General features: G+C 49.6%; 2 protein-coding genes and 1 long non-coding RNA gene across 4 annotated transcripts; all 3 read right to left on the bottom strand.

Moving 5' to 3' along the window:
- Nucleotides 1-7,792: 7,792 nt before the first annotated feature.
- RPL26L1 (ribosomal protein L26 like 1) lies at nt 7,793-16,163 on the bottom strand. 2 transcript variants are annotated; one of them, XM_036120331.2, is made up of 4 exons: nt 15,782-15,865; nt 15,208-15,384; nt 8,814-8,954; nt 7,793-8,111 (listed from the first exon to the last, which is right to left on the bottom strand). In XM_036120331.2, exons 2-4 carry the CDS (start codon nt 15,373-15,375, stop codon nt 7,983-7,985), a joined length of 438 nt encoding a protein of 145 aa, XP_035976224.1. In that variant the 5' UTR covers nt 15,376-15,384; nt 15,782-15,865; the 3' UTR covers nt 7,793-7,982. The 2 variants fall into 2 exon arrangements, 1 of the variants encoding a protein (XP_035976224.1); XR_013445630.1 differs by lacking the exon at nt 7,793-8,111 and adding an exon at nt 12,326-12,649 and having other exon boundaries at nt 8,817-8,954; nt 15,782-16,163.
- A 6,117-nt stretch (nt 16,164-22,280) lies between these two features.
- ERGIC1 (endoplasmic reticulum-golgi intermediate compartment 1) lies at nt 22,281-125,480 on the bottom strand. Its single transcript, XM_036120326.2, has 10 exons — nt 125,331-125,480; nt 75,580-75,641; nt 68,880-68,952; nt 58,544-58,638; nt 54,563-54,687; nt 46,801-46,905; nt 42,147-42,207; nt 37,653-37,753; nt 35,004-35,126; nt 22,281-24,190 (listed from the first exon to the last, which is right to left on the bottom strand). Exons 1-10 carry the CDS (start codon nt 125,348-125,350, stop codon nt 24,083-24,085), a joined length of 873 nt encoding a protein of 290 aa, XP_035976219.1. The 5' UTR covers nt 125,351-125,480; the 3' UTR covers nt 22,281-24,082.
- Nucleotides 122,594-125,324, bottom strand: LOC144381095 (uncharacterized). Its single transcript, XR_013445629.1, has 2 exons — nt 124,118-125,324; nt 122,594-122,743 (listed from the first exon to the last, which is right to left on the bottom strand). It is a non-coding gene; the product is annotated as an uncharacterized LOC144381095 (long non-coding RNA).
- Nucleotides 125,481-138,260: the final 12,780 nt, after the last annotated feature.

The following is a 138,260-nucleotide window of genomic DNA, read 5'->3' as shown; positions in this document are numbered from 1 at the left end:
AAATAGCCTAAGCAGAAATTCTAGCGTCCTTAAGTTCCAGTCCAAGCGCTGGCTTCTCCAAGACCTATTTCATTATGTTAGTGTGTCTCTTGTGGCCGTATATTTTAATCAACCCTATTGGAGGCAAACTCCTTGAGGACAGGCACTGTTTAACAGATCATTGCTCCTCAAGAGTATTATACATAGAATGTGCTCAATAAACACCTGTAACTGAACTGAGTAATTAAGAAAGAATGAGGTCAGCCAGAACTAAGAGAAAAAAGTCTACTCCTTTCTCCTATTTTTTTCTTAATTTGTTTTTAATTGTGGTAAAATATACATAAAATCCACCATCTTAGCCATCAAGTGTAAAGTCCAGTAGCATTAAGTATATTCACTTGTTGTGTGCCCAATCTCCAGAACTTTTTCATACCCATAAAACAACTCCCCATTCTCCCTTCCCCCAGCCCCTGGCAACACCCATCCTACCTTCTGTTAAGTTTGACTACTCTAGATACCTGATACAAGTGGAATCATACAATATTTTTCTTTTTGTGACTGCCTGGATTCACTTAGCATAATATCCTCAAGCTTGATCCATGTTGTAGCGTGTCAGAATTTCCTTCATGGCTGAGTAACATTCTACCGTATGTAGATGCCATATTTTGTTTCTCCATTCATCTGAAGATGGATATTTGAGTTGCTTCCATTTTTTTAGGTGTTATGGATTTTTTCCTGTCTCTTATTTTTTTTTTTTTAAGATATTTTTTATTTATTTATTTGACAGAGAGATAGCACAAGTAGGCAGAGCGGCAGGCAGAGGGAAAGGGAGAAGGAGGTTCTCTGCTGAGCAGGGAGCCCGATGCGGGGCTTGATCCCAGGACCCTGGGATCATGACCTGAGCCAAAGGCAGCTGCTTAACCGACTGAGCCACCCAGACGCCCCTTCCTGTCTCTTAAATGAAGGCAAATATTTTCTTTTAAGTTGATTCCATTAAGTCTAACCTTTGCCTCATCTTCTTGGCAACTTCTTTAAAAACCAGGTGTTGGGGAGCATAGGGAAGTGGCCATTCAGACATTAGTTTTGTGTAAATCTGTTTCATCCTCTGTGAAATGAGAAAATTCCCTTATCTTGGTATTACAGTTGTGGGCTAGTATTGGCCAATAGCTCCCTCTATCAGTCAATCTGTCAAAAACATTTTATCACACATTGTGAATAAAAACTGGTGTCCAAGGCCAGGAACTAAGATTCAGTGACCCACCAAATGAAATATTCTCTGCCTTCAAGGCACTTAAAGTCTACTTCAGGAAATGTCAGTATGGCTCAAGGACCCCAGGGGAGTCCCCAGGACTCTCCCAGCAAGTCTGTAAGGGCCTCTCTGTTCTAACTACCAATCTGTGTAAAGCTGAATTTTCTTCCTATGCTTTACTGGAAACATGATGCAACAGAGTGAATGCAGAAGCATTACTAAGAATCCATTTGTCTTCTATTAAGCCAGACATTAAGGAATTTTGCAAAAATGTAACAGAATGTCATTCTTCCCACTACATTTCTAAATTTTGGCTTGGAAAAGAGTTATTTTCCATTAAAAAATGTTCTTTCTGTTAACATATTATAGGTTTATTATTATTTTAAAATGAATCTAAAATAAATGTTAAATTTTTGTTCTAATTTATAATATGGTAAATTATATGATCAATATAACCCACATAAAAGTTAAGATTTTGGGTCCACAATAATTTTTAAATGTGTAAAGAGGTGTTGAGACCAAAAAGTCTGAGATCAACTTCCAGAGGAAAAACCTCCAAGCAACCCCAAAAGGATAAAGTAAAGAACTGACTGAAATGCTACCGTGCAACCCCACCAATCCCCTTTCCTAAGCCCAGCCCTGTAAATAAAAACAGGCATGCAAAGTCACAAAGCCATGGAGTCATAGAGCTCCTTTCAAGCAGATCTGGAAGCCTGGAAGTTACTGGAGAAGCTGAAAGCTCCAGCATGCTTTACAACTCATTTGCTCAGCACATATGTATGGAACATGCCCTGTGGGTGACCACCATTCATTTCTTGTGTGGCAGCCATATGCCATTGAACCATGTGTTTTGAATTACCTCTCATTCAATATTCACAACACCTATTATGATCTTATTAAATCCATTTTACATATTAGGAAAGAGAGGCTCAGGTTTGTAACTTGCCTGAAGTCTGTTTTAAGTAACAGAACTGGGATCTAAATATTGGTCTTTGGACACCATGGTGGCTCAATTGGTTAAGTGTCTGCCTTTGACTCAGGTCATGATCTCAGGGTCCTGGGATCAAGTTCCGCATCAGGCTCCCTGCTCAGGTCTGCTTCTCCCTCTCCCCCTACCTCCTGCTCTTGCGCTCTCAAATAAATAAAATCTTAAAAAAATAATAAATGTAGGTCTTCATGGCTCCTGTTCTTTCTACTAAGCCATACTGCCTATTTCAGACATCAAGTCAGCCAAAAAACCCTAAATTATACACAGCTTAACAAGACAGAGACATCTAATTCCTAAGATGAGACCTGTGAAAACCTATTCTGGAACTAGCTGCTCTCCTGCTTGGGGTAGGCTACGATGGTTGACTTAGTTAATTCTGAAGGCCAAAGAATATTTTACCTAATATATCTGCATATTTATATTGTAATTATGGTGTTCAAGCAGTAAATCAATTTTATATTATAGAGCTGTTTACATTTGGATGACCTGCCTTTCTCATGAAGACTTCTTCATGGATCAGACTTTTAGTAAGCACCCAGTCATATATGCATAGAATATTTCTGGAAGGATACAAAAGGAACTGGAAGCACTGACTGCTTCTGGGCAGAGCTGAGTAACCAAGAATCACAGGGACAAGGAAACTTACTTTTCACTATGTAACTTTTGTACCTTACTATATGTATTACTTCTTTTAAAAAAACTAATTTAACAGAACAATGAACAAAACAAGCCACCAGATGGGAAGTGCTCAAAGTCCATAGTATCAGCAGAGTATGGTAGACTCTTGGTTGGTAGAGTTCTGCCCAGTTCCCAGTATATTCAATTACTTGCCTGCCCAACTACACTGAGAGCTCTGTAGCTGAATATCTCATGCCTGAGCGCAATATGAAAGCAGACATTCAGAAGCAGTTATCTGAAGTTTAAAAGTTTGGAGGCTTCCCAAAATAGCATAGGGGACTCACTCAAGTGAGTGGACATCTGCAAATTCAATGAAAAGGTTAGTAGGAAACTGCTTAATTGAAAGTCATTCCAGGAAACATGCTAAAATCCTTGGGCCTGAATCCTGATAGGCCAACCCACCCATCTGGCCTTCTCCAGTGCCCATTTCCTACAGCAGCCCAAACACAATACTACTGCCCTTAAATCCTCCCCTTCATTCAAGAACTAGTATTTGAGGAGCCTGGCTGGTTTGGTCGGTAGAGCATGTGACTCTTGTTCTTGGGGTTGTGAGTTTGAGCCCCACGTTGGGTGTAGAGATTACTTAAAAATAAAATCTTGGGGCACCTGGGTGGCTCAGTCGTTAAGCGTCTGCCTTCAGCTCAGGTCGTGATCCCAGGGTCCTGGGATTGAGCCCCGCATCGGGCTCCCTGCTCAGCAGGAAGCCTGCTTCTCCCTCTCCCACTCCCCCTGCTTGTGTTCCCTCTCTCACTGTCTCTCTCTGTCAAATAAATAAAATCTTTAAAAAAATAAAATAAAATAAAATCTTAAACACACACACACACATCCCAAAAAACGCCAAGAACCAGTGTTTATCTGAACTCCTGAGAAAAATTTTCCCTCTGCTCTTGCAGACAAACTCCCTGCCAATCTCCTCTAAAAGACAATAGTTAAAATTTGCTGAGCTCTCTGTGCTTCACATGCAGTATCTCAAGTATTAAGTCTGACACCTCTTTGAAATAGGCACTCTTATTATTTCCATCTTCTAAATGACAAAACTGAGGGCCAGAGGTTAAGCAATCTGCCTGAGGTCACACAGCTAGGAACTGACAGAGCTGGCATTAGAACTCATGTGTGATGCTGAGCTCCTGATCTTGACCATGCACTATGACTCACCCTGCTCAGTTTAAGTAGTCGGGTAGGATCTGGTTGCCTGTGAAGGCTGGTGGAGGGGATTACAGCTCTCAAACCTCTTATCTATCATTTGTATTGAACAAATTGCTAAAAACAAGCCAAGTCCAACTCCTAGGAAGCATCATAATTTAAGTTTATTGATGAGAATAATGGCTGGAGCCTAGGGCCCAGACCAGGCTATCAGAATATATCATCCTTACTATAAATTTAACGTAGTATGAAATCCAACTTTTATGCAACTTTTGGGATACTAAATTATGTGTTGAGAATCAAGACAAAACTCAAAATTAGAAAAAACAAACTACAGACCTTACTGTTTACCTACTCACTAGACTACTAATGATAACACGCACCTACTTTATATGCTGCATGTATACATACTTTACTTTTTTTTTTTGATACAGAGAGAGAGGGAGAGAGCGAGGGGAAAGAGGGGCAGAGGGATAGGGAGAGAGAGAATTCCAAACAGGCTCTGCACCCAGAGCAAGCCCAATGCAGGGCTCCACCTCAAGACCCTGAGATCATGACTGGAGCCAAAATTAAGAGTAAGATGCTTAACCAACTGAACCACCCAGCCGCCCCTACTTTACATATATCATAATCCACAATTTCCCAAAGTTAACTGGTTGTAAGCATCACACAAGAGCTATGTCAGAAATATACATGCACTCAAGACTTGAAGAGGTCTCTCCTCAGAATTACTGCACGGAGGAATCACCACCAAGCAAGGGGGCGGAGACTAATATTAGCAAGCATCCGAGTGACTCCTAAAGTCAGGAGAGTCTGGTGGACCACTACTTTAGCTTTTACATTTGATAAGCATTTTCACAAAGAGCAACATTTTTAGCTTCTTACCTAGATAGGGAAACAAGCTCATTAAAAATGCCCGAAAACCAAAGCAGAATTTGAATCCAGATCCCTGTGGCTTTGGAGCCAAGACAATATCATTCTGCCTACTCTTTTTTTTTTTAAGATTTTATTTATTTATTTGACAGAGAGACACAGCGAGAGAGGGAACACAAGCAGGGGGAGTGGAGAGGGAGAAGCAGGCTTCCCGTGGAGCAGGGAGCCCGATGCGGGGCTCGATCCCAGGACCTGGGATCATGACCTGAGCCGAAGGCAGACGCTTAACGACTGAGCCACCCAGGCGCCCCTATCATTCTGCCTACTCTTAAAAATCAATGCCCCAAAGGGCACCTGGGTGGCTCAGTTGGTTGGGTGACTGCCTTCAGCTCAGGTCATGATCCTGGAGTCCCAGGGATCGAGTCCCGCATCGGGCTCCCTGCTCAGCAGGGAGTCTGCTTCTCCCTCTGACCCTACCCCCTCTCATGCTCTATCTCATTCTCTCTAATAAATAAATAAATAAAATCTTAAAAAAAAAAAAAAATCAATGCCCCAAAATCAGAGAACGCATACTGAATTTTGTGGTTTGTGATTCCATTGATTTTTTTTTGTGAAAAATCTTTACCTCTTTCAGTGCAAAATGCATGTCAGAATTGGAAATATAAGTAAACAATAGCAATATTAGTATTTGAACACTCACACTTTTCAGAGTCCTCAGAAAGAGCCTATTTGATCCTGCCATTTTCCATGAGACAGGAAGGCAGTGCAGGTATGAACTATACGCTTTACTACCAAGAGAATGGAAGCTCAGAGGTAAGTAACTTGCGCAAAGGCTTCCGACTGTCCTGTGGCAGAGATGGTGACAATGTTTTTCGTACTAAGCAGCACTACTGCTGCAAATATATAGGTTCTTCTCCCTGCACACAGATGTCCAGTCTCCTGTCAGACTCCGGTACAGGGCTGACGGGGTGAAAGAAGAACACCAGAGATGGATGGCTAAAGTGGGATGTGGGTCGTCTTCGATGCAGTCAGGCCGGGTTCAAATCTTAACTATCTCGTGTTCTCTGGGATCTGGACAATTCATCTAAGCTCATTTTTCTTCACCAGGCAAATTGGGAAGTAAGAGATTCAATCAACATTCACTAAGAAACTCCAATGTGTCAGGCCACGTATCACTAGAGTCATGAAAGGCATTTCATAATTTTATGCATTTTCATCATTTATGAATTTTAATCAATAATTTATCACCGCAGCAAGGGAGGATTTTATTTACTTTTAATTTTTTTTTAAGTAGGCTCCATGCCCAGTGCAGAGCCCAATGTGGGGCTGAACTCACAATCTTGAGACTGAGACCTGAGCTGAGATCAAGAGTCAGACGCTTAACTGATTGAGCCACCCAGGCGCCCCAAGGGATTTTGGATGTGGATATGGAGCTGAATCTTGAAGGGTAACTAGACGTTACACAAGCAGAGTTAGGGGTCCCCAGAAAAACAAAGAGAAGTCATTTTAGGCCCAGCTATTTTCCATGATCTATGCCTACCTGGCTCTTGCCCTAGCACACTTCTTGCAGTACTGCCTACGAGGTGTCAGAATTATAAAGAAAAACAAAAACGTCAATAGTTAAGGACTTTAAGGGAACAAAGAGAATGCAAAAACTAACAGATTCTAGTAGGCCAGGAAATGGCCTCACCATATCAGAGATAATAAATCAGTGGCAAAACTCCCAGGGCTGTTTCAAAAGTAAGCAAGGCGCTGCATTCCTTCCAAGATAAGGAGCCCAAGACTCAATCCTGTTTATATTGGCTCTCAGAGCTTGCCCCTATTCCTTTCCCCTTGTCCAACAGTTACCTCTGCTTCATTATAATGTTAAAATCCCCACCCAAGGAGGAGAACAAACCTCATTAATATAACATACAATGCTCGTATAGGCATGTTTCCTTAAGACATGTGCACAACTGTATGCCCACCTCTACCTACAATGAAGAAACTCCCCTTTCTGAATATTCATCATAACCCTAAATAAAAGAAACCTACTCACCCCTATTTGGGGAGTCATGGTTTTGGAAGCTACTCCCTGTGATCTGATTTGCTGCAAATAAACTTTCTTTTGTATAACAACACCTGGTGTAGTCTCTAACTCCCAAAGGAGTGAACTCACGTTAGGTTGGTTGCAGTTAGACCTGGAGTCTAAAACTCAAGATGCCAGTGGGGGCCTGGCAAGTTGGGTACACGAGTGGCGCAGACTGGATAGGGACAGTCAGCCTGTGAGCTCCACACGACTGATGCTGGGTCGGATTGGGGCCCCATGTAACCAGATGAAGCAAGATCTGGATTTCTCCATGAAATCCTTCAACTTTTAAATGTTGGAAATTGACCTATTAAAATTATGAAAACAGAAGGAGAAACATAATTTGTCTGTGAGCCAAATACTGCCTCCAGGCTGTCGTCAGTTTCCTGAGTTAGCTCCAGGTGAGAGGAAGGACATTTTAGTCATTTGGAAATGCATTTGCAAAGTCAAGACCTTGGGAAGGGCAACCTGGTCAGAGAGCTGCACGCCATTTGGTTTGGTTGGAGCACAAGGGAGAGGAAACGAGCCAGGGAGCAATCCGTCAGACTCGAGACCAGAGCAGCACCAGACACTCAGTGAGATCTTATATGTGCCAGTTCACATGATGACTACCACTAAGTGGGGCAAACTCCTGCATTAGGGACCAGAGCCCTGTCCTGTCCACCCCATCAGCCATGAGGGTTCAGGCAGGAACAAAGCCATGCTACCACTTCCATTCTGCTGCTCAGTACGTTAAAACATGGGAAAGTATGGCAAAGAGGAATTGATAGTAAGATGGATTTTATCTATAAAACAATGCAAACTCCCCGTGGAATTAGGAAACAATTTCAATTGTTATTCATAAAATTAGTAATCAAAACAGCAAAAGTGGATTTACAAAGCTACATTATCAATAGCAAAACAGGAAGGAGATGAAATGTTTGGCAGATGTCTTGAAGAGTTTCAAAGGAACACACACCAGCTAAAGGTCTACAGTTAAACTGTGCTTGCACAACAGGTTACATTCACTCCTGCATTTTCTCAATAAGTTCTTCCTTATATTTGCCTTTCTCTTTTCCAACCTGTCGAGATTTGGCTTTGCATTCGAGAATTTTTTTCCGATCTTTGTCCAGCTTTAGCCTGGTGATAACCACCTGTTAAGGGTAAGAAAACATCTTTATTATTTTTTTTTTTAAGGAAAGGATTTATAACTACAATTATTTTGTACAGAAGAGCTTTTCCCAACAATAGCAATACCCCCTAACTCCTGAGGATCTAAGAGACCAGTTAGATAGTTTAGTGATATCAAATATTGGGCTGGGAAAAATTATACTGCCAACATGTTTCTGGTTCGTCTATCACCCTTTGGCCGGCAAAATGCATTGTTTTTTAAACATGTGCATTCCCACCAGCTACCGGACCACAGGTCACAAGGATAAGTAAGACCCTCACCACTCTGCCCTTATCTGAAACTCTGGAGGAGAAAGACCCTACAATACAGTGTGTGAAATAGGAGTGCAAATGAAAAACAGCCTATTACACCAGGTGGGTGTGAGGGCCATAGGAAGAGATGTTCTCAATTCTCTCTCTGGACATCATCCAGTAGGAAAGTGACGCCTACAGTACCTGGAACCCTCTTGCAACCTGCTCGAAGACAGAGCCTTCACCAAGGATGACAAAACAGAGAAGAAAAGAATCTGGATCCTAGGTCTATGAATCGATCAAGCCTGCCTGACCTCCCTCTAGAAGTCTTTCCCTGGGTAGGGCCACCTGAGTAGACAGTCCCAACACACTGATAACTCTGACAACAGCACTAAGCTACACAGCTGCTACCACCGTTTGGTCCCAGGCGATACCTTGCTCGGGTGAATGCCCACATGGACAGTTGTCCCATTAGCCTTCTCACGCTGTACCCGCTCGATGTAGATGACATATTTCTTTCTGTACACCTGGACCACCTTGCCAATTTGCTGACCTTTGTAGTGTCCTCGAACCACCTAAGAGAAAACACAAAAGAAAAATTTCCCCCCATTCTAATATGTGAACATCACAGTGAGGAAACTAATTATCAGGAATACACAGACTAACATATAACTTTTTGCACAAAAGCATATTAACCCTTGCAGTCAAAAGTCAGCTATTTTTTGGCTATAAATCTGCTCTGTGTTGTTCTAAGTCAGGTGAAAATTCTTCACCTGAATTTTTTTCTTATCTGAAACAAAAAATTCCTTGAACTAGGATGGCCACCACAGACCTAGTCCTGAGAGTAAAAAAGTATAATCACTATACACCCAAAACTAACACAATCTTATATATCAATTATATCTCGGTTAAATAAAAGTAAAATTTAAGAAAGAAAAAATATAATCATTCTCAAGTGATTAAATGGAGAAGGATGATTAAAGATACTATAGTGAGACTCTCCTGCAACCATTTAAAATGTTTTCAAAGAACAATTTATGACCAAGGAAAATGCTCAAGATAGGACCTTTAGAGAAAAAAAAAAAAGAAAACAAAGCTTTATATGAAATATAGTCTGAATCTTGTGTAGGTATGTTTCAGATATATGGCATATAACATGGTGGGATGGAAATATATCCAAATGTCAATAATGGTTGCCACGAAGTAGGATTACAGATGACTTTTTACAAAACGTGTTATTCTTCCATATTTCAAGATTTTTTTTTAATTTTTATTTATTTTTTAAAGATTTTATTTATTTATTCATGAGAGACAGAGAGAGAGAGAGAGAGGCAGAGGGAGAAGCAGGCTCCCAAGGAGCAGGGAGCCCGATGCGGGACTCAATCCCAGGACTCTGGGATCATGACCTGAGCCGAAGGCAGATGCTTAACCATCTGAGCCACCTAGGCGCCCAAGACTTTTTTTTTTAAAGGAGGTTCCACACCCGGCGTGGAGCCCAATGTGGAGCTTGAACTCACAACCTTGCACTTAAGACCTGAGCTGAGATCAAGAGTCAGACACTCAACTGACTGAGCTACCCAGGTGCCCCCAAATTTCAAGATTTCTATAATTAACACAAATATTTTATAGTCAGAAAAAAATTAACATGTTAAATTAAAATCTCTTGGGTTGTTTTCATATACTAAAAATCTTACTCACACTCCAACACTATTCAAAACCAACTAGATTACGGTTTCCCTGAAGGCACAAGCCTATTAAACAGGAGCCACAATATAGCTGATGCTGATTATAAGAAACATAAAGGAAATAACCACATATAAAAAACTAGAGAATTTCAATACTCCTAAAATGTCCATTTAGATTGTTCAGCTTACTTACCAAGGTGATTTTCAGGTTGAAAAAAGAACAGCCACGCCTCACTAAAAATCCACCACACTCTATATGACCAGAGACTCTTACATGAAACGTGGAAAAGTCTGTGAAAAAGCCCCTCTTAACCATCATCAAGACTGAAGAAAGAGTTTAATAAAATGAGTCCAAAGGAACACCCTGGTTAAAGAGAACTGGACAAACACTAGACCCAGCGAGGAGAGGGACAGGACAAGACTAACCCAGCTGGCCTGGAAAGGGGAAGGAGAAGACGCAAAGATGATATCCAGAGTCTGGTTGAGCAACTGGATGGATGGACAGGCCTTTCCCAGAGGCATGGAACATGGGGGAAGAAACATTTTAGGAGAAAACAGTGTAGTTGGGAACGTGCTGAATTTGAGGCATCTCGTGACATTCTAGTGGAGAATTCCATACACAGCTGGAAGACCAACTGGGTCGGCAACAAAGACCTGGGAGTCCTCCAAAGATGGTAATTTGGAGCCTGATTTTGCTCAGGGAGCTTGTGGTATGAGGGCAGAATGTAGAAATCCGAGAAAAGCCAACATTTTGGAAAAGCTTATAAGGGAGACTGAAATGGCCACAGAGAATGGGAAACTGGGGGAATGTGGGATACTGCAGCCAAGGAAAGAATGTCAAATGCCAAGGAATGGTCATCTACAGGAAGGATAAAGGAACAAATGTGACAACAAGCTGGTCACTGGTGATCATGGCTAGTGTGCTTCAGTGGAACAGAGGGATGGAAGCCATTTACAGTAAGACAATGAATTCACCAGAGATGAGAAGGTCACTGAGGTCAGGCAACAAAAAAGAGAAATTCTCTGGCCTCATCTTAATGTAATGGGTAATAATCAGTTAACTAATAAACATGCAAATATATAATCATTAACTGGAATAGGGCACATGGGAACTTACTGGATCATAACTATGGTGATGGCTACGTGGCTTTTCATCTGCCAAAACTCACCCGTGCATTTTACTGTATGTAAATTATGCCTCAGTTTTATTTATTTTTCATTTGTGGAAACATTTAATAATTCACTAACGTTGCACAGAAATACAATAACAAGGGCGAAGGGGAATGTTGGAGTGACTGAAGTTAACAGGTACAAAATCATGATTACAGAAAGTTTCAGACTTCAGAAGGGGGCGGGGCAGAGATCGCAAGTGTTTTGAAAGAGAAAGGAATTCATCTGGTTCCGAAACGGGAAGGAGTGGCTCTGAGACGACATACATTGTGCATGGGTGACCATATGAAGATCTGAAAAACTGCCCTGTTGGCTAGAGATATCAGTTAGTTGTCTGGGAGAGGAACCAAAAGGTTTTCACCATTTGATAGCAATTGGAAGCTACTACAGATTTCTAAAGAGAGTAATGTGTAAAAAGTTGAGAAGCTAGAGGCAGGGGACTCTTGAAATAATCTGGATACAAAATCACTGAAGCTACAAATGAATGTAAAGATGATAGGCCACATTAAAAAGCAGTAAATCCTGGGCACAGGATGAGGATGAGATGGGTTAGAGAAAGTTTAAGCGTATCAGCCTTGGAGGAAGCACGAGGAGGCAGCTGCCAGGCACAAGGGGAAATTGGGCCAAGCTGAAGTGTTCTTGCAAAGGAGATAATGAGTTCTAAAAAACCAGTCCAAAACATAAGAGAACTGGCAAGAAGGAGCAGGAATGCAAACCGAACTGAATGCGCAGATTTGCAGGTGTACAGGTCAAAATGAGTGCCACAATTTCAGGGGGTGGAGGGAGCAGTGTGCTGCAGAGAAAGAAGAACTAGGCAAGGGTAAAGGGTCACAGGCAAAAGGCGAAGGAGCTTCACAGGCCAGAGAACTGGCAAACCCTTATCAAGGAGAACCTTGATGTGGCCTTAACATGGAAGCCAGAAAGGAAAGAATTCTGATGTGTACCTCCTTGGCTGTCAGTCATGGCTCCTCTGAGCTTATCCTGAACTCGCCTAGAATCCTCAAGAGTTACCAAACGCAGAAAAGATGTGTTCCTCTCAAGAGTCCAGCTTTCAATCAGTGTCTTCAGAGAATAGGTTTCAAAATTCTGACCTTGAGAGCTAGGGTAGAGATGCCCTCTCCAGCCCTGCTGGGATGTGGCGACCAGTTCATATCATCTCAAGAGGCAGCTGGGACTTCAATTCATTTTGCTTCAGTTCCACGAGCACAGTGGTGGAGTCAAAGCTCCGGTCTGACTGCAGGTTGAGAAGATTTCCAGCTGTGATGCCGTGACTTGGCACACCTGTTCTGGAACCACACCTGGATCCTGGACTCAGGGAGCAGGGTGAGCGCAGACAGGCACTGGCACAGGCAGATGTCGGGGTACACGGTCTGGAGGAAGATGAGCTCCAGCAGCCGCAGGTGGGCCCAGTATGCCTCAGTTTAAAAAGAAATAAAATCAAATTGTGTTCACTGCTAGGAAGCAAATATAAATACAGGGTGCTGATACCATGCTGATTAATGGATCTGGGAAGGCTTTTCTGGGGAACTGACATTTAAGATAACATTTGAAAAATGAGGAGTCATTCAGGTAAAGGGGAGAAGGAAGAGCACTCCAGGCAGAGGGAGCCTTCTGGGCAAAGACCCCGAGGGAGGAAAGATCAAGGCATACTTAAGGACCTGAAAAGGCCAGTGTGTTTGAAGTACAGAACATGTGGGGACATAATAGGATGAGATGAAGCTGGACAAGCAGACCAGGACTGGGGCACATGGGGCCTTGTTGTCAATGATTTTAGATTTATAGTAAGAGTCAACCACCAATGATAGGTTCTAAGCAGAATCTAATTTGCCAAAAATGTCCCTCTGTGAAGAATGTTTGACCAGGATAAGAGTGAAAGCTAGTGTCTTGAACTAAACTGGAAATGTAAAGAAAGACTTATCTTAGAGATAGAATCAATTAAGGTTAAGTAATCGATTAGATGTGGGTTAGGAAGAGAGAGACATTCGGGAGAATTTAAAGGTTTATGGCACAGGCAAGTGAAAAAGTGATGCTTATTGAAGTGTGAAAGATGGGAGGAAAAGCAGATTATAGACAGAAGCAGTGTTCTGGTCAAGAGTACTCCCGGATTGGAAGCTTGAGACGACTATGAGGTTTTTAAATAAAGACGTTCCACGCATAGTTAGATCTACAGGTCTGTGCTCTGGAAAATGGTTTGGGCTGGGATATAAAAGAGGGAGTTGTTAGCATAGGGCAGACGTTTGGATCTCGGAACAGATAATATCACCCAGGGAGGCAATGTAGGCAAGATGAGATGTTAGACCAGGTGCAGACCCTGACAAACTCCAACATTTAGAGATCAGAGGAGACCAGCAAAGGAATCTGAGAAGTCAAAAGTAAACTGAGCCTGAACGGTCACAGAAGCCAAAAAGCCAAACTATTTCAAGAAGTAAGGCAGTGCTACCAATGCCAAATGCTACTGAAAAAGTCAAGCATGATGAGACCAAGATGTGTCCACCGGATTTAGTCACTAACAGGTTATTTGTGATCTCAGCCAAAAGCAGTTTCTATAAAGTAGTGAGATACAAATCAGATTGGAGAGGGTCTAGGCATAAATGGGAAGGTGAGGAAGTGTAGACAACTCTTTTGAGGACACTGGCCATACATGCAGAACAGAGTAGTAGTAGCTAGAAGGAAATGGGGGACTGGGAAGAGAATTTAAACTTTCTAGTTTTCTTGCAAAATCAAGAAACTGACAAGGAGCCTGCATTTCCCTTCAGTAGCAATGGGCTGAAGGTACACCACAATCTCCTTTAAATGAGGCATGAGCTTTCCAGTTGCTATTTTCTTGCCATCAGCCAACCTCCCTTTTTTAATTTGCCTACCTAGCCCTTATACACATTTGCAATTCCCCCATTCTAGAACATGTCTGATGGGAAGGACCTAGAAGAGAAATTGCAACTGTTGATCATACCTCTAAACTATACTTCCCACTCTATTCCTCTCATTCCCTCCGGCCAAATTATCCCCTGGTTTCAAGCTTCTCAAAATGTTCCTCAAAGCTTCAAAGTGTCCCTGTGCCTTAGAAGATACACCAAATCCCTTAACCTTATCCCATTTCATTCTCTAAAACAATGTTCTCAATTAGGGGAAAGGGGAGGGGGTGGATTTTGCTCCCTAGGGACATTTGACAATATCTGGAAATATTTTCGCTTGTCACAAATGTGAGGAGGTACTACTGGCATCTAGTGGGGAGAAGCATCCAGTCCAAGATGTCAACAGTGCTGACGCTGGGAATCCCTGCTCTAAAATGTTGAGCTCCATGGTGACAGGTGCCTCGTCAGTCCTGCTTATTGCTAGTGTCTAGAACAGTGCCAGCTCCATAAATTCTCAAGGAGTTAATCTACCCCGGCTATTTCAGTCATCCCCCACTCTCCCTTTCTTACCACACATCCAAAGCTCTAGGAAGAACAGACAGCTTATACTTTCTCACAAGGATCATTCTCTTTCATAATTTCATGCTTCTGACTTGCTACTTCCCTCTTCTCTCTGCCAAATCCAGTACCACCAATGCCCAACCTCTGCTAAACCCAATACTACTGAGACATTACTCTTAACACAGCACTTTCTCCTGGAGAATTTGGTTCAAAGAGTCACCCTGAGCAACACCTGGAAAACTTGCAGCCAAGGGACTAAATCGAAAAGCAAAGTTTTGCTTGGCTGGTATACTATTTTTTTAAAACAATCATTATTATTAAAGAATCGCATGGGCATGCTCTCAATTAAGCTGGGTAGGCACATCTCAATTAAGATGGGGCAGGCACACTGGTGGTTGTGGGCCCCATCTCCGGTCCGACACATCTGCAGGGTGACATTACTTGCCAGGGTCGTGAGGGCATGTGAGTCTACGACTTCCCCACGTCCCAGCACACATGACACTCTTAGGCAGCGCCAGAGCGACATGCAGCTGGGTAACGAGAGCCTGAGGGACACCAACCTGGACCTCGTCGTCCTCGCGGATGGGCACGGAGCGGACGCTGTACTTCTGCCGCAGCTCCTTGGAGAGTGGGGAAGACATGATCTTCCTGCGCACGTGCGAGGGCGCACTGAAGTGGCGTTTGCGGTTTTTGCTGCGGTCCGAGGTAACGAAGGGGTTGAACTTCATGCTGACCGTCTGCGAAGAGAGGCGTGGGAAGGAGGAAAGGGTGCTCGGTTGGGTCCCAGGGCCTGCTCGCCATCCAGGACACGCCTCCCCACCGCCGCACGAGGGCTCTACGGGAGGAGGTGGCCTCGGGGGAAGGTGCCTGCGGGAGGAGAACGGGGGAAGCGAAGGGTCTGGGCGTTACAGAGTAAGGCGAGCGCGGGCAGCGCCTGCCTGACCAGAGGGGCCGTGGGAAGAGGGCGGCACTGGGACCTCCAGGCTCACTGGGAGGCAGATCGGAACAGGAGAACGCCCGGTCGGAGGTCACGCAAAGAGATCCTTGGGGAGGTGGACGGCCCCGCGGACGTGGGGGAAGGACCCAACGGGGCGGAAAGCTTCTCACTCGGACAAAACACCAGCCTCTACTTACCTTGGCGCCCGTTATGTTCAGACCCTGAGCGCGCAAGGCCGGAAGTGAGGGCTTCCTGACCGCGCAAGCGTAGAAAGGAAGCGGAGCCCCATTCCTGTCGGAGCCAGACTGCGTGGCGCCCCCTGCGACTTGGGCTGGGATCGCAGTGCCTCTTTCCAAGGGGCCATTTCAGGGCTGGGCGGCTTTGGGGGTCCCGCCAGGACCCACAAAGAGTTGGCACCGCCGGGGAGAACGGGCATACTTCTGTGGGGCCTGCAATAGAGGCCTACTGGTGTTTTAAAAATAGGCACGCCAGAGTCTCTTTCTTATCCCAAACTTTTTCTTTGCCTCTTGTTACCCTCTGCTGAGGTGATTTTGATGTTAAATAATAGTTGTTAGATGCTTTGGGCATTCATGATCCAAACGCAATCCGCTGACTTGCTCCTTCGAAATCACTGAGAAGCTTGCGCAAAATGCAAATTTTTGTGGTCCATCACAGTCCTACGAAACCAGGCAATGGTAGGCCCGGGTTTTAAAGCAAGCACTCCCCTCCTCCCGCCCAACCAAAGATTTTGAGGTGCAACGTTTGGAGATCGTGAGAACCAACCACCTGGTCTTGCAAAACTTCCCCCCAGTTTTTTAGCCCTGCTGGGTGATGTAGGAAAGACCTTAGGTTCCAAGCCCACGGCCAATAAAGAATTCTTGAGATGTCTTTGGCGCAAAAAGGTGATTTTATTAAAGCACGGGGACAGGACCCGTAGGCAGAAAGAGCTGCACTGGGGTCATGAGGAGTGGCCCATTATATACTTTCAAGTTGGGAGTGGGTTAGGGATAGCGTAAGTCTCTAAGGAATTTTTTTTAAAGATTTTATTTATTTATTTGACAGAGGGAGACACAGCGAGAGAGGGAACACAAGTAGGGGGAGTGGAAGAGGGAGAAGCAGGCTTCCCGCGGAGCAGGGAGCCCGATGCGGGGCTCGACCCCAGGACCCTGGGATCATGACCTCAGCCGAAGGCAGACGCTCAATGAGCCACCCAGGCGCCCCTCTAAGGAATTTTGGAAGCAAGGTTTCTAGGACCTTGAGGGGGCTAGTTATTGTTGGGAACAGGTCATTTATTACTGTCTAATAAAACCTTAGTCATGAGACCCTTCATATGTATACAGTGGGCCATATGGTTGGGGGTTGATTACCAACACATATCTTGGGGGGTTTAGAGATAAAGGAAGTTTCCAAAGGAATTTTTATATGTTCAAGTAGACTTACAGGATCCTGGAGGTCGGGTTAAGGTTGCCTTTTGCCGGTATTAACACCCGGGCAGTTGAATCCCTACAGAAATATCTCTCTGCCTGTTTCAAGGACTTGTCAATGGGCTTTGGGTAGTAAGGAAATTAGAAAATTTTTCTTCTGCCTTTGTTTCCAACATCACTGGGGAGAGCTGGGGTTGTAGAATCAGACCTGGACCCAGGTGCCTCTTCATGTGGCTGGACCTTGGGGAGATGCCTCCATGTTTCTGAGCCTCAGTTTTCTCATCTGTGAAACGGGGATGATCTTAGCAGGTGACTCATAGAGTTGTTATGAGGATTAAATGAGTTAATCCGTTGGGAGTGTTTAGAACTCAATTACAGTAAGCCGTTATTCCTTATGAAAGCAGAGGGGCTTGCTCCAGGACAGCCCTAAAGCCAGGCCTCATATCCACGAGTCCTCACTTTCAGACTTTCGCTATTAACTCCCGATGACGCAAACTGTAAGCTTTCTGTGTTTGATGTAAACACGTTCCACGCACCTTGCGGTAAAAACCCTCTGGGCCCCTGCCGGATCTGACCGGCAGGTTAGTGGCCACTGCCCCGCCCCGCTCGTCCCAGCCCCGCCCACCCAGGGGCCCTCCGCGTCCCCGCCCCGCCCCGCCCCACCCAGTCGTGTCCGAGCTCCGCCTCCCCTCCCGGAAAGACCGCCAGGAGGCGCGGGCGCCACCCCCCGGCTAGTCAGGCTACTGGGAATGAAAGGTCTCGCTGTGCGGCAGACTCGCAGTGATGGACCGACTCATTCATTGAAAGAATTGATTCATTCATTCAGTTCATATGTATTAAGCACCTACTTTGTGCCACATGTCAGATAGAACACTTTGTGTTGCTCAGTTAACAAATGGACACCCTGAAATTGAGAGAGGAGTTTGTCTTGCCAGACTTAGGCAGGTCCCCTGCTCTCCGTTTATTAGTGTCTTCAGGAATATGATGATACAATTGTTAAACACCAGCATTTACTCATACTCATGACCAACCAGGGCATCTACCGTGATCCCTGAACCTGCCGGGTCCTATTTTAGGTCTCATTCCGGAACCCCCGCAGTGTTGGAGACTTCTGGCTCTCAGACTCAGAGAGGATGACCAATACCTGTGCTGTTTGGAGAAGCCATGGCAGCAGGGTAAGCAGTGTGAAATTTGTTGAGGCAATAGCAATTGAAAGGCCATCAGGCTCCCAGAGTAAAGAGGCTGGGGGGGGCGGGGCGGGGCGAGAAGCATAAGAAAGGAGGATCTTAAATGACTTCACCACAAAAAAGAAATGGCAATTATGTGAGGTGATGGAAATGTAAACTAAGCTACTATGGTAATCATTTTGCAATACCTGAGTGTATCAACTCAACCTTTGTACACCTTAAACTCACAGTAGTATAGGTCACCATGAGGACAGATCATTACAACCCAGGATAATCAAGGTATGTTCATGATCAACCAGGGCAGGGAGGCATTTCTTTATACTCCTCACCCCACACTCAGTAAAATTAAGACAGGTGCAATGACATCACCAGATAAGATCTTGAGAGCCTAAGGCTCTGTCACTCTAATGAGGACTTACTGGAATTGGCTACTATCTTGCCTCATGTCCACTCTTGGAAATATGCACAGGAGCTGATACAGAACCCCGGGACCTAGGACAGTGCTAGCATAGAGGAAATGCCCAGGGAATATTTTTATGTCTCTGAGGCAGAGGGTGGTATAGTGGGGAAATATATGAGCCCTGATTCTGATTGCCTGGGTTTGGATCTCCATCACTTCCTGCCTGTGTAGCTTTGGGTAAGGTATTTAGCCTCTTGGTTACTCACTTTCCTCATCAGAGAAATGGGAATAATAATAGTATTTACCTCACTGGTTTGGTGCCAGGATGAAATGAACGCTTAGCACAATACCTGGCACAAAGCAAGCACTTAATAAAGGGTAGAAATTATTAAATGAATAGTAATGGCTAATCTTACCTGGCTGAGCATTTAATGTCAGGTATTGTGCTAAGTTTTACAGATGTCACCTTATTTAATCTGGTAAACAATCCTCTGAATTGTTCCTTTTACAGGTGAAAAAACAGGTTCTGTGGGACGCCTGGGTGGCTCAGTCAGTTCAATGTCCCACTTTTGATTTTGGCTCAGGTCATGATCTCAGGGTCACGAAATCAAGTCCTGTCCAGCTCCCTGCTCAGTGGGGAGTATGATCCAGGATTGTCTCTCTCCCCCTCTGTCCCTACCCAGCCTCACGCCCACACTCCCACGCACACGCGTGTGCTCTCAAATAAATCTTTTAAGAAAAAAAGAACAGGTTCTGAATTTTGTTTTTAACTTTTTTTTTTTAAGTAGACTCCACACCCAATGTGGGGCTTGAACTCATGACCCTGAGATCAAGAGTCCCATGCTCTACCGACTGAGCCAGCCAGGTGCCCCAAATAGGTTCTGAATGAGACAGGAGCAGAGGATGAACGTGATCCACCATTAGATACTCAATATGCTTATTGTTATCTTGAAGCCAATAAAGATAATGATGAGATCCACAGTCATTAACATAGGAAGATGTCTATTGTGGAAAAGAGTAGACTACAAAATAATATGAACAGCATGATCCCATTCTGTTTATGGAAGGATACCACTACAATGTTAACAATGATTGCCTCTGATTAGTGGAATCAAGGCTCACTTTAATTTTTCCTTTTTTTCCTTTCTGTTCTTTTTTGATTTTCCTCCAGTGGGGCCACGAGCATGTATTATTTGTGTAATTAAAATGTTTTAAGGGCCTTACATTTTTTTTTTAAAGATTTTATTTATTTATTTGATAGAGAGAGGGAGAGAGGGAACACAAGCAGGAGGAGTGGGAGAGGGAGAAGCAGGCTTCCTGCTGAGCAGGGAACCTGATGTGGTGCTTGATCCTAGGACCCTGGGATCATGACCTGAGCTGAAGGCAGACCTTAACGACTGAGCCACCCAGGCGTCCCGAAGGGCCTTATATTTTTAAGAGGATCCCCAAATGTTCAATTTAGCTTCCCTTGTAGGCTGTTTAAAAAGGAAGAAAACAAAAACAAACGTACCCTGACCACTTTCAATTTCCCCCTTTTTGGGGGGTGGGGTCAGTTCCTTCTTTGGAGGCGGATAAGATGCTCTTGGGAACTGAGGCAGAACCATACAATTCTTCATAACCCTGGAGTCAGGCAGACATGAGTTTGAATTCCAGCTTCACCACCTGCTGGCTGTGTGATGGAGAAAATTTACTAAATCTGTTTTGTCCTTTGTAAAAAGGAGGGAACACCCACTGGGTACGATGGCTGTGAACAATCATCACTCCTTGCCTGGAGCATGGAGAATGCCCAACCGTTGGTAGCTATTTCTACAAGAGAGAAGATAATAATAACTTATTTTGGTCAGAATAAAGTGCATGACCTCATCACTACATGACTGACCAAAGACAACTGCTGGGGAGAGAAAAAGGTCTTGGGGGAGTGTTCTCCTTCACACAGTCCCCCTCTCGCATTCCTGGACCAGGGCAGCTATCTGCTGGAGCAGCTAATGAGGCAATTTCTTAAGAAGGGATTAGGGCCACCGGTGGCCTGCCACATCGAGAAAATGTGTCTCTTTGTTTCTGGCAAGAATCAAAAACGAATCTGTGACATACAGTAATAAAAACGAACGACAGCTGCCACTTATAAGCACCACTGCTACATCCCACTTCTTCCCAAGCTTCACAACTGCTCTGTGGTACCAGCCCCCTCAGGCAGCATGGGCTGCGGGACTTGAGCAGCTCTCTTCTCTGATACACCTCTGTAACTTCACCTCCCGTGCAACTGCAACTCGTCCCCCCTGCCTGAGCCACCACAGCCCCTGACCTCTGACCCCCTCTATGAGTCTGTGCTCTAATTCCCGATTGAGAAATCCTCTTACACGAGAACGTTGTAATCTGCTCTTGGTTAGATAATGGAAAGAATTGGTTTAAGAGAGAAAGGACACATATCTTAAACGTTTTATGTCCACTTAAAAAACATTCACCAATCTTTTGACCCTGAAGCAGGGTTTTATCATTGAGAAACTGTTGGAGTTCTCCTTCACTTTCCTTGCATAAACCGTATCCTTACATAAATCAACCTGAGAGTTCCAGTTTTGGGTGACTTTAACGTGGAGTGAGAACTGAGACCCTTTCCACGTGAATGTGGAATCCTCAAGGATGTCCCCCTGCACCACCCTCCCCACCCCCCGCCCCTGCCCCAAGTCTTTTCAGTAAGGAGTCTTGCTCATATCTAATTCGGGAGCATTTTGAGGAAGGGGTGGCAACCCGCTGTTATCAGGTCTCTGCAAAGTATACAACTTAGTTGGACTAGATTTTTTCATTTTTCAATCCTATTTCACTGGTTAGCTAAGTCTCAGCATTACAGCATAAAGCACAGCTGACATAAACAGGTTTGGGAACACATGTCTGACTACCAGTAGGCATATTACTCTTGACCTCTGGCTCTGAGGGTCACGGTAACTCTAGTATCAGGATGTTAATGAGAGAATGGGGAGAATCAGTGAAGAGTTTCTTGCAGACTGGTTCACTCCCACATTCATTCCTGATTGAATGATCCACATTTGTGCTGTTCCAGGTGAGGGCCTCAAAGGACTGGACAACAGGATGGTAAATAGCTGTGTAAATCTCCTTCTCATAGCTGATGATGGTCTCCCTTTGCTGAGCTGAAGGCTGAACAAGGAATGCCAGATCCTTGGAAATCGAGAAGAGTTTATGATAAACACTTCATTTATGCAGCCTTGGCTCAAAGCTATGGGAAAACATGTCAGCCCTGTTCTCAAAGATATTATATCCTATTCAGAATACCTATATGAAACTTCCATTTTTGAAGATTTAACACGTACCCCTTTTCTGCATACATGAACTCGTTCTGATCCAGTATGACTTACTTGCACATATCATAGATTTAATTTCGACAACAGCCCCATGAGACTGTTTTATTACGCTCCCCATTTTCACCTGAGAAATAAAGAGGCACTGAGTGGTAAGGACCTGGCCTGGGTCTACCCAGCTAGAAACTGGCAGATTCAGGCATATTCTGTAGGGATTCAATAAAGGGCTGGCTCCAAGGGGTCTTGACTTTCGGATCATCCTCACAGATCCTTTCCACATTTCTCAATTTTTCTCCTCTAGAATTAAATTCCATTCTGACTGTGATCCCAGCCTCCAGGCTAGTCAGCCTCAAGTAGAAAGAAACACACATCAATACTTCTGAAAATCAGCCTTTTAATCTATTTGAGCCCAACGAGTGGGGAAAGAACTAAATCATTTTCCCCCCTTGAGATTGTTTATAAGAATAATGGGTCAGAGGTGTCTCTTCCATAGGAAACTGACATCCCCATGTCCTCAAGAGTTTGTTTGTTTTTGTTTTTTTTAAAAGCATAGAAGTGGAATTTCAACTCATGTGCATGCCACACATTTCCGCACCCCACCCTGCCCACCCTCTACAGGTGCAGGTATTCACACACCAAAGAGACTCCTTTCGGTAACTGGGGAACAGAATATGGAAAAAAAAAAATCCATCCAAGTGGCCACAGATACCAGAGATAACCAAATGCAGTTTACACTCACAACATCAGTCGACTCATATGCAGAAGGGGACACTTTTCTAATTGGAATCCAGAGCCAAAAATTACAAATGGCAGAGACTTGAGCTATCCATATAGATAATTTAAAAACATCCACTGGACACTCCCCTTAATTACAAAAGTATGCAAACAATCTTGATATAAATGGAAAACAGGCAGGCAGCTTTCTCCCTGGGACACAAGGGCATACCTAAAATTCCCTGGATGGAATCCAGGCCTGGACCATTGCTGCTCCCTTTCCGGACTAAAGGGGAAGGAAGAGGGTGAGCAGCAGGGGAGGGACCCAGCTTAGGAGCAAGTGGGGAGACCATGGAGCTGCCCTAGGGACCAGAAACATATTGTGTTGGTGTGTGGCCCCTGATGGGGGAACTCAGTGGCGAGTGGGCCACTAGTGAGCTGCAGAGAAGTCTGAATGCTGTGCACCCCTCGGGAGCCTGGAAGATAGCTGTCCAAAGACAGGAGAAGGACTGCTCTGCTTTGCTTCCCCCACCAAAGGCCTTGGGACTGATGGCAACTGTGTGGGAGGCGGTGAGACATGATTATTTTAGTGCTGCGGAGAAGGATGCTTTCTGTCTGGACCTAAGTGCACAAACCACGTCTGGTGTTCAAAGGATGACTCCCCAGTTAAAACCAGAGCCTCCACCAAGAGATGCTGTTGCCACACAGCACAGGGGCTGAGGCACGTTGGTGGGGGGTTCAGAGAAACAAGGGGGAAGAGAGGAAGGGGAACTCGCCACCTGCCCAGTTTCCAAGGGGCAGACCTGAGTCCACCACTGCTACCCAACAACCGGGCATCTGCTTCTCAGGAGAAAAAGAAATGGGTGGGGGTGAGGGACTTGAGCCCGGTCTCTGGGATGGGCGAGGAGGGATAGAGCAAAAGCGAGGGTTCCATCTACGGCGCCACATCTCAGGGGCTCGCCTGGGAAGTACCATCCTTTGTTGAAGGCGCCGAGTGGAGGCACCTTTGGGCAGTGTGACCCACAGCGGAGAGCCCTGGTCTGTGGGCTGGTTGCCCAGGGGAGAAACCAAGTGATTGGTGCCTCCAAATGGTGGGAGCTTCAAGATTGTCAAAGCCTGGCTGAGAGCTGGTCGACGTGGATCCTGGGCTGTTCCCCTAAGAAGGAAGGGACTGCAGCCCTTCCGGGAGTGGTCCCTGATATCCCCGAACCCACCCTGCCTGACTCTGGTCTTGGGGCTCCCCAGGAAAAGGGCACCACAACTTCAGGCAGTGTAATTCACCTAAAATTAAAGATGGAGAAAAGAGGTAGCTGCAAAACCGTGAGCCACCCCCTACCACCCCCAACCCCCACTTTGGGACGCAGCCAGATCCTGGACCAGATAAGAGGGCAGGAGGAGACAGGGTGCTGGAAGCAGGGCTGGCGGTCTCCCTGGGTCCTCGGCCACTGGGCCGGGTGGGTTGTCAATGCATCTTGCCCAGCTGGATCTTCTTCCAGGCCTCCGAGGCTGTGAAGATACAGGAGTCCAGAATGCCGGCCACAGTGAAGGTCCCACCGATGATGGCACAGATCTGAAAGGGATGGTGGTCAGAGGTCAGTGCTAGATGGAGCGCCAGGTCAGACCCCTCCCAGATCACGAGACGATGAGCTGTGCAAGTACAGACACTCTAGCAGGGTCTGGAACATATGCAGCTCAAAAAAACCCCTTATTGGATGATGAATTTAATAATAATAAAAGTAATCATTATCAGCTCCTTTAAATCCCTTAATCACCTTCTGAATGAGGAAGGGGATTATTAGACCCATTTCATAGGTGAGGAAGCCAAGGTTTAGTTAGGTAAGTAAGTTCACACAGTAAATAGCAGAGCTGTGACTTAAACTCAGCTATGTCTTCACCCTCGAGCCTGTGGTTTTAACTTCCACTCTAAACTTACCAGATTTTTACAATCCTGTTTACAGATGAACAAATGGAGGTTCAGAAAGTCAGTGGCACTGGCCCAAGGCCACACAGCCAGGAAGTGGCAATGCTGGGACTTGAACCCAGATCAGACAGGTCCAGGCCTCGTGCTGCCTGTGACGGGGATCTGGGAGGGGCTGAATAGGCAGCACTGGCCTGGATGGACTGGAGTGAGAAATCCCTCACTCTCAGAAGCTTGCACTGTAGCAGGGGGATGGGTAGTAATCACATAATCGTAACAACAAATGCAAAATTACAAGCAAGGCAAGTGCTACAGAGCACAGGGGGCCTATGCTGCTACCAGAAAGCTTATGTTAGGGCAGAGTTTCTTATGGCAGTATCTACTTTGGGGACCAGAAAATTCGTTGTCGTGGGAGGGCCGTCCTGTGTGCCGGGGCATGTTGATTAGCAGCCTCTTGGGCCTCCACCCAGGAGGTGCCAGGAGTACCCTTTCCCTCCTGCCGTGACAACCAAAATGTCTCCAAATGCTGTCACATGTCCCCTGGAGGTGAAAACTGCCCCCTAGTGAAGAACTGCTGGAGTAGGGGGGACGATAAGGAATGTCACCTGCTGCATGTCTGTAGCTCATGACTTCCTACATGACGAAACAGAGCTCACATAGCACTTTCTCTGTGCCAGGCAGGGCTTGAGAATCCTCCTCTCTCCCAAATCCCCAGGCCAACCTTAGGAAGTCCTACTCTTATACATATGTGACAGCCAAGGAAACTGAGGCACAGAGACACTGAACCACTTGAATAATGCCACAGTCCTTGGTGGTCAAACCGAGAGTTCAAAACTCTGGAGTCTGTACTCTTAACACGACACTCTGCTGCTTCTCAAGCATGAAGCTTCGCCACCGAACTGAACGACTAACTTCGCTTCGAAGTTGTCGGGACTCCACTTGTGACATACCGAAGTCATGCTATGTTTTACTCAAAATTTTCTGGCCTACCTATCGGTTGCTTTCTGGTTCCATAAAAGAATCAAAGTATAGATGATGGCAGATCAAAGAAGTTCACAGAAGGTTTGAAGGGCAACTTTAAATGTATTCTGCCTCTCGAGTGCATACGTTATGCCATCCACAAGAACCCCTACGACCTGTCACCCGTGTGCCATGCCTCAGTCATGCACCCACGTGAGGCCCAGACAAGGAAATCACTTTTCCAAGGTCACACAGCAAGTGCGTGGCAGAGCGACGTCTGTCTGCCTCCAGGGCTCTCACTTCTTCCCCCCCGCTACAGTGAAGGAGCACTTAGATGACCACAGAATGCAGAGGAAGCCCAGTTGAGCAGTCCCAGAGGGCTCCCAAGACCGCCCCGGAGGCACCACTGGGTGGCCGGCCAGCCGCTGACACTCGACCACTGGAGGACTCTGAGAGACGGCGGTGCCTTAATGGACCCTCGGTGCCCAGCGGAGGAGGCCAGGAGACATAGCGGAGGTGAGAGGGAAGTGCAAATCGAACCAGGGTTTATTTTTAAAATGATATTTCCACGAGATGAGCTAAGCAGAGGCCTGTGAGGCCCGCGACAGACAGAGCAGGGCTGTACGGACGGGCTGTAAGTGAGGCAGCTGACATTCCAGTAATAACAGCCCCCCAGGGAGTGAAGAGGATGGGGGGCACTGGGGGGATTATCATGAAGTGTTCTCAGCAGGCAAGGCCTCTCCCTGCCAGCCTCAGAGCATGACGCAGGGGCACTTCTCAAGGACGATGACGGCAGGGGAGCTGGTTTATTTCGGCAAAGTGGATCAGATGATGGGAGATTTTACACCACAAAATGCTTTTAGAGCTTGGATCAGAGAAGAGGAAATTGTGACTTAAGTGCAATGGAGCAAAAAAAAAAAAAAAAACAACCCACATAGAGACACGCACACCCCACCTCCTATATCTACACACACACACACACACACACACACACACACACACACACTTTGGAATCCGAGCGTGCCTATGATTCACAAACACCTGGCGCCTAGTCTGAAGCCTCCATTTCCTGGGCCGGCCAGGAGCCGGAGGAGACAACACATGCATTGAGGTACACAAGAAACACAGCTGCGGGGAAGCGGGGGCCCTGGGGCACGCAAGCCACTAAGCCACTGACCCCATCCGAGTGAGCTGCTGTCAGCCTGAGCCCAAGGAGGCCCTGTAGTGAGCTCCCATGTGCATCTCCAGATCCCACCCAGCTCAGCAGCACATCTCCCATTATCCGACATCTGTCGAAGGTGCTGGTCACCGGTCAAATGAGGGGAATTTCCGGCACATTCTGGGGTGGGGCGAGGCACCTCAAAAGCTGAAAGAAACCTAGCAGCCTGCTTGATGCTGCTACGGCCCCTGCTTTCATCACTTTGCCGTCAGCCTGCTCGGCCTTCCTGACACACTCATAATCATAGGTGGTGACTGGTGTGAGGTGAAGCAGGGGTCATGAGGAGAGGGGTCCTGGGGTGCTCTCAGGCGGTAGTGCTCCCTGGATTCTGACATGTGGGGAGCCACAGAAACCTCCAACACCAGGAGGCGACCACATCCGGACTCTCTAAGGCAGTGCCTGTCATGGCCGCCTTGGGTCCTGAGAAGGCCACAGTTCCTACATCTGAGACAGGGAAATACATGAAGCTACGAGACTGCACCAGGTGGGGTGTCTGTCTTTGGACGTAGGCTGTACACTGGTGATGGCAAGGTAACAGGCTTCACCACATCTGTAGAGCAGATCTCAAGAACAGACTAAGGAAAGGGCTGCTGAAAGGGAGGATGGTGGCCTGGCACCTCGCTGACCCATGGGGATGTGCCAACATGAATACAAATGAATAAAAGTGAAGATAAAGCCAATCATACACCTCCTCACTGGACGTGGCGCAGGGGGCCCTGAGCAGAGTGGTGAGTGAGTGGAGGTGAGTGCTGGGAGGTCTGCCTGGCAGAAAGGGCTCAGCCTTGGGAAGCCGAGTCGTGGTTGTCACTCACTCACTTACTCTAGCCAGGGAGAGACTTTCTGGGTCTCAGCTTTTTTCATCTATGACATGGGGAAACCACCCCTACCCCTGCCAATTGTCCTACTGCGGGAAATGCCTCTGGAGCTCCCAGCACTTAGTAGGTGTTCAGTAAATGATACCTAATCTAATCTTGCAGTTGACCAGAAGGCTCTGACCTTGTTGCTAAGATCTGAGATGTTTCTAAGATCTGAGACCCACTCTAAGAAGAACAATGGGTAAAATACCACTTATTTCCCAGAGCCAGCCTCTGGGTCTCAATTTTCCTTTTTCCACCTGGCTCTTTTAGCTGAGAACAAGCCAATTCATAGAAAGACAGGACAGCAAAGTTGTCCTAGGCACCACATGCAGATTCTTTGCAGCGGCCCAGGTCCCAAGCACTGCAAGGGCCCATTCGGGATAGCTGAGACCTCAACAGGGTATTTCCTCAGCTAAGTGCCAAGAAGTGTTTGTGATGAAGCATATCCCTCGGGGGCAGAGTACCTAGGCCAGAGGTTGTTTCCATTCTTTGGCCAGTCAGGGAGCTCTTCAGTCTCCCCAAGACTCTACCTCAACCCTGAACGCCAAGAAGATATCAGAAGTTCCTGATACAAAGGTACTTCTGGCTGGGACCCCTCCTGTCATGTGCCCTTGTGTCATCCTTACTTCCCATACCTCTGTTTCTTTACTTTAAAAAATGGGAAGGCTAATCCTCAGCCCTCAGGACTGCTGTCAGATTGAATGAGTGTGTCACACACACCGCCGTGAATGCCAGTTCCCTTGCTCCCTCACCCCTGCCATGGTCTTGTATCCTGACCAGGCCCTGAAGCAGGGGGACAAGCTCAGGGGAGGGTGGTGAAGGAGCAGGGCCACTGAGTCAGAAAGGGCCGCCACAGCCAGGACATGCAACCCTACTCTGGTCAGCAGCCCTGGCTCTGGAAATGGAAACAAGGACAATTCGATATCCGGGCCCCGGTGGGCCTGAGAGGAGCGCATTACTTTGCTTTCATCAGAAGTCATCAATAATGCCCCTTTGTTCTTTAGCAGAGACTTCCTGCGGTTCTACCAGCTTCCCAACCTCCTACTATGGCTAGAATGAAGTCAGCTTCTCTACCTACCTTGAAAAGAAGGTGTGTATGTGTGTGCATGTGTGTGTGTTTCCCTTACAGTTTAATTGCGACTCTTAATTCCTTATAATATGGAAAGGATGTGTTCCAGCCGCACTGGCTGGAGAGCTGAATCCCTCTGTTGTTCCACCAACACGAATGCTTTCCCAATCCATCGCCCCCCCCGCCCCGTTTACTTTTCCACAGTGGGCAGTGGAGAAGCACGACACACACACACCAACACGGGGGTGGGGGTGAAGCCTGTGGACTCTGGAGTAAACATTCCTGTGGTCAGATCCCAGCCCTGCCACTGTGGCCAGGAAAGCCAGGTCACCCCTCCGAGCCTCAGTTTCTCTCATCTGTAAAATGGGGCCCCCCCTGTGAGGTCCACGATGACCTGTGTCTGGCTGACCGCTGTACCACAAATGCCTGGGAACTGTTCATTCACTGTCCTCAGCCAGGCAGCACTGCTTGAAAAGCTTATGGAAAAGGCACAGTATGAGGAAATAAATAATGAATCGGAGTCCCATCAGATGCCGGTGGCGGCAGACGGACTGGAGCCGCGGATGAGAACACCGAAGCCACAGCTTCGCAGGGGTGGGGGCTGTTGTGGGAGGGAAGCTGATGATGCCCGGGCCCTGGAAAAGTGGGGGAGGACAGGGTGTGGTGGTCTCCATCCAGTGGCATCACGCCTGCCAGACCCCCCACTCCCACCCTCTGGACAGGAGCCTGGTGGGAGAACTGAGTCCTCTCCCCACCACTCTTACAATGGCTGCAGCTGCAAGACACCCGCTCCCCTCCCCCAAAACCCACCCCGGGTGAGCACCTACTATGTGTCAGGCCTGAGCTGGCACTTTCTTCGGCCTTCTCACTCCATCTGTGCGAGTACTAGGGAAATGGGGTGACCCCCATTTCACAGATGGGGAAGCAGAGGCTCAGAGAGGGACAGACTTATTCAAGGTCACACAGCTACCTAAGACGAGGGTGAGGAGAATCCGGGTCTGGAAGGCTACAAAGGGCCTGCTTTTTTTCTGTTAGAGCCCCTGCTTCACCCCCAACCTGAAGGCTCCCCTCAGTCCCTGTCTTCATACACAGATGGCTTCTTTATATTTACTTTCTCAATTCTGTTAGGTTTTACATATCAAATGTCCTGAAGTAAGAGGACCCCATCAACAAAGTTGTGTGGTTGTAAAAATAAGTGTAGTTTGTAAAGGGAGCTCTCTCCATTCATTCCAGTATTCCTTATATGTCTCAGAATCTGTCTTTGAAAAGCAAGCACCGGGAGTTTCCATTGCAACTGAGAGATCTGTGTGCAGACCCAATTGGAGCAATCTGTCCCTGGTACACAACCTTCTAGAAGATCTAGCTCTGCTCAAACGTCTGGAAAGATTGGAACCAAAGTTTTTTACACATGTCCAGCCCTGAATAACTGAGCTGCTAATGTGGGCTCTGTGTTACAACTCACGTAATAGAAACTGTTGTGGTATGGGGGTGGACGGAGGCGTATACCCCACCATCCATCTGCTCAGTGTTTGATGCCTACTTATCACCTACCTGTGCTGCTCCAGGTCTGGAGACCAGAGATGACTAAGGCCCTGCCCTGTTTTCCTGGAGCTCATGGTCCAGGAAAGAGAGACACACCAAGGGAAGTCTGAGTAGGGGAGATTCGGGTCCAGCTACAAAGAGGGTCTCTTCCCTACTCATACAGCCTTAATGGGGCAAAACCTCCCCAGTTTTGTCTCTTCTCAGTTGTTTTTACTATCTCCCCCACACCCCACCTCCCACCCGAGTACCTGATGCCTTTTGTCTATGGCAAATCCTTGCAGGTGCCCAAATAGATGAGTGAAAGGTAATCAGATCTGGGCAGGAAAATTTGCAAACGACCAGACAACCAGTCTTAGATGGACAGCTGACGTGGGCTGGTTTTTTGTCGTTGCTTTGGTTTTTTTATGGTTTGTGTGTGTGACGGTCATTTTATCACTCATGCTCACAATGTCACCTGGTTTCCTGCTATAACATTTCCTCCCGACTCCCAGCAGGGAGTCACTGTAGCAAATCATCCTGGCGTCCCACCAAGGGCTCCATGGTTTCTGGGGACTCTGTTGCTGGGACATCTTCGAGAGCCTTTATTTTGGAGGATGGAGGCTCCCAAGCTAAGTGGTGGGAATGGGAGTGGGGTGGGGGATGTGACAGAAGCAGGCTCTGGGGTCAAGTCCCAGACTCGCCATTTAGTGGCTGTGTGACCTTGGATGAGTTTCTTTGCCTCTCTGGACCTCAGTTAATTCATATATAAAACAGGACTGATATCATCTACCTTGGAGGGTTCCTGGAACAGTTAAAGGAGATAATTATAAGATTAATGCTTAATAAGTGTAGCTATACGATCACTTCTTCAAGCAGCTGTCTCTTGTATATTTCGGTGTACCTACATCCAGGCTAGGCCTTGTGCTGGATGCTGGGGACACACAGGGGCATCAGACCTGGAGCTCATCATAATCAGGCCTGGCAATTATCAAGTGCAATCTAAAGTTTGGGGGATTATTTCACGGCAAGGAGCACCTGGAGGGCAGGGATTATGTCTAGTTCAGCTATCCCTGCTGCCCAATGGAAGCATGCCATTACCAGCTGGTACTTTTTGGTGGGCAAAAAGTGTCACTGCCAAACTGGCCCAATGTGGTACTTTCTGACTTCTGGCTGTTCCTCCCTTATGGAATAAAACACACAAGGAGAGTGATGTGACACCGCTGAAGTCATCCAGTCTGTCACCACAACGCACTTGAAGGCAATCCCAAAAAAGGGGCTCTGGCAAGTGGCAGGGGCAGGGGACAAATGTGTGTGTGTGGGAGGGGGCACTTTGAAAGGGATCACTTGCATGTTGTTAAATACCATCTGTTTATTCCTTTAGTGGTGGAATTTTCTGGAATAGCACAGAGCGGAAGTCTGAGCAACATGCCCCGGGTACCTAGAGAGAGAAGCCCCGTGCAGCCTGGTGGAGACTTCCGGGAGGAGGGATCCTCCTCTGTTCAGACTCGGGATGTCCAAGTCCTTTGCAGACCATGAGACCCTAGAGGGGCAACCTCGAATAAGCCAGGTACTTGATAGGTACAAATGCGTCAGGGAGGCCCCACCCGCCTCTCCCCTCCACACCCACACCCCCTTGAACGGCACCCCACCTCATTCCAGCCCACCCACAGCTGCCTCCGAAGCCCTGCAGCCGCCACATGACGACATCCTGGCCTCTGGCCTAAGCCCTCTCTTAAACAGCCCCCGTGAGGAGCTATTTGCAGAGGTCCCCATTTGGGGTTTGGGGGCTTTGCACACAAGTGTTTGATTTTAAAAAGAGAGAAAGAGAAGTCACAGCAGGTGCCTCCACTTCCATCCTGGCCCCACCCCGCGCTGCCAGGGCTCCTGGGGCTCTTTGTGCTGTGTGTGTCTGCATGCGAGCGTCATCCCCACATCTGCTGTCTCGTCTCGTGACAAGGGCCTTTGAAGCTCCACAATGACGCCATCTGCCAGGGACAGCCGGTTGGCTCACTTGGGGCTGACCCCCACGGTTGCCATGGCAACCATGATGGTGGCCCGGGGCCTTCAGAAACACCACCAGGCTCATGCTGTCAGGAGGTTCCCTCAGCATGGCCCGTGCTCGGGCAGAGGTGGACGGGGCTGAGATGGGGGCGAGGCTGATGGCCAAAGGCAGGAGGAGAAGGAAATGGAGTCATGGAGGTATCTGGCCTCTGGGTTACGAAGGACAGGCTCTTCCCCTGTGACTTCTTGGGACCTCCGGCTCTCAGAAGTCCACCCCCATCAAAAGAGGCCACGTGGCCTTCACAAACATGCCATTGTCGGGCACCTCTGCACATACTATTCCCTGTGCTAAGACCCTCTCTGCTTCACTCACCAGTCTAGAAAATGTCTCTGCATCCTTCAAGACCCATCTCTGGGTTTCCTTCTCCAAATGTGCCAAACCAAAGGCAGCTGTTGCTCACAGTGCCCGGTGCACAGCTCCAGTGGAAGCCCTGCTGGACGGGACTCAGGTCTCTGCGTGCTCACACCTCTTCCCCACCAGCTGAGACCAAACTCAGCTACCTCTGCTGCCCAGCACGGGGCCTGGCACGTGGTAGATTCTCGCAAAAGTTTAGCGAATAAATGAAGTTGCTTCATTTCTCAGCCACTTGCCAAGGGGTTTTCACACTCAGAGCCTCAGCTATGTGGCATATGGGAGCAAATAAGAAGGGGACATGAAGAGCCTTCTCAACCCTACAATGAGACACGGACAAAGGGGGTTTCTCTCTCACTGCCAATGCCGCAGACCCCAGGGCCTCTGAGAAGCGAACACACGGCACAAACACACCGACTTATGTCTTAGTCTCTGTCTTACTCCGGGTATGTGGTAGGAGCGCTGGGGTAAAACAAACAAACAAACAAACAAAAACCAAAAAGCCCAAACCATTTGGGGTGCTACCCTGAACGGCCTTGGGTAAAATTACTTGCTCACAAGTCCCCTGGCTTTTGGGTCAAAGGGTTTGTGCGTCACCCCCCCCAGCGGCTGACCCAATCTACCTGTGTACCAGATAGTGGATAGAGGTCCCCTTGCTGTGCGTCCTCCCGATCTCTATGGTGGCAGGTCTGTAATTTCTGCCAGCCTGATAGGAACAAACTGGGTCTTGTATTTTGAATCAAATTCCTCCAATTTCTAGGGAACTCGGGCATCTTTTCACGGCCAGTATGGTCTCTCCGATGGTCAAGTCCTCACCCATTTTTCTTTTTGGTCGTTTAACTTTTTCTTACTGGTTTGTAGGAATTCTCTCAATATAAATTCTGAAGATTATTCCTTTCTTGTACATGTGACAAATACCTTTTCCCAATCTGTGTCCGGTGTCTTAGCTTTATGGTAGGTGCCCTCTGTTGACCAAAAGTTTCAAATTTGTATGGAGTCAGAGAGTAGCGTAAGTCTGTTGTGAGGCTCATATAAGCACTAGGGTTCTGACACCCTTTGCACCCACATGGCTTTCTATCAGGCAAAGAGCTTCCCTTTGATGATGTCCTTTGAGTCCCATGAGGCCTGTGAGGCAGGCGGAGTAGGGCCTGTTATTGCTATGTAGTGGATCATAAGATGGAGACATTGTTGCGGACATCTGAACTTTTTGCCTCTTAATATCCACCCCTCTGTGTTCTAGTAACTGACCCCTGATTTTTCTCTTGAGGAACCCCACCCCTCACCCCTCACAGTCTTTGTCCTTGTGATCCAGCTGGGGCTGGTCAACTGGGATGCTCCTTTCATTCTCTAGGCCGCGAGGTTGGAATGGGAGCTCAGTGAGGCCAGTGACAGTACTATCCTATCCAGGACTCAGGTCAAATTACTGAGAAGGAGGCACTTTCTCTTAGTAAATTCTTTTTGAAAATGAAGCCAGTATAGAGGAAAACAGGACTAAAAAAATGTCTATTCTGGACAACATTTGTGCCTGGATCTAGCCATGCCTGAGGCTTACCTATATCAAGCCAGCTGGATGTGGGGTTCTGTCTTTTCTGTAACAGAGTTGTGACTAATACAAATCTAGTGAGAGCCAGAAATGAGAGATCCGGGACTAGACCCCCAATCTTGAATCATTTTTAAAAGTATGAAGAGGTACAAAAGCATAAGGACCTTTAAGGCCTCAGTTTCCAAATCTTTGAGGTAGGGATAATCACCCCATCTCCTCCACCTCAGCTGACTCTGGCTTATGAAACATCTCTGGGCCTCCTGGCTGAAGCAGGGTGCTGTAAGCCTGCTGTTCTGCCCCCAAGGACACTTTGAATGGGAGGCCAGGAAATAGCATCCTTGACAGAAATACTCAGCATCAAAGAAAAATGACATCAGCTTGAAGCTGCCCCAAAGAAAATCAGACTTGATGGAGACAACAGCAAAAAAAAAAAAAAAAAAAATGAAAAATCAAAGAAAAAAAGAAAAGAGAACAAGCAGGCAGGAAAGAAAGAAGAAACCTGACAGTACCAGTAGCTATAGTTGGAAAATAGACATGGGGAAAAAATGAGTTAAATCTTCACTGTAAAATTTCCACAGAAAAGGATAAACCCTGCTAAACCCATAAAAATAAGACACTGGAGAGAATCACAAACATCTCATTAAGCCCTACAAATATCTGCTTAACAAATTAAATTCATTTAGTGACATTCCTCTTTGGAAAATATTTTCTTGATGACATGCCATCGATATTGACATGATTCTGGTAACATTTCTCAGCATCCTAGGGATCACGACCTCCGTGTACAGCCCGAGATCCTAGCCCTGCGGGCTGCCTCCCCCTCCTTCAAGAACCAGCAGGGGTGCCAGGAGAAGGGGCGCATGGCGGGTGCCCCCCGACTCACCGTGGTGATGAACCTGTACAGAGGCTGCCGTCTCTCTGTGTACTTGACCGTGATGGGGCTAAGGTCATAGCGGAACCAGATGGCAGGGATGATGCGGCCTGTGTGGCTGTAGGCTACGTACTCCTGGGGTGGAGGAGGGGAGAAGGGGGACGTGAGAACCAGACACACAAACCATGGCTCATGGTGGGTGGGGGGTGGATTGCAGAGGGTCCTCTGGCGACCCACAACAAGGGGCCTTCTTCTCTCTCTTGCCTGGAGCTGGACTCCCCCAGTTCCTCTCACCCCTTCCCCTGAAGGCTCTGCTGTCCGCGGCTGGATGGGCAGCATTGCCGGGGACATTTTCAACTCTTTTGGCTGCTTGAACATTGACCATATGACCTGGAAGCAGCACCAGAATTGGAGAGCAGAGATGTAAAAGGACTGGTGTGATCTGGGCTACACCGGAGTAAAGGTCTATTTCCCCCTCTAATTCCTGGCCATGCAAAATCCATTCATTTACTCATTGTTTGCTGAGCACCTCTTGTGGGTGCTGGCTGCTGGGGACCCTGAGGGGAGGGATCTCTGCCCCATCCCCAGAGGGGGGTCACAGTCTGCAGAAGGAAGCAGATGTAGAAGACTATCCACAATACCGCCACATTGTCCATGCCGTGCCACAGAAGCCTGGAGTGCTGTGGGGGCCGGTGACGAATGCCCAACTCTCCCCAGGCTGGCTGGAAGGCTTAGTGAGGAGGGGGCATTCTAGGCCACATGTGACATCCTGAGGGGTGTGTGTGGGGGGGTGTGTGTGTAAGAGAGATGAGTATAAAGGCCATGTGGGGAGCGGGCATCTTCAAAGAAGGAACACACAGAACTGGAAAGACCAAGGGACCCTACCACAAGGCTTCCTGAGACAGCACTTGGCTGGCTGGGATTAAAAGGATGCTAATGAGCTGAATTAACATGTGTCCTCTCTGGTCTGGGCATTTGCTGTCTGGGCTATTCTCACTCATCCACAATAACTGTAGACCAGACTAAACCACAGGGGGTGCCCCCAGTCCCGAATGCTAGGGCCCACGCTCCGATGCTTCTCCAGGGATGATCCAAGACCTACCCGCCCTGATGGACTGCAGCTGGCTCTGACAGGCACGGCCCACTTTTTCCCAGGGCAGGCTGGGGCCAAGGCCGCAGAGAGAGCTGAGCAAGCTGTTCTGGCTGCTGGGTCTTTGCCAAAGCCTCAGGGGAAGGAGCCTTGGGCAAAACAAGATTAGCTTTCTCCAGGGAGAGCTGATGGGGCAGGGTGACTGTCTGGGTCAAAGCCCAGAGCGGAGGGATAGAGGAAAATAATGAAAAATAGCAGCGGTAGGTATTTACCCAAAGCCTCCTTTGTGAACAAAGCAGTTTTTAAAACATTGCCTCATTTGATAGTAATCTTATGAGGTGGGAACCATCCTTTTTACCAATGAGTAAACAGAGGCACAAAGTGGTTATTGACTTGTCCCAGGCCACACAGCTAGCGAGTGCCTGAGCCGGGTCTGCACCAGCAGTCTGCTCCAGCCCCACCTCTTCTGCTTGGATTAAACCCATATCCCAGCCCTTAGATGCAATCAGCACCTGACAGTTACACTGAGATGCCCTTCAAGAGACGGTGAGTAAAAGACACAGCACTCCCTTTGGAAAGTTACACCAGAGCATCAATCAGCACAGGGAGATCTAGGCAGAGGGACCTCAAGTCACCTGAGAGAGAGCAGCTCCCAGCCTGACAGACTCAACGGCCCCAGCTCAGGCTGAGTGGGTGATGTGAGCAAGAGGCCAGGCTCTGGAACCAGAGAAGAACTCGGTTCTAACCCCCACTTGGCCACTTCGTAGCTCTATGACCACCCCTCAGTGCCAAGACAGTGTCACTGTCCCCAAATCTGTAAAATGGGGACAATGACATTCCCAGTCAGAGCTGTCATGACTGAAAAGATGGTAGAGGTAGAGAGCTTAGTATAATATCCAACCCATAGTAAGTGCTCAATAAATGGTATCTACTCTATTATTATTATCAACTGTGCTAAACAACATATCACCTATCAGGGGTTCGGGCAGCTCTAGAACAGGAGGAAAAGGACAGTCCTGGTGATAAAGGGATCCACTGGGGTGTGCCTCAACTAGCGTATTGCAAGCATTCGTGTCCATTGGCAGGGTCATCTCCTGGGAAGCCAGAGGCCGTCTCAGCTTGAAAGGACTGTTAGTCATCCCATTCCGCGGGCTCTGACCATGCTCTGCTTCCCATCGAGGCCTACCTGCTTCTCCAGGACTTTGAGTATTGGGGTCCTAGGACATTCCTATTAACCAATGGCCATCTGGTGATTTTGGATACAGTGCTTGTACCCCAGGAGCGAGAACATCTGTTGTGTGTTGACGAGTCAGGGTCCTGAGTCTGAAGGGCTGGGGCCAGATGCAAGGCTCTTTCTCAACAGGTCACAACCCATCTCCTGGTTAGACTTCCTCCCCTTGATGCTGAGACTAGCCTCTCATCTTTACCCAGGGACAGAGCCTGGCCAGAGCAGCACCCCAGGAAAGGCTCCCTAAAGAGAACCAGCAGGAATGGCGCTCAGATACTTGTCACTTCTCCTTAGAGCCAGCAGAGGGCGCAATTGCACACAACTGGGCCCACGGACCGCGTACCTTGTTGGCCACCGTGTACTGGTAAGAGTACCGCTGCTTGCCGCTCTTGTCCTCATAAACCGTGGGCACGATCTTCAAGATGTAGTCGTGGGAGGCGAGAGCTGCAGGAAGGACACAGCAGGATGAAGCAGGGGGACAGGCACTGCCCAGCTGGCAGCTCTATGTCATTTCAACCCTAAACCTGCTCGGCATTGTTGGGAGGCTGTTTTCAAATTTTCATCACCAAACAACCCCTCTTCATTTTCTCTCTTTGGACACCAGGAATTGAGTGACTCCGTCTATCAGGATCTTTATTCCTGCACTGTATAGGATAATAAAATTCTGGAAATGACCCAAATGTCCATCAATAGGGCAAACATTGAAGAGTGGGTACTGGGAGAAGCCACTGTCCAAGCGGTATTGTTAAGTGAAAAGAACCAAGTTACAGAACGGCGTTAACATGTTTCCATGTACTGGGGGCAGGGAAGACTCACTCTCTCTATATGCATGAATATATAGAATTTTCTGGAAAGATACCCAAGAAACTATTAGTTTTAGCCTCTGGGGAAGAAGGCAGGATTTGATAAAGATCACATTTCATGGTGCATTCCCGGTCCTGTATGAATACTGTTGCTTTTGAAACAAGCTGGGTTTTAAGTTTTAAAAAGAAAGAGCCCACGATGGGGTGCCTGACTGGCTCAGTCGTTAGAACATGCAACTCTTAATCTCCGGGTTGTAAGTTTGAGCCCCACATTGGGTGTAGAACTTACTTAAAAAAAAAAAAAATTTTTTTATTGAAAAAAAAAGAGCCAATGAACCAGAGAAACTGCATTTATGAAGAACTGTTTAATTTCTTTCCTCATTTTCAATTAATGGGAGATCAGTTTTCCCTCCACCTGGCCCTGTCATATTGCACTGTAACTCTTACCCACCATCGCTGGACGGGGGGAGGCTGCAGAGAGCAGGGACCGAGCCTTACTCATCTCTTGTCCCAGAACCTTGCATAGGGCCTGGCACAGAGTGGAAAGTAGCAAGTGCTTACTGAATGAATGAACGGATGGAAGGATGGCTGGTCAGAGGCATGAATGGAAGAATAGATGAATCAGCTTCTGATAAGCATGAGGTAACCAGAATCAGATACTAGGCTGACAGAATGCTGGCCCAAAGCTGCCAAATAGCACCCAGGAAAGGTATGAATTCCCTTGGATCATGCTTCTGGGATGCTAAGAGAAGCTCAGTTATACTTGCCTTCTAAAATGTTGGGTCAGGGATCATGGAGTGAAAACAACACAGAAATTTAGTCTTTTGTGTTCTAATCCTGGTCTACTGGCTGAATCAGTTCTGAGTCCTTGGACTTGCTTGCTGTAAGAGGTTAGGGGATGCAGATGGCATTCATGGCCTCTTCCTGCTAATACTACATCTTTGTAAGGAAAGGGCAGTGCTTCCTGAACTGTCTTGAGACCTGACTCCTCTGAAAACCTCAGAAAAGCCCTGCAGCCTCAGGGAGAAGCCCATGAAGACCCCAACACCCCTCTGCTCAAGCCCGCAGTGGTCTTCGGGTGTCAGGAGCAGGAGAGTCACCCAGGATTTAAAAGGCAGACACTTGGGCCTCACCCCCACTCAATGGTTCCAGAGTGGGGCTCAGAATCTGCATTTTAAACCAGGAGCCCGAAGACCATACTTGAGATACAGTGCTCCAAATGCCCATCGCCCTAGGTTAAACACTTGAGGGAATGAAAGAGTGAAAGCCTTATGAAAATCACACCTGTAGTAGTTCTGTTAAAATTTGTACAAAATACAGATGATCATAAAGAGAAAAAAATAAAAACCACCCACAAATCCACCATCCACAGAAAACCATGGATTCACATTCTTGTGTGTAAACTGCTAGACTTATATTTATACATATATTTATGTTTTCTTAAAATGGCATCATACTGAACCCTTTTCTAAGAACTAAACACCACAGATACCATTTTAGGTCCAAGACACAGAAAGTAATAAGTTCCACTCTGTCTGTTTTATTTGCTGCAGTATCCCCTAGCACAGCGCCTGGCACACAGTAGGTGCTCAATAGATGTCTGCTGCCCGAATGCCAGTGAAGTTCTGACCCATCTGCACGTATCCCACAGCGCAGCCACATAAATGCACTCGACCCACCCCCCGTGGCTAGACACACTGACACTGTTCCTCATTTTCACTGTTATAAACAATGACCTAATGGACATTATTTTCCTAAATCTTTGCACACTCTCTTAATTATTTCCTTAGCTTACTCTTCTATGAGTAGAAACGATGACTCAAAGGCAATGACCATTTTTAAGGCCTTTGATACAATTTGCCAAATGCCCACTGGAGACACCGCGCCTAATTCCACCCACGTGGACTCCTTGTCAGTGGATCCCTCCTCGGGGCTGCTGGCTCCGACCTGATCCAGGCAGGCCCACATACACTTTATGCTCGCAGCCTCCCTCCCTCCTAACATCTTGTTATGGAAAAATTCAAACACATGAAAAAATGGGGACTCCCATAACGAACCCCCCTCCCCACGCTGGTCTCCCATTCCCCAGTTTCAGCCATTAACAACACACGGTCGATTTTGCTTCCTCCCTACCCCATCATTCACCCTACTCTGTTTTATCTGGAAGCAAATCCCAGACATCACATCAATTCATCCAAAAATATTTTAGTTATGTCTCTATAAAAGATAAAGACTCTTAAAAAAAATCAAAACACAACAACCACAATGTCATCATCACCACGGCTAAAACATCCACAGTTACTCCTCAGTATCTGCAAAGAAAGTGGTCTGTGCTGGAAGAAAAATCGGTTACTAGAAGTGGGAGTTCCTTTAGATAAGGTGGTCAGGGAGGGCCTCTTGGAGGTGGTGGCATTTGCACTGAGACCTACATGACAAGCAGCAGCCCTCACTGGGAAGGTCTGGGAGCAGAGGGGGCAGCAAAGGCAAAAAGGCCCAGCAGGGAGGCCAAGCTGGAGGGCTGAGGGAATGAAAGCCAGCCCTACCCTTGGCTGCTTGTTGTCTGATCTAATGCATTTTCTTTCCACGGAAGCCAGCCTGAGATGGCTCTCCTCATGAGCCCTAGAGCAGGCAGGGTTTTCTGCCCAGACGCTCTACTGGTTGACACCGTCTGGGTCCTTCCGAGCTCAGTTCTGTGTCAGTATCCGAGCCAACTGCGAGCGGGTGTGGACCACCGCCTTGGGGCGACGTGGGCCCTTCCACAGAACTATACCAACATCAACAGGGGAAGGATCATCTCCCTCTGTCAGAATCACACATCTGCATGAAGACAAGGAGGCCCCGCCGCGTGTTCCTACGCCGCTGGAGGCGGCGCGAACGGCCCGCACCCAAGGGAAAGCAACGGGACAAGGGAAAGCAAATACCATAAAAATCGCAAGCATTGCCGTGATGGTAAAAGACTAGGAACAGACATTTTCCACGAGACGAGAAGGCCTTAATAAAGCATGTCAGAGTGCTAGATGGGCAGGCACGCCTCCGTCACCACTGGAAACACTGTCCACAAACCGTGGTCACGTAAAAATGCCACGGACAAAAACCAGAAGGTAAACTGTCGTCCACTGGCTTTGAGACGATGACTTCTGCTGATGGCTGAGGGTTCACAGGGACATGGAGAAATGAAAAGTGTGATTTGTTGAGGGTGGGGGATCGCTCATGGAGAGATGTTTTCTTTTGCTTGAATTTCTGACCATCAGAGAGCAGAATGTATTTTAAGAAACAGTGAGAAAACCCTTGTGGATAAAAAAGGTGAGCTCAGGTGAGGAAATAAGGAAAGTTAAGGTCACCTGTGCCGCAGGATCCAGGGGGTGGATCCATTTAAGCAGACAGGTCTCCTGGACCCATTCTGTGCACGCATCCAAGGCCCTGTGTGTGCACACGTGCGTGTGTAGGTGTGCAAAAATTCATTAGATCAGGCCACAGACAGGTGTGCATAGGTGTGTCAGTGTGTAAAGACACGGAGCCCTCCTTAGTTGGGACCAAGGTGCCAGAGAGCTGAGCGGGTGGAGGGCTCAGGGAGGGGGCATTCATGGGTGGGAAGGGCTCCAGCCCGAGGAGAGTGTGGGGTTGGGTGGGCGGCCCAGGTGGTCAGACCCGACTGGGCCACCCTCAGCGCTGTTCTCACGGTGCCTGCCGCTGGAACTAGGACGAATTCGGGCTCCGCCATGGCTCCCTGCAGGATCTTAGGTGATTATCTCAACTAAGAACACTTCGGCGGCAGTAGTGATAACAATAATGATGATAATAGCTGGTACTCACTGAGCTCTTCTGATGTGCCTGGGGCTGTCAGATCCTTTCCCCAGGGAGGGTGGGGACAAGCCACTCACCTCCCCTTGGCTGTCAGATAGGGCTAATTCCACCTTCCTCACAGGCCCGCTGTGGGAAAGGAGCATTCACAGCTGGGCTTACAGTGAGTGCTTGATACGCGTTCCCTTCTTCTCCCCCTCTCCCTGTTCCCAGTTGAGATATGGGATACGTACGGTTGGAGGTGAGTCTGTCTGCTCCCCCGAGAGCGTTGAAAGCTCCGTGGACATTCTGGACCTGTGGAGAAGCACAGCAAGGGGACTGACCCCAGGATGCCACTTCCTCTGGGCCTGGGCCTGGCCGCGCGAGGGGATGGCCAGGTGCAACCTGGTGTAGGGACCTTACCCAGCGTGGTCTATCTCATAGAGAAGCTGTAGGGAGCAAGAGACCGACATAGCCCAGGCCTGGCACGTGGTAGGCACTAGCCTGCTTCCCATCTTGGGCCCCTGTAATACACCACTCTACCCTGCCGTACTCCTAGTCATCTCATTTAGTGCCCCTAATGATGTACTGTTGAGCCCATTTTACAGAAGAGCAAACCAAGGCTTGGAGAAGTGCTGAAGCTTGTCCAGTGTCACACAGCTGATAAATGGCTGAGCCAAGCTCCAAATTCAGGTATCTGACCTCAAGCCTTAGCTCTTTCCATTAAGCCACTTTGGAAGTACAAGTAAAGGTGGATCTGGGTTCCGGCACGCGCCTCCTTAGATCCCCTACAGCCTTCTGAGGCTCCAGGGCTGCTGGCCTCCTACTGTATCTGCTGCAGAGAACATACAGCAGCTGGGAAGAGCCCTCTCCTCACGGCAACTGGCCCCGGAAAGGGCCTGATGTAGAGTGGGGCCGAGGGCCACATCCTCCCTCTTCTCTGAGGATGAGGGGAAACCATGTCAGCTACAGGAAAATCTAAAGCAGGGCAAGGCATGCCTGGTACATGGGGCATGCCACCATGGGTATGGTTAACAGGAGCTGCCAAGCTAGTCACCCTGGAGGGCTTCCTGGAAGAAGAGACACACTAAGATCTATAGGAAAGTGGAAAGTTAATCAGGCAAGCAGCATTTGTGAAGCATGACCCCGGAGACCAAGGAATAAACAGAAGCCCGTGTGTCCCCAGGGGAAGGGGGTGAGGTAGGTAGGGACAGGCTCCTGCAGAGAGGGCCACTTCAGGAACAGTGGGAAGGAGCTGGGTGACCTGGTCCTTGATCCCTGTCTCAGGTGGCTGATGTTTATTGAGCACTTAACAGAGCTGCACACTCTTAACAAGCCCAAAGAAAAGGGAAATTTGTCCAATGCTGCCTTAGGGAAGGACAATCTGAACCCAAGAGGATGGTGGTTATGGAGAGGAGAGCTAGAATGTTCCCTCCCATAGTCAATGTGTCATGGTTTTATCTCACATTCATTTGTATGATCATGTGATTAACTTTTCTTTTCCCCTCTAGATTGTACGTTCCACATGGGGAGGGACCATGCTCGTCCTCAGCAATGTGCACAAGGCACATAATGTTCATAGCAGGAGCTCAATAAATATTGGTTGCATGGATGATGGATAATGGATGGGTAGATGGAACCTCAGCTAAGTTTTTGTTTTCATTTAAAGAAATTCCTATTTTGCCCATAATCATGACCCGGCAGAAGGCTGTTTCTGTCTTGTTCAGCCAGCGGCCACATAGCAACACAAGACTGTCCCCTCTCCTCCCTGTCTGTCCCCTTCCTTTCCCCCTGCTGCCCTATCTCCCCTGGCCCTGGCCGCAGCCCTTCCCTCACCTCCAGTCTGGCCTCACGGCCCATCTTCCACGCGGCAGGTGGGTGCTCCAACACAGCAACCTGCCCCAGTCAGCCCCACCTGCCCCACCTGCCTGAATCCCTCGCCCCCTGTAGAACTCAGCTCCCTGCTCCCCTTCAGGGACTCTTCTGCACCCTCTCCAACTCTGAGGAGCACTCACTTCCCAGGCCTTGTTATAGAACATCATTCTGGTCATGTGGACGTCTGCTGACCCATTTTTTCTAAGAGGAACCTTGAGGGCCTTTTATATGAAAATGACCATCTGCATGTATCATAGAGTTGAAGATGTGTGAGATACCCCTTGCCCATGAGACTTCCCTGTGAGGTTGACCAAATCCTTCTCACCTTTCAGGGGCTGGCTTACATGTCACCTGCGAGGTCACCCTCCTCTGGGAAGCCCTCCCTGACTTCCCAGGCTAGGAGGAACCCTGCCCCTGCTCCCATATCACTGCCCAGAATCCCATGCCTCTCTTGTCCTTAACCCTCCTTGTCCTATATGATCATGCTTATTTATTTGATCTCTTCTCCTGAGAGCAAGAGTCCTGTATCACTTACCCATCATGTAACCCCAGGGCCTGGCACAGAGCAGAAATTTCAAGATCTGATGAATCCATGACTGTATGAGGCACAGTAATGGAAACCTGGGGCCAGACATACCTGGTTTCTTATAAGCTGTGTGACCTTGGGCAAGTTACTGAATCCCTCTGAGCCAGTTTCCTCATCAGGAACAACAAATGCCATCCAGCACCCTTAAGGGAGTCTTTGTGAGGATTAAACATGGGGTCACCTGTAACGTTGTTCTCTAGGTAAGAAAGAGCAAGCTTCCGGCGTCCAGAGTTCCCAAGTGGAAGGAGTGTGGCCTGGTACAAAGACTGGGCTTGAATTCTGGCTGTGCAGAGCCGAGTGACCCTGGACAGTCTTCCCCTGGGCACACTGGAGTTCACAGTGACTTTTTTCCCAGGGCTGCGGTGAGGATTTGCCGAGCTGGTGGGTCTAAAGGCAGCTCGGGCACTGCCCAGCGCTTAGTATACGGAGGGCCTGCCGCCCACCACCTGCCTGTGATTTGTCAGCTCCTGTCCCACTGGGGGGTGGGGACCACCCCACATTCTGTCTTCTCCATGGCTGTGTGAGCATGGCTGCTTTGTCTTGCAGGGCCTGGTGCAGAGTTAGGTTACAGAGAGCAACAACAGCGGTAAGAGCTCATTTCCTTGACTGCTTACCCTCTGCCCGGCACTGATCTAAGGGCTTTATGTGCAGGAATTCATTTTATCTTCCCTACAAGCCTCTGAGGCAGGTACTATTTACTGTCCCCATTTTACAGACGAGATAACTGAGGCTCAGCAGGACTAAATCATTTGTTCAAGGTCACACAACTAGTACGTGGTGGAGCCAGGACTTGGATCTGGAAAGGCAGGCTGGGGAGCCAACACACGACGACCCCGAGTGGAGAGTTGGGGGGGGGTGGTGAACCCTGTGTGAAGGGAGCCCACAGTCGCAGGGCAGGCTGTGCTTCACCGAGTGTGTAGGCAGGGAGTCTGGCTCACGGCACCCACGGCGGCCAGGCCTTCTCTGTTCCCAAGCCCTGTCTCCAAGAGGAAGAGCTCTGTGGCCTCCCAAGGGACTGGACAGGTGATGACTGGCCCCTCAGGCTGGGCCCAAGGTGCCCACAGGGAGAGCAGCAGAGGTGATGTGGAGTGGAGAGAGGAGGTGTGAGAGTGTGCATGCGCCTGAGGCGCAGTGTGCGCTCCGGAGGGCTCACGGGGGACGTGGTGCCCGAGGTGCGGCCCGAAGCCAGACTCTTGATGCAAACTCAGACTCTGCAATGGACTGTACCCTCCCCGTGCCTCAACTTCCTCACCTGTAAAATGGAGACAATAAAGTACCCACCTCTTGGGCTGCTAAGAGAGTGAAAGAAGGTCATGCTTATAAAGAATGGTGCTTGGCAGGCCCACATGAGTGGGGCAGTGCGGGCAGGAGTGTGTATGTGAGCTGTTCCAATGTGGGTGAGTCTGTGCGCGTGCCTGGGTGGTGTGTGTGCGCCGTGTCTGTGCAAGAGTCTGGGTGTGTGTACATTTGGTGTGTGTGTTTAGGGATGGATCTTACGGTATACGTACGAGCACGCGTGTCAGGGTGTACGTCTGAGTGTGTGTCCCATGAGTGTGTGCGTGAGTCTGAGCAGATGGCTGTGCACATAAACGGCGTAATGGTGTGTGTGCTGTGCTTGTGGGCCTGTGTGAGCCCCAGGTGCACACCACCATCCCTGGGGGGACCCCACCCTCCAATATCCTTAAGCAGGAACCAGGATTCTCATCGAGCAGGGCTTGGTGGCCGGACCCGGGGTTCTGATCCCAGCACTGTGGCAGGACCAATTACCTCCCTACTCCGGGCCTCAGTTCCAGAATCTACCTTCAGGACTACGGGGAGTAGTGGAGAAAAGAGAACATCCAAGCTCCCCTGCCTGCAGCTGGTAGAGAGTAGGTGGTTTGTGTTGGGTTCCCATACATGGCTGCCATGGGTAGGAAGCTGCTGGGCTGGGCCTGCTGGAGGTGGCCCTCTCCATCCTCACCGAGGACTGTCAGGAGGCTTCCTTCACCATGGCACCCCTACTTGGTGGGCGTGGGCACTGGGCTGGAAGGCAGAAGGAGCTGTAGAGGCACCCAGGCTGGACTCCAGCATCAGACAGATCTGCCGGGGGACCCCCAGTCAAGTGGCTTCTCTGGGCCCAGCTCCACAGCTCTAAGGCGTGGTGCCCCCTCATACGTCATAAGGCCTCACTGGCATGGAGAAAGTGCTAGCACTTAATACTGGCTCATGAAAAGTGCGTCCCTTTCCCCAGGCTCCAGGTCTCAACCCAAGGGTCCAAGGGCATGGTACTATCAAAACTGCAGGCCCGTGCTCCGAAGGAATAATAACAGAGGCGCTGTTGGACAGAGACTCAGAGGGGGTGAGCCCTCTAGATGTTATCTTTGTGCCCAGAGAGGACAGAAGGCTCCAGGTGACACAGTCCTGGTGCACCCACTCCCAGCCACGCTACCTGTGTGTACCCTGCTCACCTGTAGTGTGTCCCCAAAGGAGAGCTTGTGGATGACATGGGTCATGTCCGGGTTCTGTGGCTGGGCCGTGGCACTGTGTGTAGACACGTGGAAGTTGCCAGGGACCTGGGGGAGAGATGCAAGTTTCAGGAGTCTAGCTGGCTGCCCCAGAGGTGGGGGGGCAGGTCTTCACCCTGGAGTCAGACAGATCTGGATCGGGATCCCAGCGTGGTCCGAGCCATGGGACTTTGGAGGAGCTACTGCCCTTCTCTGAGCCTCAGGCCACTTGTCTGTAGAATGGGGGCAGGAACAGAAGCTACCCGAGGGGGCTGCCGGGATTATGGGGTGAGAACACAGCTGGGCACCTGGCACAGGCAAGGGCTCGAAATGGCAGCCGCCCACCAGCTACTTCCTGGCTGTTGGCCCCATGGTGGGTTGAACCTTTAGGCCCACGGACCAATGAACCTCCTCAAAATCCAAATCAACACTACTACTCACCCACATTTGCCCCACCACCCCAGACTAGGGGATCCTTGAAGGCAGGACTGTGGTGGCCTCCTCTCCTCCCTGGGTCTCCCTGGATTCTGCTGGAGCATGTCTGTGGCAACAAAAGGCCCCTCCTCTACCAAGCTACTCGGGCCAAACCCTTGGTATCATCTTGGCCCCGTCTTTCCCTCACACCTGACCTCCTGCCCGCCAGGAAAGGCCGTCCGCTCCACCCTCATGACGCCTAGCACCTGACCTTCTCAAGCCCCCACTGCTCCCCTGGACTGGACAGTGGGGGCAGCCTCCCCACTGGGCTCCCAGCTTCTGCCCTTGGCACCCCCAGGCCTTTCCCCAACAGCAGCCAGGGAGGTCCTTTAGAACCTAAATCTGATCGTGTCACTCCTCTGCTCACATCCTCCTCTGCGTACTCCCCCTGGCCATGCCAGCCTCCCTGTGACACCGGGAACGGTGCCAGTGTGGGCCTGTGTGCCTGCAACCCCTTCCTGGAACCCTCTTTGACGTGGCTCTCCCTGGTCTCCCTCAGGCCTCTGCTCAGGGAGCCTCCCAACCCCCCTTCCCCAAACCAGCACGGGCCACCTGATCTTTATCTTGTTCTATTCTGCTTCCTCACCGGAGAACGTTGGCTCCACGCTGGTGGGGAGTTGTGTCCGATTTGATCTGCATCCCCCAGACCCTGGCAGATGCCCACAAAATAGGTACTGGATGAATGAACAAAGGATGAATGGCACTAATTCTTAAAATAGCGATTTTGACTTTGACATCTGGTAATTCCCATTTTACAGAAAAGAAAACTGAGGCTCAGAGTAGTGAAGACATTTGCTAAGGAACATGTCAAGAGCTGTGATTTGAACTCATGGTTGCTGGGACTCTAGACTCGGCACACTGAAGCGGGACATGATACTCCCTCTCACCATGTACCTCAGCAGCCCTGGATTGATGGCCACATGCAGCCATCCCTTGGGACGTGCTGGGTTTGGGAAGATGGCCCAGACAAAAGCCTGGAACAGAAAATGAGACTGCATGACCCACACTGGACCAGAGGGATATATAGACTGTGGGGGCCATGGGGAGAGCCCCCAATTCAGTTGGGAGTGTTCAGAGGGGGCTTCTCAGCAGAAAGGACCCTCTTGTGCTAATGAGTCTGCATTACTTGGGAACAGGGGGGAAAGGCATGTAGGCAGATGGAACAGCATGAACAAGTATGGAGGTCAGAAACTGCCCAGTCCAGTTGGTGGGCATGTGTAAGGAATTAGAAGAATTTGGTACTACTGAACCCGGAATAAAAGAACGGCCTGCAGGGGGTGGTAGCATCCGGAAACAAAGAGGCATTAGAGAGAGATGGGGCTGTTCAGTAAAGGCCCCACATGCCATGCTGAAAAACAGAGTTTATTTTATTCCAGTTCAACGAAGGTTTGGTAAGCTACATCAAAGGAAGGAATATGGCTTATAGCTTCTGGCTTAGCAGCAGTTCATCAAAGTCTGCTTATTTTGTAAGCATGCCTATTTCAAACACAAAGTTGTGGGCTTCTAGAAATCTTCCCATCTTCACGAGGGCCTGAGCTTTGCGGACTGATGTATAAGGTACCAGGCTGACAGGCATGGCCCGGTCTCAGCTCACAGGTCAGGCTAGAATGGAGTCTGGGATGTGGGCTTCAGGAGCCACATGGTAGAGTAGCAGCTGAGTTCTACACTCCAGTCTGGCCCCGCCCTCCAGGTGGGGTGCCTTGGGCAAGGTCAGTAACCTCTCTGTGCCTCAATTTCCCCACGGGCAAAATGGAGATGATAACCACAAAGGGTTATTAGGAGGATTAAAGGAGGTGAGGAGGGCAAAGCCGATGGTAGCTGTTATTGGGTTGGGTTCCTAGGATGAACATGTTCATCATCAGAACAAGGACCCAAGAACAGAAGGACTCTCCCAGAATTCAGAACAGCATGTACACAGGCAGGGCATGGGGAAAAGCCCACTGTATCTCAAAACAATTTCTTAACTTCATTTTTACTTATATAAATAATTAACTATACACACTTGTATTATAAAAAATTCACAGGGACGCCGGGGTGGCTCAGCCAGTTAAGCATCTGCCTTCGGCTCACGTCACGATCCCAAGGTCCTGGGATTGAGTCCCACATCGGGCTGGCTCCTTGCTCAGTGGGAAGCCTGCTTCTCCCTCTCCCACTCCCCCTGCTTGTGAGTTCTCTCTCTCTCTCTCTGACAAATAAAATCTTAAAAAAAGAAATTCACACGATAAAGTGAGGACTACAGGCCCCATTGTCTATCACCTCCGGAAGTAAGAAACCAATAGCGTCAGGCATGGGTGCTTTGGAGTTTTTCCATGCAGTGACATGGGGCCGCCGGTGGGCAGAGTTCAGAATAGGGTTTGGAGCCTGGGCCTCACGCTCCCAGAGTTAAGTGAGTCAAGGAGGCTGGCTCCCGCGCATCTGCCACCCGCTGCCTCCCCGCGAGGCTGTGACTCAGTGACCCCCCACCCCGACACAAGGAATCCATCACAGGTGGCTGACTCATACCAGCACATGCTGGGCTGCAGAAAGAAAAGACGACGCTTTTAGAGCCTGTGACTTAGGCACCTACGTCAGTGTCTCTGATAGATTTTAGAAACATATAGATGGAGCCAGGCCCCAAACCTGGGCCCATCCTGCCCTCCTCCTGGGGGCTGGGTGATTCAGCGAGCAGTCTGGGCTGCTCGGGGCTGCCAGTGCAGCTTGGAACATGCGACCTTGGACGTCTGACTGCTGGCTGACTTCCTGATGGACAGATAAGGAGGCCATGGGGCACAAGCAGGGCCTTGGGAAGCACAGAGGGCCTGGGGTCCGGGCTGCCGTGGAGGGGGGGCCTTGGAGAGGAGAGGGTGGGGTCTGGGCTTGCAGGGAGCTGGGTGAATTGGCGGTGGGCCCAGGCTGATGCTGGGACAGAAGGGGGTGGGGGCCAGGGGCTAACCTCGCCCATCATCAGGGCACACTGTGGCTGCTGGCTTTCTTGTCGAGCGAGCACCCTCTGTCTGAGAGCTCCTAGGAGTCATGCACCCGGAACAAGGGAGAGTGGGGGTCTCCACTCCCTGCAAGGGGACAAGGGTGGAGGGTGGCCTGAGCTGTGACCTGGAGTGAACGGACACAAGTGGTCATAGCTCACGTGATCGAGATGCTGGCAAGGAGAAGGAACAAGGGGACAGGGGATGGGGAGGGGTGGTGCAAGGGCCTGGTGCCAGGCTGCCTGGGTTCAAATCCTACTTAATTTCTTATGCCTCTGTCTCCTCAGAGCTGTTACGAGGACTAAATAGGTTAATCTGGGAGAGGGCCAGGAGGAACCCAATAGGTGGCTGGCGTGACACTCTCCTAGAATCCCCCGCCCTCCCCGACCAGAGAAGACCCGTTTCTTGAACAACATCCATGCACATTTTATGAGCACACTTGTACCCAGGTGACAGTGGGTGCCAGCTGGTGAAATCATGGATGCTCCCACTGATGGGAGATGAGGCAGGCCAGGGAAGGGGCACCGACGCGTGTCCCCATTCCCACGGTGTTAAGTGCTTTGTATTTTAATTTGCTCATGTCTTACAACCTGAGAGGGCAGTACTAATATCCCCATTTTACAGATGAGGACACTGTGGCTCAGAGAGGCTCAAATGCCCAGAGTCTTTCGCTCAGTGAGCACTGTAGCCAGGGTTCTCGACCACAGCCTATCTGAGGGGAGCTGACTGCCGCCTTGGGCATGTTGGCCAAGGGGAGGAGGGTGTGGTGCTGGGCTATCTCCTGGGTGGTGGTCCTGCTTCTCTTGTGTCCACCCCACGCTGGGAGCCAACAGGGGCCCTTCTTTGCTCATTGTCTGGGGCATAAATATTTGTTTAAGCCGGGTGATCATAGCCCCGAGGGGAGGTCCCCACAATTGGGAGCTGTGTGTGTCTCCTCATCTTCAACCGTCACCCCTCGGACAGGCCTTCCCTTATGCCCCTATCTCAGTGGGGTTCCTCCCTTATTCCCCACCATAACACCCTCTTCATTCTCTTCACGGCTGCTTCATCGAGATTACACATTTGCTTGAGTGTTTAGCTGTGGGTTGGCTATCACCCCACAGTCGACCACAGTGCTGCCAAGGTCAGGGACCATGGCTGTTTCTTTCAGCACTGCGTCCCCGTGCCAAGTGTGGAGCCCCGCACACAGCGACACTCAATAGCGAGATGCGTGAATTCATCAGCAAGGGGCGGGGGACAATGGTCAAAAGAAGTCAAGCAGTGAAGTGGACGGTAGCACACGGGGCATAACGGAGGAGGCAGTCAGAGGAAGGGGAAGGAGGGACTCCGGAGGGACCCACGTCAAGGAGGTCTGTGGACGAGCAGCAGTTCTCCAGGCGTATAGGTGCGGGCAGAGCAAGAGCCTGGGCCCACCGCCAATTCACCCAGCTCCCTGAAAGCCCAGACCCCACCCTCTCCTCTCCAAGGCCCCCCCTCCACGGCAGCCTGGACCCCAGGCCCTCTGTGCTTCCCAAGGCCCTGCTTGTGCAGCAGCCCTGTTCTCTCCCATGTCATTCACTTTCCCTGCAGCTCCCGGGTCAGCAGTCCACCCCGCCCATGCAGCACCAGCCTTCCTCCTTGATTGATATTCTCTTCTAGATTCTAGGGCCCGCCTAGGCCGGGTTCCCTCCTACCTGCCTGGCTGCCCCTTCTCCCACCTTTCATCACCCCCTCATCTCCCTACTCCTCAAAGCTAGAGTGTACCAGAAATCAGTCCTCAAACCACATTTGCATCAAGACGCTGGGTTTCTGGGACACCTGGGTGGCTCGGTCATTAAGCGTCTGCCTTCACCTCAGGTTATGCATGATCTCAGGGTCCTGGGATCAAGCTCCATGTGGGAGCTCTCTGCTCAGCTCCCTCTCCCTCTGCAGCTCCCCCGCTCGTGCTCTCTTGCTCTGCCTCTCTCTCTCAAAATAAATAAATAAAATCTTAAAGGAAAAAAAAAAAAGACCTTGGGTTCTTACATTTTGGTGCCATGGACCCTTTGCCAACATCATCTATTCACTGAGGACTCCCGCATTCACATTCCAGCTCAGAACACTCTCCTGAACCCCAGAAACACACCTCCAATCCCAAATGAAACACATCCAGAATTGAAGGACTGCTTCCCAGCCCCATCGCCCATAGAATCCATGCTTACCCAAGCCTCTCTATCTAGAAAATGGGACCCCCTGGTTGTTCAGACAAAAACTAAGAGGTTGCTTTGATTCCACTCTTGCCCTCACCACCCGCATCCAACTGATCAGTAAGTCTTATTGACTCCACATCCCTAATCGGACCACTTCTATCCAACTCCGCTGCACAACCATGGACCATGACCTCTGCTCTTGGCCCCCTCCACTGTGCTCCCCCCACAGCTGTCACGGTGAGCTTTCTGAAGTTTTGCTGTCCAACAGAACTTTCTCTGATGATAAAAATGGTATAGAGCACTAATATGGTAGCCACTAGTCTCTCTTAATAAAGTCATTGAAATGTGAACAGTGAGACTGAAAGCCTGAATTTTTCATTTTACTTAATTTTAAGGAATTTAAATTTAAATAGCCCACACTGCTAATGGCTACCATATTGGATAGTATAGTTCTAAACCATAAATCTGATTGCATTGCTTCCCCGCTTACAACTCTCACATGGTTTCCCATCACCACCACCACAAAACCTGAATCATGGAGCACAGCACTGACCCTGTGACTTAGTTTAACCCCAAAAATGTGGCACAAGGAACATTCTCTACTTTCACACTTCAGGGAGCCTTGAGCTCTCATGGAAGAAGGCCACTCTACCAGAAAGAACACACACGGTGGCCATGTGAAGAGGAGAGGCCCTAAGACTACATGGGGAGGGACAGGTCCAGTCACACCAATGTCACACCTTGCAGCCACCCAGCAGGAACTGTGGGAAGGAGGGCACATGCCCTGTCTAAACAGGCAGACCTTGGATCCAGATGGCAGCTGCCAATGGGATGTGGGCCCAGGGTGGCTAGAGCCTCTGACTTTGAAAAGCCAGAAATCTGGATTCCCAATCTTTAGATATTGGCTCTGACATGTTTGAAAGCTGGATAGGACAAACGTAACTTGTCTTTGGGCTAGGTGAGGCCAATGAGTTCGCAATGTCTGATTCAGATGCCAGGGACCAGAGGCAGGCTGTTTTGACAGAGGCTACAAGAGGGCAAGCAGAAGCCAGGAGTGGCCAATGGCCCAGTCTGATGGGACTGGGAAGGCGACCTATGGAACACGGGAGATAGCTGTGTGATCTTGGGCAAGACACTCAACCTCTCTGGGTCTCAGTTTCCTCATCTGTAACATGGTGCCACCTCACGGGGTTCTTGAGAGACTCCCCTGTGAAAATTCGTAAGAAGAGCTGAAAAGGGTGCGGCGCGTGTGGGGCAACCTCTGCCGGTTCCCGCCGGGATTTCCCGGCGCTCCCAAATGCACTTGCTCACATCCTTGGCTCAGGATCTCAAGTTCCTGGTTCTAGCAACAAAACAGCAGTAATGCCTGAGTGGTCCTTTGGAGCCTACCAGGTACTTTCAAACCACCCCGCTCTCCCCACTCTCCCGCTTTCTTCCTCATCACAGCCCCTACGACCCACCTGCTGCAATGTTTCTCAGTTTTTATACCACCTGTCTCCCCCCGACCAGCACAGAAGCTCCACGAGCACGGGAACTCTGCCCCGTTATTCCACCGATTCCAGTCCATTCCACCTATTCTGGGCGGCCCCAGAGCCGAGAGCCCACCCCAGAACACAGAAAGTGTCTCATAAACGTTTTTTGGATGAATGTGTAATAGCTCATTTCATCCTCATACAGACTTTGTGAACCAGGTGGTATCATTCTATTCTTACCATCATCACACCCTCCCCCTAAAGATGGCTAAGATGGGTGCAGTGACTTGGAGAGTGCTGCTTGGCCAAGAGAAGTAGAGCTGGGACACACACTCAGGGCTGTATATTCCATGGTCTTCTCACCACCCACTGCCTTTCCTGTTGGGAAGAAGAGTAGCCCCTTCCTGAACCAGCCAGCAGGGGCTCCATGCCTCGGGGAACCTGGAACCCCCACCCAGATTCTCAGCAGGAAACACCAGGCATCCTGATGCTTATTAGGCTCTGGCTGCGGGGGGTGGGGGGTGGGTGGGGGGGTGGGGTTGGCGGCGGGGAGGCCAAGGGAGTGCACAGCTCTACCATCCGGTTTCTCGGAGGAAGGGGACCAAAGGGACAGGGAGCAGGTCAAAGGGCCCATGCAGGGTCTCCATACCTTGTTGATGCTGAACTGCCCCTCAAAGCGGCAGCCGGCCCCGTTGTTCAGTGGGATCTTCATTGAGTTGTCGATGTGCCCCACCTCATGCCTGCCCATCTCATCCTGTATGTCAAGCCCGACCACTGCAGGGGGCAAGGAGAGGAGAGAGTCACAAATGCCCAGAGCAGTGGGGGTGGGGCCAGCCCTCTCCTCCCTGGACCCCTGCCCCCTCATCCACTCCATGGGCAGGTGGGCCCCAGGCCATCTAGGAGCTCACTGTCTGGGGCCCAGAGCCAATAGAGGAGGAGGAGAAGGTGATGGCTGGACTAAAAGGGAGCAAGCCCACAAGGTCCCGTCCCTGCCACTGCCTGGGGCTGCAAAGGAAGAGGGGAAAGAGCTGGGGGAGGTAGCAGCTAGTGGGGCTGCAGAGGTGATGACGGCACCTGCTAAATGCAAGGCTACAGGGAGAAGCAGAGGGTTGGGGTTCAAAGGTTGTCTAAATCCTGGCCCTGCCTTTTACCAGCTCTTCAACCCTGGCCAAGGCACATAACCCCTTGATGCCTGTTTCTTTTTCTGGAAAATGGGGGTGATAATAATTAGACCTTCTTTGGAGAATTATGCAGATTAAATAATGAATGTGTGTAGAAAGTGCTTAGAACGGGGTCTGATGCATAGTACATGGCAAGTGCCTAAAGAATGGTGGCATTTAATGTGTCTCAGTCTCTGGATTTGTTGGGCGAACAGGTCCAGGCAGTCATTCATTCGCTTTACTCATCATTCATTCATTCATTCACACCTTCTTTTACCCAATGCCTATTCTGGCAGACCCTGCCCTCCTGGAGCTCGGGCACTTTTCTGGGTTCCTTAGTGCACCGAATGGGAAACCTGGGGCCCGGGAATCCTGGTCCTTGCCTCCAATGTGACTCTCCACCTGTGACTCAGCTTCCCAATCTGTAAAATGGGCAGGCCCACGCCAACTGCATTCCCTGAGAAGGTCTAAGGGGCATGGGTTTGTAAACTATGAAAACGCAAAAGATTCCCTGAAAGAAGCCCTGGAAAGGAGGTTGTAACACAGAGAAAGAATAGCTGGAAGCAATTTTATGTGAGCCAACCCCAAAAGGGAAAAATGGGAACAACTGTATTCCTCAGTGGAAATGGGGAAGCAAGTGAGGCCCCATCCATAGAAGGAAATGTGATGTAGTCATTAAAAATGACGCTCATGGGTCTGTAGTATGTGGGAAATGCTGATGCCGTAATGTTTGATTTAAAAGAAATGCAAACAGGTCTCTGTTTGACTCAGCAGCTCCACCCTTAGGAGCCTGTTCTCCAGACGCACACATGTCCAGACGTGTGTGCAAGGCTGCTCTGGGCAACTTTATTAGAAACTGTGACCACTGGAGGCAGCCCAGCTGCCTGTCAACAGGGACTGGTCAACGGAACGGCCCCCTCTGGAATGCTGTGCAACAGGTACACGGAGAGAGCAAAATCTACATGTGGGGCGAGGCGGCTCACAGCAGGCCAGGGACTAAGAGCTTGGGCTCTGGGCCTGCCACCTTCTGTGGTTCCTGGCTCTGCCCCTTCCCAGCTGTGGGACCTTGAGCAAGTTACTTAACCTTCCTGTGCCTCAGTTTCCTCCTCTATCTGAAGCTTTCGAGGATTACAAAAATTAAAACAGGACTTACTATGTGCTAGGCACCCTTCTAAGTGCTTTTAATGTAAGAATGCACCATCTGAGCATCCCTGTGGGGAAGATATTATCAGACCCATTCTATATGGGGGGACACAAAGGCACAGAGAGGTTAAGTAACTTGCCTGAGATCTCATAGCTAAGAAACAATGGAGCTTGGATTGGAACCCACAGAGTTTTAATCCAGAGGACATACCCTTTGGTCACTCTGCTAGAGCATCTCTCATCTTAACGCATTAACACAGCCAAAGAATTCAGGACAGAGCCTAGATTGGAGTAGGAGTAGAGTAAATGGCAGTTGTGGTTATCATCTTACTAATATTATGAGTAATATAAGAACAGCTCCAAGATATTAGCAGAAAAAAAACAAGAAACCCCAGAAAGGTCCCATGTAGTTGAGTCCCAATTATGTAAAAAGAAAAAAGCCAAAAAAAAAAAAAAAAAAATCCCCACCTAAACATGGTATGTGTTCACAGACAGAGACAGACAGACAGACAGACAGACACACACACACACACAGAGGGGTAGGGAAGGAGTCCCAACTATTAGTAGAAGCTTCCTCTGGGGTGGATGGCACCCCAGGGAACACGTATTTCCTTTACTTTTTTCTTTATACATTTTCTTTTGTATTTTGAATATGATTTTTTTTGAAGTAAAAAATATATTCCTGTATTAGTTCACAATAAAATGTTACTTTTTAAAGCATGCTATGAAATTGCACATACAGCGTGATCTCAGCCGTGTTTAGAAACACACAGAAAGGAAGGCCTACGGGATGGAATGGTGTCAAATGTCAAGGGACACTGGGTGGAATTATGGATTTCTTCTCTCTGTTGCTCCGGATTTTCCAAAGGTAAAATGATGAGCGTGCATTTTTTTCTCTAATAAAAATGTGAAGTTCCTTTAAAGAGAAGCCAGGGTGCGGGGCTCAAGCGGGAGCCGCCTGGGTTCAGATTATGGCCCTGCAGATATGGGGCGCGGTGGGCTGATGCAGCCTCAAGCTTGAGGTTGCCCCGCCACGGCCCATCACTGGGACTGAGCCTGGAACCACATCCCTTCCCTCCCCTGTCCCGATCATCCCAGTCCTCTGGCCTAAGAATTTCCTTGTTCCAGAGACACAACCAACTCCTGAATGAATAGCTGCCAGATGAATTATTTTTCTAAGAGAAAGAGAAAAAATAAAAATAAAACTGACCTATTTCAACAGGTTCCCTGGCTCAGGGCCCACTGTGGATTCAAAATTGTGATGTAATTCTCACCAGAAGCAATAACAGAACTGAATCGCTCCCTACCTCTGTCCGCAGACACACTCGATGTTCTGTCCTTCAGGAGGAAGGGAGTGGGTGGCAGGAGAAGGGCCCGCATTGGGTTACGTGCCAGGCTGGGGCAAAGGGACACTAAAACCGCAGTCCAGGAGGGGACACACAGTCCACTTGATAAGTTTAGGAACCAGTTCATCAGACCCTCCCAGAAACTTCAGGCAATAGACAGCACTAAACCCATTTTTACAGATGAGGAAACAGGCTCAGAGAGGTCATACCTTTGCCAGGGTCACACAGTCTTAGTGGGCAAAAGAGCCAGACTTCCAATGAGTTTTGTTTTATACTAGTAATTCGTTCTCTCAGTTAAAACAAATGAAACAAACAAGAGTATGGAATAAAAAACTAAGTTTCCCGATAGCTGCTAACAGCTCAGAGCTGCATCCTTCTCCAGGTGACTGCTCTTGGCTGGTGGGAGGTCTCTTTGCCTCGAGATGCTTGAGAGGTTATGTGACCCCCTTCCCTGCCCCTCCCCCGCACATCACCCTGCAGCCTTTAGCCAGGGATATGAGTAATAGCCTGGCCCCCCTGTTACTGGGTAGGACAAACTGTGGCATACGCCACAGTGCTCCATGAAATCAGGATGTGATTAGACCTCCCCTGAACATACATCTCTGCTTGTCCTTTCACATCCCCCACACCCTTCCAGTTCCTCCGAGAGCCCTCTCTCAATAACTCACTTGCAGAAAATCTTAGGCTCTGCTTCTTGGGAACCTGACCTGAGAGACAGCCCCCAACACACCAATGTGGCTACTCTCCAGAGGGAATCCCTGTTAGCAATTTCATGGGTTTTGTAATCCAGAAACTCTGCAAATGCATGCACAGTTGATTACATTCTCCCCCCTAAAAAAGAGTAAGGAGAATCTTATGCTACCTGCTATTTGCAGCTTGCCCTGTTTGCTGACTCGTCCTGGTCATCTCGTCATTTCTGCACACCCAGCTCTGCCTAACGGAGGGGTCTTGCTGGAGCACAGGGCTGTCGGGAATACTCACATTCGCAGTGCAAATTGGGTAAACTGATGTTCAGGCTGACGTCAATTTTGCCCCCACTGTCCTTGTCCGGGTCATCAACGTAGAGCTCATTCACGCTAAGGGAGACAAGTACAGAAGCCTTTGTTGAGATGGGGCACCATCCTAGCTGCAGGGGCCAGCCAGGGGCCATTTCCCTTGGGGACCACTGCTCAAATAACTGGAACTCCCACCTTGGGGAAGCGTGTGCCTGCTCAGGCACAGGAGATCAGGGCTCCCATCTGGAGGGCCCTCTCCAAATGCTGGCTTTACCACTTAGAAGGAGAGGGATACTTTCAGAGTCAGACACATTCAAGTTCCAATCCTGGCTCTGCCACTTTCTATGTGAACTCGGCAGGTAACTTCACCTCTGTGAACTGCCTGTTAAATGGGATACTACCACTCACTATTAATGGGGTGTCTGAACACTTGAGAAATGGGAGTCTTACTAGGCATCAGGGCCTGGCAGCACCAGGCACATGGTGCCTTATTCCCTACTCTCTCTCTTTTTTTTTTTCCTCCCTACTCTCTTGAGCCCCCTCCCACTCAACCGGGAAAGGGGGATTCCCTGGGTGGTCATCCTCAGTGTCCAGCGCTCATAAAGCCCTGGGGCGAGCACCAGGCTGGAGACATGACTAGACTGATATATTAGTGTTTTGTGGCTGCCCCAAATTGTCACAAAGCTGGTGGCTTAAAACAACACACATTTGTTATCTTGCACTCCTGCAACAGGGGTGTAACACGGGTCTGCAGGGCTGTGCTCCTTCTGGAGGTTCCAGGGCAGAATCCATTGTCTTGCCTTTCTCAGCTTCTAGAGGCTGCCTAGGCTCACAGCACCTCCTCCACCTTCAAACACAGTAGAGCCACATGGCATCTTCACTCCTTTCTGACCTCCTAACTCCCTCTTACAGCAACTTTGTCAGTTCACTTTGCCCATCGGAAAACCCAGGGTCATCTCCCTAGTTCAAGATGCTCAACGGAATCCCATTTATAAAATTCCTTTGGCCACGTAAGGTGACACACTCACAGGTCTCAGGGATAGGGATGTGGGCATCTTTGTGAAGAGAGGCCCAGTGTGGGGGCAGGGCACTCCAGGGACAGCCATGCCACCTTGCTCTCCAGGACAAGGGCACCACACTGGGATCTGTGAGCAACATGAATTTATTCAACAAATACTTCTGGAGTGCCTACTACCTGTCAGGCTTTAAAGACAGTGGGTAACCAGTCAGATGTGATCTCTGCCTTCCTCAACTTTACAGACACTGCTCACCCCCTAAATAGATACCTTCCACCAGCTATGATTGTCGCACTGTCCGAAAGCTGTGGGGTGCCACGGGAGGGACGAACAGGGCCACCGACCTCTGGGAGGGTGGGCCAGAGGGACTTCTCTGAGGAGATGGGAGTTGAGGCTTCAGGGATGAGGAGGCTGTCCCAGCAAAGAGGGAGGGGAATCCCCGGGACAGTGTGCGCAGAGGCCTGGAAGTGGCGGATTTGGGGAACTGAGCGAAGGTCACTGTGGTCGCAGTGTAGAGCAGAGGGAAGTGGGTTGCGTGTTGTAGCTGGAGAATGGATAGGGGCTGTGTCAGGCGGGCTCGGAGGCCCTGGGAAGGCCTTCACCTCCTGAGCGCAGCGGCACGGTCAGGCTTACACTTTAACAAACTGACTACAGGGGCCACTGTCTCTGGGGAGACCACACAGGAGGCTGAGGCAGTGGTGCAGGGGACAGATGGCGGCCTGGACGGGTGTGGGGGGGGGGGCTGGACAGGAGGGAGGGATGGAAGATATGGCATGCTAGAGCGGGCAGGACTCGCTGCTGGATGGGGCGTGGGGGTGGGGCGACGGAGGCATGCAGGCAGACTGCTGCGTTCCTTCTGGAACCCTCTGTTGGACTGGGAGCCCCTGGAAGAAGAGCAGTGGGAAGGGAAAGGTGCCGAGTGCCACGTGGCTGTGCTGAGCTCGAAGTGTCTTGGAGATATCCCCGAGGAGCTGCTGAGTAGACACTGGATGGCCGTGTCTGGAGCCCACTCTTGATTCCCAGAGCACTCCCCGTGGGGAGAAGGAACGGAATCTAGAGGCTTGGCCTAGGGAACAGCTATGGGGGCAGCTTGAAGTGGCTGGGCTGTGGCTACTGTAAACATTAACCAGGGTCCTATCCACAGGCTATAGAATAAAGGCTTGCAGCTCTAAGCAATTCAACTCCCAGGAAGCCCTGTAAATAGCCTCATCTTTGGGAAAGAGTGGCCACAGCAAGGGCATTTTTACTCAGACCCTGTCTTTATGCTCCTAGGCCCTAATGTGATGTAGCTGATGCTCAATTAAGAAACAGTGGGCTCAAAAAGTCACCTGGGGCTTGTCTGCTCTCTGCCTGAGACCCAGGCTTTCCAGGGCTCATGCTATCTCCCCTGCTCTCGCTCTCAACATCTAAGGTCAAGGGCGTAAAAGGGAGGGAGGGGCGGGCTGGCTCTCTTGAGGCCACACACAGGCTGTGGGGCGGGAAGATAGGAGCCTGTGCTTGGCAGGCTCATAGCATTGGCCCCTATCGGGGAACAAAAAGAACAAATGAGCCAGTGGGAGAGGAGCAAGCAGGACCACAGGAGGTATGCCGGAAGATGAGTATCTCCACAGCCAAATTCTCCTCCTCAGCCTTCAGAGCCCCATTTCTACGCCAGCCAGCCTTGATTTGCAACTCCAAAGGGTTGTTGAGTGATGAGATCGCTGGATGATTAACAGACCGTCATGGAGAGGAGACCCTGCCTTCCCTTCCCAAACAAGGGAGACTCTTCCTTGAAGCTACTCACCTTTCCCACCTGGGAGGCGGGGCCTCAGCACATCACCGAGGGATTGTGGGATGATGTCATCCCCTGGCAATCCTCTGGAGGTGACCTCAGTGTAGAAAGAGGTGAATCCCAGGTATGGCACCAAGGTGAGCTCACCCTCAAGGCCCCAGGGGGCCTCTCTCAGCTCACAGAGCCCAGGCTACCTAGTGCCACGTAGAACAAAGGGGCTGAGGTGCTCGGGAGAGACAGAAAGCCTGCAGAGCTCGGCCGGTCTGGTTACGTAAGGCTAGAACGCGCTGCTCCCAGGTGCCTTCCTAAAGGGCTCTGGGCGGCCAGATAAATGCAGTTCCACCACCTGTGCCGCCTACCCAACGAGGCCCTGCCTGCCACCTTCTGAATGCAAGGCAGATGTTCCAATCCTGTTGGCTTCCTGCTACCCCAGGCCGGCGCTGCAAGCCGGCCCATAGCCCACCTGCAGATGTCTGCCAAGGCTAGCTAACTTTAATGGCTGGGGCTGAAAGGATTTTTTGTTTTTTAAGATTTATTTATTTATTTAAGCGGGAGAGGGGCAGAGGGAGAGAGAGAATCTCAAGCAGACTCCACTGAGCGTGGAGCCTGATACGGGGCTCGATCCCAAGACCCTGAGATCATGACCTGAGCCGAAATCAACAGCTGGATGCTTAGCCAACTGAGCCACCCAGGCACCCCTGGGGCTGAACTGATTTTAAAAGGTGAACGGACAGCCAGAAATCAACCTACCTGGAGGGGCAATAAAAGCTTTTTGTCGATCTACTGCTGTCTCAGGACCCATGGGCCTGATTCCTCCTGTCACTAACAAGGGTGATGAGAAGACCCATGGGGCAGAGGCAGACAGATATGGGCTCACCTCCTGGCTCTGCCTCTAAGAAGCTGGGGAAACTGGGACAAGTTGCTTCACCCCTCTGAGCCTCGGTTTCCTTAACTGTAAAACTGGGAAAGCTTTCTATGAAGTCTGAAGACAGGCAAAATTAATCTATGGTAATAAAAGTCACAATAGTGTGGTGGTGGTGGGAGATGCTGACTGGGAGGGGGCACAAGGGAAGCTTCCAGGTGGTGGATAGGTGTTGTCTTGATGGGCTGATGGTGACATGGGTGTAAGCACAGGCAAGCAGTCATCAAGTCTCACCTTTAAGATCTGTGCGCTTTGCTGTCTCTAAGTTACATACACCTCTCAAAAAGAAGGGAAGAAAACCAGGAGGGAGGGAAGGGCGAAGAGGAAGAAAGAAGGAGAAAGAACAAGAAAGGGGTCAGGATTTGGGCTACTTCCCAGGGCTGTGAGCAATAAAGCTGCATGTTGCCCCAGGACAGGGGGGTGTATGTTACTCACTTCTCTGAGGGCCTTGCGCAGGCCTTTCTTGGTAAAGAGCATAAAGCATCATGATGAAGTCCAGACTCGCAGGGTTCAAGTCCTGGCTCTGCCACCTTCTAGCTGATTGACCTTACGCAAGGGGCTTTGCCTCTACCAGGCTCAGTTTTCCCAGATGTAAAACAGGGACAATCATGGACAGGCATAATCTTAGTCAACTGTAAGTGCTCGATAAGAAAGTGTCCCCTACTTTTATTGTTCTCACAAATATCAGTGTTTTCGGAGTTGGTAATAACAGGTATCCACCTCACAGCACTGTGGTAAGGACTGTGCTGAGGGGCCCACAGCTGGTGTATTAAATCGAGAACATGCCAATTATGACCTGCTGAACGAGGGGGCACAAGCCACCCCCACAGTCTTGCCAGGTAGCTCTCTCAGCATCCCCAAAGCTCCCACTTTGGGGAAGTGAAACCCACAGGGTCATTTTGACTGAAGGCACAGTTTCAATACACCCACACAAAGGAAGAAAGAGTCCCAAGATTTATTACTTACAGATCCCAGGAATGGGGGCGTGTATGCCATGGGCCAGGGGGAGGGCAGGAGCGAGCAGGAGATAGAGAGCAGGGTAGTGAGCACTTATTACTTATATGATGGTTGGGGCAGAGGTCAGCAACTCTCCTCCCGCCTTAACTCTAAGTAGTTATTTGAAAAGGTGCCCCGGGAAAATAAAAGCGGGCACTCATGGCGGGCATCCTCAACTTGAAAGTCCTTATCTCAGTGTCCAGACTCTGAGTGCGAGTAGGGTTATCATACTGTAAAATGCCTAGGCAGCAACCCAGAAAAACAAAGTTTGTTCTCCTCAAAAGTTGCTTTTCTCATCACAAGGATTAATGTGTTAATGGATGTAAGGTGCTTTACAGCCCCTGGTACATACTAAGGCCCGTATGAAAGGTGGCTTTGCTTATAATTAATCAAAGAAAATATTCCCGTTCTGAGCACCCAGCTGGTGCCAAGCACTATGCCGGGGGCTTTCACATGTGGTATCTCACTTAATACCTACAGCAAGACAATGTTTAGTAGGGTTACTGTTCTCTTCTCACAAGGATGAAACTGGGCTTAGAGGATGATAGATAAAAGTCATGGGAGCCCACAGCCATGCTCCTTCCACTGCATTAAACTGGATGGGGCAAGGAATCAATGAAAAACTGAGAGGCAAGTGTCCCCAAGCAGACCTGTGATGCAGGGGTCATCATCTTTCTGATAACCTTCAGAAGCCCACCCCATCCCCACCCACGGCCCAAGTACCCACAGGGCATGGAGGTGTAAAGGGGCCCTTCCATCTGTGCCCCACAAGCCTCCCTTGGTCACCTCCATCTGCCACACCCTGTCGGGCTGCCACATCTGACTCCCCAACTGAGTGGAACCAGGGCTCCCCGAGCCAGGAGAACAGAGCATGAGATCACAACCTCTACAGAATGAATGGGGGACGTAAGCAACGTGTGCCGGTGGAGGAGAGGGGGGCGCATTCCAGTTGGGGGACACCACACAGCGTCAGGGATTTGGCTGGCTTGCGTGGGGGTCAGTGGGCGGTGGCCATGTAGGGAGAGAACGAGAGGGACTGGGGAGGTGTATGGGTGGGGGGGAGCGAAGGTGGAATGTAACCAAGGGCCCTGAAATTCTAGGCTGAGGCATGAGTCCGATGACATCTATGGAAAACAATTTTATTTGCTTTTAGAAGAGCACTTGAATAGTTCAGATTCCTGCCCAAAGTCGCTGACCTCTGTGCTTAATAATTTGATTTAATGGAAACTTACACAGCAGTGAGGCCCACAGAGGCTGGAAGGGGAGGGATGTACGTTATGTAAGCAAGCCCTCCAGGACCTTCTTTTAAATCCTGACCATTCCAAGTATAAATAAGTATTCCCACCTATTCCCTACCAGGTGGGGGGCCCAAAAATCCACCGAGTCCTGCCCCCACCCCCTTCTCCACTGCCATCGCCCAGTCTCTTCCCCAGGGCCTTGCCCTCCAGGGTCACCCTGCCCCCAGTTCACCTTCACAAGAGGTGATTGTGCTGCAGCATGAACCTGGTCCAGTCACCCCAAGCTTGGAAGCCTTCAGGCCCACCAGTGCTCCTTCACACGACAATCCTGGGTCTCTCTACCTGGCTCCAGCTCCCAACGCAGGCCTCAGAGTGGGTAACTCGGGCTCTGAGGGAGACGGCCAGGTCCTCCTCCTGGTTAAGCTCCTGGCCTCCCCACTAGGGCCCTGCTATGGAGCATGTAAGTACACAGTTCAAGGTAACCTCCAAGTTCCCACTAGGTGGGCAATGGCTTCCTGGAGTTCTGACTGCCTGCTTGGCCACCTGACCCTGGAAGGGTGTATCCAAGTCTTCCAGTCAAACATTCTGACCAAAAGGCAGCAGCTCCCATGCACCTGGGGACCCAAAATGCTCTGGGCAGAAAAGGGTGGTATGACAGGGCAGGGGTGCTGAGGCTGGGCTCTGGCGTCAGATGGACCTGGGTTTGACTCTGGCTCCACCACTAACTAACCCCATTGTGGCCTGAGCCTCCTGGTGCCTCAGTTTCCCCAGCTGTACAGTGGGGCTAAGGCTAACAGGAGAACCTCCCTCAAGGGATTCTGTGCTGATTAAATGAGATGATCACTGTAAAGTGCTAACCTAGGTGGCTGGCGGGCACGCGGTTGCCCATTATAAATTGTAACTAGAAAATATAACACATGTATTATACTATAAATTATCAGTGGAGAGTTCCAGTTACTACGTTTTCTTATTATAAATCCTCATTGGGTTAATAATTAAGAGCAGCCAAGCCTGGGCAGTCAAAGGCTGGAATGTTTTGCAGCCACGTTGTCTGGGGGGGGTGCTGCTCCCCTGGAAACCTGAAGCTGCAGAGCACCCTATGGGGCCACTTTCCCAAGGGTAATTAATGGCCTGTCTAAAGCCCAGGTTAGAATCCAACCACACAAACAAACAGGCCTCCTTTCCCCACCGGGCTGGGCCAGAATAGTGTCTTATGTCACTGATAACCACAGGTCGGGGTTGGAGCAATGTTGATCCTACCAGCAGTGACCTCATTTCCTTGGGATACGATCTCATGGGGCGGGGGGGCTGACCCACTGTGGTCACAAAACTGCCAGGGAGGGCCAGCCATCCATTAAAGAATAATTGTGACCTTCATTTCTTCCCAAAGTGGCAGGCCTTCCCAGGGATCAGAGAAGTTTCTGATAGCAGGAAGACCAGAACAATCCTTTTTCCTCTGGATTTTTCTGTGGAGTCCTCAGTCCTCACCCCTACAGACTCCTTTTGGGCACTCCTACACCGTGGTCATGTGGCAGCGGGGGGAGAGGGGGCATTAGGGTCCCTGCATCATGACAGATGGGGCTTCTGGCCCCTGGGCTCCAGACACACAGGTCTCTCTTCTCATTCCTGCCTCCCTCCCTCCCTCCAGCCACTCACATTGCAAATGAAGAGCCTAGCAGAGGACAAAAGGTAAACACACCGCTCACAGCCCTACAGTCTGATTACTCCACTCATCCCTCATCTTTCTTCCTCTCCAGGGAGATGCTGGGACCAGAGTGTCCAGGATGCCCCAGGAGTCAGGAAGGGGAAATCCTGGAGCAGGGCAGAAGGCAGAGCAGCAGGAACACACTGTGCTCTTGGGCAAGGAGTGAGCCCTGTCCTGGCTAAACAGAACAAGCTGTCCAGGCTTGCCCGAGTGGCCCCTAACACAGCCGGTGGCGCCCCACCTGCTCCGGACGCAAGCTCTGACGTCACAACTTACCTGTCTGGGGCCCACTGGCTCAGCACCCTACCTCACCATGGGCTGAGCTGACAAACAGCTAAATAAGCTGCCCCTCACAATGTCAGCAGGAGGGGAAGGAGGCTGTTCTCAGCTCAGGGGAGGGGACGAGAAAATTAACATTCATGGAATGTTCATTAAATGGCACGTGCTGGGTGGCCTTACCTTTTTAGCATTAGATGGGAAATAAATATGAAATGAATAAATGCGTGAAGAGCTACAGATCCATGGATATTGAAGTATATCAGGTGCTCCATTAAGTACCTTCCTGGTAAATAATCTTATTTAAACCTCACCGAATATCACATACCTTCTCTGTCTCCTGCCCTGTGTTTTTTTTTCTTTTCTTCAGAGCCTTTTTCACTAATTGATATAGTCTAGTTCTGTTCACGTGTTCATGGTTTGTGTCCACTGTTGGCATTTTCAGCTCCTCTGAGCATGGAACCACACAGCAATGAATGAGGCAGACCTGGTTTCTGACTTCTGGGAGCTCAGAACCAAGAATGAGTCCCATTAATACACAACAGTGTGCAGGACCTGGTCCAACCTGGTCCTACCTACTCCATATTCTACCTTCCCCACTTGCTCACTTTGCTCCAAAGCCACACCAGCTCTTTATCTGCTCTGCACATACACCAGCTAATGCCTGCCTCAGGGCCTTCGCACTTCCTAGCGGCCCTGTTTGGAATATATCAAGCCTCCTCGGTGCCTGGGACACAGTTGGGGCTCCTTCCTTGCTGTCACACGTGTACCCCACTCACCTTGCTCAGAACATGAGGGGGCTGTACAGCAGCCGCCTCCCCCATCAGAGAATGGGGTGCAGCCTGGGAAGACCAGCAGGTGTATGGCACACAGTAGGTCTTAATATCTTGCTGCTGTCCCTGTTTCCAACTCCGACTCATGATGGGGTGACCCCTGAGACATCCAGTGGCCCAAATATGCACAGAGCCACCCCCCATTAGGACTGAGTGGGACATAGAACCTTCTCTGACCCCTGCATGGTCAGGGGGGCACATGTCTTGGGAAGCACACAAACCTCCCCAGACCTGGAAGCTTTGACTCTGGTGTACCCTCCTTTGTTTGGCCAGCAATACTGAGAGCCAGAGAGGTTTGGCAACCTGCCCAGGGTCACATAGCAAAGTGGTAATCAAGCAGAAGCCTGGCCCTGGGTCTCCCGATGCCTTGTCCAGAGCTCTTTCCACCACTCCATGAGACCCCCTGGGCTTTGGTGCCATCAGGGTTAAGAATAGGATCAGAGGGACAGGGAAGGCAAACTGTCCCAAACCAGCGGAGGGCAGGAATGACATGATTTGGCTGGCGGGTGGTGGTGGGGAACAGATAAGACTGACACACCTGTGGGTTCAGGAGACTGGCGGACCTCGGGAGCCCCCTCCTCAGTGTATGAGCATGGGCAAGTCCCTCCACCTCTCTGAGCCTCAGTTCTCCTCCTCTGTAAGGAGGTAAGTACATCCCAGGGCTGTCTGAGGATTAAAGGTGGTAATACTTCCGCAGCTACGAGGCCTGTCTTGGGCTAAGCAACTATGTTTTTCGTTTCCTATTGTCTTGTGGCTGAGAGGGAGGCAAAGGAAACCAAGAAATTCCATGAGCGAGAAAGAAAATTCCCGTGTTGGAGAGGGGAGTGGGTGGCCAGGGCCCAGCCCCATGATGACTTTCTGGGTTGTAAACACAGGAATGAAGAGGCTTGGAAGCCTTGAGCCAGTGGCCAAGGCAGGAAGCTCTGGGGTCTAATTCCACCTCAGGGCAGCCGATGAGGCCGTGACTGAATAATCCCAATGGCATTTGTGTTACACATACCCCAGAGCATTTACTAGGTTATCTGGGCAAAGGATGATTCTAGAAATCGGGTATCGATTCACAATGCGTCAAGCACTGCCAGGAAACCCACGCTGATTCCTCACGGAGTGTGGGCCTCCAAGCAGGGAAGGGGGCTTAGTTGTGGGGGATGGGTTCTGATGTCAGCAGCCCCGCCCCCCTTGGCTAGGAAGCTGCACCCGTTTCTCTGAACTCCTCCAGCTTTCACATCAAATGGCCCTGCGATGATTCAGAGGGAAAAAAGCCCACTGGCCAAACAAAAGGGACAGCAGAGACGGGTCCATGATTTCTGTTCATCTGAGTACCCAGGAGGCCCCCCCCCCACAGAACAGAACCCGAATGTTCTCTTTGGCTTCAACAAAACAGTGTTTGCTTTTGCTCTAACTTCAAAACCCTTTTAAGAAATAGAGGAGTGATGGATGCCACGGGCTTGGAAATGAGAGAGTTGGAAGGTTCAGAGGTCTCTCTCCTTTTTAAAGCCCCTCCTTCCTCTCATCTGGGGTCACAGAAAGCTCTAGAATGCCCCCTGAGGGGGCATGGAACTTACACTTCCGTCGTTATGAATCCGGTGAGCTCCGAGAGGAAGAGGAAGAGGATGAAGAGGCAGCAGCAGATAGAGACTGGAAGGAACAACACAGAGACACACCATTAAGGGTAGAGGGCGCTGGCTGAGGGGGGCTGGTCCTTCCCCACCCCTCCCCTCCCTTCCCCCTGCCCTCTGAGGAAAGCTGCTTAGGGGGAGGGGGAGAGACGCCCCACTGACACTCCAAAGCCCCTTGTTAGTCAAAGCAGCCCTGTTCCCAGAAAGCTAGACTGTCTCTGGTACTGAGCTGACCCTCCTGTGGGGACTGACCCCCGTAGGTAGGCAGGTCCTCAGGGCGGCCAGCCTGGCTTCCTTCCACACGAGCATATTAATGCAGAGGTCAGTCAACAACAGAGGTTGTAAATTGGTGGCCCACAAATGTATTCTGTTCAGCAAAAGTGGTATGGATTTTAAAATCCGGAGATGACACTGAACAATATGATTTCACATAAAAGTCCAGATTTCTGGCTGCTCCACCACACTCAAGCCCTTGTTCCCACATGGGGTCTGAGCTGGCCAGTTTGCCGCAGGCCCCACCACTCCCTCTTGTCTCCCTGATTCGCAAGCTGAGGCCACCTGTCTGTCACTGTTTATTGTCACCCCCAGCTGTACCATCAACACTGTGCCCATGTCCTCATCAGAGCTCAGAAAATGAGGATCACTGAGCACTTGTGCTTCAAGAGAAGAGACAATTCTTTATGGAAGGAATTCTTTATACAAGTCTGAAATGCAGGGAGAGTGGAACAAAGCTCCAGAGTTGGCCCACATCACTCATACTTATCTCGTCTGCTGAGCTCCTGACAAGGATGAAATCTGTGACCCCTGGAGCCACAACTGGGGGCAAGACATAACCAGTGTCCCAGGATCTGGCCCTCAGCTGCAGCCCCATCTCCTTATACTCTCCCAACATCTAACACCCAGCCACACTGAGCCACACGCCATTCTGTAGATATGTGTCTTATTGCTGTTCCTTTGTTCCTACAGTTCCTGCCCCTCCTCATCCTCCCTCCTCTTTCCCCTCTCCCTCCCCTTCATCCTCCTTTCTGCCAGGTGAACTCCTTCCTGTCCTCCCAGGCCAAGGCCCAGCTCAAATATCTCTTCTGGTGGGAAGCTCCCCTCACCCCAAGAGGTGGAGCTGGTCCCTCTTTCCTCTGTGTTCCCAGCATCTATTCTCATACTTTCCACATTTTATTGGCTATTTGTGGCTGCTTTCTCTCACTAAGCTGATATCCCTGTAGGCAGAGACCCCACAGCTCCAGTGCCTGGCCCGGAGCTGGGCACACAGGAGGGAGTAACAGACAAGGAGGCACCCCCAAGAGTACAGAATGAGGGCTGAGCACGCCTAGTCTGGCTTATCACAGAGGCGTGCCGTGGGCAAGGGCTTACAAAGTATGGCCCACGGCTCACCTGCTGTGGGTCTCTGAGTAAGTTACTTACCTCTCCCTGTCTCCATTTCCTCATCTATTAAATGGCAACATGCCCTGTGGGTCTGCTCTGAGAATTTCCACCACATAGAGACTGGGCTTGAAACAGTGCCTGGCAGGTAATAAAGGCTCGAGCATTCACTCATTATTAGGACTTTTCATCAGGGAGACCCTGGAGGGTTTGGGAAAGGTGACTGACAAATGGGGTGACCCGCAGTTTCCTGCAAAGAAAAAAAAGTTCCTGGTCCCACTTGCTGATTCTGCTACCTTCTTGATGGCCTGCTCCTGGACTGGCTAAGCACTGTGATAAATGCTAAAACCAGTCATCGTCCATCCATCCATCCATCCACCCACCTACCTACCTTAAAATGAACAAAGATGAATTCCGAGTGAAGAAGGAAGAGAGTAAGAGTTTGCTGGGCGCCTACTACGTGCCCTGCCGTGGGAGCATGAACAGCCACCCTGACATCTCACACTCTCGCCTGACGGGGGCACACGCCCCTGTGAAGTGTGTAGAAATGGCGGCTCAGAGAGGAAGAGACCAGGTCCGGGAACACACTGGAAGGCAGGTGGGGGGACAGGCCTGGAACCTGTGAATTCTAGAGGCAATGCCCTAAGAAAAGAAACTCCAAAATCTAGGACTCCCAAGTGAAGAGCAAGACAGGGACATCCCCAGAGTTCCAACCACACATCTAAAACCAGACCAACCTACAGGATCCTAGAATGACTCTCCAATTCTCCAAACACTGAAAAAGCTATATGGGGCAGTATTAAAGGGTTTTACTTTGTTTTTTTTTCCTTTTCATAAGAGGTAACACATACACATGATAAGAAAAATAATCAAGCTGCTTAAAAAGGCAGAGGGTGTTGAGTCTCTTTCTCACTCCTGATCTGCAGCCCCCTGCCCAGAGGTATCAGCATTATGGTCTTGCATCCTTCCACAGGCATTAAGCATAGACGTATACATCCTTTTTTCCTCCAAGAAAACAACAGCATAACATATACAACCTTTTCAACCATGCTTTGCTCACTTGGCAACCTATGTCTAAATACATGCCGCATGAGTTTATACGGAGGGGCCGTGTTTGCTTGCTTGCTTTTGTGGCATAGAAACGAATTTCAGCTGTCTTCTCCAGCGGCTGGACCAACGCGCTGCACTCCTGCAGCCACCCGTCCTAACTTCCCGGCTCATGTCTTTCTCTTTCTCACCCGCAAACTGCAGCTAGGATACATAGGAAAGAATCCCCCCACCAGGCAAAACATCCTTCACCTGGAATCTTCCAGGATCACGTAGCACTGGCATTTCAGAACCATTTTCACCCCTCCCAAACCACGCTCAAGCCCCAGCAACCCACTGGATGCTGTAATGAAAGGCCCAAAATAGGGAGGTATTTCTGAAGGTCAATGTTGACCTAGACCAAGCCAGGTCTTCTAACTGCCTTCCTTCCCTCAAGCCTGCAAAAGGGCCCCAAACCTCTAACTCAGTCCAGATCGGAGGATAGAGGGACAGGGATTGGAAGGCTCCTTTCTGAAATCTGTGTGCTCTGTCCAAGGCCTGGATGAAGCCTGGTCAACCCAGCAGGTGGACACAGTAAGCACTGAGTCTGCTCAGCTGAAACCCACTGTCCAATAGCCCTGATCACAGACACTCTGTGACTGCTCACCCTACAAGTACCCCATACTAAGAGGACAGAGACAATGTCTCAGTACCACAGTGGCCCCAGGGTCTAGCACAGTGTCTGGCTCAGAGAAGGTACAAAATGAATATTTGTTGAATGAATGAATGAATGAATGAAAAACATAAAAGGCAGGTAGGAGGTATTTCAACCAGAAAGGCCTTTCTGATACTGAAGGCTTGATGAGGGTTTTCCATCCATGTTTGGGCAAGAAGCTAAGGCTCTCCGATACCAGACTTCTTCTGAAACAGACTCAGGCAGTGGACCATAGGACTGTGACCCCTAGAGAACATGTGTGAGTGGGAAACCCGGTGCAGTCCACCAAAGGGACACTGGACCCAGGACCCAACATCCAAGACTCTGGGAAGTCAAGGAATTTGTCCAAGGCCAAAGGGCCTCTTAAGTGAAGGAGGCAGAATTCAAACCATGATCTGTGATTGTCCAGTGCCCTTGTTGTTTCCTTCAGTTATTAATAGCACAATCGCAACGTAATGAGACAGGATGGTTTTGTGTCTGCTGCCCTGCTAAGCCGTGCGTTCCTCAAGGACAAAGACCGAAGCCCATTCATCAACACGATCCTGGGACTTGGCACGGGACCTGGCCCCAGGACCTAGTTAATAAATATTTGTTCACTAAATGGTAGCTAAGGGCTGGCTTCCCATGCCTCACGCCTTTTTCCTCTTGTGTAAAGGAGTTTGCTGTCTTGCATGCGGTGGCTGGGACTGCAAATCAGACCACATCCCTGGAGGGCCATCTGGCAGTACCTTCTAAATTTTACAATACACATGCCCTTTGACCCAGTAATTCCTCTTCTAGGAAAGCTACCTTACAGAAATAACCATACAAGGATATAAAAATATATGGACAAGGATGTTTGCAATAGCAATAAATCGGAATCAAGAATGTCCACCCCAGGAGACTGGTTACATAAACCGTGGGTTGCCCAGATGATGGCAACTGTGGGTTGCCAGACACAGCGGGAGGGTGGAATGTAGTGGGCCGTTTATGTGCCAGTATGAAAGGTATCCAGGATATATCAGTTGGAAAAAAGGCAGGGAAGAGTGGTGTGCACGGTATGCTCCCTTCTCTGCTTACGACAACAATATCGGTATATTCAAGCGTGCATCTATTTTTTAAAACTTCCAGGAGGATACAGACCTGTCACATATACTTGATAAGGGTGAGACCACAGAGACCATGAAGCAGAGGTCTGAACTGATGGCTGGTGGCAGGGAGGGGACAGGACACCTCACTTAAATTTTTGTGACCAGGCTCATAAACTAGTAGAACAGATAGATGAACACGCCCCTTGCCTCTGATGTGCCTTGAATATCCTCTTCGTGGGGGGACGCAGGCACCAAGCGTCACAGCATCTACTGTCACGGACCTTCACAGGCTGGGGGCTCCAGGAGGTCAGTGACAAGAGGAGGGTAGTCCAAGCACTGATGACTTTGCACATATCCCACACTTGATAGGTGGGAACTCATTTATTCCCCGGATCAGAAAACTGGGAATCAGAGAGAGGTGAAGTGACTTGCCCAAGGTCACCAACCACTAGATGGGAGAATGAACCCAGCTCTGCAAGACCTGAAGCCTGTAGGACACGCATCCTGTTACCTGGCTGCTCTGTTCCCTTCCCCAGCAATGTGGAGATCCAGGGCTGCAGAAGGCACCCACAATATCAATGAGGGAGGGCCGGGCAGGCCCAGTTGGGGTCATCCCCAAGGTCATCCCCCTACCTGACAATGGCCCACCCTGGGAGGCAGCAGTGGGTTCCAACCTGACTGCCCAGACCCAGAGCCCTGCTCAGGGGACAGTCCACGGGGAGGATCCCTCCCCCACACCAAGCACTGGAGAGGCCAGCAGGGGGTCAGGCGGGGGGTGCAGGAGGCATACGAAACCGCAGACAAGTCACTTCACCTCTCTGGACCCATTTTCTCATCTAGAATATGAGGTTATGAAGTATTCCTGCTTGCATGGCACTTTTAGTTTGTTTTTAATAAACTTCTCATTGTTGAGTAATACTAGATGCACAGACAGAGTTCTCATATGCCCTTCATCCAGCTTCTCCTTATGTTAACATCTTATATAACCATGGTACGGTTGTCAAAATGAAGAAATTAACACTGTACAATACCATTAACTAAGCTACAGACTTCACTCAGATTTCACGTTTCCCCATTAATGCTCATTTGCTGTTCCTCGACATGACCTGGGATCCCACTTTGCATTTAGTCATCCTGTGTCCTTAGTCTTGAATCCACTGACAGTTCCTCATTCTTCCTTTGGTTTTCAAGACCTTGTCACTTTTGAAGAGTATTGGCAGATGTCTCTAGAATGTCCCCCAACCTGGGACTGGCTGACGTTTTCCCATGATTGGACAGGTCTGTCCTTTTTTGGGACGATCCCTTGGAGGGGAGGTGCCCTTCCCATTCCATCCCATCAGGGGTGCGTGACGTCCACAAGACTTCTTGCTGGTTGACGTCAACCTTTATCACTTGGTTGAGGTGCTGTCTCTGGGTAGCTCCACAGGAAAGTTACTCTCTCCTTTCCATTCTCTGCTCTTTGCAAGTGTTTCGCTGAGTCCAGCCCATTCTCCAGGAGAGGAGAATGAAGCTTGACCTCCTGGAGGGGGACTTATTCAGATACATTATTTGGAATTCTTCTGTAAGGAAGTGTCACCCCTTCTCTCCCATTTATTTACATCCGTACAGACTCATGTTCCTTTTTGGTAATTCTTCAGCACATGAGGCAATTGTGCCGTGATCTGTTACTCAGATCGTCCCAGTGTTGGTCTTTGGCCCCCTTCATGGTGCTCCTGTTTCCTGCTGATGCACCTCCAGCCTTCTCTTTCCTCTGGAGCTTCTTTGCTTTTTGGCCCAAGCTTGATCCACACTTATTCTGTGCTCTTCCTGCCCCAGCCCTGGAAACAGCTATTTCTTCAAGGAGCCTTAGGTCCTTTTACTGAAGACTGGCATTTAGAAACCAAAATCTGGGGTGCCTGGGTGGCTCAGTTGGTTAAGCGACTGCCTTCGGCTCAGGTCATGATCCTGGAGTCCCTGGATCGAGTCCCGCATCGGGCTCCCTACTTGGCAGGGAATCTGCTTCTCCCTCTGACCCTCCCCCACTCTCATGTGCTCTCTCTCATTCTCTCTCTCTCAAATAAATAAATAAAATCTTTAAAAAGAAAAAAAAAGAAACCAAAATCTGGTGCAATTATTATTATTATTTAATGATTAAAAACATGCTTATGTCAAAAATTCCAGTAGTCTAAAAGGTATGAGGGCAAAAGTAAGTCTCCCCCAACCCCTGAGCCCCCGTCTCCCCTCCCAGGGGCAATTACTATTGATGATTCCAGGTGTATCCTTCCAGAAACAGACGATGCCTATACCTTGCAGGGTCATGGTTGGACAGATGAGGAACTATATGAAGGGCTGGCAAGATGCCCATCCTTTCTCCTCTCCTTCTTTCCTCTCTGGTTCAGCAGCTCTGCTCGGGGAGAGCAGGCCCAGGTATGGCATGGGGGGAGGGGCGGGGGGCAACGGCAAGAAGGACACTACTCACTAATGGCCCCGGTGTATGTCGGCTGCGTGAGGTCCTTGGGCACCTTCCTGTAGATGTCAAACCTGCAGAGAGCAAAGGGGACAGGGGTGAGGTGGGTACAGGGGTGCGGGTCTCAGGCAGCAGGGAAGATGGTGTCAGCCAGCATGCCACCTGGTGCGCGAGCCACAGTTCTTCCCAGAACCAGCTTCTCCCACTCTTTCAGGCCACCTCCTCCAGGAGGCCCGCCGGACCCCCCTCTGAGGGGACCCTGCCCTCAGGGTAGTACTGCTAGTACTTTCTCACAACACTTAGAACTACCTGAGACGACCGTTTGGTTACGTTTCTGGGTTGGTCTCCGCCCCCCCCCCCATCACAATGGAACCACCACAAGGGCAGGGACCTTGTCAGGTTTTGTCCTCTGCCATGTCCCCAGACCCTAGCATGGGCCTGGGGCGTAGCAGACACTCAGTAAGCACTTGTGGAACAAACGGAACCCACGTCTTGGGCTTCGCTAACAATGAGGAAATAGGGAAACGCAGTCTTTCCTGAGTTCCATGACGGCACTGCATTCTTGCCCGGAGTCACCTCTCCTCCCCCTCTTCCCTTTCCTGCCTCCCCTTCCCCCTCCTGTTTCCACTACCCCCTGCCCCAGCTCCTGCAGCCTGCCTGTGGGGATTCTCAACTCCAAGGCATGAAGTTAACGTAAAATCCTGCCTGAGGCCCACAGGCTCGGCGTTCGCTTGCCAAGGCTCTGGCTCCGTCAGACAGGGGTTTCCTCCCTACACACGGAGCAGATGCCTTTCTCTCCTATGGGCCCCACCAGAGCAAACGAGGGTCATGGGGGTGGCAGAAGATTTGGGGGCTTGGGAGGCAGACAGACATGGTGTCATTCTGGCCAGCTATTTAATTAAGAGTTCAGGCCTTGGAAGCAGACCACCCTGGGTTCAAATCTTGGGCTGGTCTTCCTTGCTGTGTGACTTTAGGCAAACAGCTTCACCACTCTGAGCCTCAGTTTCCTTGTTCGTGGCTACTAATACCAGGCCCTGCCAGGTCACTGAGAGGAGTATGGAAATGAATGCCTGTGGCGGATTTACACAGCATTCACAGAGGAGGCTCCTCGCACACTTGGCTTCCTTCCTGTCACTTGAACCTGAGCAGACACTTCTCACCAAGCGGAGCTCTATCACCAGAGCGCTAAGTCCACACCGTGCTCCCCGGCTCTCCAGCAGGACTTGGCATGGTGAAGCCGCCGGCCGCTCCAGCTCTCAGGGGTGACCAGTTGGCACGTGGTTCCCCTTCGGTGATTGGGAAAAGCTGTCAGCACCCCGCTAACCTCACTGCGATGACTTGGAATCTTGCGAAAGATCTGATATTTGCCTACCGTGCACTCACTCTAATTGCACGTGAAATGTGCTGGGTTTCCTAACACCTCAGGGGAGAAGATATTCCTGGGGCTGCCAAGTTAAAAGGCAACACTTTCCCTCCTGCCTGCTCAGCTACCAGTCATCTGTTCTTGGGCCCCTGAGGGGCACTAGAAACGGGCTGGGAGTGTGGTCGAGAGGGAGGGGTCCACATGACTCAATTATCCAGACCTACTCATCTCCCCTATTCTGAAACGCTGACCCCTTTCGCTGTGAGAGGCATATGAGAGGTAAGAACATGTACGAACTGTGGAATTAGCCCACCTGGGCTCAAACATGACTCCACACTGTGCGACCCTGGGCACGTCACTGACATAACCGTTCTGTGCCTCAGTTCCTCTGGCTGTAAAATGGGGGCAACAATACTATCTCACAGCATAGCCCTTAGGACCAAGTGGCTTCATGCATATAAAGCACTTAGGACCATGCCTGGCTCCCAGGAAGTACTATAAGAATATTTGCAGTTACTATTATTAATATTCATCTGACTAACATTTATGAACACCTACTATGTGCTAGGTCCTCTTTTAGGCACTAGGAACACAGGTATAAAAATCGGCCCTTGGCCCCACGTGCCTATAGTTTAGCAACAGAGACAGACAAGGCAATGGGAAGAGGATGCCGTGGTGCTCCCTCATGGGGTTTGCTGAAGGTGCCGGAGGAACCCAGGAAGTGCACCTGGGGTAATCCACGAAGCTTCTGGCAGCAGGTGATGTCTGAACAGAGCAGGAGGCTTGGAGGAAGGGTGGGTGGAGCCATAAAGTAGCTCAGGTAGAGAGAACAGCAAGAGCAGAGGCCAAGAAAGAGGACTGAGCTTGGCGTGCTGGAGCACGGAGCTGACAGGCACTCAGTGCTAGGACAGGTGGGAGGGCCGGGCACCAGAGAGGCGGGAGGGGCTTACAATCCAGCTTCCCCGTCCAGTTAATATCAGGTCACCAGCCAGGGACCACAGGCCGAAACTGGGCCTCATAGTTTAAAAGCTATAAACCATTATTCCAAGACTGGGAGTTTCACGGGAAGTCAGAGGCTGCTCAGGGTGGGGAGGTGGGGGTAGCTGGGGGCAGAGGTTAGAACCTAGTGAGGGTGAAGAGGGGAGAGATGGGAGAGTGATACACGGGTGAGGGTGGGAGGGGACACACTAAATGAATATGTAAATACAGTGAGGATAATGGGGGCCAGGTGCCTCACTGTTGGGGAAGGGAGGTATACGTGGAGAGAAACATAGAATAAACTGTGGTGCTAGAGTGGACATGGAGGTTTCACTGTGAATTCATGATTTTCAACAGATACAAATATAGAAATACACGTCATATTCACATAGATTTCCTAGCTCATTCCATGAGAGGGTCCAGGAACAGTGACAGCCAGATAGCAAAGAGGGCATCTGATACTCAAATGTTGGCTTTTTTTTTTTTTTTAATTTTATTATGTTATGTTAGTCACCACACAATACAAATGTTGGCTTCTAAATATCATTCTTTACTCGGAGAAAAGGCTGGTTCCAGGACTAGGCAGGGAAAAAACAAGATGAACTTGGAGCACCTTCTTATGTCAGAAAGCAAGAAAGTGTTCAAAGAATGATGGGGACACTGGCCAAAGAAAGGACAATGTGAGCATTAAAATCAATAATCATAGGAATAGATTATAACCCATTGAATAAAATAGGAAACCACAAATCTATATAAAGAAATGAATAAATCAAAAGTATGATGAGGAACAGGATATTTCTTCAAAGTACCTCCCCACAAAATCCTTTTTAATTACAAAGGGAAAAAGAGTAACTTTACAGTTGAGAAACTTGACATCATCTTAACCAAGTGACCAAAATGAGTGTCACCAATAAGGAGACATATCATGTGCCTCCTGATCTGACATACTGGGGAAGGCACACCATAAAGTCCTGTGGGGGATCTTGCTCAGAATGTAAAACCTTAAATGAATCATGAGAAAGCAACACACAAATCCAAACTGAGGGCTCATGAGTGGCCGGTACTTGTCAAAAGTATCAATGTCATGGGGGCAAGTAAAGGCTAAAGAACTTTCAGAGATTGGAGGAGACTAAAGAGACATGACAACTAAATCATGCAGGATATCCTGGATGAGAAAAAGGACATCAGTGGGACAATGGCTGGGATCCGAATAGGATCCATGTATCAATTAATACCTCTGTATAGTGTTGTTTTCCTGGTTTTGATAGTGGTATTTTGGTTATGTAAGATGGTAGGTAACTTTTGGGGAAGCGTGGGTAAAGGGCATATGGGAAGTCTTTGCATTAGTTTTGCAAATTCTTTTGTAAGCCGGATATTATGGCAAAATAAAAAGTTAAAAAAATGTGTTTAATTTAATGGAATTTAAGAAAAACAATTTAAGGGGGAGATTTCACATAAAAATCCCACACAGCTGCTTTCTTCACACATACTGGATCCCTGCAGGCATCTGATTTTGAGGGGCTGGCTTAACAAATGTTTGCTGGGTGTCAAGAGTATGTCTTTGTTGGGGGTGGGAAGAGTGGGGGGAAGGCTGAGTGAACAAAGGTCTAAGAGAGGAGGGTAGACTTGGGCCAAACTATTGGAGGCAACGGTGATCAAAGGAAAGAGGTGCTTTGGAGAGAATCACTGATGTGAAACCAAGATCACTGCCCAGCTTGTGCTGGGTACTTTTACACACACATACTCACATTTAATTCTTATGATAACCCTGGCAGACACGGATATCCCACTTTTCCAAGGAGAAGACTAAGGCTAAGCTATAAGCCACTTGTTCAAGGTCACCAAGCCCGTGACCAGTACAGCTGGGAATCAAACCCAAATCTGAGTCATAGGCCATGGTCCTTCCACTGCCCTGTATACTTGTGGGAATCAGTATAGAGCTCACCCATTGGTAAGTTAAAGTCTCAAGGTTTTGCTTACTTTTCCACAGATGCTGCCCTAGAGCAGGTGGGAATCTCCTGGAAGACATGGACCAGCTCAAAATACATTAATTTATTCAACAGATACTTACTAAGCACTTGCTGGCCATATTCTAGGTGTAGGAAAATGGAAGTAGTCAAGGTAGACATGGGTCCTACCTTCATGAAGTTGCCAGTCTAGTAATGCTTTTGACTCCTTGAGAAGGGCCACCTAAACAGAATGTTCTCTAATAACTACCCCATTCCCACACCACAAATCTAAACTGGGGAGTGGTGGTGGGGTAAAGGGAGAGCTGAAAAAGACCCTGGGTACAGAGCTGACCACAAGCCAAGTGAGTCAGCAGTGAATGTCACTAAGAAAACGGGCCACAGGAAGGCTGGTGAGAACCCAGCATGTGACAGACCGGGAAGTGAGCCGTCCTCTCTGACTTACATTAGTCAGTCCCTCATTGTGGTGATGTGGTGATGCGATTAGCTGTGGCCACCCAATGTCAAGAGAATACGGAGGAAAGGGTAAAGAGAGTGGAGGAGGGGGAAACGGATTCTTACTGTATATCTAGTGTGTGCTCAGCTCATGCTATGCCTTTGACTGGCATGTTCTCACTCAATTCTCTTGGCCAACCTTCAAGTTAGGGATTTTTAGCCCATTTTATAGATGAGGCTCAGAGAGGCTGGCGGTTTAGCTAAGCTCACACACCTGTGAAGTGCCACAGCTAGGAATCTGAATCCAGGCCTAATTCATGTTCTTGCTGCTTTTCCCAACAATGTGGGGACAAACCAAGACCATTTCAGTGGAAAATACATCTTAGGAAAAAAGGTTAAAGAACTGGAATTGCTTAGCCTCTAACAGAGAAAGCGAAAAGATGGATTCTTTATTGTTGTCAAACAAAAAACATTTTTCCTGCCCTCCCCCTAGACTGTAATTTTCCCAAAGACAGGACCTGGGCCCTCTTGCTGCCCAGCCCTGCCCAACCCAGGCCCTTGGGGAATTACCTCAATGAATGCATCTGTACAAAGATAAGACCCACTGGCTGGTCTTAACAAGATTAAGACGAAATGGATAGTGGGGAAGCTGGGGCTTCAGGGGTTCCTTGTACTGGATATTGAGAAATTTTCACTTTGAAAGGGGGGGGGGCAAAGTGGGCTTGACTCAAAGTAAGAGAACCATCAGCTGGACTTAAGGAAGACTGACTGATCTGGATGCCAAGCGCCAGGAGAACGGGAGCCAGTGACTGGAGCTAGGAGGGCAAGAGGTTTATCACATGCTAGGACAGGATGCAAACACAGAGACCCCACAGGGGCCTTCTGCCTTCAACACTGTCCACTGTCAGGTCTAGAAGGTACTCTAAGATCACTATATCCAACCCATTCATTTTACAGATGAGAAAATGAAAGCCCCAAGAAGAGGAGTGACTTACCCAGTTCAAGGTATCATTAAACTCAAAATATTTAAAACAGAAACAAGCCAATAAAAAGCTTATTAAATCCTTGTTATCTCTTATGCTCTTGAAAAGCCATATGCTGGTGGTTCTCAACCAGGGGCAATTTTGCGCCTCCCCCCCCACCCCACCCCACCCCCCGCTGCCCCAAGACATTTGGTTGTCACACTGAGGAGTAGGGGGTGTTCCTAGTACCTAGCAGGTTGAGGCCAGGAATGCTAATACAACCGACAATCCTACAGTGCATGGGACAGTCCCCCACAACAAAGGATTACTGGCCCCAAATGTCCGGAGATCTTAAGTTGAGAAACTGTGTTGTATGCAGAGCAAAACTTCACATGTGGGAAGCTCATTTTCCCACTGAGTCTGTGTTCTGTCTGAAAGGCAGCCAGTTGCCTCTGCTCCCGCTGGGTGAAGTCATGGCCACGGCCTCAATTGCCCCCACGGAGACCAGGAATCTGGATTAAGCAGCTTTTCCCTCTCCCTTTTGCTCTGTGCCTGAGAAGGAAGAGCTCACTTGGAGAGACCTGGGCAAAGGAACCCACAGAGAAAAAAAGTCTACCTGGACTTGTGGCTTACTATCATGGTCCAATAGGTACCAGCGTCACTATTTTAATCAAACATGCTGAATCTATGCCTCTAACTCATTTTACCTTAAGATAAAACATACATCGACATTAGTACTAGAAGTCGATGAAAATATAGGATTTACTTAACAGAAATTCACTTTACATGCCATATCTAGCCTACTGAGTGAGGAATGGCTACATGACCGCACCCAAAATAAACACGCATAAGTCTTCTTCTGCTCCCAAGCAAGGAAATTGACGCTGGAAATCTCTGACTAATGGATTTCTTCTGTAATTTCTTTTCATAGCAGAATGCCTCAGCTTTGCTATTTTAACTTTTGCTGCTCGGGACCTCACTTCTCCCCTGCTCCTGCAGATGAATCTCAGATCACTCTGTGGCTCGCCATATGTGGGTGGCTACCAGGCAGGCACTCGTGATGTCACTGTTTCCAAGGCTTAATGAAATTAGATGCCATTTAGGAGCAAGTCATTGGAAGTGGTGGGTCATTCGTCCCAAAAATAGTCAGCAAGGCTTTTTGTTGGTGCTTTGGCCTGGTCACCCCTGCCCACCAGCCTGTCAGAGCCTTCGGTGCCAAGTACCAGGGAGTTAGGTGAAAAGTGTGCCTGTTTGCTCACTTGTCATTTCTTCCACCTTACTGAGAACTACCGGGGTGTGTGTGTATGTGTGTGTGTGCGCATGTGCGTGCACATGCATGTGCATGCCGGAGGGCACAGAGAGGTAAATGAACACATCGGAAACAAGCATGGGCACAGAAAGAACCAGTTCTTCTCTGGTTCTGGAAAGAACCAAGCACCCGTTCTACCGAGCCCTGGAATCACTCTCACAGCCCCCCGAATCCTGTCCTTGACATTCAAACCGCTAATGTGAGCCTACACCAATCTTCCCTCTGTCAAAAGAAAGGAAAAAAAGTCTGTCTCCCTCTCTAGCCCAGAGAGAGGAGCTCAGAGGGTGAATAATGACTATGACACCTACACCACGGCTGCCCCGCACTGTGAGTGACGACCGTGCACCCAGCCGTGGACTCAGACTTGGCATTCATTAGCACACATCCTTTTTACAACCTGTGCAGTAGATATCATCCTTCCTCCTATTTCACTTGCCCAGGACGCAGGCGCAGGATTCAAACACCTGCAGTCTAGCTTCAGGACAGATGCTCTAACCACTGTCCCACATGCCTACGTGAAACAGGGACACAGGCCAGGAGCTGGAGGAGTGGAGGTCTGGGTGGTGACCCTCTGTGCACACAGCATTACCACATGCATAGTTTTCTCTCTCCAGCCATCCCCCAGGGTTCTCTCTCTAAATCTTGGTGCCTATGTGGAGGTCTCGATCAATAGGGTGTTCCCCCAGCTCCAACTGCCTCCACTGTGACCTTTCCCATCCCAGAATACCTTCTCTGACCACAAAGTCCTGGTCTTTCACCTCTCCTCCTTCCCACAGAAGCCACCAAGTCTGGCCAAAGAGGAAGAAGAGCTTCTAGAAGGCCCCTCCTGAGGCAGCCTCCCCGACCTCCCCAGGCTCTGTGGACATATACATTCCCGGCACGGCCCCAAGATGGCTGTAGAATCCTCCATTCCTACTGGACTGAGACGCGTCAGATCTGTTCCTCAATCTCCTGTGGATTGTGCAGGGCTTCGCCCATTAATGGCATTCAGCAAATTCCAGATGAAAATACAAAATGACATATGTGCAGGCTATTCATCACAGCACCGGTTGTAATAGCAAACTGGGTACCATCTAAATGTCCATCCAAGGGGACCAGTTAATAAACTATAGACCATCCATAAAGTGGAGGAAGATACAGCTATAAAGGGGAATGAGGAAGGTCTCTATACAGTAACAGAAAAAAAGCAAACTGTGGAACACTGACTTCTGTTAAATTTTATGCCTACGTTTTGTGGGGAGGGTAGTGATAAAAATAATTACACCCTTGCTTACATCTTCAAATTTGTGAGGTAATAGCCACAGTCGCCCATCAATGGACACATGGATAGATAAATTATGGCATATCCATACAATGGACTACTACTCAGCAATAAAAAGCAATGAAGTAGTGACGTGAGCAACAACATGGATGATTCTTAAAATAATTATGCCGAATGAAAGACAAACTAGGGTACATGTGGTATGATTCCATCTACATAAAATTCTCAACAGTGTTTTATGGTTTTCAGTACATGGGTCTTGAACTTCTTTTGTCAAATTTATCCCTAAATATTTAATATTTTTTATGCATCTCCTAAAAATAAAAGTAACCATTTGTGTTAGCTTTTGGTTACACCTTCTACTGCTTCTTTTTGAAGATATAAAATTTTAGACAAGTACAAACTAGTCTAGAGTGACCGCAGGTTGTTAGTTGCCCAGGGAGAAAGGAAGAGAGGGACATGCGGAAACTTTAAGGGGTGATGGATACGTTCACTATGGTGATTGTGACGATGGTTTCATGGATGTATACATGTTAAATTTCTCAAACTGCACCCTTTATTTATGGGAAGTTTATTGTATGTCAATTATACCTAAGTAAAGCTGTAAAAATTTTTAATGATGGCCGTAGCTAAAACACATCAAACACATTAAGCAATCTACGAGTTCATAACGACACTTCAGAAAACAAAAAAACCCTCTTCAGACACCTTTGGAGATACTAGGCCACCAACTCATTATTCTGAAAACCAGAAAATAAAGGGAAAGCACTTATTCTCACATTTTTTTTTGCATACAAATACAGTTCTAAGTAACCAAATAGTTGATGAAGGCAAAGTTCTATTTTATAGAATTCCACAGAATAATGTGGGGAGACTAACAGAATTTGAAAAATCATCCCTGTGTATCCTTTGATAAAACACTGGATCTTAGCAATGATCAGAAACTTAATAATAGATGGACCAGGCTACAGCCACCTGAACCCAATAATCAACCTTAGTATCTTAAAGAGAAGACAACGGGTTATTCGGTACCTTTCAATGCAATGCAATTGGAAGTACACAGCACACTTCTTAATACCTGGCCTAGAATAACTTCACATTTCACCTTCCATTTAATCCTTATCCCACAGCAGTCTGGCCTCTGACAGCAGCCTCCCCTCCAGTCTCTCTTCCTGCTCTAGCTAAGATCACCCAAGAGTTACTAAGGGCCAGATGCCATTGGCTCTCCTCGGTATGCCTCTGCACTGAACCTGCTAACCGTCCGTTCCTTCCTGGATTTCTCTTGCCTGTCTAATGTTCCATGGTATTCTCACCTCTCTGGTACCCTCTCTGGCTGCTCCTTTTCCTCCTGCTATCCCTGACATCCAGGTGTGCGCCCAGGGGTCAGTGATTAGGGTGCTTCTCTTGTAGCTCCCACAGCCAATTCATCCATGCCTTAATTTACTGTGCCAAGTTCCAGAGAGACAGGAGGAAGTCAACAAGACAGATGTGGTCCCTGTCCTTGCAGAGCTCACATGGTAATGCCCAAGGAGCTTCCTCATGCCCAGGTGCATCCCGCCTGCCCCTCACACTTGATATGTCCAGAATAAATCTCAACAGCTTCTCAAACAAAACCTTTTCTTAGGATCCCAGAAGGAACCTCAGGGATTGTGGAATCCAAACTCATGCAGCTTCAGATAGTTACAATAAAACAGAAAGGGCAGGTATTCTGTGTTAAGGGACAGGGCCCCCCGACTCTTTTCAAGTCACCGTCTTTGTTCTCTTGGGGTTTCCAGATGCCTGAGCAGTGGTGAGGTGCGCTGTGCCGTGTTGGCTGTGGGGGCACGCTGCTGAGCAACACAGTAAAACCGGCTAATCAGGAAGATGACTAAGATATTCTCCAAGAGTGTTTTAGATGGTCTATCAGAAAAACGGGAGAGGCCTCGCTGGGCCGGACAATACACTTTACCTGTTACCTGGACCTGAGCCAGTCGGGGGAGAACAAAGCTCACACACAGCAGTGGGGGTGGGGGGGAGGGGAACTAGTCTAATAGCTCTAAATCCTAACACGATCTGTTCCTTGAGAAATCAAGCAAGCTTGCTCCTATCTCAGGCCCTTTGCCCTTGCCATTCTCTGTATCTGGAATGTTCTTCCCTCAGATGTCTACATGCTTGCTGCCTCACTTCACGTTAGTCTATATTCAGATGTCACCTCCTTGGAGAGGCCTGTCCTGGCCACTAACTAAAACACCCCTCTCCATCTCCTTGCTCTACGGGTTTTTTCTTCGTAGCACTTAAGATCACTGCCCGATCTTATGCTGTGTTATGTGCATTTGTTGATTGCCTGATTCTGCCATTAGCATGTAAGTTACAGGAGAGCAGGAACTGTGTCTGCCTTTGAGTTCCACTATATCCCTAGAGCCTAGAAAAGTGCCGGGCACACAGTAGGTCCATAGAAATACTTGTGGATTAGATGAAGGAGGCAGCTTTTCTCCAAGTGTGGTCCTTGCACTACTGCCTCAGAATCTGCCAGGGAGCTGATTAAATTTGCAGCTTCCAGGGCCCCACTGTGGAATGAACTAAACCAGCATAGGGGTGGGGAGGGCGGGCATTTGAGAAAAAAGTGCACTTCAGGAGATGCTGTGCATGCTAGAATTGCTAGGGTATCAGCTGTGTGTTGATTTCCAACTTCAAATTTGTTTCCTAAGACTTTCAGCATGTACCCACCTGAGTTACCACAGGTCAACAGAGGGATGGGAAAAGGGACTGGCATTTCCTGGGCTCCTACCCTTTGGGCCAAGCCCCACTTAGTACACTTGACCTACCCTATCCCACTGAATCCTCCCTACCACCCATGAGATGCCATCAACAAATGTGTAAACCGAGGCTCAGAGAGGCTGAGCCACTTGCCTATGTTCACACAACCAGCGAGAGGCAGAGTCAGGCTAGAACCCTGGTCAGCCTGACCCAGAGGCTGACCCTCACCCTGACCCTCTTTGGCCTCCCAAAAACTCTGCACTAGGCCCTGAGGCCCTTGGCTGTCCACGCTCAGCATTGCCCTCCTGTGCCTGCACGGAGTCTGGCACCCACAGCGGGCTGTGGGCACTTGGTAAGCGAGTAAAGGAGGAAGGGTCCCATGGAGCTTTGGAACTGTGGTGTGGTGTCACCCTCAGGCCCTGGCAGAGCACCGCTGAATGGGGCCCCCCCCCCCCACGCTGCAAGAGCTCGATGCGCTCACGCTCTCACAGAAAGAGGAAAGGCCTGGTATCGGAGCCTCAGGACGTCAGGCAGCTGGGGCTTGGCTGGGAGTCAGGCTTCCCACTGTCAAGGCCACCAGGAACACAGGCCAGGGGACAGCAAGGGCCCCAAAGTGTTTCCAAATCACTGGAAACAGGACGCAGCCGCCAGCCCCACACCAGGACACAACATCATCCTGAGAGTGGAAGCTATAAATGGAAATGTATTCTTAGAGGGGCAGAACATGAGTGGGGGTTTTTCAGAAATGACCCATCATCGGATAAAAATACAGACGGCATTTAAATGCTGAGCAGCACGAGCTATTCCGGGGACTGGGTTCTCATCCCTGCGGCTCCCAGCCAGGGCACGGCCTTCAACAGAGATTTAAAAGGAAGAAACCACTGGGGCCAGTGGTTTTAAGTTTTGGAGCAGAATATTTGGGAGAAAGATGTCTGTGGAAGGTGCCCTCTTTGGGGAGAGCCCAAATGTCACTTGACCTCTATCTGCACCTGCCCATAATTCAGTTTTACTCTGCACTATGAGACTACCTTTTGGACAACATTCTCAGCTACCTTAAGAAGTGAGGGCTGAGTTCTGGCGAGGCCTGGGGATAAAAGCCCTTAGATAGGATCAAGATTTTAAGAGGTTGGCAGGTCAAAGAAAGCAGAATGAAGAAAAACCTGGAGGTGGATCTGATGTCATGGAAAGGGGAAAGAGAGAATTAATATTAAGTAAGCCAGCCTCTGTGCTCGTGACAGCTCATTGAATCCCCAAGACTCTCCAAGATACCAAAACGAGATTCAGCCCTTTTTTTTTACAGAAAAGGAAACTAAGGCTCAGAAAAGACTGTGTAGAGTCGGTGACTCTCGGGCTGAGACCCTGAGCCTAAAAAGACAAGCAGAAATGAGGCTGAGAAAAAGGGCAGAAGGGTGTGTCTCAGGGAGAGCAACAGCTCCTGCTAAGGTTCGTCGCTCCAGAAGCCCAAAGTCACTCAACTGGCATGTGGTGAAGCTGGGACGTGTACCCACACGAAGGTACTGTGCCAGGCTGGGAAGCAGCGGTGTGCTTTAGAAAGCGAGGCCTGGCTCACAAATTAAAAGATGAAATTTTTCAGACAATCCCATGGAAAAATACATGAGGAAAGGGGTCAAAGTGCCCTCCTTGATGACCATTTTCATTTGGGCACATCTCCGTACTTTTCAGTTGTTTCATAATAAACAAGTTATAAATTAAAAAATAAAGACAGATAGGGTCTTTAGGAGAACTGTCCCTATCTGTACATTACCTGCCCTCCCTCCCTCCCACCCACCTCATGGCCCCACCAACACTCTGTTCCAGAGAGGCCATTCTGTCCCAGCTCCGTTCATTTACATGCACTGTGCCCTCTGTTTGCATCACCTCTTCTCTCTCCTCCTCCACCAGCTCATTCTTTCTGTCATGATTGAGTACCTATTGTATACCAAACACTTCCAGGTGCTAGGAATACAACAGTGGTCAGACACAAAACTGCCTGCCTTTGCCTAGCTTACATCCTAGTAGAAGAGACAAATAATAAATGAACTAATATGTCAATGCCGATATTATGAAGAAAAATAAACCAAGCTAGGAGACAAAGTATAATATAAGTGCTGTTTTAGATGGGGTGGGGGGATGGCTATCAGAGAAGCACCATCTAACAAAGTGACATGCAAATGAAGATCTGAATGAAGTGAGATAGCAGCCACGTGGATATCCAGAGAAGAACAATCCAGGCAGAACTGAGAGCAAGTGCAAAGGCCCTGAGGCAGGAAGCATATTTGGCAGGCTCCTGGAACAGTAAGGAGGCTGACATAGCTGGAGTGGGAGGAGACGTCAGAGGACCCAGTAATTCTTTCTTTCTTTTTTTTTTATTTTTAAAGATTTTATTTGACAGAGAGAGACACTGCGAGAGAAGGAACACAAGCAGGGGGAGCGGGAGAGGGAGAAGCAGGCTTCCCGCCGAGCAGGGAGCCCGATGCGGGACTCGTTCCCAGGACCCTGAGATCATGACCTGAGCCGAAGGCAGAAGCTTAACAATTGAGCCACCCAGGCGTCCCAACCCAGTAATTCTTTAAAACTCAGCTCACACATCCCTTTCTTCGAGAATCCATCTCTAATTATCCCCAGGCTGGCTGAGGCACCACCTTCTGGGCTGCCCACAGCCCCTGAGCTTCACTCTGTCATCATAAGGCACATGGTGTGTTGTTACTACACATGTGTGAACTGTAATCATGAATGAACGGCGCAACCCACTCCATCTCATTAATACTATTTGTGTTTTCCCCTAGAAGTTGTGAACTTGCCCAGGGCAGGAACTGGCCTTACGCATCTTGGGTTCCCTAGCACCTGGCACTGCACTCTTAAGTAGGGAGCATGCATCATCTTTAAGTAACAAGAGGCCCACTGGGCCACAGAAGACTGGGTCTTTCGCAGGCAAAGAGCTCACCTGAGATGTGCAGGTGAGTACCCTTTGAAAGCCATGGGCTTCCTAACCACCCACCAGCAATGAGACTTCAGAGGGGAGGCCTACAGTGACAGAGGGAAGGAGGGGAAGGAGATCTCCTCCCCACCCCATACTGTCAACATCTGCCTCATCCCTGCTTTCCTCAACAGTCCACAGCTTATCTAAGCCTTTGCTTTAAGGAAAGCCCACATGGGAAAATAAAAATATAAAACCACTAGGGAGTGACTATTCATAGATAGAAAATACCCTTTCCCTCTGAAAAAGATTCTAGGAAACATCAAGTTTCCCAAATGACTTAGTGGGCCCAGGCACGGATCACCTACTGCTCACATCACCAAATGAGAGACAACCAGGCATCATGCATCTCTGTAGGAAGTACACTCCGAGGTAGAAAAATGCCTACTGGGGCACCTGGGTGGTTCAGTTGGTAAGCGTCTGCCTTCGGCTCAGGTCATGATCCCAGGGTCCGGGGATAGAGCCCCGCATTGGGCTCCCTGTTCCATGGAAAGCCTGCTTCTCCCTCTCCCACTCCCCCTGCTTGTGTTCCCTCTCTTGCTGTGTCTCTCTCTGTCAAATAAATAAATAAAATCTTAAAAAAAAAAGAAAAAAAATGCCTACTAAGGCGAGGTAGATACTAAAAATGAGAGAAGTCGGCTGGCTGGGGCCTGTGGCAAATTGAAGGGGCCAAAGCCCAGCTTAAGGGAGCAGACACCGGAAACTAATATTACACTGTATGTTAACTAACTGGAATTTAAATAACAACTTGAAACTATAAAAAATTAAATAAAATTAAAAAAATAAAGGGAGCACAAAGCCCCCAGCTTGGCCCTTGGCTGAAACAAGGAGCCCTGGAATGGCCAAAAATCAGGAAAAAAAAAAACAAAAAAACAGGAATCTTGGGTCCTATGTGAAATCACTAATTTAAAAATGATGGCAATGAGTTTTTTTGTTTTTTTTTTTTTTAAATAAAACAATAATACTTCTGTGGCTCCGATTTGGCCTGGGGACAATCAAATTTGTGAGCTTGGGCTTAAATGTTGAGTTTTTTAAATCAGAATAGGCAGTACAACTATGAAGACAGGAGAGGGCAAAGAGATCTAAATGTTCTAGCGCTAGAAAGGAACTGAGATCACGGAGTCCCCGTTTGGCCAAGAAGGTTCGTCTCTGGGATCAATTCCAGGCTGCCCAGCTATGAAGGCTGAGAAGGATTAGCAGTGTCTGCCAAGGCAATGGGGACACTAGTGACAAGCTTCCTGGGTATTTGGCAAGGCTAATTTAGTCCAGATCCATTTTAAAGGCAGAAAAACTGAGGTCACATGTGGGAACTATGTGTGCGTCCCAGCAGAGCTATTCCCACCACACCCAGATGCCCCCAAAATCTTTAGGCTTTTGGAACGGTTATCTACCAAAGACTCATCTTAGAGACAAGTCATCTTTAAACTGACAAAGCAAATCAATAAGAAAATTAGATTTTTACAGTGATTCATTTTGCCCATGGTTTCCTAGGGACGGAAAATTTCTAAACCACGAAGGGGGTCTGAGCCCTGACAGAACCACGTGAGGATGCTGTGCGTGGCACGCACACTGTCCTGGTCAAGGGTCTTGAGCTGGCCGAGGGGCCTGGCACCGGAGGGAGCCTGGGCCCACTGGAGGGCCACAGCCTGCCTTCAGCTCTCCTCCCTCCCACTCAGTGTGAGTCAGGGCTCTTGACTTCAGTGTGCTGGCGGCAGAGTCTTCAGTTTTACTTGGCTCCTGAGCAAAATGTACTTTTCCAAAGGCCATTGATTCAACTCAGCCTGAATTTTGCAATGCCTGGCAACCGCCAGGCCAGCCTCCTCTGAGCACATGCTGTCCCAGGGAATGGGACCAAAGAATGTGGTTATCACCTCCCCTTACCTTCTCCTTCCTTCTCCCCAAATGGGAGCATCAGTCCATCCCCTGGCAGAGTCCACGGGCATGCCTGACATCCCTCTGGCCTCCCTTGGTTACCCAATTGCACCATTCCCTCCCTCTGGCTCCCCACGCCATGCATGCTCCTGGATTCAATGTCAAACCCACCTGACAGCAGGCCTGGACGAACACCTGGAAAAGACTAGCCCGCAGATAATCTAGCCAGGGCAGCCCCCACGTCCTGCACGGCCACACACTTCCCCGTTACATCCCTGCTGGGGCATGTGGGAAGAACGCAGGTCAAGGGGCAGGCTGGTGGCAGCCCAAGCAGTAACGAGTACCTTGTGTACCTGTCTGCTTTTTAAAAATAGACTGTTATTTACAGCAGTTTTAGACTTCACCAGCAAAGCTGAGTGGAAGGTAGAGATTTCCCATACAACCCCTGCTCCCCACACACGCAGGCTCCCCCAGAACCAGCATCTCCCCCCACCCCCAGAGCAGGACACTTGTTACGCTGGATGAACCTGCAGTGACACATCATTATCGCCCAGAGTCCACAGTCTAGCCTCCATCAGGGGTCACTCTTGGTGTGGTGCTGTTGTACAGAACATGGGATTGGACACATGTATAATGACATTTTTATAGTTTACGTGGATAATGACATCATTACAGTTTCATACCGACTAGTTTCACTGCCCTGAAAATCCTGTTTTCTGCCTATTCTTTCCTCCCCCCTTGGCAATGATCTCTTTACTCTCTCCAGAATGTGTTTACCTTTTCCAGAATGTCCTATGGTTGGAGTTATACAGTAGGCAGCCTTTTCAGATTGGCTTCTTTCACTTAGTAATATGCATTTAAGGTTCCTCTGTGGCTTCTCATGGCTTAGTAGTTCAGCTCTTTCCAGCACCGAGCAAATCTCAGTGTCTGGATGTCAAAGTGTACCTGGTTTTTCAAACCCCAAGGTGTGGATCGGCAGGGCGAGGGGCACAACTGTCTCATGCACTAGCTGCATGCCTTTGGACAAACTTTTCTCTGAACTCCCAGTGTTTGTCATTTGTGAACTGGGGATAGAAATGCCGATAACCTCATGGAGTGAGGATTGCATGTGGAAGCGCATGCTGGGCGCTGATTACAGTTCACAGCACGGAGCAAGCATGTGACAGACGTTAGCTGCAATTGTCACCATCACAGGCACTGTGGCTGTCACTAGCATTCATGGGCTTACTCCTGCCTTCTCTGCAGAGCAGCACGGAACGAAGTGGAGACAGCCTGGGCTTTGGGCTCACAAAGACAACCTGGGCTGGAGTTCAAATCCTGACTGTGCTCAGGCAACTGGCTAGACCTCTCTGTGCCTCAGTTTACTCATCTGTAAAGTGGGGCTGGGGTGGGGATTACACCCCCCTCCTAGGGTGAGGAGACCAGTAAGTGGAATGCAGAAAGAGCCCTTGGAACCAAAGAGGCACCCACAAAAGCTTAGCTCCCAGCTATGACGGAGAGGTCCTCAGCGTTTCCTATGAACGGCCCTGCTGAGCGCACCATGCAGGCAAGGTAAACAGTGGGTGTATTTGAGGATGGGGTTGAAAACTTGCTGGTTAGTACCAGGGCCAGGAAGCGTGTCTACAAAGCCAAATGAGTGTGAGCAAAAACGAGTGCTGTCCTCCCTAGCCAGTCCCCAGGGGATGTCAACCCGGAGCGGCCCAAGAGCTCCTCTGCAGCCGACTAAGGCCTGGCTAGCCGTCTCCTGAGTGTCAGATGACAGCAGAGGGCTGCAACACAGAGGCAGGGACCAAGGGCAGCTGCGGTTGTGGAACTAGGGACACAGGGAAAAGTTACAGGACACCACCAATCACACAGCTCAAATGTGCCCACCATCGAGTTCCACAGAACTGCTGGGCCTGAATAGGAACTCGGGTGTTCTCCCACGACACCATCTTGGCCTTTCACCCAAACAGGACCCGCCAACCTGGGAGGCCCCCTGCCCCACCTGTACCCAGAATGGACGGTGGTGTGTCACACCCTGCCATTCAGTGCCAGTGACCCCAGGAGGGTGGCACTGTCAGGATCCCCACTTTCCAGATGAGGAAGGTTAAGGCGGTCCAAGGTGGCATTGCGAGGGAGCCCTGGAGCTGGGACTCCAACTTTTGACTTTCAGATCCCCCACAGCTGGGCGTCAAGCCTGGAGTTGGCAGACACTCCACTCAAAGGCCTCCCTGTGGATGGTTTTCCACCCCTCTGCATCGGCATTGGGGCCCACTCACTCATTCAGCATCTGTCCCACGGATATCACTAGCATTGAGTCTGTTCTGGATGCTGGGCTAGGTCCCTGAGATACAACATGTGCCAAACAAAGGTAGTCCCTGCCTGCCTGGAGCTAAAGTCAAGAAAACCTCCATAACAGATGTGTAGTCAGAGAAGGTGAGCGGCCAGAAGGAATGGCTTGCACGCTTTCTGCCTTCTGAGGAATTGAGGCTGGCGAGTATATAGGTCATGGTGGGTCTGGAGAGGGCCTTTCTGGCTGGGAGTCCCAGCTCTGCCACTTGCTAGCTGTAGCCTTGGGGAAGTTACTTCAATGCCAGGTGCCTCAGTTTCCCAGTCTGTCAAACAGTGCCCATCTCACTGGGTTGCTCTGAGAGAGTCCATGTGTTAGAACGTGGGAAGTGCTTACTTGGCATGGTGCCTGGCCCCATGAATGAGTGCTCACCACCCTACCCGTCACTGGCTGGAGGGTGTGGGATACAGAGCACCACAAGCATTTTCTTCTCCTCAAAGGAGAACCTTGTTCTCCCCAACAAGTCCCTCTGAGAACTGCCTTGGCAGGGGTGGCACCAGTGGGCCCAGAAAATCAGGTCAGAAAGAGGGGCACGCAAGCTCCCCATAGGTCCAAGATGAGACAGACACAGGGGCCTCAGGGACCCCCAGGTGAGAGCTGCTTCACACAGGTGGGAGTGTCTTCCCTGCACACCCACCTCCCACCCCCCAGACTTCCAACCCCTTTGCTCTCTTCCTGCTTCTCCCCAACTGGCCTTTCCTTCTGGACTCCGCTCCAACTCTCTGGACCCCAGTAGCACAGAGCTGAGGTTCCCAATTCCAGAAAGACCTGGAACACTAGAAGAATAAGTTTAGTCTGGGCTCAGTAATAAAAAAAAAAAAAAGCACAAACACACACAAATTAAGGATCCATTAAGAATTCATACACAGGCAATAAAAATCTAACACACACAGGAAGGATCAATAGCATACTCAGGAGAGCAGTTATATTGGGATGGCTGTCGGGATGCATCAAAGATGGAAATCTGAAGAGAAAAGGAATATGGGGGCCTAAGTTTGTTTCTTACAGTGGCGGGGGGGGGGTGGTGGATTAATCTCTATGCTATATGTCTAAAATATTCTATGAAGAATTTTTAAGAAGCTTAAAAGTACCAAAAAGTAATTAGACACTACAAAACAGAAAAGAATGAATTGAAGATACATGCCAAGTGGGTAAGTCCTACAGACGTCACGCTGAATGAAAGTAGACGCCCACACATCACATATAATTCCATTTACGTGCCATGAGGAAGAGGCAAAACTAACCAGTGATGAGGGAAGTCAGAAGAAGGGCCCCCTCTTGGTGGGGGGAGTACTGACTCAGAAGGGGCACAAGGGAGCCTTCTGAGGTACTGGGAAGGTTCTGGGTCCTGGTCTGGGGGTAGTCCTGTGGCCGTGTGTACACAAAGAGCCATCAAACCGTATGCTCAAGATGAGAGCATTTTACAGTGAGCTATGCTATACCTCAACTTAAAAATTAATTAAAGATTTTAAAAGAAAAAATATCTAACCATTGGCCAGGTTTCCAAACCTTTTGCACTGGCTCAGGATAATAGTCAAGAGGCTGTTTTTGAATTTCTTTCTCTAACAGCTTGACATCTGATTCCCTCATTGTGTATCTATTGGCATCTCCTCTGGGAACAATCTCGAGCGAGGTGTAATGGCAGATACACAGGGGAAGGGTTCCATGTCCCAGACACATGCACAAATGTCAGGCTGACCGAGAGGCGAATCCTGGCTCTGCCCTTACTTGCGGTGTGCCCTGGGCTAGGTGATGCCCTCTCTGAGATCTGGTGACCTAAGGTGCAAAATGCGGTCAAGATTAAAGACGACAGTGTTCACCACTGTGCCTCACACATATCAGGTGACCCCTCCCCCATAATGGGACCCATGAGTACGGTTCATGCTTTAACCATCTAGAGCAATGTTTTACCACCTGTATGTTACGGCTGATTTGTGTGTTGAAAAATCAATTTAGTGGATTGCAGCCAGCATTAAAAAAAATTAGATTACAACAGAATAGAAACTACCTGTTTGCATTGCCTATAATAAAAGGAAGCGTTGTTCTATTGAGTTCCTATACATTATACACTGGGCTGCAATACACAATGCAGTTCTTACAGAGGGTGAATGTCAAAAGCACTTAAAAGCCCTGTTCCACTGAACGCTACACAGCCCCGTGACAAGGCAGGTACCAGCTCGGGGCAACAAAGCCCAGTTCTTAGAATTGTGCAGGAACAATAGTGCACTTGGAGAATAATTCCACTACCTCCAGGAAGCCACATTTCTTTTTTTAAGGTTCCAAGTGCCCCGAAGTTGAGGGGAGATCGGGTACAGCTGCCTAGAGGAAGCAGCTTCGGGCCTATGACTTACACAGTCAGGCCTGAGCGACTGGGCTTGGAGAAAGGGGTGGGCCAGGCCCCAGGAGGCCTGACAATGTGGCCGGCTGTGCCCCTCGGCAAGGAGCCAGGTGGCTCTGGGGCAGCTTCACAGCGGTCCTGAATAAGACGGTTCTAGGTGGAACCCAGACTGGGGTTGTGACAAACAGCAGGAATCCCCTGGAGAGGGAGTTACTCCTATTCCACTTCTCTTTCAAGTCTCTTGGATGAGTTTATTTTTTTTATTTTTTAAAGATTTTATTTATTTATTTATTTGAGAGAAAGAGAGAGCACAAGCAGGGGGAACGGCAGGCAGAGGGAGAAGCAGGCTTCCAGCTGAGCAGGGAGCCCCATGTGGGGCTCGATCCCAGGACCCTGGGATCACGATCTGAGCCGAAGGCAGACACTTAACCGACTGAGCCACCCAGGTGCCCCTCTTGAACAAGTTTAGAAGTCTCATTTAGGTAGGTCTTTTAACACCTAATAATCTCACTTTTTGATAAAGAGAAGAGCAGGCCTTGGAACCTTCTATCAGCAATGGCCGTGATGTAGAACTTTCTTGACACTGCTTTGGATTTTATGGATACCTTGGATTCACAGTGGGTGACACTGGTTTTCCATTTCACAGGGATGAGGTAACATATTTTTTAAAAAACTCTCTATTCAAGTTTTTTACAGTAGGTCCATTTTAAAAAAAAGTTTATAAAGTTTATAATAGTAAAGGCAAAGGTAGATATGGCAAAGAGTGTAAAAGTGGCCCAGGAGTAGTTGCGGTTTGGCAAACGCTGCTAAGGACTCCCTGAACCTGAGGCCAGGGAGTCCCACCTCAGCTCTGCACATCCTGACAGCAGTGAGTGTCATCAAAGGACATGCTCCCTGCTAAGAGGTGACGGAGCTCAAGAGGGGAGAAATGGACCCGTTTTAGGAAGGGCATTCTCAAGGCCACCGGCCAACCAACCGTGGAGAGTTCTTCGTGGAAACATGGAACCAGGATTTTACCATTGCCAGGTGTGCTTTCAAACTCCCGTCACCATCAACGGGTCTTTCCGCAAACACGCACTCGCTTGTGTGGTCCTGACGCCACAGTGAAGCCTCCGCTTACGTTTGCCTCTCCTGCACTTCACCCTTCCCCTTCAGCTCATGCCATCCTTCTAAGCTTTTCATTTCCAGATCATTTCAATCTCACAGAGGAGTGGCACAAATAGTGCAGAAAGTTCCCTCTGTACACCCTTCACCCAGCTTCCCCCAATGGGAACACCTTCCAGAACCCTAGAACACCACAGAAAAATTCTCAAAACAGGAAATGAACTTTGGAACAAGACTCTCGAGTACATCGCAAACCATCAGGATTTCACCCATTTTTCTGGCCTCGGATCCAATCCAGGGCCCCACGCTGCACCTAGCTGCTGTGTCCTCCGCGGCCTGCTCCACTGTGTGGCAGCTGCAGGTCCTCCCTCATCAGTCACAACTGTGACACTTCTGAAGAGTGTGTCAGGGATTTTGTAGAACCTCTCTCAAATGAGGTTTGTCTGATGTTCTCCGGTGCTTTCAGCCAGGCTGTGCATTTCTGGGAAGAATCCCACCACGATGCAGCCCTTGCCAGTGTACCGCGTCAGGGCGCGTGATGTCCATGTCTTATGACCAGCCATGTTGGGCTTGAGCACTTCGCTAAGGTGGGATCTGCGAGGGGTCCCTGCTGTAAGGAACTGTGTTCCCCTTTGTGATTACTAAATATTTGGGGGAAATACGCTGAGCCTATCTAAATATTTTATTTCTGCTTAAGCTTTTACCCACTAATTTTAGCACGCAGATTTTAACTGTACCAATTATTGCCATGGTGTTCCTTTCTTTTTTTTTTTTTTAAATGTATTTTGAGAGAGAGCACATGAGCAGGGGGAGGGACAGAGGGAAAGGGAGAGAGAGAATCTTCAGCAGACTCTACACTCAGTGTGGAGCCCAACGAGAGGTTTGATCCCACAACTATGAGATCATGACCTGAGCCGAAATCAAGAATCAGACGCTTACCCACCCAGGCACCCCATATTACCATGGTGTTTTAATGGTGATTTTCAAATTCTGTCATTCTTTCTACATTCATTAATTGGAATACCTGTGCCTTTTTTTTTTTTTTTTTTTTGGTTTTAAAAATACAAGTCCTCGGCAGAAAATTTACAAACTTTCTAGTGGCCAAGCTGGCCTTGAGATAAACCATCTCTTCCTACATATCTGCTGATGAACAGTCCACTGCACCCTAACACCTTTCCTATTTTTTTCTCTTTTCTTCTTTCCTTCCCTCACCTCATCCTGCCTTACCCATCACCTTGATTTTAAGAGCTGCTGAGCACCAGGCTAGCCCAGCAGTGCCAAAACAGCTCTGCTGTGTACACTGAGTTTAAACTAGGCTGGTAATTCACACCTGGGCCTAACACTTGCTCTGTGTATCAATCCTAAGAAACTATTACGTGCCAGGCACTAAATATACTCTCATCTTTACACCAACTTTAGTACGTCAGTAGGATGCTTCCCATTTTACAGATCAGTAGGCCGAGGCTGATTCATTTAGCCAACAACTATTTAGGGTTCACAGTGCCAGCCTCCACTACTGGTGCTGGGGACATGGGGGTGAACACGATAGGCAAGGCCTGTGCATTGAGGAACTTACATTTCCATGGAGAGGACAGACACATTTTTTGAACAGCAAAAAGGGGATGTGATTGTTTTGAAGTGTGCCAAGAACAACGAAGAAGCACCCACAATGATCCAATAGAATGTGACAGGGGACACTTCCAGCCGAGTGGTTAGGGCAGGTCCCTCCAAGCAGAGACCTGAAGGGGAGGGAAGGAGCACACCATGCCGACAGCCTGGGAAGGGCACTCCAAGCAAAGGCTCTGAGGTGGAAGGTGAAGTCAACTTGGTTAAGGAGCCACAGTGGCCACCAGGGCTTGAAGCACAGGGAGGGGAAGGTGGCCTAGGATGAGGTCATCAGGGGTGGGGGTGGGGGATGGATCACACAGGGCCCTGCAGGCTGGGGAGAGGACTCTGGACTGTTCTCCACGGTGGATCTGAAGCACAGTACTGAGTGCCCAGGAGGGCGGACCAGGTTTCACCCAGAGTGACCCCGGTGGTCAACAACAGAGCCAGGCTCCAGCCGAGGCTGGCCTAGTCCACGTCCGCCCCAGCCAGGCCCCTTCCTCCTCCACACAGCACCGGCCCAGGCCCTTGGGCCGAGCTCCAAACACCGTGGGACTCAGGGTCTGGCTTTGGAATATGTTTTTGTGCTCACAAAGAAACACAGGTGTGGCTAATGCCCTGGACTTCTTCCTCACACGAGATCACTCTGCATCTCCTGCTCCGGAAAGACCGGAGGCTGGGACCCATGCTTGGCAACCAGCCCAAGGCCTGCTCCCCCCGAGGCGCCTGCAGGCCTCGATTCTGCCACACACACCTCAGAGCACCCCTTCCCAGTACTGAGATCTGCATGCGCTCCTTCCACTTCTTCACCTAGCAAGCTCACGGTCACACCGTATGGTGCTGTAGTGAAGGGCACAGACTTGGGAGCCAGAGTGCCTGGGTTCAAATCCTGGCTCTGCCACTGGCCGGGTGACCCTGGGCAAGTGAGCTCCTGAGGGCTGCGCAGGGGCGGCTGTGAGGATGGAATGAGTTCATCGGCTCGAGAAGGCAGAGTGGCGTGGGTGCCCTGAGAATGCTGCTCCGGCGTTGCTTATCACCCTGATCACACACCCCCACCCCCGCCCTCCTCTGCCCCCACTCCCCCCACCCCACCCACCGTGGGAGGATTGAGCCTTATATACTCGGGAGCTCACGGGCTCACCTGTCCCTCCCCTCCCTAGCTTGGGGCCTGGCACTGAATAAACGCTGTTTGTTGAAAGAATGAATAAATAACGAACAAACATGTATGAGTATGGGATGGGTAAATATACGTCAAAGGTAAGATTAAAAGCTTATAATTATTCAGGACAAATACTTTCAACAAGTGCCTCTGGCAGAGTCGTGTGATTAAGACAAGGCCTGTAGGCATGGTGGGGGGGGGGGGGGGAAGCAACAGAGATAACCCGGCCAACATATAATCAAGAACCCCAAAGAACAGACTTTGGAATTTGGAGGTAGAGAAACCTGGCTTCCCCATCCTGGAGCCACCACCTACTGGCTGTGCTGTGGCCTCGGCAAGGCCACCCTGGACAGATGGGCAGGCTGCCCCCCGCACAGGTCACCTGACTGGGGCAGACAGCAAGGGCCGGACACGAGTCCCCACTCAGCTGAAGGAGGTGTGGGGGCTGCACAGGGCTCCCGGAACCCCGAAGAAGGGAAGTTTTCTAAGCGGTTCCCACAGAGGTAGCAGAGAAGTGACCCAAAGCTCTGAGCAGCCCCGACCAGCTCCCTGAGCCTCAGTTCTAGCCCGCAAAGTGGGGCCAATGACCGCAGCTACGCCTCTCCTACGGGCGGGCGGATGGTGCTGTTGGCACCACGATACTTAACTTTCACCCCTTTTATGCCCGGCGCTTACAGCAATGCCTGGCACAGGGTAGGCACTCGGTGCATCTGCCCAGTGAATTACTGGGGTAGCGTCGTCAACAGGCACCTCCCCTGGCCTTCCCCGACAGGCAGCCTGTAAGTCAGGTCCTGCTGTGGGCTCAGAGGCAGGCGGGACCTTGAACTGTAGTAAACTCTCACACCCTTCAGTCTAGGAGAAAACAGAAAACAGAAAGGGCATGGGGTGGGGGTGGTAATTTGGGGCCAGAATGCAGCCTTTTTCAGTCAGCTGGAAAAAGCGATAAGGAGGCATCCGTGGGAACCATGGGAATTGGGGGTGGGGGAGGAACGGGCCCCATTCACACAGAGCACGAAGGTTATGGCCCCGGCGGAATGCGGGCTGGGTGTGGGGCTGGGCCTGGGAGCAAAGTTCCTGAATGACCGGCTGGCCGGGCAGGGGCCTCAGTCCCCTCTTGGGAACCTGAACAGCCAAGAGCAGTGTTTCATCAAAACAGGAAAAATCATAGAGGAAAAATGCACATGTAAGGGGACTGGTATTTACAGGGAACAGCCTTGCCTCCACCCAAGGTCTGAAAGGATGGACTGGGGGAGGGGACACCGGGGGGGGGCACGCAGCGGGGCAGAGCCCTCCCCAGGAAGGCCGCCTGCTGTGCACCTGGGCCAGAGGGATCCTGGAAGTCTGAAGGGGAGCCTGGACCAGGTGGTGTATGAAGGAGGCAACGTGAACCTCAGCAGTCACGCCCTCATAGCATGTTCCTCCAACCACAGGCCTCGTGGGCTACCTACAGAGCTTCCGACTGGGCGTGACCCATCCACAGAGCTTCAGGATCACAGGGGGCTCGCCCTGCTGTTACCTACAGGGCAGGGGAGCTCGGACTTTGGCTCAAAACACAATGGGCTAGGTAGGAGCCTCAGGATGTGGGGCAGGTCCCTCACAAATGCTTAACCCTGTTTTCTTTCTTTGGACAGCAGGGCACTCCCACCCCTGTCTGCAGAGCGCTGGGAAGGTTAGCTGAGATTATGAACTTGGACCTGCTGGGTACGCCAGAAGGCTCTAAATAAAAAGCCTTTTCCTGGGTTCACGGGAGCGGCCAACCTTATAATCCTCGTGGACACGTGGTAGCCGGCGATTCATCAAAGGCTCCTCCGTCCTCCCCCAAGCTTCTGGGACACACAACCCTGGTGTCTGTAACTTTCCTGCATATCAACACAAGGATTCTGGCCTTGAGGACCCCAGCTGAGTGGCTCCTCCAATGGGAGATTCAAGAAGGCCCCGGGCTGTGTGATGGTACAGAGCACCACCCCCCTCACCTGAACGCTGCAGAAGGACCTTAACCGGCTCCGCTCCTCCCCTTCAGTCCAGGGTGAGCTTTTCACGAAGATCTTAAACTCCTTCATAGGCCAAAGGTGCCTTAGAATAAAGGATAGATTCCTAACCATGCCCTACGAGGCCCTCATGGCCTGCCTCAGCTGACACCTCCAGCCCAGCTCTCCTCGGCCCTACTTCCACCTGCCACAGCATCCTCTCTGCCTCCAGCCTGTGCCCAGGCTGCGCCTTTCACCTGGGCCTCCCTCCCTTTCAACCCTAAGCATCTTTCAAAGAGCCACTCAGTCACTGCAGTGAGGCTTCCTTGATCCCTAGAAGACTCAGGTCCTAGAGCCCTCTGTGTTCTCCTACGCAGCCCTCATATCAGCTGAGAACTACAAATTTAATTGGGTGTTTGACTTCACCGTTGAAACCAAAGACTCCATGATGGCAGGGGCTACATCCCTCTTGTTCACCACTGGACCCCTAGTGCTGAGTGCAATGACCAGCATGAATATGTGCAAATAAACGAGAGAATGAATGAATAAATGAATCGTCAAACAAACAGCCTTGGGGGATGAAAAGTGAAAAGGGAAGTAAAGCCGGAAGCAGATGGGGAGACCTAGATTTGATTATTCCTACTCTAGGAACTCTAGTGGAAGGTGGAAGACAAGAACATGGGGAGGAAGCCGAGTCATGTGTAAGAGAGCACGGTTGCCTTGGGTGCTGGGGGTACACAGGACCCCAGGAGGAGGGGGTCATTGACCTGGGGGCCATGGAGGAGCACTTGCTGACAATTCACGTCCGTGATCTCATTCTGCCTCACGCAATACTGAGGTGGGGTGCTATTATTAGCCCATTGTTACAGATGAGGAAACTGAGTCCCAGGGGGATGAAGGACCCGCCTGAGGTCCCACAGCTGAGAGGGGGTGGGGCCAGGGAAGTGACTGTTCACACAAGGCAGTGAGTTCTAGATGTAAGCGGGAAAAGTCTCTTACGCAGGGCATCTCTGCAAAAAAGTGAAACAAATTTATTAGCATCTCCCTGAAACTGCTGGAACAGAAATGCTTACACTTGTAGTAAGTCAGCGTGGTAAGCGAGAATGAATTGGATTGTTCCAGGCTTATCAACAGAGAACCTACTCTAGCCAAGTCCAATGCCAAACGTCTCACCTGCATCAGCCCCTGTGATCCTCAGAATGGCCCCATGAAGCTGGCACTAGCATTGGGCCCATTTTGCAGATGAAGACATGAAGCTGAAAGAAGTTCCTGTTACTCCTACTTTAAAATGTCTAAAACATCGAGAGTATTCTCTTCTCTATATTATTTTAATGAACTTCAAATACGTCAACATGTTCTTAATATCTACGAGTGGCCTTGGGGCCCCAGTGCTATTTTCCAAAAAGCTTTTCAACTCCCCGACTGTGAATTCCCTGCAGTGGGGTTTTCAGGGGCCCCAACCCTTGGCCACAATTCCAATGCTGCCTGTATGCCTGCAGTGTGCTTTAGGCATTTCGTACGCATGAATTCATCTCAGGTTGGCCTCCATGAGAGTGTGAATAATGAGCAGTCATCCCATCAGAGAGAACACTCACTCGACATCCCTGGGAAATATACAAACCCATGCCAATAGGCTTTCAGTTCCCCTTCATCCATGCCCTAGGGAGTTCTTACATTCACTTGATCCCTTTTTTTGTCCTAAACACTGCCCTTCCTCAAGAACCTGCTATGGCTCCCCACTGCCTGATGCAAAAATGTGCAGACCCTGGGCCAGGTCCACAAACTGTTGTTACCCCCACTCTTTCTGACACCACTCTCCCTGCCTCCCAATCTGTTATCAGGCTGCAGAGCCCCTCGGCTAGAATGCCATCCCTTGCCCTTCACTGATCGACCCTGGCTCATCTTTCAAGTGTCCCTCCTCCAGGAAGCCCCCAAATTCACTCCCCACTTGTGCATGTTCTGCCATCTGCTTCTTTTCTGGTCAAGCATTATCACCTACGTGGCCTCCACTCCTCTCCAGCCTGTGTGTGAACAGACCCCACCTTCCCAACAGGACTCCGCTTCTTACGAGCAGCGCTCAGTTCCGCCCGCCTGGGCTAGCACTCCAGTCTTGTCTGAGCCTCTCCAGTCTGGCTGCTAACCCAGCTTCACCATCAGTCCAGCCAGCCTCACAGAAACGACACACAGCCCACCCCCAGGGACACGGTGGCGGGGGGAGGTCACTGATAAGGCACCTGCCTTTTCTCCGGCCTCAAGTACCGTCAAGTTGCCTCCTGCCAACAGGCCACGAACTAAGTCACAGGTCCATTGTCCTTTTTTTTAATTGAATAGGATGTGACTTACAATTTAATAAGTGACATTTGATTAGTTGAAGGTCAACATTTTCCAAACATCAAGTCCATGTGGAAAATATGAATCAAAGCAGCTTCTTGGCAGAGAGACTAAACACCACAAGAACCAGCAGAGGCTTGCCTGGCCCTGCCGGGCCGCACCGTACCCCACCTCTACAGCACAGCCCTGCAGGCTGCCACACCACGAATCGAACTTGGCTCCCCTGCTCAAACCCGTCCTCACTGCGCTGAGGGTCAAGGGCACTCTCATCATGCCCCAGATGCATTCTCTGGTTCGCTGTGTGCTGACACTTCACTCCTGCCCCTGCCTCTGCGCAGGACTGGACCCCTCGTCCTAGCATCCACCTGGCTCTGCTCATCACTAAGGTCTCAGGGGTGACACCGTGGGGAGGCCCTCCTCCAGCCCTGCAAAAAGTTCGATCAGAATCCCCAGAGTTCCCTGGACGTTCTCGCTCAGAAAACTCTTGCTCATTTAATTGTCCATCTTCCCCATTGGAACGGAAGCTCCATGAGAGCAGGTACCACGTCGGTGGCGTTTAGCTTCAAACCCCAGCTCCAGCACAGAGGGGGGCACACAGCAGGTGCTCAACAGATAACAACAGTTCATGAATGAGTGAACAAAGGAGCAAACAAGGTGCTAGCGGGGACGGAGACCATCTCACCGGAAGTGCTGGGCGGAACAGCTGGCCCAGCCAAGCTGCCAGCCAAGGGGCGTGGGGGCCTATCCAGGGACATGTTCCCTGGATCCAGATCAGGTACAAGAGGCAGGTGAGTGTGCTTCCTCTCCTGTCCCCACTGCCCTCCTGGAAACCAGCAACCCCATCCCTGCCCAGCCCACTGGTGTTCAGAGAACACCACTCAGCGGACAGCGTCGGGGAGTAGGGTGACCTGTAACACTCGATGCATTATACATACAGATAGCATTTTCGTTTCTTTCTTTTCTTCCTTCCTTTCTTTTTTTTTTTTAAGATTTATTTATTTATTTGAGAGAGACAGTATCCAAGCAGACTCTTGCTGAGCGCAGAGCCCAACATGGGGCTGGATCTCATGACCCCATGAGATCAGGACCGGAGCCAAAACCAAGAGTCAGACGCTCAACCGGCTGAGCCACCCAGGCGCCCCTTTTGTTTCTTAAACTGCTTTTGTAACAAATCTCATATGGAATAATAACAACAAATGTGTATTCACTGGACCCTAAGAGTGCTACACGCCTGCTTCTAGAATTTTCACATTACTAGAAGTTCACTATTGCTCTCCCCACCTCACAGCTGAGGAAATTGAATCAATCCCAGAAAGGTGCCATGATTGGCCAGACTGAGCAAACAACAGGGCCAGAGCCTGAAGTTCCTGCTTGGGGTTCCACTCTCCTGATCATTACAGTGCTCCCAGAGAGGGTGTTTAAAATACAGAGGCCAGGGCCCTGATGCCCCACATCACAAACTCCAGGTGGGGCCATGGGAATCTGCATTTGAACCAGCAAATTGCCCTTAGCCAGCCAGGCAGACTGTAACCCCCTGGGCCTCAATTTTCCCATCTGTGAAATGGGCAACTCCTTCCCTACAGGGCTGCTATGGGGGACCAAGTGAGGGAAATGCTTCGAGTGTGTTCTAAAGCCAGCGGAGAGGTCCCTGGCAGGAGGTTCCCCTGAAGAAGCAGCAGATCCAGGAGTCACTCACAAGTCACTGACCTTTGTGGGTCCAGCTCACTTGCTAGACATTCCTACATATCATAGCTCCTGTGCAATATCTTTCCCTCAACAAGAGCTCATGGCAAACCAGTTAAGCCTGGTGAGAGGGCAGACACCAAGTCCACATCCCATGTCCCCACACTTGGGAGCCCTACACTGTGACACCAGCTGGGGCAATGATGACTACCCCTGGGCCTTCGGCAAAGACGTGAACACATTTTCACACACGTACACACTCACACACATGCTACACTCACACACACATATAAGTACACACAGGTGCTTTTCTGACAAACAGGGGTGGCTCTCCCCAGAGCTCCTCTCCGTTGGCCAAACCCGCGTACCCTCTCTTCTCTGGGCTGCCAATATGCTCATGTAAAGATTCCAAAATGGCAGTTCCAACGCTGCCACCCACAGGGCCAGAGGCCGATGTGGTAGCCTGTATCAGGTTCAAATACCTATGCAAACTCAAAAATAATCCCAGCCATATGTACTGGGCCCTTCCAATGGCAGGGTGCCATGCTGGGCAACTTCCCATCATTATGTCATTGAAGTGCTCCTGTCCCCCAGGAAGAAGGTCCCGCCCCTATCCCCACGGATGATGTGGGTAAGGCGCTGAGAAATCAGAGAGCCTGCAAGTAGCAGAGCTGTCATTCAAACACAGCTGGGATTCGAACTCTGCTCACTTACTATTCGACACATTTTTTTAGTGTGCCCAGTACTGTCCTAGGCCTAGGGGACCCAGCAGTGACCAAGGCAGAGCAAGGCACCGGCAGCCTGGTGGGAGACTCAGAGACCAAGCTCTTAATCCTGGTCTCTGCTGTATCCCAAAGGCCACCGGCTCCTTCCAAGGGAGACCTCCCTGCCTGGGTCCTTGGTGTCCACTGTGGGCATGAGGCCCACAGGAAGACCCTGTGAGGTGGTAGGTGACATTGGCCAGCAGAAACCAGGTCCTGCAAGCTAATCTACCGACACAGGGTACCTGGGCAGAATGCACCAGCGTTTTGAAAAATTAAAAGCTACCTCTGGGCCTCACTCTCCTCCACTCTACTCCTTCCCCATGGAGTGTCCTTAATAGAATCTTTAAGCATTCTGTTCAAAATGGAGTCATGAGACATGCAGAACTGCCCCCCTCCAGCAATGATGACAATACACCTGATTCTTTGGCAATTTTCTTCTAGCAGGAATAGACTCAATTATACTAGTCTCTGTTTGGGATTTCCAGACACAGGCTGATCTCTCCAAGAACATTTCCAGACCATCTCTTAAAGAAGATGTTAGACAAATCTCCTATTTGGGGATGGGATTATTCTACTGACATGTAGAATGCTTACCATGTGTCAGGGCACACATATGAACAACCCACTATTCTCATTTTGCAAATGAGGAAAGTGAGGCACAGAGAGGTTTAGTAACTTGCCCAAAGTCACAGAGCTGGCAAATGGAACACTTGAGCCCAGGCAGTCTTTGACAGGAATCTGGACTCCTAACCTCCATTAGGTCAAACCAACTTGGCTTCTTTACAAGAGTGTCTTCACATTTCAGAGAGGTTCGCAGGATGCCTGAAGCCCCTAACCCAACTCACCTCCCTGCCTGGCCCATGCACCTCCCCACCCGCTTATGGTCCCAGGGCTCTGCCCAGCCCAGCTCAGCCTGTGGCCTGTTTCCTCTCAGACCTGCCTGTGCCCAGAAGCTGGCCTATTAAGAACTAGGATGCAGGTCTTATAAATGAAGGGGAGACAGCTGGGGACCAGGCAACAGGGAGTGGGGGAGCATGTGGCCACTCCTTAGTGATAGCTACGTCTGCCACCTGGCCAGGGAGCCCAGAGGGCCCCATTTGTCAGGAGGCAATGGTAATCGATTTTTATGTGAAATCTAACTTGAAAGTGCTGGCATTTAATTCAATTTGCTTAAAAGAATGTGAGGATGAAATAATATCTGTGATGGAGCAGAATTCAACCCCCAGTGCTACCGGTTTAGTCTCTGCGTTAACAGATCAAGCCTGTCAGGAAGTTTCATAAATAGGGGAAGGAAAGTAGAGGGGCCATGATGCAGAACTGGGACCTCCTCTGCTCCAGGAGCTGTGCGAGGTTCTCTCCTTAACTCGACTCAGCAACCCTAGGGTTGGTGGTGGTGGCGGGTGGGGGGCGGGGGGGGGTGTGTGTCAGGATTCATGTCCCCATTTGTAGACCAGAAAACCAACGCAGAGAGGTGAGGTGAGCTGGCCAAGGACGCAGCACGGGTGGATGCGCCAGGACCCAAAGCCCAGCTGTCCCAGGTGCAGCATGCAACAGCAGCTCTAGAAGACGCCTGGGTCCTGGGTGGCTGACTCGTCATGCTCCAGTGAGTGCGGGGCAGGCGGCGGCCAGTACGGCCCCAACCAACTGCAAGGGGCCTGACCCAGGGCGCGGTGGAGATGGGTGGGTGAACCCTCTCATAGCTCCTTTGACTCAGGGTTAGCTCAGCTCTGACAAACCACCTGGCTTTGAGTGTGACCCAGTTTTATAGCTTGAGCAACCAAAGCGGAGTTGGGGAAAGTCAGGCAGGTCTGAGAGCGAAACCAGCCCCCTACCACCTGGCTTGCGGGGTGAACTTGGGTGGAACCCCTCAGCTCTCAGAACCTCAGGTCCCCCCCCTCCCCAGCTCCAAAAACTAGTGGCTGGCTCCATCCACCTTGAGGCCCTCCCAGCTCCCATATTTATGGGTTCTAATTAGCCCAGAACCTTAACACGCACCAACACTGGGGCACATCGCTCTACCTCAATTGCCTCCACCTGCAAAATGGGGAAGTAAAAGCCCCCACCGCATGGGTTCGTTGTGAGAAGTGAGTAAGATGACATATTTGCAGCATGTAGCACTGGGCCCAATGCCCAGGCGACGCTCAATAAACATTTACTTCCACTATCACCCCCACCCCCCAACTGTCTAGCACCTGCAACTTCTCACTTCCCTCCTTCCAGAAATATCTGACTGCAGAGAACAGCTTCAGGTCTAGTTCTCTGTACCAGGGACACAGAGGGGTCAAAACCCACAGCTCTGTCATTGGGAAGGATCTGAGCACCTAACTAGCACTCCCCAAGCAAGATGCAAATGCCTCCCTCAACAAACTAAACAAGGATGGGGTTTGAGTTCAGGAAAGCCGTGCGCCTGAGGTCCCTTTCCAGCTGCACGAACCCTCTGAACCTCAGTGTCCTCATCTACAGAGAAAACAATCATCCCCAGACCACACTTCATCTCCTAAGGGCTTTCTAAACTCTTAAGTCCCACAGAACACTTTCATGATCATTGTTAATTAAGTTAATTCAGATTTGTGCTCAGCTCTAGGATTACATTTGAATCATAACGGTAAAGACTTCAGACCTCAGGCTTTTGCCAGCCTACCTGACCCTAAGAATCACTGAGGACACTCTGAAAATGTAGAATCCTAGGCCCATTCTGGACCAGACAGAGCCGTGGGGCGGTGGGTGAATGTGGTGGGACACAGGGCCCACGTGATTAGAGAAACCTGCCCATTCCAGATTGAACAGAATTGCTCAACTGAAACTGAAAAATGAGCAAGCTGAGCTTCCAAGGTCAGGTATCTAACAGAAAGCATCACTTTCTGGAGGTCAGAAAGTCGTGAGTTTAGGGGCTGGCTCTGTTACTTTGCTAGTTGTATGAATTTGGGACCAGCCCTCAACCGCTCTGAGCCTATTTGTTCAAAATAGGAACAATTAGGCCTAACCCTTAGGCTGGGGTGAGCGTGGAATGTGAGGTGTCCTCTCCTTCCCAACTTCCCGACATCAGATTCTGGGGGCTATTGTGCCATTTCAAGCAAGTGAAGTCAGTGAGGATGGGGGCGGGTACCCAGTGGCGTCCCATTTGGACAGGCAGCCAGCCGCCCATTCCCACTTTGGGCAGGGCCTGAGTAATGTCTGATTTCCCAAGTCCTCAGGACAAAGTCAGTAGGAAACATTTTCCATTTCTCACTGCTAGAGAAATAAATCCTTTCAGATGTACTTACACCCTTGGGAGAAAACTAGAAACATTTCCAAACACAGAGATACGGCAACAAAGCACCTAATCTCGGTGGAGTTGGAGCTCTCTGCCAGGTGCTGGGGGGAGGGGGGTCTCCCCTTGTTTGGGGTTCTGAGCTGCTTCGTGGAAGGTGTGAGGCGAGGAGAGCATGGGTCCCGCATCCCCAGGCTGGGGATCTGACTCTAGCTGGACTGGCCCCTTCCTCTCTGTCTCTCGCCGTCCTTCATCTGATAAATATTTTCTGAGCACCTGCTGTGTGCTGACACTGGTCTCAGCACCAGGACCCAGTGATGGGCAAACAGATTTGGTCCCTGCTCTCAGGAGCTGAGACTCCATCGCACAGAATGTTAAATGGCAAAGGCCACACCGCAGTTGTGCTGAGTGATCTGAAGGCCGTGCCCAGGTCTGATAAAAAGGTTCATTCAGCCAGGGAAGGGGTGAGGGGAGACCCAAATCAGACTGAAGAGGCAGTCTGGGAGGATCTTTTTGGAGGAAGAGTACCAGATGGCCGTGCTGATCCAGTTATTTCCTCTGCCACAAACTCTTTACCACCCCATCCACTTTTCCTGCCTTCTCAGTCCGTACTACAATGAAAAATAACCTTTTACGCCATTGTTTGCTCACCATTGTCAGCCCATATTTATCCCCCACTAGCCTGGAAGCATCATGAAGGTAAAGACAAAGTCAGTCTTGTTTTCCCTGGAATCCTCCCCAGTAAATCTTTTTTTTTTTTTTTTTAAGAATTTTTATTTATTTATTTGACACAGAGAGAGAGCACAAGCAGGGGGAGCGGCAGAGGGAGAAGCAGGCTTCCGGCTGAGCAGGGAGCCCGATGCGGGGCTCCATCCCAGGACCCTGGGACCATGACCTGAGCCGAAGGCAGTCACTTAACCGACTGAGCCACCCAGGCGCCCCCTCCCCAATAAATCTTTAAATGAATGGTGAATGAATGAATGAATGAATGAACAAACCCCACTTCCCTGGGCCTCCACCTCCTCACCTCCACTATGGGAATAACAATACCTTTTGGCCAGCTGCCTGGGACTCCCGGGGCACACTGCCTGTTTTCAGTGGGCGGGGCTTGGTGCTGCCTGAGGAGGTGGGACATGGTGGGGGTAGGGGAATTAGGAGAGGAAGCTGACACCTTGACTCTGTGAACAGATCACTGGAGGACTCGGCCCCAGTCCAAAGGATAAAACAATGTCAAAAAGGCATGAGTGGGGGGCGCCTGGGTGGCTCAGTCGTTGAGCGTCTGCCTTCGGCTCGGGTCATGGTCCCGAGGTCCTGGGATCGAGCCCCGCATGGGGCTCCCTGCTCGGCAGGAAGCCTGCTTCTCCCTCTCCCACTCCCCCTGCTTGTGTTCCTTCTCTCGCTATGTATCTCTCTGTCAAATAAATAAATAAAATCTTAAAAAAAAAAAAAAAAGGCATGAATGGATAAAGAAGATGTGGTCCATATATACAATGGAATATGACTCAGCCATCAGAAAGGATGAATACCCAACTTTTACATCAACATGGATGGGACTGGAGGAGATTATGCTAAGTGAAATAAGTCAAGCAGAGAAAGTCAATTATCATATGGTTTCACTGATTTGTGGAACATAAGGAATAGCATGGAGGACATTAGGAGAAGGAAGGGAAAAATGAAGGGGGGGGAATTGGAGGGGGAGATGAACCATGAGAGACTATGGACTCTGAGAAACAAACAGGGTTCTAGAGGGGAGGGGGGAGGGGGGATTGGTTAGCCCGGTGATGGGTACTAAGGAGGGCACGTACTGCATGGAGCACTGGGTGTTATACGAAAACAATGAATCGTGGATCACCATACCAAAAACTAATGATATATTTTATGGTGACTAACATAATAAATTAAAAAAAAAAAAGGCATGACAGGGCACAGGGGGAGCCCTCCCTTGAACAGCGTGCAGCTAAACAGTCCCCCAGGTACCAGTACCAACTAATGCTGTCACCAGACACATTTATGTCACCCACTGGGCCAGTGAGTGGGTGACAAGTTTCCAAACAGGCCCAGGACCGCCTTCTGATTTTCTGGCTCCTCGAAGCAGGCCTGGGAGGCTGGCATTCCTCTGCAAACACAGCCACATGCACCAGGCAGGTGATGGGTGCCAGGGACAGAGAGATGGGAGAGCAGCATGAATACACAGGCCCTGGCCCCGTGTAGTCACACCTACAGGAGGAAGCCTTCCCCAACCAAAGACAGCAGTCAGGGACAGTGGAAGGAAGGGGCACTCAAGTCTGCTGTATGGCCCTCCGAGTGGGGGCGGGGGGGTTGGGGGGTTGGAGAGGGTCATGTCCTGCCCTGGGCCTCAGTTTCCCTTGGCCAAGTGACATTCTTAATTCCTCCCTCGCAGATCAAGGTGCAAACTGTAAAGTGCTAAGTGCTACGAGGTGAAGCAGTGAATCTCATCCACCTCTCCCCGCACCCAGTTTTGGATTTGTACATATCGTGTGCAAGCTGTCCCCGAAGCCAGCATTTCCCGAAGTGTGGCACCCGGGCCACCGGTGTGACCCAGGCTGATTTCAGGTAATATGCGGACCTAGTGCTTAAGTGGCTTTAGGTTGCACAGTGTGGTTAATCCCCGCTGAATTCTCATTTGAACATTCTGAGAACATCAAAGAAGTCTCAGGCAGTGCTGCTCCCTCGTCGACCTCTCATCTTTCTGGCACTGGCCAATATCCATCCCCCCCACCTTTTTTTAACAGACTCAACAACTTTGGCAGGCCCCAGCTAGCTAGAACGGAACAACCCTGCAATGACTGGTATCTATTTCTGGCAGGTGATACCGCTTTGCCATTTTCAAAGATGTTATAAAGCGACCTTTCATAAATAAAAATATGGTTAAAAAAGCTGAATACTTTAAAGAAAAATGACTAATAATACATGTTGTTTAGGAATATGCCCCCAGCTTACGGAGCTGGTGCCAGAATGGTGGAAGGCTGAAAAGTACTGAGCGCAGTTACCACCTCTGCCAGCAACAGGCACATCTAAGTCCCTCCTGTTCTCCTCCTGGCACTAGGCCTGCCTGGGCCTCCTGGCCGCTCCCACAGCTGGGTGGGAGCGGGTCCCCAGGTCAGGACAGAAGTGATGGCGCCGAATCCACACCTTCCACCGAGCCCTCCACATCCTCCCCTCTCTCCCCACTGCCAGGCCTGGGAGAGGACCCAACACACCCTCAGGGAGGACAGAGCCACAAGATGGAAGGAACCTGGGTCTCTGGGTACTTGTGAGGGGCAGAGCACCCCCAGCCACCCTGGGACTTATTACATGAATGAGAAATGAACTTCCGTTGCATGGCATCACTGTGACTTTCAGGTGTGCTATGGAAATTCGCTGACTTAGGCTGATATAAAGGAGGCATCTCTAGTCCAATTTCCTGCCAACCTGGAATTCTGTGACAGTCTGGATTTCCTTGTTTTCTGTAACAAATAATTACTGAGTACCGAACAGATGCCAGGCAGCCTGAAGGGCTTTACGAAGACAAGCTCAATTAGCCCTCATGACAATCCTGGGAGCCAGGCATTACTGATGACTTGGCTCGGCTTGCAAGGAGGCAAATGAGGCTCAGAGGTGTGAAGCATCTTGGCCAAAGTCAAACGTGTGGGAAGCAATGCAGCTGAAACTTGAAGCCAGGGCTGCTGGAGATGGACAAAGCCCTTCCCCCGCCACAATGCCATGCGCCTCTGCTGAGCACATCACCCGGGGACTGCCATGCCCTATGTGCCAGGCCCTGGGCTGGGTCCTGCAGGAGGGAGCACACGGGTGACACGGCCACAGCCTGGAGTCCTTGCGGCCAGACAGGAAGGGAGCAAGGGAGGGACGGAGCACAGAGACGGATGGAGAGAGGAGGGGCTAGCACAGTCAGGGAGAGCATCGCCACTCAGGAAGAACAGGAAAGGCTTCATGGAGAAGGGGGTGCTTAAGGCTGGCTGAGAATGCTGGGTAAGATTTCAGCTCGTGGCAACAAATAGGGAGATGCCATCTGATCCAAGTCAACAGCCAGCTCCTGGATCCATGGGAATTGGCTCAGGATAGGCCCACCACCCTGTCTACTGTAGGGGGCCTAAAGGACTGTGGGACAAACCTTTAAAACACCTCTCTGCACTGGATGAAATACTCCCAGTCCTTTCAAGGTTTCTCTTACAGGCCTCACTCTCCTACAAGCCTCCTTCTCAGCTCTTCTTTCAAAGAGCCCGGGGTATAATGGAAAGAGTGTGGATGGCAGTGTCAGACTACTCCAAGCTGTGATGATACCTCCTACCCCCTCCACTGAGCTAGGTGGTTCCCGCTGCAGTGCCCTTCCCTACAGGACGACAACGGCACAGTGGGGAAGGTGGGGAGAAAGACAGCTGGTCAAGAGGGGTAATATGGCGGCAGCCCGGCCATGCTGCCGGAGCCAGCTGAAGGTGAACGCCACCAGGGACATCATGTGGTACCCCTGACAGGATGCACTGAGAAAGGCTCTCCACCCACACCCCAGTCTAATCTTAAGAAAACATCAGACAAATCCAGACTGGAGGCCATCCTTGAGGACACCTGGACAGTGCTCCTCAAGGCTGCCAAGGTCATGAAAAACAAGAAGGACTGAGGAATTGTCCCCAACCACAGGGGATTGGGGAGACATGACCACTGTTTGCAGTGTAGGATCTTGGATCGAACCCTGGAGCAGTAAAAGGGCATGAGTGGAAAACAGGTGAAATCCAAATAAAGTTTGGATTTTAGTTAACAATAATGTACGAATATCAATTTTTTAGCTGTGACAGATGTGGCAATGCTTGGTGTGAACCCTGGAGAAAGCCAGATGGGGGTAACTGTACTATCTTTACAACTTTTCTGTAAATCTAAATTATTCCAAAATAAAAAGTGTATTTAATGAAAAAGAGTGAGAGAGAAAGAGAAGCAAATGCCAGAACACAAACAAGTCTCATGAGTTTGGGGGCTGGGGAGGGGGGGATTTCTGTTTGGCCCAGTGCTATATATCCCCCAGCTTCTAGAACTGAGCCTGGCACACAGTAGGGCCCCAATAAATATGTTCAATGAACAGTTGGCCCCACCACTGCAGCCCACTCCTGCCTGCTGACGGGGGCTCCAGAGACCAGCCCCACCTGCTCCCCACTAGAAGGGCTGCACCCCTCTGTGTGGCTCCCTAGCAGGGGCTTCCTGCCCACAGATGTGCATGGCGACAGGAAATGACCACCCAGGCCTGGCCCCCTCTACAGTGACCCAGAATCCCTCCAAGGCTTCCAGAGAAACAAACTGTAAACACAACTAACAGGGGGCAGGTAACATCGGCCACAGCAACTTCTTGCTAGACATGTCTCCAAAGGCAAGGGAAGCAAGGGCAAAAATGAACTACTGGGATTTCATCAAGATAAAGCTTTTGCACAGGAAAGGAAACAGTCAACAAAATCAAAAGACAACCAAAAATATGGGAGAAGATATTTGCAAATGACATATCAGATAAAGGGCTAGTAGTATCCAAAATCTATAAAAAAACTTACCAAACGCAACACTCAAAAAAACCAAATAATCCAGTCAAGAAATGGGCAGCACACATGAATGGGCATTTCTCCAAAGAAGACATCCAAATGGCCAACAGACACATGAAAAAATGCTCAGCATCACTCGGCATCAGGGAGATACAAATCAAAACCACAATGAGATACCACCTCACGCCAGTCAGAATGGCTAAAATTAACAAGTCAGGAAACGACAGATGTTGGCGAGGATGTGGAGAAAGGGGAACCCTCCTACACTGTTGGTGGGAATGCAAGCTGGTGCAGCCACTCTGGAAAACAGTATGGAGAGTCCTCAAAAAGTTGAAAATAGAGCTACCCTATGACCCAGCAATTGTACTACTGGGTATTTACCCCAAAGATACAAATGTACTGATCCAAAGGGGCACGTGCACCCCAATGTTTATAGCAGCAATGTCCACAGTAGCCAAACTGTGGAAAGAGCCCAGATGTCCTTCAACAGATGAATGGATAAAGAAGATGTGGTATATATATACAAGGGAATACTACTCAGCCATCAAAAAAATGCAACCTTGCCATTTGCAACGACGTGGATGGAATCAGAGGGTATTATGCTAAGCGAAATAAGTCAATCAGAGAAAGACAATTATCATATGATCTCACTCATATGTGGAATTTAAGAAACAAAACAGAGGAGCGTAGGGGAAAGGAGGGAGAAATAAAACAAGACAAAATCAGAGAGGGAGACAAACCATAAGAGACTCTTAATCATAGGAAACAAACTGAGGGTTGCTGGAGGGGAGGGGGTGAGGGGATGGGGTAACTGGGTGATGGACATTGGGGAGGGCACGTGATGTAATGAGCACTGAGTGTTAGATAAGACTGATGACTCACTGAACTCTACCTCTGAAACTAATAATACACCGTATGTTAATTAACTGAATTAAAAAAAAAAAAGGGATGGCAGGTAACATCAGGCATGTCCAAGGCGATAACACTTGCCTCTAGGGCACGTGAGTATGGTTAAGAAAGTCAGCTCTGGCTTCACAGGTGAGCCCTCAAGTCTCAGCTGTGTTACCCGAAGTTTGTGCGACCTTGGCCAAGTCCTGTCCCTTCTTTCTGCCCAGCATCCTCACCAGACAAACAGGAATAATAAATAGCTCTTACCCAATATGCGGATCAACCGAGGGAATCCAAGGAAGGCTTTTAGCCAGGCACTTGCCACATGGGACCTATTGTGGGCACTGCTATTATCACAACACAGCCCTGAAGGTCAACTGCAAGATACACCCTGGAGGTTGTTGGTATTAAACGGTCTGGAGCAAGGGAGTGTCACTCAAGTTGAGCTCTGGCCAGCCCTGGGACTGCTGAAGAGGAAGGCTGGGTCCAGTGGCAGGGCTGGCCGGGCCGTCCCAGCACCAGCCGGAGGAGGGAAGCCCCACGCCCCAAGGCTGCCTCTGCCCAAGCCCACAGATCCCTCACTTCTCTGCCTTGGGCTCCAAGCCCAGCAGACCACCTCTAACAGTCCTGGGGCTGTCCACCCAGCCAGCACGTGGTCACGCTGGTACGTGTGACACACAGGCTGCCTGCTGTCAGCCACGGGCCACTGTCAGCCCCAGGAAGGCACTGATTTGGCCCAGTATCATGTTCAACAAAAACAAAATTGGCAATGATTCCTAACCATTTTCACACAACTTAGAAGATTTTCATCATTTCCTGAGAAATTGGGAAATCTGAGGAGCGACAAATCACAGAGCCGCATTGGAGCTGCCCCTTCCCGATGGAGTGTCGCTCTCCCATGGGCCACAGCCCGCACCCAATCACCCACCAAGGCACCTGCCTGGGCCCTGGGGGCCTCACAGCACGTGACCGACTGCTTACTCTCTCACCACAGAGCTATATATAGACGTTTCTCCCAAGAAGACATACAAATAGCCAACACGTCCACGAAAAGCTGTTCAGCGTCACTGGTCATCAGGCAAATGCAAATCAAAACCACAATGAGATAGCACCTCACACGTGGTAGGATGGCCACTGTCAAACAAAAGTGTTGGTGAGGATATGGAGAAAGAGGAACGCTCGTGCACTGCTGGTGGGAACGCAAACTGGTGCAGCCACTCCAGGAAACAGTACGGACGCTCCTCAGAAAGTTTAAAATAGGAACACCCTATGACCCAATAATCCTGCAACTGGGTATATACCCAAAAGAACTGAAAGGATCTTGAAAAGATAACTGCACCCCCATGCTCAGTACAGCATTAATCACGATAGCCAAGACGTGGAGACAACCTAAAAGTCCATGGACAGATGAACGGAGTGAGAAAATGCGGTATAGACGTACCGTGGAGTATTACTCAGCCTTAAAAAAGAAAATCCTGCCACATGCAACAAGATGGATGAACCTTGAGGGTGTTACGCTAAGTGTAACAGGCCAGTCAGAGAAGGACAGATACTGTATGATACCCACTTACGTGAGGTATCTGACACAATTAAACTTGTAGAAATAGAGAGTAGAATGGTGGGTGCTGGGGAGAGCTCTTCGAGGGGTATAAAGTTCCAGTCATACAAGATGAGTAATGTCTAGAGATCTGCCGTACAACTGATAGTTAACACTACTGCATGCTTAAAAATTTGTTGAGAGGGTAGATCTCATGTTAAGCGTTCTTACCACAATTTTTAAAAAACTGAATTAGTAGTGTGACCCACACAGTGAGAGCATGAGAGTTTCTTATGGTGATAGAACTGTTCTGTATCTACACGGGGGTGGGGGTGGTTCTACGAGAGAATGTCTTGAATTTCATAGAGGAGTACACCAAAAGTCAATTTTTGTATGATTAATTTAAAAAAGAAACTAAAGAAAATAAATTACTAATAATTGTCTACCGTGTGGGGTCTGGGTGGCTTTTAAATCCAATGACATGCCCAACACAGCGCTCTACCCATCACAAGCTGAGGAACCGTCAGGCATTCCTAGTAAGATGAGTATTGCCTCCTTTCCTCCTCCAAAGAGATTCCAGCCCCGGACTGGAATGCAAGAAAGAAAAGCGAACGCCGTGGAGGGGTTCCTGCCACAGCACCAGGACTCAAAGTTTCAGGTACCTGTGACTGTACTTTGGTTTTGAAACAGCCAGGCTTCTCATCTCCAATAGGGTTTCTACCTTTTGGAGAAACAGAACATTTAATCCATTTCAAAGGGATCTCGCTTCCTGTCCAGCTGTGCTGCCCAGTGGGTTACAGGAGGAAGGGGCTCCAGGGGGAGGATTACGCTGGCAGGTGTATACCAGTCCCCAGGGCCCCTTCATGCACGAGCTGTGCGATCTATCATCTCTGAGGTCGATTTCCCTGGATGTAAAACAGGAACAATAATGCCCACTCAGGGTGAGGAGATTTGTAAAGCACCTCTGTATCCCCTAGCTCTCGCTCGGCAGGACAGGGAACCCCGAGTTTCTCCTGCCTCTCCCAAGGGCCAAGACTTATAAAAACAAATACATCTAGTGTTAGAGGGTTTTTTTTTTTTTCCTGTCCCATACTTTTCCTGCATATATAACCAATGCAATTAAGTTAACAGACCTGAATGTTAAAGTTGACAACAGACAATTAGGCTAATTACTACTCCTTTAAGGATCAATTAGGGCTGTTTCCCACACTATATTCTGAGAAATGGTACTGGGCGTCTTGTGAACAACAGGGTGGCTTCGACAATCAGTTTGGCAAAAGCTGGGCTGAACCAAGTGACTCGGCTTCCTCTCATGCAGGACTTCTCAGTGCCTTTAGAAAGGGACACACGTGTTGTGAATCTCAAAGGGGGGGACGCCGTATGCAGCACAGAATGAGAGATGCTGTGTCAAGTCAGCCATACAGAGCAGGGCTTTGGCAACCTTCCCCCACATCCAAATCACGTGGAGAGCTTATTAAACCACAGATTCAGATTCCGGGTGGGCACTGAGAGTCTGCATTTCCCAAGGGCTCCCAGGGATGCTGAAGCTGCTGGTCTGGGACCACACTCCGAAGAGCAAGAACATCAGTGGAAAGTAAGACCACTTATCGACCACTTGACCGGTGAGGAACAGTCCCAGAGTAGGGAAGTGGCTTGCTGAAGGTCACACAGGAGTGACAGATGGGACCAGACTCCAGTCCCAGCCTTCCCTCCAAGTACCTACTCACCACCTGGCTGCCCTAGAGCTCTCAGCCCTGCTTCCTATTGGTTCTCCCGATTTTGAGCAACCTTCTCAGTCTCTGTCATGCATTGGAGTCATGTGAGGGCCTTTAAAAAAACACTGATACCTGGCCCTCCACCCTGAGAGCCTGATTATTAGGTCTGGCGTGTAGCCTGAGTTGGGAGACTTTTAAGCTCCTCCAGTGATTCTAACGCACAGCTAGTGTTGAGGACACCGACGCAGAAGTGGTGGGTGAGCCTCCCCCCAAATGCCCTCCTCACACCCTCGTAGCAGCAAGTCCAAAATAAAACATGAAAAGATGGCCAATAGGAAACGGCACTTGACAAGGCCACAGCTGGCTAAAGCCCTGTCTCAAGATATGAGGTATCACAGTCAGGAATCCAAACTGCCTTGAGAGGAGAGATTTCCATCTCATTCCATGTCCAGATGAGCAGGTAAACATATGTTCTAGGCTTTAAAGCCCCAGTGGCCAATGTAGGAAAACCCTGGATCCTCCAGAGTGAGATGCTTTAAGTTAGTGTGAGACTGTCAGTGGGCGTCTTTAAAGACAATTTCTGAATCAGGTGTCAGGCCAAATGAGGCTGGTTAAAAAAAGGCAAAAAAAAGCTGATGACTTTGAGCTTCTTAATGACCGCTATAGGGAAAGAATTAGAGACGAGAAAGCCAATGAATCCAATCAGAGGAGATTCCCATTCTCTCTGAACTTGGTGAATGGAAGGGGAAAAGCTTTAGAGATGAGCCTACAGCCGACAAGTGGGGCTCTGGAGCCAGACGGCAGCATTTCAAGCCCAGCACCTTCTGCTGACCCACATTGCTCCTGCACCTCAACTGGCTTATCTGTAAAGTGGGACAACAACACTGTGTTGTAGGGATACTGTGGGATTACATGAGTTGATGTACGTAAGACCCTTACAACACTGTCAGGCACCAGGAAGGGCTCAATAAACACAAAATACTGGCTTCATCTTCACATCATTTTTCCTCTGGTCTAATCTTCATCTCCCTTTTGCCCTCATTTTTAAGCCCATTTATGTTTTTTAAAAATTGTTGTAAAGTAGGGGTGCCTGGGTGGTTCAGTCAGTTAAGTGTCCGACTCTTGGTTTTAGCTCAGATTGTGATCTTAGGGTTGTGGGATCGAGCCCCACATCAGGCTCTGCGCTCAGAGTGGAGTCTGCTTAAGTTTCTCTCTCCTTATTGGAAAGTGTCTGCTAGAAAGAGGGAGAAAGGGGAGAGAGAGGGAGGAAGGGAGGATATGGATGAAGTGGGAGTTATTTAAATTTTGGAAATTCGGACTGCAGTCATAATACACACCGGCCCTCTAATATAGCCGGGGGAAAAGGCTATTTTGACGTAGCTGCTTTTCCTACTGAAGACTTGAGTTACGGTTAAATAAACAATGCTCTGCAAAAAAAAAAAAAAAAAAGTCTCTCTCTCCTTCTCCCTCTGCCCCTCCCCCGTACACTCTCGCTCTCTCTACCTCTCTCACAAATAAACAAATAAACCTTTTTTAAAAAATTATTGTAAAGTTATGTGTTTCTGTCAGCTTCCCCAAGCTCTTTCTGGAATAAGGCAGGGTAGAAATACGACACTCATGTTAGCTAACTGAGTGTTAACTATGTGCTCAGAGCCCCCTGCAGGGGCTGGGGCTTAGCTGGGCACAGGGAGTGAGGGGGGGCTCTGGGTCTGCAGGGCCCCCCTCAGACAAAGCCACATGAGGAGCTGAGGAATTCATACTTGATCCTCAGAGCAATGGACCCTGCTTGAAGGTTGAAACCAGGACATGAGAAAATCAGGTTAACTGTGGAAAGCTTTACTATGAAAACAAAACAAAACAAAACGAAAAAACCAGGTCAACTTTGGAAAGCTCACTCAGGGTTCTCTCAAGAAGGTCTGGGGTCTCCTGGAGGAAGGCCAGGGTGAGAAGCAATGGAGGCTGAACCAAGGCACTGCTGCAGGGCCGACATCATGGGCGTCTGACCTACACAGTCAGGACCCCCCGCTCCGGGGGTCTATGTTTATTTTACTGCTCTGCTATCATGGTCCTGGAATCCGCAATACTTTTCCAACAAGGGGTTCTGCATTTTCATTTTGCACTGGGCCCCACAAATTACAGAGCTGACCCTACCCGGCAGGGACACCTCTCTTGCCCCTACATCTCCCCTACCAGGTGAGGCAGTGAAGGTTACCACTTGTCTTTAAAATGAAGAACCCGAGGCCCCGAGAAGGTAAACTAACTGTCCCATGGCTTGGCTGGTCAGTGACAGGGCAGCAGCAAACCCAGGACTTAGGGGTTCAATTCGGGGGCCTCCACTGCGGGAAAGCGGGCCATCTCTGCCCCTCTGAAAGCTGTGCTCAGGCTCCTCTGGGCCTGGGCTGCAGGAACTGTCCCCCACCCCTACCCCAGGCTGAGTGGGAGGTAGATGCTGCCGACCCCTGCCAGCCGGAACTGGGTACGGTCAGAGCCAACACCCACGGATCTGGGTCCCAAGGCCAGTTCCACAACAGCAACTGGCCAGCGATTAATGAAACAATTCAACGGAGCAAAGCAAACACAAGTAATCTTTGCAGTCCCAGGATCCCGCCTCCTCCAACCCCCAAAAACAACTGAGAGAGCAAATTCAAGGAAGGAAGGGGGAAAATTCTCCACCAATAGCTGAAAATCTGCCCAGTAAAGAAGAGTTGGCATTATCAAATCACACCATGCCTTTGGCTTCCGTAACAGACCCTGAGAGGCATTTCCAAGAGCAAGTTTGGCCCAGGTGCTGTTCTAGGCACTGGAGTTACAGCAGAGAATAAAACAGATAAAAATCTTTGCCCTAGGGAGCTCACGATTTAATGGGAGGGAGAAAGAGAATAAGCATAATAATTAAGTGACTTACATAGTGTTAGGAAATACAGGTGCTTACATGAAATAACACAAATAATGAAAATAGTGGCCAAAATTTATTGGGTGCTTACTGTGTCTAAATGCTTTACACACATTGACTTGTTTAATCCTCTCAACAATGGGTACCGTTCTCATGCCCATTTCACAGACAGGAGAACACACAGAAGGTAAGCTGCACAAGGTCCCGTAGGCACTAAGAAAAAAAAGGAGTATCGATAAGAAAGGGCAAGAGATTGCTATCCACCCCCCACCCCCAACACACACACACCTCCTCCTGATTCTGGCTCGTTGTAAGGCAAGCAAAACAGGCAGGAAGCCTGGTTTTCTTCCAGGCCTCCAACTGGGAGAGGGGGGGTCCAATCACAGTATGCCCCTCTCCCTTCCCCCACAGTTCTTAAGAGATCTGACAGGGTTGGGACTCTCGAAGCACTCCCTTTTCTCCCAGAGCTAGAGCTTTGGAGCTAACAGCCCCAAGTTCAAATCCCAGCTCCACCAGCTCACCAGTATATGACCCTGGGCAAGTAACTTCTACTTAGCAGCCTCCCGTTCCTTTGATTTAAAATGAAGATGAAAACTCCCTCCCGCAGGTGACAAGGGAACAGACTTCAAGTCTGCACCTCGCAGTGCATGTACCAGGGTAGATGTCCTCCTCCCTTCTCTTCAGTGCTGAGAGGGCAGGGCTACACAGCCCCAGCTCGGTACTGTGGGCCACGTGGCAGAGGGCTGAGCACGGTAAACATTTGATGAATGAACACCGAAGAGGAAGAAGGTGTGTGGGATGGGGGAACCTTCCTTAGAAACTGAGTCCTGGAGTTAACAGATCTTAAAAAGTGTGGGTTACTAGGCGCAAATGGCTCATCCTCCAAAGCGCAAATGCCAAGTGGTGAAATCTAGTCTCACTGTTCTGTGGTAAGCCCAAGCCCTCAAGAAAATTTATTAAAACAATACCTCATTAGGCTGGTGCCCCCATAGCACCAGGGCACTCCAAACCTCCAACTCAAGGGGCACCAGGTCAGAAGCTGTGCATGACCTAGACCCTGGCCCACCCCCAGTCTAGGTCCCGTGAGGTCCAGGGCAAGACCCTCAGCCTGGAGCCTCATCTTCCTCCAAAGCGGTTGGTTGCAGAGCGAAAGGATTAAATGACCCAAAGTGGCGGTTTTCCCCAACAAAGTCAAAATCACTGGAACCTACTAAATCACAAGGGCATGGGGGTGGGGCAGTCAGGAATCTTTAGTATCAGCCTGGGTAAGGGGAGGCTTTGTGGAACCAGGAACCCACGTGCCAACCACAGCTCTCGAGGCCCGAGGCTAACTGTCAGTGTAAGGACTGCCCCTGATTCCATCCAAGGAGCTTTCCTCCTTTGGAACTGCCCTGGATCTGCAAGCATGTGTCTGAGACCCTGGTGTCGGCCTCTGGGCTTCATGGAACGGGCAGGAAGCTGGCAGATGTTTGCAGATGGCATTGGTGCCCAGGAAAGGCTGGAGTGCCCCATCAGCCAGTGCGTGGGGGTCACTGCCAGGCTTTTCTGCTTGGGAAGGCTGTAACTTTACCCTGACTTCACTCTCACCTGTGCAGAGGGAAGGGGCAGGTGAGGAGGAAGAGTTCCCTCCTGTGAGGGAAGCATCAGAACCCAATTTGTGGATGAAGAAATGGCCTCATGGAGAAGCTCCTCATCTACTGATGTCCTACTTCTGAGCTCTAAATCCTACAATGCTTCTCCTGCATCCAATCCTCACAGGTGAGGACCTTATTTCAGCTCCAACCTGCAGGTAGTGATTTTTAGAGATACTGAGAAGGTTCAGATACTTGCCCAAGTCATCCTGTCACACAGCTGAGGGCAGGTCTGAACCTAGAGCCTTCACCCCTAATTTCTAGAAGATACCGAGCTGCTCAGTGGAGGGAGCAGAGCCAGGATTCTAATCCAGCCCTTCCCCACACTGAAGCCCTGCTATTTTCCTGGCCAGACCCCCACAGTGTGGCTGCCTCAGGCAGGGCATCCCCTGAGGCTCCATACTGCAAAGAAGTCTGGCAGAGACCCCTTTTCAGGCAGGCTTTCTGAAGGCCTAGCGCAGCACAACGTGGACCATGAGGCAGCTGGACCCCACAAAGGACCCATTGTAGTGACTGCAGAAAGCCACGGCCAGACCAGGCTGGGCCCTCTGGGGAGCCCTGTCCATGGCTCCTGGCCTCCTCCCCTTCCCATGGTGCCCCCATACCCAGAGAACAGGACCGGGACTGGCAGAGGCCTCCTGTTCTGCCTAGGCTGGGGCAGTCTCAGCCTATGGAAACCTAAAACCCTCCAGCTGCTGCCAGGCAGTCATGGGGCTGCAGACCCCTGCGGATCCCTGGGGGCTCACTGGAGGTCGGATGCACCTGTCAGCAGGGGTGGGGTCCACGAAATGAGGCTCCAGAGATGGCAGGGGGTAGGAGGGATGGCTCGTTTGGTCCCAGCTGGGAAAGTGAGTTATCGGTTTCCCAGACTGGGGTGGGGTGGGGAGGAGGGACCGCAGGAGATGCGGGTTTGCGTGGTGTTGGGGCAGGCTGGGGAGGGGGCTCGGTGGAGGGAAGGGGTGGGGCGGACAGGAGGTGGGTGGCTTTGCCTCCCGCTGCACGAGGGGGCCCTCCGAGGTTCCGGCTTTGTGTGCAGCAGGGGCCCCGCCCCAGGTCCCCGTGGGCCTGCAGGAGGCATGCACAGGGCTGCGGGGCCGCTTCTGCGTGCCGGGCAAGAGGAGTCCGCGGCGTGCCCGGGCACCCACTGTGTCCGCGGTCGCCACACTCACCTCCTGAAGTCAAAGGGCATCGTGCCGCCGCCGCCGGGGATGGGAGCGCTGCAGGCCAGGTGCGCTGCGGCGCCGCGTGGGTCCCAGCCCGCTGCCAACGCCTCCTCCGGCCGCCCCGCCCCCGCCGGCCACCCACCGCCCCCGACACCCGCCGCTCGCCTCCCGCCGCCGGGAAGTGACGCTCCGCGCAGCCCATTGGGCGCTGCCCGCCCGCCCCCGGCCTCCTCTTCCGCCGCCCGGTTAAAGGGGCCCGCGGGCCGGGAGGGGGAGGGGCGGGCCTTTGGAGTCGAGGCTGGAGGGGGGAGGGCAGGGAGCTCCCAAAGACGCGTGCGTTCCTTCGAAGCGCCCCTCTGCGTTTTCCTCCACTTTCTCTCTGTGGCCTTGGGCAAACCTCAGCCTCTCAGAGCTCTTTTGCTTTTGTAAAACAGATTCCTTGAGTTGTGAGGATTAAATGAATGAATGATCCAGATTTGAGTCGCGCACAGCGTCTAGCTCTGAGAAGGGAGGAGGTCAGGCAGTCCTAGACTTATAAAGTGGACTCACCATTTCCCTGCTATGCCTCTCTGGGAAAGACACTTGGCACCTCTGAGCCCCCGCTGCTTTCCACGTCTGCACAAAGAGGCTGATGACGTTTAAAGGGCTTTTTCCTGGGGGTTGGATGAGAAAGTTGGGAGACTGGCTTAGTGTAGTGCCTGGCACCCTGTAAGGGCACAATCACCCAAAGTGATTGCGGTGGACCAGATAGCTGCCTCTGCTTCCATCTTCCACTTAATGGTTCATTTGAATGGTTGTCATTGAGACCTGGCTGTGAGCCAGGTCCCTACAGGGCATGCGGGTTGTCTCAGGCAGATTGCAACCTGCTCTATGACTTGGCCCCGCACAGACCTCTCTGAGCCTCAGCTTCATCCTGCAAAATTCACAGGTAATCGGTATCTCCCACCAGGATGGGTGGATTAGAGGAGATGGTAGATGAGGTAACACAAGATTGGCATAAAGGAAACTAATTCTGAACTTCCCCTGGGGTTCTGTTGCTGGCCCCACCTCCAAGGTTTCCCTCACAGGGCTTGAAAAATCCCAGGGGAGGCAGGTGGAGGCTCATGTTCTAAAAGCAGGGCCAGAGGCGGTTTCCTCATCTATAAGTAGAGGTAAATCATGGTACCTGTTCCTCTGGGAGGATTCAGAATGCACAGAGCCAGCACTGGGTCTGGCGGGGTGGGGCCAATGAACCAAAATCTTCCCCTGGAGATAGATACACCATGGCCTGACCAGTTGCCTCTCCCTCCTTCTGACCTCCAGCAATACCTTTTCTTTCATTCATTCATTCATGCATTCATTCATTCATTCATTCATTCAACAAGTGGCCTGGTACTTTGGAGAGACAGAGGAAATCAGCCTGAACTGGAAGTCTGGGATAGCAAGAAGGGTGTAAGGGCCTTGTGTGGCCTGCCACCAGGCCCAAACCACTATTTGTTGGCCCTGTGCAGGAAGGGAGTCATGCAGTGGTGGGCTTTTGACCACATGTCCTCCCTCATCAAACTGTGGCCCACAGTCTATCTGGTGGTAGTCCACAAGCCAGATGCTTGGGCATCATGGGGCAAATTCTAGGTCCCAGTCCTATTGAATCAGGTGTGCATTTAGCATGATCGCCAAGAGATTTGTTGGCACATTTAAGTTTGAGAGGCACTGCTATAAAGGACCTTGCTCCTGGAAGCAGACGGGGTGGGGTTTGCCTTGTCTATTCCTTTGCCTGGAGCACTTTCTTCTTTGTCTTCCACCCTGCTGTACGGGCAGAGACTGTACCTGTCCCCCAATATCTATTCTCCCTTCCTTTGTAACTGTTAACCGTGTGAACAGCGCCCAGACTCTGGAGCCACACCACATGGGGTCATGTTCCAGCTTGTCCACTTAGTGACTTGTTTTACATTTACAACTCAGTTTCCCCATTTGTAAAATGGGGGCAAGAGTAGTACCTTCCTCACAGATCTGTTGTGAGGATGAAATGAGCTGATGCGTGTCAAGGACTTAGGAAAGTGCTTGGCACACAGTCATGCACGATAGGGTTGACTCTCATTGCTATTTTTGCATGGTGATGGAGCTCTAGTGTTTGGCTGGGCATATGGGTGCTCAGAATGAAAGTTGCATTTTTCAGCTTCCCTTGCAGCTAGGTGTGGTCATGTGACTAAGTTTTGGTCATTGAGATGTAAGGGGAAACATCTTCTGGCAGCTTTAGGGATAGATGGTATATATTACCCTCTGCCTCTGTGTCCCTTTCTCCATATGGCTGCCCAGAATGTGGATGCCACCATCTTGGACCACCTGGTGAAGGTCATGCAGAGCAGAGCAACAAGGTAGAAGGAACCTGGATCCCTGTCACTGAGTGGCACAGTCCCTGTCCTCAAACACCTTCCCAGACTTCTAAGCAAGAGAGAAATAAACATCTCTCTTGTTTAAGCTACCTTTATTTTGAATTTTCTGGCACTTGCTCCTGAACCTAATGCTAATACACTTGTACAGACTAATTTACTCGACAGCTCAAATCTGACGTGCAGAATTGGCCAGGACCCCCAATATATGTTTGCATGGCACCTGTAGTTTTCCTTGGGAGACCATGTCACAATTTGTGATTAGATTATTGTTAATTGGCTAACATCTACCTCTCCATCTGCCTGGAAGCTCTCCAGGGAGGATGGATGTCTGTTTGCTCACTCTCGTATTCCAGTATCCAACCAGAGGCTGCACGGGGCAGAAGTGCAATGACTCTGTGTCGAAGGCTGGATTGGGCTTCCCAGGGAAGAAGGCCTTCCCACCGAACACAGGGTGGGGAGGGGACCATATCCATAAGGATATCTGTGGGGACTGTTGGGGTCGTGAAGCAGACCAGGTTGCCAGGCCCAGGTGATCTATCCACCCAAAAGACAGTGGGAGATAGGACCGAGGAAATCAGATTATGTGCTGCAGGATGTGGGAAAGTTCTGGATCTCTTTGACCAATGGAATGACTTCATTAAAGTTGAGTTTTAGGATTACTAATCTTGTAGGACCCTATGGTAGCCAGCCTTCAATGATCCTCATCTGATGTTCCCATGCCCTTGTGTAATCCTCCCACAACAAACAGGACTGACTTGGGTAACCAACAGGACATTGCAGAAATGACAGTGTATGACTCCTGAGCCAAAGTCACAAAGGGCATTGAGGCTTCCACTTAGGCTCTCCTGAATCACTTATTCTGGAGGAAGCCAACTTCTATGTCACAAAGATACTCAAGCCCCATTATAGAGGGGCCGGTGCCGCCGGGAACTGAGGCCTTCCATCAACAGCCATGTGAGTGAGCCATCCTGGAAGGGGAACCTGAGCCCCAGTCAACTCTTCAAAGCTGCAGTTCTGGCCCACAGCTTAACTACAGCCTCACGAAAGACCCTGAGCCAGAACCACCTCGCCAAGCTGCCTCTGAATTTCTGGCCCTTAGAAACTGTGTGAGATGATCAATGTTTATTTTAAGCCCCAAAGTTGTGGGTAATCAGTTACACAGTGGTGCAATGAATATAGGGCTCTATGCCCGTTTGTTTTTCTATCAGTACCTTCTCCGGCCTTCCTCCACCTCACCCCCAACTGGCCACGCAGACAGTACCTTAGATGAGTGACCTGGCCACATTGCTTAACTAGATGGGTGTCTGAGTATGAAATGAAGGATAATAATACCTTATCTGTGGCAGGAAGCCTCTAAAATTGCCACCCTAATCAATCCACCTCCTGGTATTCATACCCTTGTGTAATCCTCTTCGTTAGAGTATAAACTGGACTTAATGATTCACTTCTAAAGAACAGAATATGGCAGAAGATATGGCATATTACTCCTAAGACTAAGTTATAAAGAGATCGTGGCTTCTGCCTGGGGCCCTCTTGCTGTCATTCACACGGGCGAGCCAGCTGCCATGTTGTGAGGCAGCCCTGTGGAGAGGCCCGCGGGAGTTAGCCAGTGTGTGAGAGGCCCGTGTGAATCTCCTGAGGCCTGACCACAGCCCTGTGAATGAGCTTGGAAATGGATCCTGCAGCCTCAGCTGAGCCTAGAGGCGACTGTGGTCCTGGTGGACAGCTTCATTGCCACCTCATGAGAGACCTTGACCCAGCAGCAACCAGCTGAGCTCTGTGTGGATCCTGGGAGATAACAAATGTTTGCTGCTTTAAGCCACTAAGTTTGGGGTGATTTATTATACAGCGTAACAAGTACGTGGTCCTAAAAGCGTGCTGTAAAGAGGGAGTAACATGTCCTAGCACATCGCAGGTGCTAATTAAATGCTTGCTAAATGAATCAACCAATAAGCAAATGAATGTTCGATAACATAGAATGTTCCCTGCTTCCAAGTGCTCACTTGCCTCCACCCCCTCTGCCAAACAGGTCACCAAAAGGTGCTTTAAGCAGGGGAATGGCTGTGTCAGATTTCCTTTTCTGTAATGGGAGACTGGTTTGTGTTCCACAGGTGTGGCTGATTCAGCTGTGGTTGGTCTGGATGAAGAGAGATTAAGAAATAATAATCTTTTGTCAGCTCCGAGAGGTCTTGAGGGTAACTTAGGCCTCTGAACAAACAACTCTTCTTTCTTGCTCTATTCAAGTTTACTCACCAACTAGAAGACATTCATTCATTATGAGTTATTCACTGAACCCTTGATGACAGGACTTCTGGATGAACATGACACATCCCTCCTTTCAAGAAGCCAGGAAGGAGGTGAACAACAGTGTGGTACCACTATAAACAACCAGGGTCAGGGCACTAATTCCTTGTGCGAATGCAGCTTCTTGTGGTAAGTGCCATGGTATGGGCAACACCAGAGGTCCTGGGAGTCCAAGGAGGGGTCCCCCATTGCTCCCATAGGGATGAATTGGTCTGAACTCTTTCAGTTGAAGGTGAAAGAAATCATCTTAAATCAATGCACACTGTCTCGGTGGGGGAAGTGGCGGGGGGGGGGGAGTCCAGAGGTAGATTTGGGTTTCAGGCACAGTTGGATCTAGGCACATCACATCAGGAATCTCTCTCTCTCTCCATCCTAGGCTCATCTTTTTTCTTCCGATTTCATTTCAAGGCAGGCTTGCCCTTTGTGGTGGCAAAATATCTGACTGTTGGTCCAGGCTGATGTTTTCCCTCTCAGCAACGTCAGCAGAGATGATGACCCACTTTGCAGATACCTCCAGCAAAGTCTCCTGGGCTGACCCACAAGGGCCTGGCTTAGGTCTCGGCCCTGACCAGCGGCTCCAGGAGAATGGAGTGTGCTGAACACCAGCCTCTAGTGCCTGGAGTGGAATCAGACTCATCCTATGCACACAGATTCAGATGAGAGAAGGGTGGCTTCCTAATGAAATGTCAGAGCAGCATTGCCATAGATGGGAAGGATGCTGGGAGGCTAAATCATCAGGTATCTTCTATAGGGATCAGGGAATGTTAGTTGGACAAGTTCATTCATGCAGGGGGTGAGGGGATATATCTCTACCCCCAGCACTAACTTCTGTATCCTACACAGGGCACATTTGGTGGGAGGATACATGGTTGCTGTGCGCTCCATGTTTCCATTTTATATTAAGTGCTCAGGGGTTCCCCACAGCTATGCAGGAAACTTCTTCATCACCAGCCCCTGGCAGATAATGTTCTAGCATCTTCAATGCACATGAGGAAATCTCAACTCTTTGGATTCTCTTTTTCTGAGCCCCATCTTCTTCCTTTTTCATGAGTCTTCACTCTGTCTCTGAATCCAGATAAATCTAGGTGGGTCTAATTTCTCATGCAAGGTGCAGTGCCATTCAGTCTTGCCTCTTTCTTGAGATCCACTTGCCTGACCTTTTTCTCCTTGGCACATTAACTATTCACTGAACTCCTGATCTGTGAGGCTCATGACCCAGTGTGCTTTTTATCGTGCCGGCCTGTGTTTCAATCCTGGCTCCTCCATTCTCCGGGCTGTGCGACCCTGGGCAAGTTACGGATCCACTCTGTGCCGCAGTTTGCTCGTTGGGGAACTGGGTTAGTAATGCTCCTATCATATTCAAATGCCTTGATACAGGGCCAGCACTTAACACAGAATCAGGCACATTTTATGTTAATAAAATTGCAGTTTGCCCACACCCTGCCACTCTGAGAATTCTAGGGAGGGCGAATGCAAAAGTAGTGGCGTTTGGTCCATGCGGGAAGGGAGCCTTTGTCTCACACAGATAGTAGACCTCGGGTCAGCCTAGGGTGCGGCAGTTCATCCACACTTTTTTTTTTTTTTTTAAGATTTTATTTATTTATTTGAGAGAGAGAGAGAATGAGAGAACAAGCAGGGGGAGGGGCTGAGGGAGAGGGAGAAGCAGACTCCCCACTGAGTAGGGAGCCCGATGTGGGGCTCTATCCCAGGACCCTGGGATCATGACCTGAGCTGAAGGCAGACGCTTAACCAACTGAGCCACCCAGGTGCCCTCATCCACACTTTTCAAGAGCTGTGAAGGTCACCTGTTTGAGGTCTCCTCCAGACGGTGCTAACTTCTACCTCCAGCAGTGGTCTTCAAGAGCCGCGTGACTCAGGGCCACCTGCTTACTTTCTTTATCTCTTTCTGACCCGGAGCTCACCTGGACCCTTTCCTACATTGTCTGTGGTATGGCTTAGGGCGGGGTGGGGCCTGCATTAGCTGGAGACTCAGCTGTGCCCCCATCCCCATGGGTTTCTCCCTCCATTCCTGCTCTTTGGCTGGACCTGGGGAGCCTGGGGAGGCCTTTGTGTGGCCCAAGCATGAGTGTGTGTCACAGTGTGTGGGTGTCACCATGTGTTGGCAGTGCTGACGTCCAGCCTGGGGCAGGTAGGTCTGTTCCCCTGATGACTGTGCCATGCTTCCTCAGGGTGAGCTGGTGACTGGCAGAGTGTCAAACCAGCCTTGACTCTGAGGAGGAAATAGAATAGGGAGGCCCAGGTGTGGCTCCACGTAACTGAAGTCCCTTCAGCTCCCTGAACCTCCACCTCTTTCCGTGTAAATTGGGGATCTTTGAGGAGTGGAGGTCATTCGCTCATTCATTCACAAGTCGATGATACATCAGCAAGCAGAACAGAAACTCCCTGCACACACAAGTGTTCAGCGCCCCATAAGTAGTGATAAATAGACAAAAGCCCCCAATAATAATATGTCCTAGGTGTCCCCAGCCAGATCCACACATTTTCTAAGATGCCTGCAAACAGAGAAAGTCCAAATGAAAACTTAGCTCACTGTGACCCCAAGAGTTACCTGACAAGAGATGAGGTCAAAGGTGGAAGAGAAAGCTCTGGGGTCAGAGAGCAGAATCCTAGGCCTAGCTCAGTTGGTTTCTGGCTGCATTGCCTTGGGGTTATCTCCTTCCCTACTACAGCCTTAATTTCCTCCTCCGCAAAATGGACGTGGCACCCAGGTCATGGGGTAGTTGGGAGGGTCAAGTGTTTATCCTGTGGTCATATTGGAGCCCCCACTACTTTCAGTCTAGTTCTACCTGGATCTCAAGTCCCATCCCCTCTCTAGTCTCATGGCCACATCAGTGAAGTGAGGAGATCTGTGGGAACAGCCAAGGTCTCTCCTTGCTCTGTGAGTTTATTCTTTTTTTTTTTTTTTCATTTTTTTCTCCTTTTCAAAACAAGTACATTCTTAGCAGTCCCTAGATGTGGTTTCCTACTAAGTTAAATTCAAGAAATCCTTACTGAGCCCCCAGGAAATGTTTGGATATTAGGAGTATAGATGTCAGCTGGACCTTCCTCTCCAGAAGAGTCACCCCCTCAAATGACCTCTTTTTGCCCTGCCCAACCCCCACCCCAAGTCATCTATTCATCAAGAACTCTAATCTGGCCTAAATCAGAGTTATTAAAATAGAATTAGCTTTTGTGATTTCTTTTGTTTTCATGAACTAATTAATTAAAGGAATAGTAATTACTTAATTTAAAAAGTAACATTTGAAAAAAGATATTCAAACAGGAAAAAGAGTCCACAGTGGAGAGTGAAGTCTCTCTTGTCCCCCCACATCCCAGCAGAGGCGACCACTGCTGAAAGTTTTCTTTACTGGACTGGGCTTTTTGATAGCTGGTGGTGACCCCAGCCTTTCTTTGGGAAGAAAATGGACACAGACATCTCTCAGCTTTCCCAGCCAAAAACTTTGAGGCCAAGAAGGAGGAGCAAGAGTGGGAGCTTCCCAAGGAGCTGAGGGTCCACCAAAAGGCCAGAGGGATGGCAGTGCCCTCAGGGACCCTGCTGAGGACCAAGTTCATTCCTTTAGGCAGCCTCCAGGGGAGGTCTTAGGGTCAGAGGTTGGCCAAGGAGACCTTTAACCCACTTCCAAGATACCCACTAACCCTGTCAGGAAAGGTCTTCTACAGATATTTGTTGAGTGACTGTGACAGGCCTCCAACTAGGGTTGGAATTAGGGTGAATTAGGAAATTGAACTGGAAAGACCCCGAATCTCACTATGATAGCAAGCAAAAGGGAGAGAACATTGAGTGAAAATCTACTCTCTGTCAAGGGCATTTGTCAGGCTGTTTTATTTATTTTTTAAAAGATTTTATTTATTTATTTGACAGAGAGAACGGGCAGGGGGAGTGGCAGGCAGAGGGAGAGGGAGAAGCAGGCTCCCCCCGCCCCGAGCAAGGAGCCCGATGCGGGCTCGATCCCAGGACCCTGGGAGCATGACCTGAGCCGAAGGCAGACGCTTAACTGACTGAGCCACCCAGGCGCCCCTGTCAGGCTATTTTAAAATTAATTTTTTAAAAATATACAAATAGTGTAGGAATACATTTTCCATGTAAAAACAAAAACTTGACAGATAAGGTGAAGCCCCCCCTTTGATCTCTAGCTCCAGTCTTGGTTTCCTTCTGCCTCTCCAGAGGTAACCTCTCTTTCAATTTCGTGTGAATCCTTCCAATGTTTTTCTCTGCATTTTTCATACATATATGTGTTCTTTCTCTTTTTCCTTTAAGATTAATGGTATCATACGTATTATTCTGCCATTTAATCTTTGGATCAATGATATATCTGAGAGATTTTTTTTTTCAGGTGAATACAGATCTACACAAGAGCTCATGGTGCTTCACCGGGTGCTCACATTAGCCCCATTACAGATGATCACATAGTGGCTCAGAGGACAGAAGTGACTCACCACAGCTGGTGAATAGTGGAGCAAGATTCAGACATGGACTTGTTTTTCCAAATTTGGACTCTACCTGCCCTTTACCTAATCTGCCTGTGGTTTATACCCTAAATTTCCTTTGGCTTATGACATCATCAAATGGGCCATTTAAAGGAAATTGATCATAAGGCATGGGACAAATTGGACACCTGTCTTCCCTGTTAAAATGCCTCCATGGTTGCCCAGTACCCAGGGGCTGGGTCTACGTCCCCCAACCTGGTAAGAAAAGATCTTCGACACAGGGCTCCTTATAAATTCTCCAGCCTCCTCTGGTCAATGCTCCATGCAGAAGTGTTCTCCAGCACCTCCAAACAGTTAACTCAATTCTGGCACTATCTACCTAGAGATAGCATCACATCTCACAGGTTAAGGACTCAGCCCTAGAAGACTGCCCCACTGCAGATGCCATTCTCAAGTCTGGGTTGTCGTCTGTGCTTCTGAGTGGCTATAAGTGAGAGGTTCCTGAGACCTCCTCCTTGGGTTGAATTAATTTGCTAGATCAGTTCCCAGAACTCAGACATTTCTTTATGTTTAGCAGTTTATTATAAAGAATATTATAAAGGTACTGATGAACAGGCAGATGAAGTACATAGGGTGAGGTGTGTAGGAAGGGGTGAGGAGCTGCCACTCTCCCAGCACCTCCACGTGTTTCCCAACATGGAAGCTCTCCAAACCCCGTGCTTTGGGGTTTTTATGGAGGTTTCATTACACAGGCATGACTGATCAAATCATTGCTATTGGTGATTGAACTCAATCTCCAGGTCCTCTCCCCTTCCTGAAGGTGGTGGAGGGGGCTAAATTACAACCTTCCAATCAATCTTGTGTTTGGTTCCCCTGGCACCAGCCCCACCCATCTTTAGGGGCTTTCCAAAAGTCACCTCGGTAACATACACTCAGGTGTTGTTGAAAGGGGCTCACTGTGAATAATGAAAGACAACTTTATCATGCTTATCATTTAGGAAATCTTAAGAGTTTTATTTTTTTATTTTTTTTAAAGATTTATTTATTTTAGGAGAGAGAGAGAGTGAGAGAGAGAGAGCATGCATGTGAGTGGGGGAAGGGGCAGGGGCAGAGGGAGGGAAAGAATCTTAAGCAGGCTCCACACTGAGCACGGAATTGATCCCATGACCCTGAGATCATGACCTGAGCTGAAATCAAGAATCAGACGCTTAACCGGCTGAGCCATCCAGGCGCCCCACAATCCTAAGGGTTTTAGAAGTTCTACGTCAGAAACAGGATGAAGACCAAATATCTATTTCTTATATCACAGTATCACACTCCAGAAAAGAACCTGACTACTGGCGGTTCCCCTCATGTCATGTCGTTATTTCTCCTCCGCATCCATGCCTGTATAGTCTTCCCTGCGTGGCAGACCAGCGTCTCATCCTAACCCTTCTTTGCCTAGTTTGCTCATCCTTTACGCATCCCTACGTATCCTTTGCGACTTGAAAGAGGGCCATCTCTTGGTCGCCCTCCCAGTCACCCCCAGGCTAGGTTAAATGTCCCACCCCTGTGCTATGGCCCACAATGTCTTCTACTTATGGATGTCAAAGCATTTTCCATCCCATTCTAAAAGATTGATTTATTTATTTGTCAGAGAGAGAGCGAGAGAGCACAAGCAGGGGGAGCGGCAGGCAGAGGGAAAAGCAGGCTCCTTTGCCCAGCAAGGAGCCCAATATGGGACTCCATCCCAGGACCCTGGGATCATGACCTGAGTCGAAGGCAGATGCTTAACCGACTGAGCCACACAGGCATCCCATTTCCAACCCATTCTAACTGCCATTAAATCTGCTTCCCACTCGGGCGCCTGGGTGGCTCAGTTGGTTAAGCGACTGCCTTCGGCTCAGGTCATGATCCTGGAGTCCCTGGATCGAGTCCCGCATCGGGCTCCCTGCCGAGCAGGGAGCCTGCTTCTCCCTCTGACCCTTCCCCCCTCCCACGTGCTCTCTCTCTCTCATTCTCTCTGTCTCAAATAAATAAATAAAATCTTTAAAAAAAAAAAAAAAAAAAAAAAAAAAAAAAAAAAAAATCTGCTTCCCACTCTTGAGGGTGTGGGTCCTTGAAGTGAGGGTCTCTGTTTCATTCATCCGTATCTCCAGGCTCCAGACAAGTCCTGCACTCAAGGTGGGGGCTGCCTACATGTTTGTGAAGTACAGGCATGCCTCAAAACAGTGAACAATGGAGTCTGTTGTCTTGTGTTGAGCTTTCAGTGATGATATGAGAGAGAGGAGGTACATAATGACAGTATAGAAAGAAAAACCCAAGATCTCTTGAATTAAATTTACCCAAATGGCAGTCATGCTATCCAGATATGTGGTGACTGTTGAATCATATTTTCTTCGAACCATCTTCTAGCTCAACTATTTCTCTTAGCTCTGTGATGTTCCTCTTTTTCTTCTTTTTCATCTGGTCTTTAAGGCTGCTGAAAGGGGATGCGTGCCAAAGTTTCCATCTGAAACCAGCGCTGACAAGGACTGGTTGAGCCTCGTGGCTTCATCTCTTTGGTTATGTCCCTTGTTTCAAAAGGGCATTAAAACCCTCTGCCCACTCTTGAGACCAGCAGGGATTTCCTGAGAAGAGGGACTGGGGAGTTTGCCTTTGAAGGAACCATTCCCCTCCTCGAGATTGCAGTGAAAACTCATTATCTCTTAATTAGCATTTTGCCTCTTGCCTCAACATTTTAATGTCAACCTTCTGTTCTTACTAGAATTAAGGGAAGCCCAAAGCTTTCACCCATTTCCCCTCACTTCCTTTTTCTCTGAACAAATCTGAGGGAAAAATCTCTCTTCAATCCTTTTTTTCTAAATATAATTTAATGCTTATTTCACTATAGAAGTATCAAAGAATATTTTAAAAAATACAGGAAAATAGAAAGTAAAAGGGCCCTACTTCTGAGACACAATCACATGTAGAGTTCTTCCACTCTTTTTTCTATGTGTAGGTTTTTTAAAATTATGCAATACTGTATATACACACCAAAAGACTATATAATACAGATGCATTACTTAAAGAATTATAGAGTAAATATCCATGTATCCATCACCCAGCTTAACAAACCACCAGATACCTTAGAAATCCCCATGTGCCCCTCCCTCACAATCCACCCAGAGGTAGACACCATCTTGAGTTTTGTGTGAGTCATTGCTTTTCTTTATAGTTTTACTCTCTGTATATTGTGTCCCCAAACAAAGCCATGCTTTTGATTATATAATTGGAGTGTATTATTTTGCAACTTGCCCCTTTCATTTATTACGTTTGTGAGATTCATCCATGTTGATGTCAGCAGGTGTAGACCATCCATTTTCATCGCTCTGTAATAGCACACTGTATGTGTATGCTGTCCTCCGATTTATTCATCCATTCTCTTGCTGATGGACATGTGGATGATTTCCAGGACTTTTTTCATCTTTAAAACATTTTTTAGTTAAACAAAATGATTAAGGATCTATTTTTATTGTGATAAATAGATATAAACATAAAATTTACCATTTTTAAGTGTCCAGTTCAGTGGTATTAAGTACATTCACCTTGTGCAACCATCACTGCCATCCGTCTCCAGAACTTTTTTCCTCTTTCCAGGCTGAAACACTGTGCCAGTTAAACAATACCTTCCATTCTCTCCCCACCCCAACCCTTGACAACCACCATTCTGATTTCTGCTGCTATAAATTTGGCTACTTTGGGTACCTCATTTAAGTAGAAAGTCTTTGTGTTTTTGTGACTGGCTTATTTCACTTACCATTATGTCCTCAAGTTTCATTCATATTGAAGC

This window comes from Halichoerus grypus, chromosome 2 (genome assembly GCF_964656455.1).
Source record: "Halichoerus grypus chromosome 2, mHalGry1.hap1.1, whole genome shotgun sequence".
Classification (NCBI taxonomy): domain Eukaryota; kingdom Metazoa; phylum Chordata; class Mammalia; order Carnivora; family Phocidae; genus Halichoerus; species Halichoerus grypus.
Note: the sequence above shows the minus strand (reverse complement) of the source record. Positions and strands in the feature narration are given on the sequence as shown.

What these genes read in the sequence shown, in the direction of transcription:
- ERGIC1 (XM_036120326.2), bottom strand. Translation starts at nt 125,350, where the DNA reads ATGCCCTTTGACTTCAGGAG. An exon ending in GGCAGTTCAGCATCAACAAG is followed by an intron (nt 46,906 to 54,562) that starts GTATGGAGACCC and finishes TCTCTCCCCCAG; the next exon opens with GTCCCTGGCAACTTCCACGT. An exon ending in TGTACAGGTTCATCACCACG is followed by an intron (nt 24,191 to 35,003) that starts GTGAGTCGGGGG and finishes CATCCCTTTCAG; the next exon opens with ATCTGTGCCATCATCGGTGG.
- RPL26L1 (XM_036120331.2), bottom strand. Translation starts at nt 15,375, where the DNA reads ATGAAGTTCAACCCCTTCGTTACCTCGGACCGCAGCAAAAACCGCAAA. An exon ending in GCGAGGACGACGAGGTCCAG is followed by an intron (nt 8,955 to 15,207) that starts GTTGGTGTCCCT and finishes GTTTTCTCTTAG; the next exon opens with GTGGTTCGAGGACACTACAA. An exon ending in TGGGCATTCACCCGAGCAAG is followed by an intron (nt 8,112 to 8,813) that starts GTATCGCCTGGG and finishes TACCCTTAACAG; the next exon opens with GTGGTTATCACCAGGCTAAA.